General features: G+C 42.9%; 4 protein-coding genes across 4 annotated transcripts in view; 3 read left to right on the top strand and 1 right to left on the bottom strand.

The window, feature by feature from the left end:
* The window catches only part of DELTA-ADR (delta-adaptin), a 3,746-nt gene extending 1,847 nt beyond the window's left edge, over positions 1–1,899 (top strand). Inside the window, exon 1 of the mRNA XM_087381760.1 lies at positions 1–1,899. This exon is cut by the window's left edge and continues 1,847 nt beyond it. Coding sequence (XP_087237886.1) covers positions 1–1,599 — 1,599 coding nt within the window. The 3' untranslated portion in view covers positions 1,600–1,899.
* Positions 1,900–36,325: 34,426 nt separating this feature from the next.
* Positions 36,326–37,803, top strand: LOC147896581 (putative aquaporin PIP2-8). The gene is made up of 4 exons (XM_087381841.1): positions 36,326–36,683; positions 36,805–37,100; positions 37,199–37,339; positions 37,436–37,803. The coding sequence occupies exons 1-4, from the start codon at positions 36,416–36,418 to the stop codon at positions 37,553–37,555; spliced, it is 825 nt and encodes a 274-aa protein (XP_087237967.1). The 5' UTR covers positions 36,326–36,415; the 3' UTR covers positions 37,556–37,803.
* Positions 37,804–55,435: 17,632 nt separating this feature from the next.
* On the bottom strand, positions 55,436–119,706 carry LOC147896580 (putative casein kinase II subunit beta-4). The gene is made up of 5 exons (XM_087381600.1): positions 119,216–119,706; positions 97,093–97,314; positions 56,363–56,472; positions 56,099–56,264; positions 55,436–55,836 (listed from the first exon to the last, which is right to left on the bottom strand). Exons 1-5 carry the CDS (start codon positions 119,430–119,432, stop codon positions 55,700–55,702), a joined length of 852 nt encoding a protein of 283 aa, XP_087237726.1. The 5' UTR covers positions 119,433–119,706; the 3' UTR covers positions 55,436–55,699.
* Positions 119,707–142,741: 23,035 nt separating this feature from the next.
* LOC147896579 (Acyl-CoA N-acyltransferases (NAT) superfamily protein) overlaps positions 142,742–144,179 on the top strand; it is a 6,413-nt gene continuing 4,975 nt past the window's right edge. Inside the window, exon 1 of the mRNA XM_087381733.1 lies at positions 142,742–143,624. Within this exon, the coding sequence (XP_087237859.1) occupies positions 143,512–143,624 (113 nt within the window). The 5' untranslated portion in view covers positions 142,742–143,511. The remainder of the gene's footprint in view (positions 143,625–144,179) is intronic.

The following is a 144,179-nucleotide window of genomic DNA, read 5'->3' as shown; positions in this document are numbered from 1 at the left end:
TATGTCGAATTTTCTCACAATCCTTATGAGCTCATGGAAGCTCTTCTGCAGCCCCGCACAAAACTTTTGCCTCCCTCAGTCCAGGCTGTTTATCTCCAAGCAGTTCTTAAGGTTTTGGTGTTTTTTTCTTTCTCGTGTCTGAAAGAATCATATGAACAAACAGAGCTGGAAACCTTGGTGGGTACTTTGTCATCCATGAACGTGGAAGGAATTCCCATGAGCAAAGAGGCAGAGACTGATGTCGATGTGAATTTTGTGAAGGATAGAAGCTGCGAAGAGAGCTCAAATGGGCAAGTCACAGAAACCGTGATATCTGTGGCAGATGGGTGTGAAAGAGAATCTCTATTGATGTCGATAGGTGATGTGCAATGTAGCCATGTCGTCTCTTCTGAGGGATCCTCTTCCATGCAGCATGCACATGTACAGCGAGAGTCTTTGCACAGGATAATGCAGCTTGTGGATCTGAATGTGGGGTCTCTGACGCAGAGCATGGATGTGGAAGTGCAGGAGAGAGCTTGCAATCTTCTTGGTGTCGTAAAAGCTTTGAGAGGGGACATATCCTCCTCACCTGAGTTGACGGAATTTCCTAAAAATGAAGAAAAATTGTCACCAGCAGCTATTGAATTGATACAATTTTTGAGAGGGGTGTTCTCTCAAGAACTTGGCCCAGTGTCAGTCTTTGCCCAAGCAAGAGTGGCAGCTCCTGATGGTCTGGTTTTAGAGGAAAACTTGGATAGCTTGGATGCTATGTTCAGTGATGAGGAGGTGTCGAGAGAGAAAGAAAAGGTTTGGAATATTGATAGGCCTGAGGTGAGGGAGTGGGAAAGTGGGGCAGCTTTTGTTCAGAGGGACACAGAGGATGCATTGCAGTTGTCAGAGTCTGCATCACTTTTGGCTCAGCATCGACAGCGGCATGGCAGTTATTATCTGCCTATGGAGAAGGAATCAATGAAAGTTGACGAGTATCCACCTCCTCGAATTGCAGAGTCCGACATTCCTTCCACGTCAGGGGCATCTGAAGGCATTTTGAAGCTAGCAGAGCAGTCACTGTGGACAAAAGCACGGCGTCCTAAAGCTCGCCCTGTAGTTGTGAGACTAGATGATGCAGATGAAGTTTCACTTCAATCGGTGAAATCAAATAAAGATTTAAAGGATGATTTCATATCAAATGCAATAAGAGATGTTCTCGCAGGAGAAAAAAGCAGGCAGTCTTCGAGATCCACAGTCGTGAATGCCAGGGAAAGTGTATTGCATGGTGCATCTCGTCACCATCAAAGGAAGAGCCACCGTCAAGCTCGGCGCAATGGAACTCAAACAGAAGAAAAACCAATTATACAGATTCAGGAAGCTAATCTGACTGCCCGTGAGGCTGTTGAGGTAGACATTGAGAGGGCAGAGAGGACTCCTGCCAAACATGGACATTCTAGTCATAGAAAAGGGTTTTCTAATGTTTCTGAAGGGGAACAGGGCTCAAAGGGAAGATGCCGAGAATTACATTCTGCTAAACACCAGCATTCAGGACGGAAGAGCAGACAAAGGATGAAAAGTCCAGTCAGCCTATCCCCTCATACACCTGTTATTCCAGATTTCCTCCTGTAAACTTTTTTCTCTGTACACTAGTTTTATCAATGCAAGGCTGCACCATCTTTTGATTGTTTCCGTGGCCAGTAGTCTAGGTGCTGTTAGTAGTTGGCTTGACACCTGTAGTAATTCCCTTGTAGCGATGTTATTTCCTTCTGCATCAAGCAGTTTTAGGAAATACACCAACCCTTATAGCTCTCGTTTTTCTAAGATTCTATACATTCCTTGATCCGGTTTCAAGATATTCCAAAATGGCCATCATGAACTGCACTAGGCCAAGAGAGAGCAAATTGCTGCTTGAAACAAGGACCTGTAATCTTTTCAAGGACTTGTGGATGCTGACATTTGTACATTATCATCATGCAATTGGAACTTGGGACCTTTGAAATTTTTGCTGCTTTCCAGCTCTTATAGTCTGTTCAAAAGAGACACCGTGCAGGGAATGTGGGCTATGAGAGAGAGAGAGAGAGAGAGAGAGAGAGAGAGAGATGATGATGAGTTGTTTTAATGTTGTGGCACGAACTAGGAACCTTAGAAGATCTTTCCATCACATTCTGCCTCCCATAGGACCAAAATGTTAGGTGCTGGATTTTGTTTATGTTGTGGATGATGAGAAGGTGAAAGAAAAGAAAGACATATCAATGTCTTGGGGAGGCCTCGTGGGCCTATGATACAACATACAATCGATGGGTAACTCATCCAAGCCACTGTTGGCTGAAGCAAAGGGCTCGCTAAGGCCCTTGCTGAGTGCTACGCTAAACTCAAGCTCAAAAACTCAAAACTGAGTGAGAGAGAGGTGGTGGTGGTTTGTTTTTTTCAAGAAAATTACTTCATTAAGTATGAATGATGGTGGTGGTTTTTTTTTGTGGGGGGAGGGGGAGGGCGGGGGAGATATGTCCATGTGTTAAGCATTTTCTTATACAATGGTTTGCACCCACTATTGAGTGCTGATGATACTGAGGGATGTCATAGTACGCAGCTTCCGAGCGATAGCATCATGTTGTGGAGGAGGGGTTTTGCATAGAATCAACATCATGTCTCCACGGGTCATGTGGATCCAGCTTTGGCAGAGGAACCCTGGTCAGACAAACCTTCGCTGCAATTATCGACAACTGTGGCTGCAATTATGAACAACTGTGTTTCAGATGGAAGGCAGATTCTACATGCCAGAGAATTTCAGGATTTTATAGGAGACCAAGGGGCTTTAATCCTTTTGACTATCTTATGCACATTCTTCTCCAGGTTTGCATAAGCTTCTTAATACTGGAACTCAGGAAGTGTTTTATATATGTACATAGAAAAGAGCATGAATGAGTTTTAACATGAATTTTAAAGTGTTTCAGAGTTGCAATCAGCAGGGTGTGCTTAAATGTCAACATATGCTCATCTTTTTTATATGAATGGATAGTTTTCTGTATGACACATATGCACGCTGTTTTCAGCATATGTTGGAAGAGAATTTGCACTAGTATCCAAAGGCTTGAGAAATTGTGATAATGTAATTGTTGAAACTTCCAGAATGCTTATTTTCTGGTTTCAAATTACTTGAGCGGCTCAAAGACTACAGAGGTGTAGTCTTCTGAACCATTATGCTGATTTTGCCTCTGATGCTACCTCAGCCATGAGATCAAGTGTGTATGCATCCACTTTCTTCACCATCATGCTTTTGCATATTAATAATCTGCCTTTTATGAACTGTAGTACAGGGGCTGGTGGGGCTTTAGGGTAGCATATAGACAGCAGCAGGGTGGGGTCAGTTAGCATATGGTCAGCCAGACATCCGCTGAGGCACATCTGGGTGACATGGTTCCTTGGGTTTATAGACCAACATGCTGTACAAATTTGAGATGCTTCACTCATCCATGAGAGCACCGAGCTTTGGGGGTGTTGGTGTGTTGGACACAGATACACAGCTGCTGAGGCAGACCAAGGTTACATAGGACCCTTGGTGAGACATATTGAGATGTGTTAGAAAATACCCAACAGAGGGTACACGCAGTGGAAATAATGCCCAGGAGCTCACACAGTGTACGGTGTGGGTGTGGAATCACACACTTCTTTACTTATGTGCATTCAACAGGTGTGCAGACTCATCAATAGACAATGAACCAAACTAGATAGAGAAACCACCAAATAATATATTTCCGTCCACAACTATGGACACAATACAAGAGAGACAGATCCAGAGTCCCACCAATGGTGTGGTCCTCTGATCTTACCACAAAGTCCTTCTCCTATCTGCTGGCTATCTCTAGACTAGAGTCCGCGTGCTCCACCTCGAGCGTAAGTAAACTTTCTGTCTAGAATGATCCTCTCCACCTTGCTGTCTGAAAAGCAGCCTAGGTGGGCAGCCTCCTGGCTAATTCTGCAGCCCTGCTAGCACCTCTCTATTCTCCTGAATGTAGGTCCAGAGAGTGGCTGCCTGCTGCTCCTTTCTGCTCTGGATCTGCTGGAAGCTGGATACTGAAATGAGGCCCAGGGCCTCCCTTTTATAGGCCCCAAGGGGGCTGGAAAAAACCGACCAGCCTGGTACAGACTGGCCGACCAGACTGGCCGACCAGTCTGTGGCTGGTCCAGCCATATAAGGCACACAACCCAGGGCTCTCTGGCCCAAACTTCCAGGGCCCTTTGGCCCTCCTTTCAAGGCATATATCCAGCCTATAAAAGGCCTGTTTCCTGCCCATTGACAGCCACTTTTCCTGCTGCAGATCTGGGCCTGCACTCCCTGCAATGTCTGTGCCTCTGCCAGGCCCTCTTCCCGGCCACGTGTCCTGCGCCGTACGGGTTCCTTGTGCTGGCTACTGCTGCACCTTTTGCTACTGCAGATCCATCCTAGCTCCAGGTACCCACCATCTCTTTGATTCTTGCACACATGACATCCAATCAGATGCCCATGTGACAGACACTCAAACCCTAGGTTCACCCCCCCCATGCTCTCCTCATATGGGGGCTTACAGATGGGGAGGTGACCTTTCCAACACCCCCTCTCACCGACACATCTCAGCCCAATGCCAACACGTCGATGAAGATGCTCCAGTAACTCCCTGGTCGTAGTCCTCTGGAACCTTTCGGTGTCAAAATCTTTCCCTGGCTTTGCATCCAGTGGCTTCTGCTCCACCAGGTCCGGTTCCGCTTCCACACACCATCCTGGTACACAGGTCCATCTCTGGTAGCACCTCCTGGTACCACCTCCTTCAATCGCATTCCCGCCTCTGAACTCGAGCAACCCAGCTGTCACGATCTTCCAGTCGTCCCCCTCATAATGAGTGAACAACCTGAGTCTTCCAGGCACCATGCTCTGAGGGTCTGTTTCAACCCGTCCTTCCTTTGGCAAGGTCTGCAACCAATGAATATTTCTAGATAACCTGGACCATGAACTCTCGCTGAGTTCTCAAGCAGGTACTCTTCTGGCTTCAGTACTCTTTGTCCACCACCTTCTAGCAATCTGCGTCCGAGATTTGAAGAAGCACCAATACTTCCCCTTCTGCCTTCGAAGAAGGCCAATTCCTTCCAATCTCTTATCACCTGAGACAAATGAAGAGCAGAATCTCTCCACAGCATGCTATAAAGGCTCAAATGCAGAATATCAAATATATACCAGACTGTTGTACTGCCTGAATGTTTGCTCTGAAAGCAAACCCTGTACCTCAATGAGGCACCCGCCAAGATCCTGTGTAATCCTGTACTGTCCCCTTCTGAAGTCCAGCATCCATCTGACCATGAGACCCTAGGGCTTTCCATGGAATCCACCCTCGTGTCAGTGTCAACAGCCACACACCTGGAAGGTACCAAGCGCTCCATACTGTCCTTCACCTTCACAAAGACATCTGACTCCTCGTCGACCCACATCTCTATGTCAGACATCCTTACTGTGATTTCTGGATCAATATATCTGACCTCGGTAACACTCGGTGATGTCACCAGGAACAAGTCTTCGATTACCACATTTGCTTTGGTCTTTCCCTCTGAATCTGAGTCAGACTCCTGTTTGTTTTTCAGATCCGCCTTTTTCTTTCTGCAGTCTTTTGCAAAATGTCCGGGCGCATCACAATAAAAACACTTCTTCTTATGCTTCCTCTTCGAAGTCCCCTCGTCGTCAGAGTCGTCTTTATTGGACTTGCCACCGTTAGGCTTGCCCTTTCCTTTGCCAGCGGAATCCTTCACGAGCATCGCCTTGTCATCTTTATCCTCGTTATAGAGCTTCTCCCGAGCTTCCTTCTGTAGCAGTAATGGACACAACTCCTCAAACGTCAGAGGTTTGGTCCTCTGTCCTGCTGTCACAGCCGTAACAAAGCTCTTGAAACTCCGAGGCAATCTCCTCAGTACCATCAAGGCCAGATGGCATGAGTCAGTCTTCTGACCAATTGCTGCCAGCTGATCCCGCACCACCTTGACCTTCGTCAAATGGCTATGTACCGTATCGCCTTCTTCCATATCAAGATTGTAGAGTTGATGCTGAAGAAGCACAATCCGGGAGGTATTGTCTGTCTCGTACAGATCTTTCAGTGTGGCCCACGCCTCTACTGACGTCTCGGCCAGTTGGATATGCGGAAGAACAGAGTCCGCCGTAGTCCCTATGCTTATTGCCAGGGCATGGGCATCTCTTTCTTCCCAAGCTTCAAGCTCCTCTCTGTCTACTGCCATGAGCACCTTCCCTTTACTGTCCACCAAGTCTTCCGGCTTCGACTCCTCTCCCGTGGTCAGCTTCCACAACTTCCGAGTCACTAAATGACTCCGGATCTTCACTTTCCAGATCGGGTAATTAGTCCCGTCCAGGTTCCTAGACTCTCCAAAGTTAGGGATAGTGAAAGAGAGAAAACTGGAGGAGGAGGAAGGGAAAGCAGGGGTTGAAGAGGCTGTAGATGTCGACATCTCTACTGTATATACCACACAGCAAAGTCAACCAAACTCAAATTCAGTAAACCAGAACTCTGAACGCACCTGACTGAACCTGAGTCACCCTCCTTCTCGCAAGGGCACAATCCTCCAGTCGTGGAAGTCGATTCCCAAGAGCTTCTGAATCAGGGTCGTCCTTCAGCAAGGTCCTTGCCTTCAGGCTCCCACACCTGTGAGCCTCCTACTTGGGCTCTGATACCATGTTAGAAAATACCCAACAGAGGGTACACGCAGCGGAAATAATGCCCAGGAGCTCACACAGTGTACGGTGTGGGTGTGGAATCACACACTTCTTTACTTATGTGCATTCAACAGGTGTGCAGACTCATCAATAGACAATGAACCAAACTACATAGAGAAACCACCAAATAATATATTTCCGTCCACAACTATGGACACAATACAAGAGAGACAGATCCAGAGTCCCACCAATGGTGTGGTCCTCTGATCTTGCCACAAAGTCCTCCTACTATCTGCTGGCTATCTCTAGACTAGAGTCCGCGTGGTCCACCTCGAGCGTAAGTAAACTTTCTGTCTAGAATGATCCTCTCCACCTTGCTGTCTGAAAACCAGCCTAGGTGGGCAGCCTCCTGGCTAATTCTGCAGCCCTGCTAGCACCTCTCTATCCTCCTGAATGTAGGTCCAGAGGGTGGCTGCCTGCTGCTCCTTTCTGCTCTGGATCTGCTGGAAGCTGGATACTGAAATGAGGCCCAGGGCCTCCCTTTTATAGGCCCCAAGGGGGCTGGAAAAAACCGACCAGCCTGGTACAGACTGGCCGACCAGATTGGCCGACCAGTCTGTGGCTGGTCCAGCCATATAAGGCACACAACCCAGGCCTCTCTGGCCCAAACTTCCAGGGCCCTTTGGCCCTCCTTTCAAGGCATATATCCAGCCTATAAAAGGCCTGTTTCCTGCCCACTGACAGCCACTTTTCCTGCTGCAGATCTGGGCCTGCACTCCCTGCAATGTCTGTGCCTCTGCCAGGCCCTCTTCCCGGCCACGTGTCCTGCGCCGTACGGGTTCCTTGTGCTGGCTACTGCTTCGCCTTTTGCTACTGCAGATCCATCCTAGCTCCAGGTACCCACCATCTCTTTGATTCTTGCCCACATGACATCCAATCAGATGCCCACGTGACAAGACACTCAAACCCTAGGTTCACCCCCCCCATGCTCTCCTCATATGGGGGCTTACAGATGGGGAGGTGACCTTTCCAACAAGATGACCTCCAGGAGGTATCTTTCCATAAGCAACTCCTAGATGACTAGAAATTCCCTAGGCACTTACGTGGAGTACAGATTTAGCACGTAAGGATAAATCTACACTCAAAGTTTGGTGTGGCTGTAGATGTCTAGGACCCTGTGAATAAATTAGATGACTGTTAGATTGTAAATAAATAGATGATTGGTCAGAGGGATTTTGAAGCTACAGTTAACATGAAAGTCAAACTTAGTTGCTAGGTTAGAGTTTGTACTCGTTTGATCTAACCTTGATCTCACCTGCAGGATTGATGGACTACTGTCTTGTTCTACTCGTTCTCACGGTTCCAGAGGTTTTTGGAGATGAGCTGCGCTGTTCTTCATTTTCAGCCATAGCAGTCCCACTTTCGCTCAGAATAGCCACTTGTCTAGTCCTGCCAGTTGCCTGAGTACTCTTATCACCTTACATCGCGATCGGTGCGTGAAGACTCCTCTTCTCCTAGAAACACAGCACTTCTCTTGGTTGTTTGCTTTTTGCAGCCTGCAGGTATCTCCTCCTGACCCCAAATGTGGTCCCAACTCTCCCCAGCCAGTGAAATCCTAATTGCACTTGCATGTACCTTCCCAGAGCTTGTGATGCAACTTTTGCACTTGCATGCTAGATGGCCACTAAATTGTACATGGAGCTTGCATGCCTACCCTTTTCACTATGATGTTAATCTGAGCCTACTTCTTTCATTTGTGCCACATGGGAGCTTGAATTTGGAACTCGCACATGGCCCTGAGTGTTGCAATTTGATGTCAACTCACTCCTGCTGCCCCTTGCTCACAACGATTTAGTCTAAGATTGGAGAGCTTGTTATTCTACCATTGCCTTTTGTGAAACTGTCAGTTTAAACAGAGATCTGATCCAAAAGAGTTTCAAAATTATTCTTACATGAGCTCGGTGTGCTAGAAAGGATTCTTACTGGATGTGTAGTGCTTGAAGAAAAAACTATTCCTGGTTATGATTAAGAGCTCTTGGATGTTTTGGGATTGTTTTTATACGCGTGCTGCAATTTTGCAATACACAAAGATTTGTTGTTTTCCTGAACTCTCTTTTCATTACCAATACATGTACTTTCCAAGTTGTGTTTCCTTGTTTAGAGTCTATTCTAGATTTGTATACATGGTCTGAATATCATTGTATCACAGCTTTGCATGTCTAGAAATATATAAGGGATGTACACCTTATATAACCATCAGAGCCTGTGCTTTTCGTTTGAACATGCTTAAATAATTGCTTAGAAATAGTCTTATGTCAACCCTCTGTCAACCTAGAACCTATTTTATTCGTTCATTTGCCTGTGTACATGATTGATTGAGAGCCAGTGTTACCCTACCTGCGTTGACCTTGGAGCAAACATGGTTAATGCCAAAAGCACCAAAAGTGGTGGAAAAAAGAGGAGTGATGTGCACGAGAAAGTATGTACGTGTAAGTTAGCAGGTTCAGCCCAAGAAGGTTGAGGATGTAACATGGAAGAGCAGCCAAAAATTGCAAAAAGTAGTTCGACAAAGCAGCCAGTTCTAAAAGCCTGATCATCAATATTGAAACTCCCAAGGTGATTGTAATGTCCCTACCTGCATGTTAGAAAACAGAGACAGAAAGTGCTTGCTGTAGCCAAAACCCCTGCAGCAGAAGATTGTGTTTAGAAACGAGGAAACACACACTGCTTAATTCAAACGTCACTCCTTTCATTTTGTGCACATAGATGTAGGTAGAGACTGATTCGAACACAGATAATGAATCATACACAATAGAGTGGAAACATTCAACATGTATTACTACAAAGATGGACAAAACCTCATTCAAACAGTGTGCTCAAGGCACCACCATCTAGCACATGGGGTACTTCCTACATGTAGACCCCTGGCACCTCAGAACTGTCTCCTACCTTCTTTGGCACCTCCAAAACCTGTCAGCTTGCATGCTCTTATGGAGCTTCAGCGGTTTCTCGGATACCGCTCTGTCAGACCTCGCTGCTCTGCAATGCGGCCTATGGTGAGATGCTGATATTGTTCTGTTCCTTGACCTCCTTGCTGCTCCTGTCTACAGCCACGGTGTCGTGATGCACAATGCACATTGCTCCTGTGTGCAGCCAAAACTGCGGCAATGCATAAGTGATCCCTGCAATGTATTGCTCTTCACCCTCGAAGGTGATCTGCCTGCGGGACTGCTGGATCCTTTACAAGGCCCCCAATGGGGCCTTTAATAGGCCAATAGGTTATGCTGACCTGGCGGACCAGCAGGCTGGGCTGGCCGACCAGCCCAAAGATTGGGCCGACCCAGTCTGTGGATTGCCTGCTGCTGGCTGACCAGGTACAGCCACCCCCCAACCTCTCCACAGACTGTACCTGACTGCAGACTGCAGTCTCAGGCTGCTGCTGCTGCTGCTCCTGCACCTCTGCTGTAACAACCATCTCCAGGTCTGGTTAACCCTAGACCCTGGTGAGGTATCCTGGACCGTCCTCTAAACCAGATCACACAAATCATCCACGGGACGCACCTGCAACCAACCCATAAGGGTTGAATCTAGCAGCTCACCTCCAGCCGTAGGCTGATCCGAGCCACCCCCGAGCTAGAGGTCTAAACCACCTGGAGAGAGCCAGCCAGCCTCAGGGTCCAGACTTGCGTCCCATACCACAAGCCCTTCACCCTAGTTGCTGCCCTCTGGCCAGCAGGTCCTGGTCTTTGAGGAGCGCATCCTCAGGACCCCATCAACTGAACCCCTAGCCTATACTTATAGGCTAGGCATCCTGCTTTATGTGGCTTAAGCCATCTATAGCCAGCAAACTCCTATTTTAGGGCTACCTAGGCTATATTTGGATTTGCCGTAGCTTGGGGAACATTGCACCCAAGTTTAGCCACACCTGAAGCTAGTCCAGCTCTTCTAGACCTCTTCTACTAGTTAGGTCTTAGCCCTAGGTTAGTCCTAACCCTTGGCTAGACCTCACGCTGACTCCCCAGGTCTAGTCCAAGACCATGTCAGTCAGCTTAGGGTTTCTGAACCCATAGCTGGTTACCTCCTAGTGGGGACGTAACATTGTCCTTCCCTTACAATAAGACTTATACTGGTATAAGTCAGGATAGGTAAATGAACTCGAGCCTTAACCATTTACAGCCCACAATCTTCCATCTGAAAGTCCACAATGACCCACTCGCTTGTCAGCAAGTCTAGGTTCATCCAACACCCAGTTCCCTTAGGGTAACCCATTGAGTAGGTTTGGCCACACCCACTCACCAATGGCTGAATGCGTGATGCACCATGGCCTCTGGCAACTAGGAGTTACAACCTTGAACTGCTCAGGTGATCCTCATCACCAAAGAATGAACCTTTCATCTGCAAAGTGCGGGCCCAATGGTAGAGGTTTTGAATTCCCTGCCACTAAGGAATTCTGATGCACCCACAATAGCATCTACAGCATCCCATACTACTACAGACCACCCATACGGATGTTAGTATTTGGGTCATCTATGATGTAGACCTTGGTGGGATCCAAACATTCAAGTTAAGGTCTACTGAATCCGGTAAATTGTTCCAGAAAATCATCTCCCAGATTTTCTTCTCTCTCCCTCTCTTTTGGAAAGGGGTCCCAGACATGTCTTTCATAACCTTGGCCTTGAGGGAGAGGTGTGGGTGGAAATTCAGCCAAGTATCCACTAGGCTGACTGATGTTATCCGACATCTCAAAACCCTATCCATAAGGATAAGTCTGTCCAGAGTTTACCCAAAAGCTACCGGAAGGATTCCTCATCCCAAGGAGTCAACTTCTTGTGTTGCTTCTCTGAGAACTCATCATTTCTCTGAGTTCATAGAGTCTAAAAGTTGTCTTGTGTTCCCAAAAGCTACCGGAAGGATTCCTCATCCCAAGGAGTCAACTTCTTGTGTTGCTTCTATGAGAACTCATAATTTCTGTGAGTTCATAGAGTCTAAAAGTTGTCTTGTGTTCCCATCTCGTGTTCAATCCAAGCACAAGATCAACTTACTGAGTTCCTTTACAAACTTGTCACTATCCAAGTGAATCCTCACTTTAGAAAGGTTCTCATCCAATAACCAAGAAAGTCAAATCAAACAACAGGTTGTCCAACCTATTACTATTCAAGACATCTTTGCCAAAACCATGGCTAAACAAATCAATCATTGTGCCCTTGTTTGACCTTAGTCAATCCCAAGTAAGACTGCGCATCCCATACTACGCAGCCCCAGCCAATCCAGCTGTCGTTAGTTAGACATAGGTTTGGATGGGTCCAACGACCAAAGAAAGATTTGTCTGGGGTACTAGTCGATAAGATAAGAACATTAATTTGGAACACACATTATTCAAAAGAAATGGAAATAGCGTAAAAATTTCCATTCGAAGAGAAGCACTTAAGAAACTTGATGTAAATAGCACCAAATATGTTCAGCAAAAGTAATTGTCAATATATTTGTGGCATACAAAATAAACAATTAGTAATTTAGAGCAAATATACTATGCTCTATTCCACCCTTATGTTATAAGATGGTGGTTTAATTAAATCAATAAAATTCTTTCCACCTATTGTACCACAACAAAATGGTGTAAGAATACAAATAGAAGACCTCAATACAAAATTGCCCTCGCAGAGGACGGAGTGGAGGTTCAGGGCTGAATAGAGTGGTGGTGCCTTCTTTGGCCCTTCAATTAGGCTGTACCCGACCGGACTATTCCCAATTGGGTTGCCACGGATGGATCCACTCATGAATAGCCCACTTTACAGCTTCTCTACACTTTTTACAGTGTAAAGCATCCTTTGCTACCTTGCCTCGTAGTGGTGGAACCTTATAACGTTCCAAGGATTTCCATAACTCCTCCATATTCTCGATGTCTCGAAGCATGACATCAGGTCATCTCGGATTCAATTCTGACTGAATCTCGCCATAAATCTTCATGAAGCATTGATCCAACGAGGGCGTTTTCCTGCTACCCTGTCGCTCCATCAGTACTCCCTTCAAGTATATAACCGTTGACAGAGAAGCAAGGGAATTGGAGGCAATACACGACCAGAGATCGATAGAATATAGTGCGGGAATATGGAGTCCTTCTTGCGCTACAAGAAGGAGATTGAGTGTCTCTATACGACGACTGAGGCAAGGCTGCAAGAGCTTGCAAACTCAGAGCTGAACAGTCAAGCAGAGGGGAGTGAAGAGGAAGGGTGCACAGTGATGGCTGGACAATAGTCCCCTTCAACAGCCTCTACACCCCTCAAAAGCAGTTCGAAATCATGCCTTAACAAAAAGCATGTGATTTCTGATTTAGTTGCCTATTAAAAGTAGACTCTAGGTCTAAATTTAGGTGAGCTAAATATAGCGCTTTAACATTTACGAAGCGCTTCATTTAAATATGAGGCGGCTAAAAAGCAAACCCCCAGAACAATTCGGCGTAAATTTAATAGGCCTGAATCAAGCCAACTATTGCCTGCTCTATTTCGTGAGGTATGCGCCTATTTCCAGGTAGTCCTTGCTTGATTCGCAAGCCATGAAGTCTTGCACTGTTTTTTTTTTGCAAGCTTGCCCCAGTCCCAGATCTGTCCTGCAAGCACCAAAGGCTTGCCTTCAAAAATTAGGTGCCTCAGTTCCATTAGACCTTCGTCCTGTAGGGGATAGACTGCGTCACAAGAGAGGTCTGTCGATCTAGAATAGCAACCTCCTCGTCGACCCTCCTCCATTCGAATGAAGGTTGGAACTGACCTAAGCGTCACCACAAGCCGACAAAAGCACAGTCAGTCCTTTCTCTTTGTTGTGTATGATACACCAGCTCGTCTCTTTGTAAGGTAGGGGCTGAGCTAACTTTTAATTTCGGCCTTTCCTGAATACAAGTGCTTAGTATTAGCTCAGGGTTGAATCCCTGAAACCAGATTATACGAAGCTATTAGGGACTTTCCTTGATCTAAAGCCTCATAATCATTACCAGACTGAATCTGCTCCGAAAAACATCATATTCAGATGATATTCCTCAAGTTGATGAGAGCTTTGTCATTTGCCTACTAGGAATCTACTCCCTCACAACAGGGAGCTAGAGGTCTAAACCACCTGGAGAGAGCCAGCCAACATCAAACTCCAGACTTGCATCCCATACCACAAGCCCTTTACCCTAGCTGCTGCCCTCTGGCCAGCAAGTCCTGGTCTCTGAGGAGCGCATCCTCAGGACCCTATAAACTGAGCCCCTAGCCTGCTTTATGTGGCTTTAGCCATCTATAGAATCTTAGAATCACAAATCTCTTGCAAGTGCTAATGGACCCAATAAATAATCTGAATTTGTGTCAAATTCTTGGGTTTTGACATCTTCTCAATTGCTTAGATCATGGCCGAGTGATATACCTATCCTAACAAAAAAGACACACTTGGTTGGATTAAGGAAGATCCCTGCTTGCCTGCACTTAGAAAAAGCTTTTTTGAGGCAAGCAAGATCGATGAGTAACCACAAAAATCATCTAAATAAATTGCAATGAACTCAGCCAAAATTTCTTGAAGGTCTTGACCATGAATCTTTAGAATGTTTATGGTGCATTTATCAAACCAAATTGCATAACTTTGTAGGCATTTGGTAATGAATGCGGTCTTCTACTGGTCCTTAGGTACTCATGAGCAACTGCTATTTTAGGGCTACCTAGGCTATATTTGGCTCTGCCCTAGCATGGGGAGCACTGCACCCAAGTTAGCCACACTTGAAGCTAGGCCAGCTCTTCTAGACCTCTTCTGCTAGCTAGCTCTTAGCCGTAGGTTAGTCCTAACCCTTAGCTAGACCTCACGTTGACTCCCCAGGTCTAGTCCAAGACTATGCCAGTTAGCTTAGGGTTTGTGAACCCATAGCTGTACATCCCAGTGGGGATGTAACATCTGCTCTGTCCCTGACCTGCCACAGACCTGCTCTGACTGTTGACCTACTCTGCTGCTGTCGCCCTGCTCCAGGCACCTGTAGCACACCTGCTCTGTACTTGCTGCCCTGACCTGACAACTCTGCTGACCATCCTGCAGGCCTATATAAGGCACTGCTTCTGGCCCATGCTGATGCAGGGCTGTCCAGCCCATTGCCTGCTATCGTCCTTGAACCCTTGACTGCAACCCATGTGCTTCGCACATGGCAGCCTCCACCATGTTCTTTGTTCAGCCTTTCTGCCCACGTGGCCTCTTCAGAACCCTCTCCTGCTGCTGGTCTACTCCCCATGTCCTCATTTGGGGGCTCACAGGTGAGGAGGTGACCACAATAATCCCAACATCCCCTCTCATTGACCCACTGTGGACCCATTGTAATTTGTGGGCCAACACCTACTCGTCGATGCAAATGCTCCATCAGCTCTCACTGAGAAGCTCTCAAGAACAAGTCAGAAATGCCCTTGATCTTTGGTCTTCAAAGCCATGGCTTCTGTTCCTCTAGTTCTAGCTCCACCGAGGTAGAAAACAGGTACAATACATGTAGCTTGTCACAAGCACCCCTGTGCTAGGGTGCATTGTGATACACAGCTCATCATCAACTGCATAATGTACATCAATAGTTCTCTATTTAGGTGAATTTTTTGTATGACATTGCCCCATTGTGAGCCCTAGTTAGGGACGAATCAAAGCCATGTAGGTCCATCCCCTACCTTTAGGATCAGTCCAAGTCCACTTGTACCCACTAGAGAAATGTATAGGCTAATTCAGTTCCAACCTGGGTTAGTTAGTTCTAAGGTTAGGTGAGTAGGTGGCTAAATGGCTAGCCTGGGCTGAGGCCGGTCCAGTCGAAAGCTGATGAGGTTGGCTGGTCGGCTTGGTCGGTCTGACTAGGTTGGTCAACCGACTGACTGGGTCGGCCAATGGCTGACCAGGTTGGGCCTGACCAGGCCCTTTATCCCCCATTTGTGGGCATTCATCCCGGGCCTCCCTTCCAGCATCATAGCCTGCTTCCGTGCTGATTCTCCCCTCCATCACCAACCTCCATTGCTGCCGTTACTCAGGTCCATCCTCGCCATCTGATCACACTTCTGGGGTACAGATTTGCATCAATTCAACATCTATTGGGGGCAGAGATCCACACAGCAGCATCACATCTTTGGACAGTAGCAAGGGGGGCTTCATCCAGGTTCTATTTCAGCAGTTCACTGATCTCTCAATTCATCTCATCTCTCATTTCTCTCTCACGCAGACGCTTGCTCGTGGACAGCACAAGCCTCATTCTCAGCCTTGCTGAGTGGTCTACATTGACAGTGTGGGCAGCATTGAGGCCTTGAGCATGGGTTATAGTTGTTCTCATAGGTTTTTGGGCATTGTTTGGCAGTCTAAGGTCTCTCTTTCGGGTTGCAATTCCTTGATGAGCTTCAGTATGCTTCTCAGATACCACTTCATTTATAGCTTAGCAAGAGATTGATTTTTGTGTTAGTTGCATCTGTCTTGATTCTATTCCGTGACCTTCAATGCAATGGCAGCACATGCACCGATTCCAAATTTGGAGAAGTGGCCAGCTGGATGGGGATAACTATTCTATCTAGAAGGTGATTGTGGAGCCACCTAGTGGCAAGGAAGTGTTGGTATATGTGCAATGCCCACCTCTCATATGTAACCACCAATTTTCCATAGTGCCCTTTTGTAAGGCCCCCATTATGAGAATAAGCCATGGTTTGAGCACTAGACATTCGTAGGATCCTAGTTTTGACACTAGATGAGATCTCATGGTGACCGTTTGATGGTTAAGAGATGGTAGAAGGAACAACGTACTCCTCGGGGGTTCGAGGGCAATGCCCTCGATCCTAGGGGTTTGGAGGCAATATTCTCAACGACGGGGTCCGAGTCTGCGACAGTATGCCCTCCGTTGCATGCGTGCAAGCATTCGCTTGTGAATTTGCTTACGTCGTGCACGTGGCTGGTCGATGATCGATAGTCAACCGTCTTTGGCCAGTGTCGAAATTCAAGCAAACATGTGCCACTGTCCTCACACTTAGTTACCAGATATACTAAATCAATATGCATGTGCCACCGCCAGCCCACCAGTGTGGTGGTGGATCGGTCTACTACAAAGGGATATATAAGGAGGTCACTTCTCAAGCCTCAACATCGAATGCCAGTACCCCTACCTCGAGTCCTCCATCCAAAGTCTGTCTAGATCGCCATCGAAGCTCTATTGGAGAGCGCACAGGTGGATAGCACCATCTGTTGTATCTTATTTAGTGATACGGAATTTTTATTCTGCTCTATTGTGTCTATTTTTTGGTTATTGTACTATCGTTTGTTGTCAAACAATCTCTCCGTTGCATTGTATTTCTATAGGAAGTTGTGAAAGCTAATGATATGAGGAGGGCCTAAATCCCAAAGACATCAAAGATGTGACAAGAAGAGTAATAAAACCTGTTGGTCATGACAAGGTAGAAGAGTGGGAAGAGAAGGATGCTGAAACGCTGCCAAAGATCATTTGAACAACAATAGACGGATTGATTCCGCACATTCGGTCGGCAAATACTTTGCAAGAAGTATAAGACATACTAAAGGACCGGTAGTGAAACAAACAATACATCATGGATAAAACTAACTATTCACCATAAGAATGGAGTACACTATGCGGGACTACCCCACGAAAGTGAGGGTATTGAGAGATCAAGTCACTGTGGTTGGTCAGGAGGTGAGCCCAATTCAATCATTGATGCTCATGCAACAGTTAATGATCATGTTAATCACAACAAGACCTTTAAACCTGTAACGAGTCCTCTTCAATATACACACAAATAGATGAGTAGGAGGAAACAGGGAAGAGTAGAGAGAGATGAAGGAGCAAACAATCGATTGGTTCCATATACCCACTAAGGGCCCCCTTCTACAATATGTAGGAGAATTTGCTTTAACTTGGAGAAGTGAAAAATACAATGCTGAAAAACACAGGATCCCGCAAGAGGTGCGAAAAAGAAAGTACAAGACACTGATGAAGTGCCAAGTGTCCATATCTAGGGAGTATCCTATCTGAATCAAATGTTGGCCTGAGAAGAATAGTCTAAGGATAAATGATTTGTGCAAGTATAAATATTATTTTAAGGGAAGGAGAATGTAACGTCAACAACTGGACTAACTATGATCATTTTGAAAAATTTATTATCATTTGATTTTGTTTTAATCTAGGTCACTCTTCCATTTGGTAGGTGTGTGTTTGTCTTTGTTCATGCTGCCAACTTGGGTTTCTAAGGAGTCTTTGGGAGAGGTGGCCCTTCCAATCTATTAATCTTATACTTGCAGAAGTAGTTTTAATATGGTGGAGGATTTGTAAGACAGGTGCAGTAACTTAGACTCAATCATACAGAGAGTGGAGCCCATTGCTTGGGAATATGATAAGGAATCATCCCATCTTATTGATGTCATAAGAGACAATTATTGGTCCAACCAATAGGTGGGCGGTTGTTAAAGGGAAGCTCAACTTGATAGTGTTTACTTCTCAAAGGCTTTAGCTACAACAACTGGTAGAATAGACAAGCCTACCAAGGAGCGTTCTTGGCTGACAAAAAAGAGTAACGTCAAAGAAGAGGCTCAAAAATTGGAGACTCCTTATTGTGCTTAATGATAGTTATAATTTTTTTGCAAAAGCCTTGCAGTGTGCACTAAGGATTCAGAGACCTTAAGGATAAGAAAGTAACCAAAATTGCTCATTTTTGGTAGACATATATGGATGCGATTCTCTCTTTTTGGGAGGGGGGTGAGGATCTTGGCAAATTTAACTAGGCACATGATAGATTGGATTAGGATTCTATAATCAACTCTCTTAATAATATAAGATTTGGGAGCTCTTTTACAATCTTTATTGGCCTCCTATCCAGTGCTTCAGGCAAGCGTGCTTTAATCAACTTTCCCCCCCTTTTCTTCTATATAGATCGATCCACCAAGGATGTCCAATTGCTCCCTTGCTTTTTAAAATTAAAGTTGACTCTCTAAGGTGGATTGTTCCAGGTTCATTCACAATGCAAAACACTTGAATAACATTAACATGAAGCAATGAAATCTCGGGGATCAACATAGTCAAAAATAGAGCAGATAGCTAAAAGGAGGACTGCAGATATAATTCAAGACATCCAAATGTACAGGAGAGCTGAACACAGAACTCTATCTTCTTGATAGTACATTGAACAACAACTGAGCTCTGCTTGATCCAAAACCAGACTAATACATCAGTAAGACTACAGTCTGATAACAGTCGGATGCAGGAATCGTTTTAGAGACAAAAGTCCAAGAGAGTGTTCTTTGAGGTAGTTATAACCGTTTTTTAGTTACAAGATAGTATGTATGAATATTCTATTCCTTCACCTGGAGATAGTGTGAAGAGAGTGGAAGAGAAGTAAGGAGTCTCACTTGCAGCTTTCTCACATACACAATGGGGGAATATACACGAAGGTGGAGGCTGAAAACAGTTTTCCTCTTCTTAGTTGTGAAAGCCAGAAGAACTCTCTCTAAGTACAAAAGGAATAGGTGAACCCTATATGTGGGTCTCAAACCAAACTCAGCTAACCTAGGTGGCATACTAACTGAGCCACTAACTAGAGTACATAAAGATAGCTGTCATCCAGCTATTATTCATGGGCGGTGTACCAACCACATCTGCAGCTAACAAGTCGGTGACATAAATGCACAACAGTCACCCTAGCATATCACGAGTGGAGCTCGATATCTCAACAATCTCCCTTAAGCTCAATCCCAATTCCTGCACACCAAGTAGGTCTCTGAACTTGCGCAGCTTCTCTGCGCCCAATGCCTTCGTGAATATGTCAGCTACCTGATCCTTTGTGCTGACATAAACTAGATCAATAAAACCTCCTAGAACCTTCTCCCGCACATAGTGATAATGCACCTCAATGTGCTTTGTTCTAGATGATAGACTGGGTTATTTGCCAAGTGTATACTGCTCATGTTGTCACAATAAATGACAACTGGCCCATCTGATGCATGTAATAAAGTAGCTTACGCAACCAAGCTACCTCACATGCAGCCATTGTTGCACCCCTGTACTCAGCCTCTATGCTCGACAAGGTAACTGTAGGCTGTTTCTTGCTGCTCCAAGTGATTGCAGCACTCCCAAAAGAGAACACATATCCACTGGTAGATCGTCTATTAGAAATACTACCAGCTCAATCAGCATCACTGTATCCATGCAACTGTATCTAAACCCCAGTCTCATAAAATAGTCCATACTGCAATGTGGACTTCACATACCTCAGTATGCGTCTAGCTGCATCCAAATGCGGTTTCCTTGGAGCCTGCATAAACTGACTTACCAACCCAACAACATAGCTCAAATCTGGCCTAGTAATAGTCATATAAATCAAACTTCCTACTATGCGTCTGTACATAGTAGGGTCTTCCAGAAGCTCACCTGCTCAACTTCACATTTTGCTCTAAAGGAACTGAAATAGCCTTACAGCCTGTCATCCTATATTTGGACAGCATGTCCAATCCATACTGCCTCTGCAAGAGCCATATCCCACTTTTGGATCTAATCACCTCTATGCTCAAGAAGTAACGCAGCTCTCCCAAATCCTTCATCTCAAACTTCTGCTTCAATAGCATTTTCACATGAAGGATATCTTCATCACTATCACCTGTGATGATCAAATCATCAACATAAATGACAAGCTGCATAATGCCTTTCTCTGTTTTTCTCACATAAAGTGAGAAATCTGCCTTGGAAATTTGAAAGCCAATAGTGACAAGATACTGTTCTATCTTGTCAGACCATGCTTTGGGTGCTTGCTTCAAGCCATACAAGGCTTTCTTCAACTTGCAAACAAACTCAGGATGAACAACATGAACATAACCTGGTGGCTGCTCCATATAGACCTGTTCTTGCAAATCACCATGCAAGATAGTATTCTTTACATCCATCTGATGTAAAGACCATCCCTTTGATGCAGCCATAGCAATGACTGCTCTTACGGTTGCCATCCTTGCAACCGGGCTGAATGTTTCTTCATAATCAATGCCATATGTCTGCGCATACCCCTTGACAACTAATCTTGCCTTCGATCTGTTCACAGAACCATCTGCATTGTGCTTCACCTTATAAACCCACTTGTAGCCAATTGCATTCTTGTCTTTAGGCAAAGGCACCAATTCCCATGTAGCATTTGCTTTCAAGGCATCCATTTCTTCATCCATGGCTTTCTCCCATTTTTCTTTTCCCATGGCTTGCTCAAAAGAAGTGGGTTCTGGTTCATGTATCACTTTAACCATATAAGCATAGTGAATGGTTGTAAATCCATCATATTTCAGCCTATCCACAAGATACCTAGCTTTGGTAGACCTACGCAAAATAGGCTCACTACTAGGTGCTCTCAAAACATCCCTTGTCTTCCTTACTCCAGTTGTAATAACAGAAGGAATACCTAACTCATCATCAAGGCTCTGTTCTGAGCCATTGGATTTAGCATCCACATAAGAGTGACCTGCATTCACATCAAACATGGGTTGATCTACTTTCTCTTTTCCTTTTTGTGATACTTGCATACCACCATCTGCATTGCTTTGAGGAGATCCTCTTGATCTCAATCTGCCTGTCCATGGCGAAGTATGTGAACCATTGCTAGAGGACACTACAGGTCCACTAATATTTTGTGATTGCTGCTATGAATTCTATGCAGCATTATCATTTTGTGCATCTACATCATCAATCACATTTATTGGTTTATACTAGCTGCTCATCTCATAAAAAACATCTCTGCTTACTGTAAACTTACGAGTAGAAGTGTTATAGCATCTATACCCTTTCTGCTACAGAGAATAACCAATAAAGATGCACTTCTCAGCTTTTCAATCCAACTTGGATCTCAACTCATCTGGCACATGAACATAGGCAATGCAACTAAAAACTTTCAAATGAGAAATATCTGGTTTCCTACTAGTATACCTCTCCTCTGGCGTCATGCCATGTATTGCTGCAGTGGGAGTCCTGTTCATTATGTAGATTGTTGTAGCAACTGCTTCAGCCCAATAATAATCTGGCAGGTCTTTTTCGTTGAGCATGGCACGAGATACCTCTCCAATATGCCTGTTTTTCCTTTCTACAAGTCCAGTTTGTTGTGGGGTATGACTGCATGAATATTGCTACTTTATGCCATGCTCCTGCAGGAACCTTGCAAACTCATTTGAGAGGTACTCTCCCCCTCCATCTGACCTTAGGTATTTTATTTGTAGGCACGTTTCTTTCTCAACGATAGCCTTAAAAGCTTTGAAATGCCCAAACACTTCACTTTTCTTTTTCATAAAATACACTCAAACTTTTCTGCTGTAGTCATCAATAAAAGGGAAAAAATAATGACAGCCTCCAATAGATGTAGCTTTAGTAGTCTACACATCAGAGTGGATTAATTCCAATGGCCTCTTACTCTCTTGAACATGTCTAGGAAATGGTTTCCTTGCCTGTTTTCCAAATTGACAGGCTTCACATACCTTATGCATTTCTGCAACCTTGAACTTAAAGAATCCTGCAACAATATTTTGGGCCTGCATTAATTTAAGTCGCTATACATTAACATGACCAATGCGTTTATGCCAGATATCAATATCTGCAACTACACCGGTCCCATGTGCAAACATTGCTGCACTCAATTCAGGCATGTCCGCATCCAACATAAACATCCTGCCCTTCTTCTTCCCTTTTGCTATCAAGCGACCTTTATTTTTCATATCCTCAACAAAGCATCCATGAGGATTAAATCTGACCCGCAAGCCCTGCTCAACCATTTGACCAATTCTTGGTGATATTCGGGACATGAAATACATCAGACATATATTTCTTTTTCCCATTCTGCATAGACAAAGGAATTTTACCAATCTGCACAATAGATGTGCAGTATCATCACCAGTCTCCACAAATCCTAGTCTTTCCATTTTTCTTGCATCCTGCATCCATTCTGCATGACCTGTCATGTGGTTTGACGCACCTGGGTCAACATACCACACATCATTGCTTTCTTCTATACTTGTCACAGAATCGGTCATGTGCTGTACCATAAACAAATGCTCATTTCTGTCATCACCCTGTCTACTAGAGGATGCATAATTGCCTTGCTACAATTTTCCAGTGATGATGCCATTCTGCTTTTTATAGCAGTCTTTAACCATATGACCCATTTTACCATAGTAGCAGCATTCAACATTGCTGTTTGCATTTTGGCCTCTCTACCATCCACCACTACCTCTTTGGCTCCCCCTGCCTCTGAAGTTACCACATCCTCCTCCATAGGACTGGTTTTCTTGAATTTGCTGCATATTCTGATTTCTACCACGGATCGACCTACTCTACCTCTGCCTCTACCTCTTCCAGCATTTGAGTAGAAGATAATTTCTTTTGAAGTTCCTCCTGAAGAAGATGCACCACCATTTCTCTACTCTTTAGAAATTAGAAGAGCAATCAACTCCTCAAAATCAGGAAAATTCTCACAGACAGCAATGGATGTATGGAATTGTGCATAATCCTTTCCTAGACCATTCAAGGTCACAGAAACTAAATCATCATCTTCCACTGGCGATCCAATAGATGCGAGTGCATCTGCAATCTTCTTCACCTTCATGTGGTAGTCATTGATGCTCATATTTTCTCTTTGCATATTATGCAACTCCTGCTTGAGCTGCATTTTCCTGGCTTGCGTATTTGTGCTATACATTTTTGTCAAAGTATCCCATGCCTCCTTCGGCATGCTTGCATCCTGAATATGCACAATCATAGAATCTAAAATACTGATAGACGGCCAATACATAACTTTTCTTGCTCTCTCATGCCAGCCTTTAAATGCCTGCAACTCCTGTTGATTGGGAACATTAGGAATAACTGGTTCTTGTTCAGCTCCAGTAATGAACTCCCAGTAGCCTTTTCCCTTAAGAAAATTCTTCATTCTAAACTTCCATGCTTGGAAGTTGTTCTTGTCAAGCTTTTCAATGACTATCTATGAAAGAGCATTAGACGCCATTACAGAACACTGCAAAAATATTCTGTCACTGCAAAAAACACTTCTGCCTCACAAGGGCAAATCTGCAAAACTGACGAAAGTGGTATTTGACCACACAATCACTTCCTAGTGACGATTTTGCATCAACAGGAAATAAGAATGATTCTGTCACTCCCAATATCTCTGCGCATAGGCATACGATGCAATTTCTATGGCAACTTTTCACCGACCTACGGAATGGTGGTCGCACAGCAAAAACATGGCACTTTTCTGAGTGCTTGCAAAAAACTTCCGCCACCAAAAACGGGCCTCGGAATGGCCTCGAATCAAAAAAATAATGTCACCTAGGGCGTTGCCCTATCCCGCAACATATATTGCCCTCTCGCCATATCGTGAAGGGCGTCCCAATGTGAGATAGTGTACTCTTGTACTTTTCGACTGTGCTACCTATAGAGATTTGCTCCCAAACTCGAAAAAGGAAAGCAACATTGATCCTCTTACCAAGACACCGTGAACTTGGTTTGCTTTCTTGAGCTCCTTACCACAAATCGAGCTCTGATACCATGTGAAGAGAGTGGGAAAGAAGTAAGGAGTATCACTTGCAGCTTTCTCACATACACAATGGGGGGATACACACAAAGGTGGAGGCTGAAAACAGTTTTCCTCTTCTTAGTTGTGAAAGCCAAAAGAACTCTCTCTAAGTACGAAAGGAATAGCTGAACCCTATATGTGGGTCTCAAACCAAACTCAGCTAACCTAGGTGGCATACTAACTGAGCCACTAACTAGAGTACATAAAGATAGCTGTTATCCAGCTATTATTCATGGGCAGTGTACCAACCGCATCTGCAGCTAACAAGTCGGTGACATAAATGCACAACGGTCACCCTGGCATATCACGAGTGGAGCTCAATATCTCAACAGGTAGTGGCTTAGTGGGGTGGTGGAGTTACGCCTCAACACCTGGCACTCCTCGGTGGATAATCTTTTTGGAACAAAAAGACATCGACTCAAACCCTTATCTTACTGTAAATATTCTTTACTGTACTAGAAATTTATGGTCTAGCTACATTTGATATAAAAAATTCCCTTCTTGCCAAAGACGGCCTCATCCTAAGTGGGTACTGTTTCCTAATTTGTAAGTTTGCCTCCAATAGGATCATCTGCCATATTGGATTCACTTGTCTCACTGAACATTTGGCTCCTTTCCATTACAGTGTTCCTCTTTAGCTTCAGAACCTGGCTCTGTGCATTCTTCCCCAATCATGGGTGATTTTGCAGGTTCTACCTCTGTTGTAGCCTCAATTAAAATGTTGAGCTTAGAGTTGAGAAACTCTATTTGTGGGCTGTGTACAAATTTAGGTTCATCCATCGAGGTATCCTCCTGTGGTGTCTTGCAGCTTGGCTCGCATGTCCTCCATCTCTTGGGCCATGGCTTCTTAAGCATATACTACTGAAGCAAAGACCTCATATGGCCTTCTAGCAATCACAAGTAACTTTTTCTTCACATTAGTCCATAGGGCTTGAGATGTGGGCTTGAGATGTTTCTATCAATTGCATTTTTAGGTTGGCCATTTCAATAGAAGACATGAATATGACATCAACCTCTTCAGCCATCTCTTTGAGTGATGATTTTGCTCCTTCTAGGGCTTTAATTCTATCTTTGAGCAACGTATTTTCGATCTACTGGTTCGTGTTTTCTGTTGCAAATCTCTCGAGTTGAAGAAAGAACTCTTCTTTGATTTCATCAAGCCACTTTGTAATTGTTGGCAGACATGCCTTCTGTATCTTCACTTGAGCTCATAGCTTGGACACTTGTTGTTCTTGAGATTCCTTGTATTTTTCATATTCCTTTTTGAGTCGGTCCAATTCCTCTTGGCTTTCCTCCAAGTGCTTTTGTTGTTGTTGCTGCATGTTGAGCTTTTACTTAACTGCATCCCTTTCCTTCTGTAGATTCCGAAATTGTCTTGTCAAATTGAGATGTACACCATCTTGTTGATTGTGAAATGACTTCAAAAATTTCATTGCATAGTCGACCTCTGAACTAGATAATTTGCCCAATGTACTAGATGTGGTACTTTGCTTCACTATGGTCAGAGTTACTAGATTTTTTGCTCCATGTTTCGGTAGTGTGAGCATGACTGTCTGAATGTCATGTTCAATGTCGTCGCGTTACATTTGCACAAGAGATCTTTATGCTTTTCTTAGTACCTCGGATGATTGCATAGGCCTCGCGACTCATGGTGTTTGTTTTATGGGCAATTGAACTCGTTCCAAGTACCATTTGACTTGCTGTTGTCGACCAGGGTCTTAAACTTTGTTGACAAAGAAATAGTTCTTGGCCATTTCTGGAGGTCTGAATTCCTTCTGCATGTCGGCATCCACATTCTTGTCATAAGTGTCCTCTTCTTATGTGAGCGGATGGTTGAACACATGCGAGATGACAATCGGCGTTGCCATTAGAGTAGGTTTGCTCATTCCTCCAGTCTTCTAAAAGTGCTCGTATATCTTCATAGCATCAAGATTCCATGTGTTCCAAGGCAAATTTATAGAATCTAGAAGATCGACTATCGGCAGCCATTTGTTGTGCTGTGTGGGGTCGAGTGACACATGAAATGCCTTGAAACTTGTCTAGATCATCTGCTTTTTTGTTGGGCGCATGATCTGTTCATCATTTGAGTCTTCTTTGTTTGGAAGAGCCATGGCAATCGGTTTGGGATCAGCAACTTCCTTTTTCCTCGGGCTTTTTCGAATTGACATTTGGCCCTTCTTCTTCCCCATCGTGTATTCTTGTATAACTGTGTCACTTAGCAATGTAAATTGCAAGCTTACTGATAAGTCTGTAGATGCATGGGGGAGACCGATTGAGTGTTTTGGGGCCATATAGATGGAGAAGGAATATTTGGAGTTCGAGTAGGATGTCGGTGAGGAGTGGAGATCACAGAGTTTGAACTTGACTGAAGTGTGCATTCTACTTGTAGTTGATGGTTGGTACTTGTGAACGTTGCACACATCCAATGAATTTCGATGAAAGTGGATGATCATTATGCATGATAAGTCACGATCCAACGGAATGCTTGATTTTTGTGCCCGGAATGCATGAGAGAGCCTATCGACGACGAGTTCAATGTGATCTTGTAAGTCCAGCTTTTGGCTTGATGATTGTTGTTCCTTGGTGCTCATGATCGGAGTTGTGGGAGGTAGTCGAACGTATGTATGGCAGAGTGCAGTCGGATCCTGAGTTGTATTTATTGGGCGAATCGGTGTCAGATGTGCCATTTGGTTCTCAATAGTGTTGTTGCGGGTCAGACCAGTGTCAAAAAGACTTTTTCTTTTTGTGCCTTGTGGAGTCGGGGTCGGACCGGTTTTGGGCAGAGTGTAGTCGGATTTTTTATTGTACTTGTTGGCAAATTGTGCTTTTGATGACTAGAGGCCACAGTCACTGACTCCCGATCATTATTGGGTGCCGTATTATGAGCGATTTGGATTACGACTCTTCTTACATGCCGATTAGGTGGTACCTTTGTCCAGATGAATGTGCATGGTCATGGATAGCTTTCTACCTTGCTTCTTGATTGTGCCTACCAATACGACTTTGTGTATGTGCTGATCTTGTTGAACTGATTTTCATGGCGCTGCTACTCTGCGTTGCATATGTGAGGCCACACTCCCGCTTGTCTTTGCTAGGTTTTAGGGGTGTCGCAGTCACTGACGAAGTTCAGTTGCCTTTGAGTATGATCTGGGTATTGGTCGGACCATTCTTGCTCTTCCTCCATGTCGAGTAAGATCAGGATTTGGATAGTTGTTGACTGGTTGTCTACGAGAGTCAGTTGTAGTGGTCTTTTCCAAATTTTCTCTATTCTGTCTGGTGTTTCCATGTCGTTATGAGCATCAGTTGCTAGAGCTGCTTCTCTCAATTCATTTATTATTCTCTTCTTTTGCTCCTTGTACTTTGGGCCTGTTAGGGGATTGCACAAATATTTTGCCATTGCATTGATTGGAATCAACCTACCAATAATAGTTGGCATCACAAAGTTAGTGACATCCTATAATTGAGCAATTGGCTTGTACTCAATTGGAGTAATCTGGGAATTTTGTTATAGCTGTCTCTTTGGTAGTGTCAGATTGCTATCGAATGTAGTTCCAACTCACTTTCTCCACTTGTATCATATTGATAGTAATCACAATGTGATATACATTAGTATAGGCTTATATACGTACTAGGTTAATCTTTGTTTCCAATGGATAAGGACCCACATACTATTTGAGCCAAAATCCATTGACAGGCTTGTAAAAATCATTACCATGAAGATCAGCTAGGTTGAATGTTCGTTGATCAAAAACTTCCATGACTTTGAAAGGTCCATCATATCTCAGCTTGAAATTTCTTGGCCTCTTTCCTAGATTTGTGTTAAACATTAGAACTAGATCACCTTTTCGGAATAATTTGGATTTGATATTTCTGTTGATTGAAGTAGCCCTTCTCTTTTGAATGATGTTTGCAATGTATGAGCTCTAAAGCCTGCTATCTCCATCTAATTGCAATAATTTCCATAGTCTGAAATTAATTGATTCTTCTAGTGAAAGCTTGTGCTCTATAGCCACTCTTAGGCTTCTTGCAACAAACTCCATTAGAACTATAGCCCCATAACCATAAACTAGTCGGAATGGTGTTAGGTAGTCCTGTGGTGACTTTGTAGGCCGTTCTTAATGCCCATAGGACTGAATCTAGTTTCTAATCCCAATCTATAGTATTGTCTGCCACTCACTGTCCTCCTGAATATTTTCTTTATTATTTTGTTGGTACTTTCGGCTTGACCATTGCCCTAAGGGTAGTACTTTTTGTGTGGAGATTTGTCATTTTCCTGATTGTTTTGTTGATGAAGTGTGTTCCTCTATGTAATACTATCTCAATAGGTACACCAAATATTTTAATGATATTATGATATAGGAAATATGCAATAGTTCTAACTTTATTATCTCTGAGGGCTACTGCTTCCACCCATTTTGTGTAATAATCAGTTGCACCAAGAATGTATTGATTACTTGTGTACTTTGATGCTGGTTTGATATGTCCTACAAAGTCCAGCCCCTACTTTTGAAAAGGTCCTAATGCTAGGATGGGCTGATGTGGCATTCTATCATAATCTAGTTGCCTATCATCTGTTTGGCATGGTAAACAAGATTTTGCATAGTTATGAGCATCTTTTAGGACTATGGGCCACCATAGGCCTGCTTGCAATATTTTTGTACCTATGATCTCACCTGAAAAGTGTTCTCTTGTTGATCCTCCATGAGTCTCTACCAGAACAAATTTTTTCTTTGAACACATCTTCGGATGACTTGGTCTATTCCTCTTCTGTAGAGAATTCCAACAATCACTAGGAAGGGCTTGCCTAGAGTGAGCCTCCTTCCCCCACAATAAGGACTATATGCCTGTAATAGGAGTCCTTACAGATCAACCCTTTGAAAAGTGGGGTATCAATTTGGTATGACCAATCAGTCCATCAACTCAAGGGACTTAGGCCCAACATATTATCGTGGCCACAAATTACTTTACCAGGTGGATAGAGGCTAAGGCCATCAGGAAGGAAGATGCAAGGACAATTGCTAAGTTCCTTTATGAGAACGTGATATCCCACTTCAGCATTCCACTGGATATTGTGAGTGATTGAGAAACACATTTTATAATGATACAATCCACATTTTAATGAGTGGTTCCTCATCATTCATAGGAAGTCTACACCCTATTACCCCTGAGCAAACGGCCAAGCCAAAATCTCAAACAAGACCTTATGCCACACAATGACATGCACAATAGAGGCTAGTCATAATGACTGGCAACATAAACTCACCATGACACTTTGGGCTTACCATATGGCATATAAGGTTGCCACCAATTGCACACCCTTTAGCTTAGCATTTGAGGTAGAAGCAGTCATGCCTATAGAATTTGGGTAGAAGAATTCATGCCTATAAAATTTGTTGTTTGGACCCTTAGATTTACAACTAGAGACCGAATATTTGATGAGGCGATTCCGGAAAGGCTAATTAACCTAGAAAAGCTTGATGAAACAAGGTTGAGAGCAGCCTATGGCCTAAGGGTCAAAAAGCTATGCCACCAAAAGTGGCTTGTCGCAACCTTCAAAACAAGGACCTAAAAGAAGGAGACCTCATATTGTTATATAGCATAAGGAACACAAAGCATAACTAAAATATCAAGGAATGGGTCCCTACCGGGTTGTGGGAACCACACTATAAGGGTCATGCAGAATTGCGACCCTTGACGGGCATTGAAATGGATGGCTTCATGAATGACAACAAGCTTAAACGCTATTATGGTCCCCTGACCCTTCAAACAATATGCACCATCCATTAAGAAAAGGAGCTAAGGAAGGAACTCACTTGTATGAAGCAACAAGCGATAGAGGTTCAAAAGCTAGGGCTTGGCAAGCTAAAGCGAAAATTTTAGGAATAATAACAATTTCTAAAGCATCCATGGAAGGGTTAAACCCCATGGAGGATCTCATCAGTACCCCTCCTTGGGTATAACCAGGTTTTCAACTGTGCAGGGAAACTATTTGTTCTGCAAAGCATCTAGTAACCCTAGAACAAGCCTTAACCTCATATCCTATGAGATGTGCACCTAACTCCTGATGGTAAGGTAACCTTGAAACCCACTCCCATCATCGTACATGAAAAAAATGGAAATATCTCACTCACAATAGGTTGTGTGGAATTGACCATATCGGTAAATAACCATAGCATGGCTAGCAGATGTTATGCTATGCCTATAGGTGCCATGGACAAGAAGGTTATTCTTGGTAGGACTTGGTGTGGGGTGGTCAATTGCCAAATTGACAACACTGACAAATAATTGACGCACCTTGATCATTTTGATTGGCTCCAAAATCTCAAGTCCATCAACAACTTCCTCGTCCACTTCTACTATCATCAAGTTGGTATCTGCATCCTTTAGTGCAAGTACCACCCCTAGGGCACCAACTCCCTTTAGTAAGAATACCTATGAAAATTTTGAGTATGAGATGAATTTAACAATATGCAATGAGTAAAATTTAGTCAAATTATCATGATTGTGTTGTACACTAAAAGAGCTTCAAATATTTCTTTACACCTTGAAATTTGGGTAACACATGGAAAAGTTACATGACTTTGAAAGAAGGTGGGTTTTTATATTTTAATGTCTTTTTTGTTTTAAGCCCCCTCATTCAAAATATCCCCCCGTTGGTCTCCCATATTATGAAAAATATGCACAAATCTTGAAATCTTTCATATTTTTTTAAGTATAAATATTATGCTTTGTGGTAGGTAGGACTAGAGATTGTCATATCTTTCCCTTACATATTTAAAATTTTTGTAGGAAATCCATGCATATTATATATGGATCTTGTCCCCCCATACCTAAATTTTGGACGAGGTTAGTAACATAATACATATAGAGTTGGTGCCCCAAGGTAACACCACTTCCTTACAAGGGCCAATAAAGGGGTTATCGTGAGCGTACCTTCCACATTGATAGCCCCTCCTTCTGTCCCTCATGGTAAGAAAACAAGAGCCCACTAGATCCCAAAAGGAGTGCCTCCTATCCATACTTGGCATTCCTCTAAAAATAAGTCTCAATGTGAGATTTTGCTTCCCACACCGATTCTTTTGCAAGCTATAAGTCCAAGGGAATCTCGGGAAAGAAGACGCCCATCAACAGGAAAAAAGTAAAGAAACCAAGCCAGATGGATTCCTAAGAGGCTACTCCATGCTTGAGGTTACTACATGGGTAATATGTATATTTGGGTGCCTAAGGCCTCCAACCTTGCCATACCACTCATCCTTGAGGTACCCATCGTGACCACACCTGCATGACCATCCAATGGTAAGGTAGCGGTAGTACCACACAAACTTGCCCCTAACATGGGGTAGAACTACAAGAACCTACTACTAGCTTCCCCAATAATATTCATACCAAGACAAGAGCACAAGTGGATCCACTCTACCCATCAATCCTCATTTTATTGGCAAAGCCACCACCCACAATTGTAGCAGTGACACAATAACCCGCGGTTACAACATTATGTGCGACCTTGTGTTGTCTCTGTGCTAACATGGACTTAGGTAGCACAGAATATGTGTGTAGAGTAGCGGCAAAGCTCCGCTTGTACTTGCATAAGGCTAGGAATAATCCCTCTTAGGAATCCAACTTGCATGTTCTGAATGCAACTTCTACATGCAACTCCTACATGCAAGTTCTACATGCAAGTCCTACATGCGATTCCTACGTGCATGTTCTATATACAACTCCTACATGTAACATGCAACTTCTAGATGCAAGTTCTACATGTAGAGAAATAATGTCTTACAATTCCTACGTGTAGAGAGAGAAGCTCTCCAACTTGTATAAATACCCGGCTAGAACTACCAGTTAGCTTAGTTTCACAACTAGTTAGTTAGACTAACTTAGTAGGTTAGAGTAACTTAACCTAGTTCAGTTTAAATCCCATTCACACCAGGCTTAAGGCCAAGAGACCCCCCCCACCCACACACCAAAAAAGGTCCTATTTTACCCCTACTTTAGCCCATCATAAGTCATCCATTTGGGACCCGAATTGGGGGATGGGCAAGAAGTGAGTTTTTCGAGTGCATTTTGAAGCGAGTTTTTTTGGGCAACCACCACATTTTGTTCCACCTATTCCACTTGTGACCCCTCTCTCTCTCTCTCTCTCTCTCTCTCTCTCTCTCTCTCTCTCTCTCTCTCTGCATAACCCCTCTCTCTAAGATGTTACCTCCACGTGTTTGGGACATGTTTAAAAGAATTAAAGTAGCCACCCTAGGACGTGTACTACATGATGTGGAGATGTGGATCAAGGATATCCACAAGGAGAGATGTGGATGAGAGGATCCCACAAGTGTTGACTATTCTAAGGGCACTCTCTATATAAGAGGCCTATCATGTATTGTTGAATAGAGAAATGCACATTCACTCAAGATTCTGGTTATGAGTCCAAGCTAATCTATCTTAGAACCTAATCGACTTGAGTAACATGTTATGAGCACTCTCTTCATAATGTTTGATATAAGGTTGCATCCACCATAAATTTGTTTTACATTGGCATGTCCTTGCATCACTAGGAGAACTCGATCCCTAGATTTTAACATGGTATCAGAGCTAGGTTTGCTCATTTGTTGGAGAGGTCGAGTGATTGCATGGATTGTTGAGTATTGGTTTTTTGCCATTTTGAATTGCTAAGGATTTCCACTCATTTTTTAGTTTTAAAGGTGCTTGCTATTTCTGACAAATATACAAGGACAACCTAATTTGCAAAGCTAGATCCACAACCCAGCAATGCGCAACCAAAAATTAGCATCTCCAAATTATGGGCTAATGCTCTAAGCATAGCTCCCACAATGAAAAGGATTCCTACGCTCAATATTGTGCCTCGATGCCCAAACTTTCTACTCACTCTACGGACACCAAGAAGCTGGAGAGTAGAGTGGCTAAGTAGAGGCTAGAACTGAATAGATTTGTGAACTGTGGAGTCTAAGAACCGTATGAGATAGGTTAAGCAGCCATAGCCAGCACCGACCAACCACTGCTAAAAGCTGTGACAACCAAACAAACAATACACAATAGCTCTATAGACTTGTAAGAAAATAATACAACATCTATGCTCAACGGATAACTGGATCTCATACACAAGAGAGAAAACAAGATAGTATGGAGAATCAAAAATTTGATTACTGTAGAACTGATACAATAGATGGCGCTGCCTCCCAGCTGTGTGCTCCTGTGAAAGAAGCTTCGATGGCATGCTGGAAACAGTAGAAGACAGAGGTTGAATGCTAAGGAATTAAGGTTGTTGTAGCCAGTGATGAAATGGGCTTCACGGGCTTGCTCTTATATAGCCACCAGTCATAGTCGGTTAGGCTCAATTGGGTGGCCGACCCAGTCCACCCAAAACGGTCGACTAGGGGTCGGTCCCGAAATAGGCCATCGACCATACGATAGAACCGGTGTGCAAAACAGAGCAACTAACCTATGGTTACCGTTCGGCCCACAGCCATCCGGGATCATCTGAGGCTCCAAACAGGGCCCTGTAACCCGAGAGTGGGCTGCCTCGAGAAATGCTCCATCTACCCTCAGTGCGGTCAGTCAAGGGATGCCTTCCCGCACTTGCATGTAGCCTAGTTAGCGGTGTGCCAACTCTATCTGAAGCCGTCCAGCCATCAGGCCACACATGGCCCCCATCTGGTGTCCAAACCAGGACCTACCGGATAACCGAGCTACTCAAATGCCTTCTCCTCATATCTAACACCCCCCCTCAATGTCCACCTGCAAGTGAACTTACTTTTTCGGCCCAATGCCAAGTCGATGAAGATGCCTCTTCAGCAAGTCTCTTCCAAGAGCCTTCATGAAGATGTCCGCAGCATTCTCTGTAGTTAGACAGTACACCAAGTCGACCTCTCCATCCATGATTAGCTCACGTACAAAGTGATATTGAATCTCAATGTGTTTTGTGCGAGCGTGGAACATCGGGTTCTTTGCAATCGCCATGCAACTCTGATTGTCACATGATAACTGCGTACTAGGCTTGTTCTACACTGCACCCATGTCCCCCCAAAATCCTCCTCAACCACACTGCCTCACAAGAAGCAAAGCATGCAGATTTATACTCGGCCTCGGTAGAAGAAAGAGCAACTATGGGTTGCTTCTTGCTGACCCATGACACAACTCTAGATCCAAGTGACAAACAGTACCCTATCACTGATCTCCTGCTGTCCACGTCTCCTGCCCAATCTGAGTCACAGAATCCGATTAAGATGTTGCCCTTGGTATAGGTGATGTCATAATCAAGTGTGCCTTTGATGTATTTCAGCACTCGCATCCCTGCCCTCCAATGGTTCTCTCGGGGCTTATTGGAAAACCTGCTAAGTACACCAGTCGCAAAGCTGATGTCCCGCCGTGTGTTGCACAGGTAGATCAAGCTGCCCACAAGCCTTCTGTACTTTGCTTCGTCCACCAGTGGTGATGAATCCTCGTTTGAGAGCTTCGCATCAACCTCCATAGGGGTACCGGCTGTTTTGCACTCAGCCATGCCAAATGCCTTCAGTATCTCTCTAGCATACTTTAGCTGTGAAATGAAGATTTGTTTCGGCTCCTGCCAAACTTCAATCCCCAAACAAAAATGCATCAGTTCGAGGTCTGTCATTTCAAACTGTTCCTAGCAAATGCTTCATCTGTGAGATCTTCTCTTCATGGTTCCCTGTTATGACAAGGTCGTCCACATAAAGGACCACGATCATATACCTGCCTCCTTCTCTGAAGATATACAAATTTGCATCAGATGGGCTCCTCCTGAACTCGTTTTGCATAAAGTAGCCATCAATTCACTGGTACCACACTCGTGGGGCCTATTTCAGCCCGTAAAGTGCCTTCTTTAGTTTGCAAACTTTACCTTCTGAACCGGGGATCTCAAAACCTGGTGGTTGTTCCACGTATACCTCCTCCTTGAGATCTCTATTCAAAAAGGCAGATTTCACATCCATCTGAAACACGGGCCAACTTCCCTGGGAGCTAAAGCCAAAACAAAGCAACATAATCTAGTTCCTCCCACTCGCTTGTTGGTTCCTCAATAATAACTTGGTTTATGGGAGTGATCAATACAGGGGGTGGGGGTTGAGGACCTAAGATAGGTGGTGTGGCAATAGGAGATTTTGAGCCCTATATTAGCTACAGAATTTAACGAAAAGATTATAGCCGAAGGGCAACCAAAAGAGTTGAAGCGAAACAAAGTAGTTTGAGATACGTGAGTTCAGAATTGGTGTGATGGTTTCCATGGAAAAGGTTTGGGTGAAAACTGGAAGAAAAAGTTTTGAGATATTTTATCACGATGGGACATTGTGCCTGAGCACACGGCCAAAATCAATTCCCCGGAATCAATCACCTGCAAAATATAATGCCGGCAGCAGCAGCGCGATTAATTTGGAAATGCGATATTGTAACCTCTTCGTCCTGATGCAATTTTCTATGTTTTCACAAATTCACAAATGCACATTGCACGACGCCACCATGGATGCTCATCCGAAGTTCGCATCTTCCATCACATCGTTCGTCATCTCATCCTCGTGCTTGATCCATTAAGCGCACACAGCTGCCACTGAGAGCAGCACGCATTATTCCAATGATAATCCACACTCGGAGCACCATCCATGATTCCAACAATAATCCGCTGAATATCCTCGTCGCTGATTTCTTTGCTCAATGCTCGTGAGTCGTGAGTCGTCCCTTCAAACTTGAATCACTAGATCAGTGATTGCTTAACAAACTGCACACTCGATCAAGCACTTAGCATACCATATTGCTGTACGCTAGAATCAGTGCACAGTGCACTCGTTACGACAAACATGAACAGAAGCTCGCATTCTGCCAACTACGTCCACTCCATATTTTATCCATTTCTATGTTAAATCAATTTCAAAGGTCGGTTGAGTCATGCTGGGCGGCCACCGCCCCTTACTTGACGGGACCCCTCTCACTCCTTTCCGTTCATGCCCGCCCATGACGTACCCTTTAGTCTCCACCATGCGACCGGTCAGTCACCGCAACGTACATTTCTTTACCGTCTCGCTGGAAGCCTCCGCAGCTCTGATAAATTGTTAGTCCTCTCCCCCAATCCTGCTAAGCTTCGTAGACTCTAATAACCAGGCTTCTGCTTCGCTCTCTCCTTGCGTTCTGTCTGCCCTCCTCAATAAACTCCTCCTTTGCAAGCTTTCGCATTTCGCAAATGGGGAAAGACGACGTCGAGCATGGCAGAGACTACGTTGACCCTCCTCCGGCTTCCTTGATAGACCCGGCCGAATTCGGCCTCTGGTCGTTCTATCGTGCCCTCATCGCCGAATTCATCGCTACTTTCCTCTTCCTCTATATAACTGTGGCAACTGTCATCGGAGCAGTAGAGTCTAAAAGCTGCGGCGGCGTGGGAATTCTGGGTATTGCCTGGGCTTTTGGAGGAATGATATTCGTCCTAGTCTACTGCACCGCAGGGATATCGGGTACTCAATTTCCTTATCGAATGCGTTGCAAATTTGACCTTCACGTTCATAATTGGCACCTTAAGAAAACTGTAAGTTTAGTTGGATTAGAGTACTCAGAACATTTTGGTTGCATTGCCAGGGGGGCACATCAATCCTGCTGTAACATTTGGTCTCTTCCTTGCTCGTAAAGTGTCTCTCCCGCGCGCGTTTTTCTACATGGTTGCACAATGCCTAGGAGCAATTTGCGGTGCCGGCATGGTGAAGGCCTTTCAGAAGTCGTATTACGTGGAATCTGGCGGTGGAGCGAATGCAGTGAACCCTGGGTACTCCAAAGGGACAGGTCTCGCTGCGGAAATCATTGGGACTTTCGTGCTCGTCTACACCGTCTTCTCTGCCACCGATCCCAAGCGAAATGCGAGGGATTCGCACGTTCCGGTAGTGTCAGCGTTACTCACAGTATTTGTCGTGATCTCGGTTATGTCTCTCCTTTGCTTGTAAGTTGTGATAAATAATGGGAAATCTGAACTTTCCAGGTGCTAGCTCCTCTGCCCATCGGGTTTGCAGTGTTCATGGTTCATTTGGCAACGATTCCCATTACAGGCACCGGAATCAATCCTGCGCGAAGCTTTGGAGCTGCCGTCATTTATGGCCATAAGCAATCCTGGGATGACCATGTAAAGCCTTTCGTCTGAATTTTTCGTATTTTGCCGATTCCTCAGATGTCGAAGGACTAATAAGTGTTTACGTTGTGAATTTTTGCCTTCGAACAGTGGATTTTCTGGGTTGGGCCGTTCATCGGCGCCGCTCTTGCTGCCGGTTATCACCAGTATATCTTGCGGGCTAACGCATTCAAGGCCATGGGATCCTTTCGCAGCCAATCACAGATATAGAAACAGAAGTCGGGGGAGAATTCTAAAGGAGAGAGCCATCCTTCGCAATCTAAGGAATTTCAAATTGAACGGTGCTGTTATTTGGGGAGTTGTACTGCACCAAAAATTGCATTGCCGTGTGACAACATGATCTCTTTAGTTTTTCAGGGGAGGCCTTAATGCCTTTCATATACAATGGTTTGCAATGATTTTGTATAGGCATACAAATAATGCGCTTTGTTATGTGACTATTATTTGGGTGCATGAATGGAAATGGAACATATCATGGTTTCTCAAATCTATATCTAAGAGAGCACCCTCACGTGAGGCAATGAGGCAATTCGGGTGCTCGCCTACCTAACCGCTTGCTCGTGTTCGAATCCCCTTAGAAAAGGACAGTTTTTGCTCGTAGGCCACATGTCCCCCCTTCTAATTTGCCATCTAAGGGGCATGTGAGTGTCTAAAGAAAAAAACCAATATGAGTGCAACAAGGGGGTTTCATTCATAGTTTTGCAAAGAAAAATCTCTCACACTCGCACCATAGCCACTGAACAAACCTTACTCCTAAAGCCCTAATAAACCGTACTCTAAAGCCCTATTAATAAAAGGGTTTGTAAAAACTTATTCCCATTGTTAAATATCTTAATTTGCTCAAGAGGAAAAAAGGTGGGGAACACATGCCACCTATTAAAACAGAAAACCGGGATGCTCAAAAGAGAGAGAGAGAGAGAGAGAACTCTCATAGAAACAATGGTGGAAGTTGACTATGCAAGAGGACTCTCAAAGAAACATGGAAAGAAGAGAGACAAGAGAGACCAAGCTAGCTCCTAAGTTTGGATTTCATTCCACAATCACACACTCCACCCATGTGTGTTCTTATACATAGATTAGGATTAGGGTCCTCATCCCAAATGCACAGGCCTCCATCTCATTGGCTTGCCAACACCCACTCACCCATGCACTCTCTTGCTTCTACTAGCAAAGATTTTCAACATCCCCTCTCAATGCCAACATGTGAAACTTACATGTTGAGCATTGCAAACAAGATTAGTAGATCATGCGATAGGAAAATGCCAATGTACAACATGCATATTCCTCTTTCACTTAGAATATTCCATTAGAGGTGTCATTCAACGAACTTACAAAGTTGCCCACCTCGCATGGCTTTTTGCAATCTTTTGCAAGATGACCTATTTCACCACAATGATGATACTTTCTTTATGAAGGATCTTTCAAAATACAATGGGTTTCATCACAACCCAAAAATTTCCAGGGTGATCACTCTATAAATATGTAAGATAATAGGTTCGTTCATGGAAGAGGATTATGAAATTTGGGAGACTTAAGGGCCATTTACGAATACTAAGGGGTTGAAAAAATATCTATCTAATATAACTATGGTATGTAAATGTAAGAAGGGGACCTTTAAATTGAAAATTACATATATACATATAGAGAAAGGGGTGAACAAGTATGCAGAAAAGTGTAAAATTTTAAATATAGGACATTTGAAGCCATTTTTTTAAAAAATCTTATTTCCATGACTCATCGATAGTGCTTGTCCTTGAGTCGATGTAAATGCACCGTCTCCTTTCTTTGCCTTGGTGTTTCGCTCTTCATCAAGCAAAGCACTAATAATGCTTTTCAAATTCGAATCAGGGAGATGCTTTAAGATTATGAGACGAGGTTCTCATACGGCTCGAGCATGCTCTTCAAGAGCATAGCAATCATGTCCTACCTTTCCACCTTAGCATCAACAGTGGCCAATTGCATTGTGATACTATGGAGCTCACTTATAAAGTCACTAAACTTTTCATTTTTAGAAAAACATAAATTAAACAATTTGACTTTTGAGTGCGGTACAAAAATACTTGCTACTTGCTCCATCATGGCTCTTGCCACCAAGTGAATTTGGATGGAGGTTAAGTGCAATGACGGCCAATACTTGCTCTCTCGGGGGGTTCACCTAAAAAAATTTAGTGTACCACGTGCATTCAAACGGAGGGGTATTTTAATCCAACTTTTTGGAAAATTTTAACAGAATTACAATAATAGGAGGGGTTTTTTAATTCAATTTTTGAAAAAAATCACTTAGTTCATAAGTATAGAGGAGTGTTTTTATTGTGTGAGAAATTTTAGTTGAGGGGTTTTCTGAATGTACCCTTTGAATGCACGTGATACATAGCGTTTCTTAGTAGTGCACCCCCTGAGCTTGCTCTTCAATATCCTCCTCATTTGTATTGGACAAGCTATTATGTAAATGCTATTATGGATTGATTGTTGGACAAGCTATTATGTAAATGCTTGCCATTTTATTAGCACATTGAGATGGTGAAGCACAAGGTCTTTAAAAGGATTTGTAACATCAAGGGCATCATAGAGCATGCATTCCATCAAGCGAAGGAAATTCTAGACAATCATGTGACCTTCCTTGAAGGTGACCACCTTACCACTACAATGCAAAAAGCATGTGAAGAACCGAGGAAATATATACTATGTACAATGCAAGTGGGCTTCCTGTGATTGTGACTGGTCTTGCAAAGGAAAATTTTGCAAGCACCAAGCAAAAGTCTTGATCCTCTCGGGCATCCCCTTTGAGACGGTGGTAGTTGGGGCTCTGCGCTTGCATGGTGGCCAATTCATGGATTTTTGCACCCAAGGTTTTCTAAATGCTATTGGGTTTTGTGAAGGCACATATGTCGTTAGTCAATTTGTTCTTTGACATACTTTCTAACTTGTATTAGGAGGTCATGAGGTTGTTCACAAGGGTGAGGATGTTAGAGAAGAAGATAGTTCTTTCTTTGCACTTCATGAACATTTGAGCATTTTGGATACACCATGGTTGATAGAGAAATGACGACGGAGAGACTCACTCATGAACTATCTATGTGCATGTCGCTATTGGGAAACATTATAGGTACATATGTGAAATGTTTGTAGGCATTCTTAGGATTTTTTGCATTGAAGAACTCAGACTTAATTTTGGTTGGTGTGTTGTCATGTTGTGTGGGGGTTAAAGGTCACTGTGCCTTAACCCCGGTTATGTACAATAGTCAAACACATATATAAATGAATGAAAAAGAAGATTAGGGTGGTTCTGCACCCACCAAAACTTGTGTGGCTCTCTGTCTCTCTCTCTCCTTCTTCCGTTCTTACTTCCGTTGAGAGCACTCTCAACTGGTATCAGAGCCCGGGTGATCTAGCTGAGCGTGCGTGAATGCTTGAAGCTCAGCAGCTCTGTGGGAGGAAGGAGAAGCTCTGTGGGAAGCTTTGTGGGTGACTTTACTTGCATCCGAGTGTGCAGAGACCTTGGAGAAACCTTTGGAAAAGTCACTTTGGCTTTGCGAAGTGGTTTTGAGAGCCTGTTAAGTGGTTTGAAAGAAAAAGTCATTTTTTTGAGCTTTGCTCTGTTCCGTGCGATGACAGAGACTCCATATTGACTTGTAGAGGCAACTATTGCTTGCTTTTGGTGTCCACTTCACTTCAGGAGCTTGGAAACACCTTCATTCTTGAATCTGGGATCATTTCATTGGATTTCTGACAAACTGTGTCAATTCCTGTGTTTTTTGCCCGGGTGTTGGAACTCAAGTTTGGAGCAACCATTTGTAGATCTATCAGTTCCGGTGGACTCAGGAGGTCCTAAAACTTCTAGGTTGCTCATCATTCGCACTCCGGTGGAGTTTACAGATAGCTCTGTTTCCAAAAACGTTTTTCAGTCCGTGTGTTGGACCCAGTGATTGAGACCACGGTTTCCAAAACCGTCTGTCCCATTGTGTTTCGGACGCCCAAAAACCCCTACCTATCAGTTCTTGCGTGATTCGGTGGAGGATTTTCAGAGTTAAAAATCTCTGTGTATTCGATTTCGTCTCTCTGTTATGCATTTTTCATTCTAAGGTTTTGAAACCTTAGATTTATGCCACATGGCAGTGGATAAGTGTTGACTCCCATTTCTCACTCATCGGTTGGGATTTTGGAGTTCTGGCAGAAGAGAGATATTTGCAGATTTTCTTGTTGAGTCCATTATGCAATGGCGCCCATGTTTTGAAGCATCTCAGGTTCTATTTTCAGTAGCGCTCATTACCGTGGGACTATGATTTCTTGAGCATACCTTATGCAGATCACTCTGGTTGCAGTTTGAGCAGTGTGCGCTCATTCGTGGTATGCATTGGGTTGCAATGGATGATTTATAGGCCATTTGGATGCATTGCGGTCCTTGTTGGATGTGCTGATAGGCCCAAATTGCCTTGTGGGATGCTATTTTTTATGGACGCTTTGCACATGGATGCTATTTTATGCTGAGGGACAGCTTTGACACATTGTTGGTGATGCACTGATAGTGCTATGCTCTCTTGGATGAGATATAATTGATGCATATGCCAGTGGACGGTGCTTATGCTTGAGTCATTTGGCACTCATATGGATGCATAGTATATGCACATGAGTCAGATGCATCTTTTGATGCTTTGAGCTTTGAGGCTTTTGTGATACTTCAGTCTATTGTGGCATACACATTTGGGTGCACTTGGTATTTGGTGTGATTCTCTCTTGCAGGCACTAGCATTTGGGATTTTGCTTTATTTGCATCATGGCATCCTCTTCCCTGCCTGAAAAGGAGCTTTTTAGCATTAAAAAGTTTGATGGGACAAACTTTTCTTTGTGGAAAGAACAAATAAGGGATGTGCTTATTCAAAAGAAGCAGATTGAACCCTTGGCAGGGATTGAAGCTAAGCCTGCAAATATGTCTGAGGATGATTGGAATGAGTTGGATGCATTAGTAAAGTCTACTATTAGACTTCATCTTACAGAGTCAGTTTATTTCACAGTAGTAAATGAGCAGACTACTGAAGATTTGTGGAAGAAATTGTGTGCCACTTATGAGAAGGAAACTGCCTCTAATAAAGTTTACCTCATGAAGAGGTTGTTTGAGCTGCAGATGAAGGAAGGGGTCTCCATTGCTTCTCACTTGAATGAATTCAATATTATTTTCAGCTAGCTTCAGGCTCAGAAGATGAATTTTGATGCGGAGACTAAGGCAATATTTCTCTTATGTTCATTGCCAACATCATGGGATACCTTCCGTACAGTTGTCAGTAACTCTGCACCTAGTGGAGTACTGAAATTTGATGATGTTGTGGGTAGCTTGTTGGCCGAGGAGATTAGACGGAAGTCTATGAATGGCAACAAGCAAGATGCAGCCTTAAATGTGCAAAGGGGCAGACCACAGTTCAAGGGGAAGTCACAAGAAAGAGGGAAGTCACGTAGCAAATCCAGGGCACGGAACATTGAGTGTTACCATTGTGGCAAGAAGGGCCATATGAAAAAGGATTGCTACAAGCTGAAAAGAGAGAAAAAGGATAAGAAAAAGAATGCAAATTGGGGTGCAAATCAAAAGGAAGAGAGTCCAAGGGAGGACAAAGGAAAAGTGAAGATCGAGGAGATCAATGCAGTCACACATGATAGTGACAATGATGTTCTCTTCATGTCTAGTTTATCTACAAAGTTGCTTACCACTTCAGATGATGCATATTCCCAGGATTGGATTTTGGATTCTGGTGCTTCATTCCATGTTACTCCCCATAGGGAATGGTTCTCCACTTATGACAGTGGAAAGACAGGTTGTGTGCATCTTGGAAATGACTATGCATGTGACATAGTGGGAGCAGGTGACATAAAGTTTTCTTTTGCAAATGGGTCTGCATTTGTTTTGAAACATGTGAGACATGTGCCTAAGCTGACCAAGAGTCTTATTTCAGTGGGTCAGCTAGCTGATGCTGGTTTTCACACCACTTTTGGCTTTCAGAGTTGGAAAATTCAAAAGGGCTCTATGCTTTTGGCTAGGGGTGCCAAGTGTGGGACTTTGTATCCCTTACATGTATCAGGGGTATTTGATCATGTTGTTGCAATAACCGAGCAGCCAAGCACTTCTTTGTGGCATTGCAGGTTGGGGCACATGAGCCAGAATGGAATGAAACTCTTATGCCGTTTGGGTTATGTACCGCATTTGAGTTTCTCTGATTTTGAATTTTGTGAGCATTGTCTCTATGGGAAGCAGACTAAATCAGCCCATAAAAGAAGGGGAAAGAAAGAGTTTGAAATGCTTGATTTGGTGCATTCAGACATATGTGGTCCCATGCCTACACGGTCATTAGGCGGGGCTGAATACTATGTGACATTCATTGATGATGCAACTAGGAAAGTGTGGGCTTATGCTATAGCTCGGAAGAGTGATGTGTTCCAGGTATTTCAGAAATGGCTGGCCTTGGTTGAGAATCAGTCAGGTAGAACGCTTAAATGCCTACGGACTGACAATGGTGGAGAGTATCTCTCTCATGACTTTCAGCATTTCTGTGATACTTGTGTGATTAAGAGGGAGCTTACATCCCCTCGTACTCCAGAGCAAAATCCAGTTGCAGAAAAGATGAATCGTACCATTCAAGAAAGGTTCCAATGCATGCTTTCTAATGCAAGTCTTTTTGGTGGTTTTTGGGCTGAGGCAATGAAGACTGCAGTGCATGTGATCAATAGATCACCTAGTAAGAGTTTGGATGGTGGTATTCCTGAAGAGGCATGGAGTGGAAAGAAGCCCTCTTACTCTCATTTGCGTATATTTGGGTGTGAGGCATATGCACATGTGCCAAAAGAGCTTCGAAAGAAGCTAGATCCTAAGTCTAGGAAATGCATCTTTCTGGGTTATGGTGAAAGTGGAGAGATGGGCTATCGTCTCTGGGATCCAGAAGCAAAGAAGATCATATGCAGCCATGATGTGGTCTTCAATGAGAAGAAGATGCATAAGGCACCCATGAGGGATGTGGAAATGAGGAAAATCACTTTCCAGGATGTGAATCCACCTGCATATGTTGATAGACAGCAAGCTGTCCATGCACCAAATGTGCAAGAAATGGTACCACCAAGTACTCCCACAGATATACAATCAAGGGTAGATGATGGATCATCTATTGGTGGAAATGATGAGCCAAATGTGGCTGATATGCAGGTGGGACAGCAAGCTGAAATGCCCTTGAGAAGATCATCTAGAGAAGCTATGATGCGTGAGGATCAACGCAAGTGGGAGTATGCTATGCAATCAGAGATGAGTTCACTTATGAAGAATAAGACTTGGGACTTGGTTTCTTTGCCACATGGAAAGAAAGCATTGCCATGTAAATGGGTCTACAAAATGGTCACAGGTGATGATGTGCCTAGGTACAAGGCCCGTTTGGTTGCTAAAGGGTTCAAGCAAGAGAAGGGTGTGGACTTTGATGAGATATTCTCTCCGGTTGTGAAGATGACCACACTTAGATGCATGCTTGAACTAGTGGCATCAGAGGATATGGAGCTTATGTAAATGGATGTCAAGACAGCTTTCTTGCATGGGGATTTGCATGAGGAAATTTACATGGTGCAGCCGGAAGGCTTTGAAGAAAAGGGCAAAGAGCATTTAGTTTGCAAGCTGAAGAAGAGTCTCTATGGTCTTAAGCAAGCACCTAGAGAATGGTATCAGAAGTTTGATGCTTTCATTCGGTCCCAGGGTTTTAGAAGGAGTGAAATTGATCACTGCCTCTACACTAAAAGGGCTAAGGATAGTAGCCTGATAATCCTGGCACTATATGTGGATGATATGCTATTGGCTAGCAAGAATACTTATGAGCTAGATGCATTAAAGGCCAAGTTGCATGAGGCCTTTGATATGAAGGATTTGGGATTTGCAGGTCATATTCTTGGTATGTGCATCACGCGTGATCGGAGTAGGAAACTCCTTTGGCTTTCACAAAAAGAGTATGTTACAAAAGTATTGCAGCGTTTCAATATGGAGGGGGGGAAGGCAGTGAGTACTCCATTGCCTCCATATGTGAAACTGAGTCATACAGATAGTCCCAAATCAGATGAGGAGAGGGCCATGATGGCCAAGGTTCCTTATGCATCAGCGGTTGGGAGTCTTATGTATGCTATGATAGCTACTAGACCAGACATTGCATTTGCAGTGGGAGTTGTTAGCAGGTATATGGCTAATCCAGGAAAGAGGCATTGGGAGGCAGTTAAGTGCATCATGAGGTACATGAAGGGTACCAAGGAGATGTGCATTTGCTTTGGTAAAGGAGACATGCGTGTACTTGGGTACACAGATTCAAACTATGCAGGGCATGTGGATAGTAGGAGATCCACTTCTGGTTATGTGTTCACCTTTGCAGGTGGTGCAGTGTCATGGATGTCTCGCGCACAGAGGCTGAGTATGTTGCAGCCACAGAGGGTTACAAGGAGGCTATATGGCTTGATCGGCTAGTGGGAGATTTGGGGATTCATACAGGTGTACCGACATTGCATAGTGATTCCATGAGTGCTATTCAGCTAGCACGGAATCCGGTCTTTCATGCAAAGACCAAACACATTGAGGTCAGGTACCATTTCATCAGGGAGGTACTTGAGGACAAGCGCATAGAGCTTGTCAAGGTTCATACAGATGATAACCCTGCAGATATGCTGACGAAGAGTCTACCTAGTCAGCGGTTTGAGTATTGTCGTGTATTGATGGGCATTGGATAGTATGCTCACTAGTTATTCTCCCTTAAAGGCACATTGTCCTTTAAGTGGGAGGTTGTGGGGGTTAAAGGTCATTGTACCTTAACCCCGGTTATGTACAATACTCAAACACATATATAAATGAATGAAAAAGAAGATTAGGGTGGTTCTGCACCCACCAAAACTTGTGTGGCTCTCTATCTCTCTCTCTCCTTCTTCCGTTCTTACTTCCGTTGAGAGCACTCTCATGTTGTAGGGGGGAATGCATTCTTTTTGTCTTGAGCCATAGCCATGGTATCCCATGCCGTGATTGACTTGCAGGTGCTCACGCATACGATGGAAAACCAAACACTACACCCATCCATTGCACTATAGGCCATTGATGATGGTTTTGAAAACTCAATCCAAAGGGCTAAGCCTTTTATAGAGAAATGGAGGCAATGTCACACAAGTTCTACGATGGCCTCATGTAGAACAACTCCTCCAATAGTGGTGCTTGTAAGCAAGCAAAAATGCAACAAGAAGACCATGCAACAATACCTAAATGACAAGTCAATGGGTGCCCAATGTAACAATACTTTGATGTGAAAATGAATGTTGGCTATTTGATTTTTGGCCTCATGACTAAGTATTTTGTCCATGGATTAAATTACTACCTTTACGGTATGATCTTATGCTTTTACGATATGCTCTTATGCTTTTATGCTTATATGGCTATGCTCTTACGCTTATATGCTTATATGGTTATGCTCTCACTTATATGTTTATGCGCATATGGTTGATTATGATTATATGATAAAACGACCACAAATGAACATAAGAAGATGAACAAACTTACATCGTAGCCCATAAGGACATTTACATGTACCATTCTAAATGAATAGAGGAACATAAGAATTAGCATATAAACACACAAGCATAAGTGCAATCCTATAAACATGTGCTTACATCCTTTTCTGTAATTGGTTGTAAGGTCTTATGCTATTATGCTTATTGTCTCAAAACCTTGAACCATTTAAACATTGATCCCCTCCGCATATGCAATGTTGAATGAAAGGACTGTGAACAATGTTTTCATAAATGTATACAGACTTTTGGGCATACACTTGACCACACACTTCTAGTCTATAAGATCATTTTCATGTACAAGATCCATTGATCCCCTCCTCGTGGAAAATGTTCAACAAAAGAATATATATCCTTAATATTAGATAAAATTTTGAGGATACGCTTGTTAGGAACATTTCTCCATAACTATATGAACATAAGCATAAGCATGTAAACACACATCATTAAGCAAAAGCAAATAAACACGTATTTACATCCTCATCCATAATCTAATTTTCTCTAATTGATTATATGCTCTTATGCTCTTATGCTTAGCTCTTATACACTTAAGAATGTTTGCATGCACAACATCCATGGGCGAAAGATCCAAGGTCATAAGCATGCTTATGTGCTTACAAAACGTTCATGCAATTGAACATTTATTCATGAAAATGTACAGAATTTTGAGCATGCACTTGACCATACACTTTTGGTCCATAAGAGAATTTGCATGTACAAGGTCCTAGGGCATAAGCATCTGCTTATTTATAAACATTTATCCCCTCCTCATGCACAATGTTGAATGAAGAACTTATGATGTACAAGGTCCTGGAGCATAAGCATATGCTTACTTATTATAAACATTGATCTCCTCTCCACACACAATGTTGAATGAAAGAACTTATGATCATTGATTCTTAATCTTAACATCACATAAAGTTTAGGGGATACGCTTGAGCATGATCATGTTCTTAACATAAGGGTTATTGGAATTTCTATAAAAACATATGAATGTAAGCATAAGCATACAAACATGCAAGAATAATTGAAAGCTTATAAACAAGTACATTCTTACATGCTTAAGAACGTATATGCATCTATACCTTTATCCGCTACTTATGATTTGAGCATTAGCATAAACGGAAGCATATATACAAATAATTATAGCCTAGTCCATGAGTTTAGGACATATACATGAACAAGATGTATGGGCATAACCATTTGCAAAAATGAATGGAAAGAAAAAAATCTAAGCGTGTGGACACAAAAACATAAGCATAACCATTTCATCTTCATTAATGTAAAAATCCACTGTCTAGAGTTACAAAGCTACAAAGATATCGCTTAAGCATGAGCATAACGTAAGACATTAGGGATTTTTGGTGATTCGTGACAATTTGGTCTAAGACAAATCAAGATAGTACTGCTAGATATGAGCTTGTGGTCCTCAAACTAAACAAACATGCTAGGAAGAGATTTGATTGAATGTTTTAATACTTAACATAATTTGCAAATAAGAATTATTGTAAAATATGAATTAAAGTAACGGAAGTGATTGAAAATTCCAAGATCAATAGGAAAATGGAAGATGATTACTCACATCCTCCCCTCGCTGACAAACTCAATAATGCGGTTGTTCTACCATGTGGCATGTTCCTGGAGAAAAAAGACTAAAATGCACACGGGTTTAACATCAATCATAAGGACAATATACCACATACTCCTCAATTGGGGTCTAAAAGGGGAATTGAAACAAATGGTACAAGACATACATCAATTGACATAGCAAAGTAGCAAATACTATGAAAAGGATATACCTACTCTCAAACGCAGCTCACAAATGGACCACAATTACTGTCGAACTCATGCAACACAACCCTGCAATCCATATACAAAAAAACAAATTCTTGTGAACATCCATACATTGGATGGTTTAAAAGGATGCCACTAACACATCTTGTAAAAATTCCTTGGATAATACAAAAGAATTTTCTTGGAAACAACACATCTTCCAAATCTTCATTGTGGACCCTTCCGATGGAGTGTCCCACCGATCATGTTTTAGGTCCTACAATCAAAAGCTAATTTGCAATTCCCATTATGGTCAAACAAATTTGGGATAGTTTTTAGGCTCCCAAGATCATGCAATACAAAAGTATGAACTACATTAAGAAAAAATATTCATTTGGAAGTTAGATTGATATGATGCCTTCAAAAGTCTCAAATGTTGCTCAATTTAATCTCATTAAAACAAGTTAGACATCTATGTGGACTTATTATTAAATATAGATAGCGAATGTCGATTGTATAAATTTATTATTAAATGTAGATATCTATATAGATTTATTATTAAATATACATAAATCTATCAAGTTCAATCAATGTAGAGAAGCGCGGGTTGACTAGGTAGACATTTTGCATTGGCATTCTCTAGATAGTTACATATCTATCTTAGTTGTTGTCTCTGTGCCAACATGGACTTAGATAGTACAAAATATGTGTGTAGAATAGCGGCAAAGCTCCGCTTGTACTTGCATAAGGGTAGGAATAATCCCTCTTAGAAATGCAACTTGCATGTTCTACATGCAAGTTCTACATACGATTTCTACATGCAACTCCTACATGCAAGTTCTACATGCAACTCCTACATGCATGTTCTACTTGCAACTTCTACATGCAACTCCTACATGCATGTTCTACATGCGAGTTCTACATACAACTCCTACATGCAACATGCAACATACAAGTTCTACGTGCAACTCCTACATGCGAGTTCTACATGCAACTCCTACATGCAAGTTCTACATGCACCTCCTACATGCATGTTCTACTTGCAACTTCTACATGCAAGCCTGATGGTGCTATCCAAATAATCAAGAAGGAGCTGCCATGCCAATGACTGGTAATAAGTGGTAATTAAATCACATACAAGCCGTCTAGTAATTAATTGCACTCTACATAATTGCATGCATGCCAATTGTTTTGGCTAAAAAAGACTTATGGTTCACTCGCCATTTTGAGCCTCAGACAACCACCGCCACGGAGGCCCTCACTTGAGCTAATGCCATTAGAATGGATGGCGACAAAGCAAAAAAGAGCTAGGAGGGATGAAAAAGGGTTTTAAACATCAAAGAGCTAAGAAAGTTGCTCTTTACCAATAGCTCTACAAAATGTAGAACACATTGAACATCGATAAAGAAGAAATGATAGAGCAACTTAAAAGGGAGAATGCAAAAACGAGGGCATTGATGCAGGAGCTATGAGAGGGCTTCAAGTCAAAGAAGAATGCAGCTAGGGTAGAGTGCAGCCACAGTGGAGAAGACAAAGAGAATGTGCAATTTTGGTAGGACTTGTACAATTCTCTACAATTGAATTATACTAGGGCTCTGTCAAGCTTGCCATGGCTCTTGAAAGATTTGAAAAACAATGCTCAACCCTAGCTAAAACCCGATATAGAGTATATCTTTGGAAGATGCCTACAATGAAGCTTACTAGATAATTTTACCAAATTCAACAGTAGCTGATAGAATCAAGTAGAGATGATTTAGGAGAACATATGCACCCTCAGGATGAGGCAGGAAGGAATCGAGAAACAGCTTACTAATGCAGAGAGTCCGATTGTGATATTGACAGCTACAAAAGTTAAAGCAGATGAATATCCTCTTCAGTTGTGGCAGGGTAAGACATGCATGGTCTATCGTCTACACATCATAGATGAGTCCATGATCTTATAGTCCTAGTGCAGCCACACTCTACATGTGTTTTTCTTTGGGTGTTTGTGTATACAAAATCGCTTTACAAAGGACTGGATTGGTTTGCTACTACCCACATCAATTGTGCCTATCTATTGCATCTAGCCATAGTGAGAGAGGAGATGTTGCAATAGAAATGACCAGGTAGGCCTATAAAGAAAAAAGAAGGAAAGAACCATCCCCTTGAAAGAAACAAGCTTGAAGGGAAGAAGCTCAAGCTCGAGCCGTGGGTAGATGGGCCAATCCCCCCATCAAGGCTGATCCTCCCATCAAGGAAAAGATGTAGCCAAAGAGCTCAAAGTGACTTGATGAAGGGCGCTCAAAGCAAAAAGTAAAATGTGGAAAGGAGTATGAAGGAAAGGAGCAAGAAGGGCCCATCCTCTAAGCGATTCAATGTAGCTAAAAGACCTCAATGCATGACATGTATCTATTCAATCATTAATGAACCACTCTTTAATTACGACCAGAGTTTTTGAATGTTTGTAGCCCATTAAACACAAGTTTCCTTTATACAAATAAGATGTTTTAAGTACAAATAAGATGTTTTAAGATCTTCTTTTATACAAAAAAGCTACTTTAGTATCACAATTAGCATTGTTGTAGTACAGGATAAGTGGTCTCACAAGTTTCCCTAGCATGCTTGTAGTGCTTGTAGTACAAGATAAGTGGTCACTAGTGTGGTGGTTGGTTGCATCGATATATGGGCCTTGAGGGTTTAGGGGCAAGGGCCATATCGACACGCCACTGGACATATAGGGTATGTTGATATGGCCCTTGCCCCTAAAGGGGACCCCTCAAGGGCCATATCAACAATTGCATTTATACAAGCTATTTTAGGATTGTAATCAGCATGGTGGTTGGTTTCACACAATCAGATTAATTGCCATCAGTATAGTGGTTTCCTTTAGTCATCACAAGATGAATGGCATACAATACATTCGTACACGATTTGTGGTCACCACCAACTCGATGATTTTACAAGATAAGTGGCAAATGTTTTCCCTCATTTGGGATTCCAAAAAAGCATGCGATGGGTTTGGGACTTACTACTGAGAAAACCAAGTACAGTGGTTGTAAAACAAGCACGATGGGGATTTACTATTTGGAATTTACTAAATCCAAGCTGACTATAAATACATTTTCCATTTTTATAGGTAGAAGTTGTTATAGCATAATCAACAAGTATATTGCTAATATCGGATACATGAAGTTCAATGCAAATCATACTCTCTACTACAAAGTTCAAGGGGAAGACATCACTATTGCACTTTTGTATGTAGATGCTCTGATTGTGACACGAAGCAATGAAAGCTTCATTAGCAAGATCAAATGAGACTTAGTAGAATCTAGAAAATAGCATATTAACTTAATTGTTGCCATAGGAATTAAAGCAAATCATAGGACTTAATGCCATAGGAATTAAAGCAAATCATGTAAGCACAAGGATAGGCACAAGAAAGCAAATAACATTTAAAATTAAATGCACACAATAGAAAGTACTTGTCAAAGGATTTTAATGAGTTCTACAAGAGCAATGGCATCTTGTAAGTGGTAAAACTTCCCCATTCAAGTTGAAAGAAGTAAGTGGTTTAATAAAAATGAAAAAGGTAAGAAATTGGTAAAACTTCCCCATTCAAGTTGAAAGCAAGTGGTTTAATAGATTCTTTATGCGTAGAAGAAATGAACACCATAATGTAACAGAGTTAAGTACCCACCAACCCATGTATTGAGGTATATGAGACCATAGGATGCATGGACAAACTCACATAAAAGCCCATTATAGTGAGATGATTTGGTAGCATATGCTCACATCTAGAATAACAAAAGGAGCAAGCTTGCATTTGACTGAACTTTTGCGATAGAATAGAAAATAATGCTTTTAAAGGCACGTCTGAATAGAAAGTCATTATATAATTAACCATATACCATAAAGCATGGTCAAACCAAATGAGTCTTCATTTTGACAAATGCATTTGACATATGGTCTACCCACATTACATGTGTCATTAACATATTTAAAGTTTCTCTTTCTTGTCTTAAAAAAACCCTTTACGTTTCCAAAATATATTAGCTGTAGAAGGGCATCTCCTTGTAGCATAGGCAATTATAGGGAAGGATTCTACAACTTCAAGTTTCCAAAACCCACATTTCTATCTAGCTCTCTTACATTCAAATTCAAGTCCTTTTACATTTCCAAAGAAAGTCTCTCATGAAAACTGATGTATCCATATTTGAATTTGAAGAGTCATCTCACCTATTTCCATCCCATATCATTTTAGCTTTTAATATTCTTGCAGAGAAGAAAGGATTTAGATACATGAGTACAATAATTTTAGCTTAAGGGTTGGGAAGTGAGTAAAATCCACCAAACTTTTGTCTTTGAATTCTTGCAACGAACCTTCAAACTTGCAAAAAACACATTGTGCTTAAGCACCAACTAGAGGTTATGCTAGCGAGAATTATTTAACTTCAAACTTCATGGGAACAAAGGTTTTGGAGGTGAGGTTAGTCCATATGCAATGTATATGCCTTTCATGGTAAAGGGAACCTTGTTTTCGAAATTTTCTAGGTTACACTATCTTCCTCCATGTTATTTTATAAACATTCAACCATTTATGATAGTTTCTCATTGGCCATTTTGAGTGTCCTTGCCTAGCACCGAGAGGTGACATCAAAAGGCAAGCTTAGACTTAGTCTATTTGATTCTGGAATTTCTTGATAAGTATTTAGCATCCAACATTTCTATAATTTGATGGAATGAGCTGGCTTCCGCTCAACTTCCCCTCTCTCCCCCTTCCTCCTTGTCTTCAAGAGGCTTTCACAACCCCTTCTTCAAGAGGATTTCACAACCTGTCGTGGTCTTTATACCAAGGTCAGAAGCCTCTTGAAAAGAGGCTTCTCCAAGAAGCTCGCATTGATTCAACACATCTTGCTACGTTGGAATCATGTTTCCTCGAAGCTTCTCGATTGCTACGTAATCATGCTGCCGCATAATCGTGTTGTTGCGCTTAGGCAAGCTAAGGCCATCCCCACCGCCTTCCCCCTGTGCAATGAAATTATTTAATAGTCCATTTCTATCGCCGGGGGGGAGGGGGGGCCTATGCATGCCTATGTTTGTGTTGCTATAAGTTTTTACCTTAGTTATTAACGTGTTGATTGATTATACTTTACGAGATCCAAGTTTATGTTTTCAAGGAGCAATCTCTCTTGTTTAATACTCACGACTCATCTTCCTTCAAGGTCTAATACCTTACCTGCCTTCGCAATAAAATTGACTAGCTTATGTTTTCTAAGAGCATGAGTAGTGAAACCTTTAATTCTTTCAACTTCAACAAGAAGTTAATATCACTAGATCATGTATGTTGAAGTTGTGTTGCTCAAGTTTTTGCTGTAGTTGTTAATGTGGTTTGGTCGTCATACTTTTGATTATCATGCATGGGTTGATGAAGCCCACGTTTACTTCCATCTTCGAGGTGCACTTCTCTTGTTTAAATACCACACCAAAATGGCCTTGAAGTACTTTAGGTATATTGATTAATACATGTAGGTCTTCACTCATAAAAGCTAATTTACATGTGATCTTTTGCATGCTATAGAATATATCTTTTAAGACCTCGTAAGATAACAAATGACTATGAGATCAACATTCATATAAAGATGCTAACTCGTTTGGCTTAAGTGATAGGCAAATTGTTTTGTCGCTTATCCCTAATTATGCCTATAAAATCTCAAATGTTTTGTATTAGCTTCTTTTCTTCCTCATGCATGAGGGTCTACCCCAAACTACACTTTGAGGTAACAACTGATTCAATGCCTACAACATGGACTTCCAATATGACATGACCTACACAGTGTGTACAGACAAAATCCCGTCCATTTCACATGCCATGTGTATATGATTTCATTTTCCTTATTATATTCTACCTTATAAAAAAGAGGAGACACATCAATTATCATAACATCTCCTTTGAAATATACATTACCTTGCTTGATGTGCTCTTGTTTCAGTCCTTTTTGTGTAGCTTGCCCAAACCACCCCCTACTATTTCGACACATCGTAGCTTCAAAGAACGACGAATCAAACATCCAAATGTCAGACGAGATGTTTCTTACTTCTTTCTTCTATTTGATCTTTGAATATCCACTAAGGAGACACATCAATTATCATAACATCTCCTTTGAAATATACATTACCTTGCTTGATGTGCTCTTGTTTCAGTCCTTTTTGTGTAGCTTGCCCAAACCACCCCCTACTATTTCAACACATTGTAGCTTCAAAGAACGACGAATCAAACATCCAAATGTCAGACGAGATGTTTCTTACTTCTTTCTTGTATTTGATCTTTGAATATCCACTTGCTTCTGGGAACCGTAGAAAACCACCCTGCTTGTTAGATCCAAAATAACACGACTGCAATTCAAACTTCTACATTAAAAGAAAATTAATGTGCTCTTAAAATGAAATCCACCAGTTAGCTCGCTTCACCATCTTACAAAAAAATAATCAGCAAGATAGACAATAATTACCATACTAAAGCTTTTTGTAATCTACATAGTAAAAGGTACACCTATTGCATGTCGTCTATATTCTTAAGGCTTTTTGCGTTCATGTACTAGATAGCTCACTTCAAAAAATAATCAACAAGATAGACAATAATTACCATACTAAAGCTTATTATAGTGAAAGGTACACCTGTTGCATGTCATCTAAAGGCTTTTTGTGTTCATGTGAATAAAAAGCTAGCCATTTCTTGAACAGAACTCACACTGAGAATTGCTATACATTCAAAGACTGCATAGGGAATAAATGAATTTGAACTGAAACTTTTTTACCCAACACTACAACATGAATAGCTGTTATAAAATCACTGTAATTATACAGCTTTGAGCTACATTTTGAAGCACTGCAAAGACGTGACAGTAAAGTAAAGAGAAAAATCAAGTTTGTGCTGCCTCCTGCCGAGAATACGCTCCATGACAAATGAAGAGCTGAGATAACTTTCAGTCCTCCAAGGTGATTGTGGCATAAAACAAAGAGTTCCACTGTTACAAAACAAAATTGTGCAAATTACCTTGCGCTTTTATGAATTTTGAAGCCAAATATCCTGGGTACATAGGCCAACGTTGGCTTGACAGGCTTCATGTATGGGTATGACATCAAAAACAGGTGTGGAAAAGTTGTCCCAAAATAAGCTCCATCGATGTCTACATATTGGTCAAGTACGACAAGAAAACATAATCCCACATTCTCAAATTTATAATCCTTAGCCTTTGTAATCTCACTCACTCCCCTCTCTCCATCCCCTTCACTTCGGCCAACCAAAGAAAAAACAACTGCAGAAACGCACTTTCCAAGCTCTTCTTTGCAATGTTGAAGAAATAAAATTCAGATGCTGATTAGCCACAAACTCAGTTCAGTAAGAATACAGAAGGAACAAACCAGTGGGAAACAACCATGAAAGGATACTGCCTTGGTATTTTGATCTTGGGTAGTATATGTCCTCGCACTTGGGACAATAAATCTTCACAGTGCTAGTTCGAGGGATATCAGATTGACCCACAGGTAAGCACGGCTGACCAGTGCAGTAAACTCTTGGACATCTTCCAAAATCCACATTTTTGTACTTTTCTAACTGCAGGTATGGAAAGAATTAGAACAAAGACTGTGAAGTGCACAACTAGATCATACAAACCAATCATCCTAGCCTAGTGCTCCAAAAACAACCTTTACCATTGCATTCATGCCTTTGCTTGTAAGAATGTAGCGGACATGTATCAGCCCATAAAGCATTTCAGCAGCAGATTCCACCATTTCATTTTGATCTTCCGTCAGCATGTCCACTGCAAGCAAGCCACACATCCAACATCAGGCCATGCACTCATTACTTCTAGGAGTAATACAGCATACTATAAATCGCTAGACATAATAGCACCTAAGGTAGTTGGATAGCTCTGACACAATAGAGCAGCTAAGACCAAAGTTCACGAGAATCTTTGTAATGAAGGCCAAGATCACGCCAAGTTAGTGAGGGTTAGGCCTGATTTGGCTTAGGGGATTTTTAGGCCTAGAGGGGGGCAAAAAGGAGATATTGTAGAGGAAGACTATGTAAGTCCACCTCCACACCTTTGTACGGACCTTTTGATGTGACATCTAATCCTATCTACTCTCCCCTCCTCCTTCTACTACCTGCTGCCTACGCTCAGACTCTCTCTCTCCTCCCTCTCTCTATCTCTCTATCCCCTCATCCTTCTCTCTCTTCCTCTCTCCTTTCCCTTCTCCTCTCTTCTCCTCCCTTCCTTCTGCTATTCTCTCCCCATCTCCAAATCTGCTCCTTCCCCCTTCTCTACATTGGTATCACAGCTCCGATCTCTGGCACCTTCACTTCCCCTTCATCCTTCATTCCAAATTCCAGATGCTATGCCACAGCCCACCGATACCTCTCAGGCAGGATAGAGTTTTGTGCAAGAAGACTGACGCCAGAAAACATAGACTGAGAAAAAAGTGCAGCGCACACGCCAGTTGCACAGGCCAAGTTAGTGAGGGTTAGGCCTGATTTGGCCTTCATTACAATCTTGTTGATCTCATCCATATATCCACTAGCATGACTTTCTAAAACTGGGCAAGTAAACGGGTGCCTCTATGAATAGGCAGACGGCGCTATGTGTGAAAGACTTTCTCCCCCGCTCACATTCATTCTACATCTCAAGTCATTCATGCAATTACTCCATCTTCCCTGCCTCTCTTCATGCAACCAAGAGGACAGCCCACAGCCACAAATTATGTAAATGGGTGCTCTTTTACACTGCAGGGTCGTGTTCCTTCCTTTCTAAATCCTATTTTGAAACCATATCCACCAAAGGATAGAATCCCTGCAGGTCACTAATACAAAAATCACAAATATGCAAAACCTCATTCATAATGCTCCCAAGCATACCCTTTTTTCTCTCACAACCAAGGCCTAACTGGAATTTTCCAGAACAACTGGCTTATTTCTTCTTGCCTGTGCTTCTAACAGTTATATGAAAGGAGTCCCAAGACAGCGGAGAATCCTTTTTGTAGCAAATTTCGGAACAGGCTACATACTAGCATGCAGTGCAGGTAAGTGTTCAGCAATTTGCTCTGGGGTGACTGTTTTGTACAGGATTTCTCGGTTGCTAGGAGAATGGAGGGCGAAAGCCTTCCTTCCGTGTGGACAGAGTTCTTCTTGTGGGGACATTCAACAACAAGATTGCCACAAAGGGTTGTAGTTCAGATTTTGAGAAGTTTGGAACCTGACAATCAGGTGGCTTCACCATGGTTACCCAATTGCATTATGCTGGAAGAACGAAGTTTTGAACCAATTGAAACCTTTCAAGAGATTGGTGACCCAAAGGACCAAAGGACCAAGGATCAGTTTACAGATGGTCACAGTTCATAAATGGTTTGAAAAAAAACCTCAGAGACTGGGCGCTTTGAAGGATACAAAATGTACCATCGCATGCGATGCATGCAATTCAATATTATGCAGTACTAAAAGAACAAAAAAATTATTGACCATACATTTATATATACTAGATGAATCCAGGAACAATCCCAAACTCATCCTCTAAAAACACAACATAGTACAGTTTCTTCTTTTTTTTTGGCAAAGAAAGGAACCTTCTATTAATGTTTGAAAGACTTTCTTTCATACAAAACAGCAGCCCGGGAAAAGGCTGAAAGATAAACCGGCCTGTTCCAGAGAAACCCAACTCACTGCCTAGTACAGGGGCTGACAGCCAGGTGGGGGGACTATAGAGCCTAGAGTCCCATGCTCCCAAGTGGAGCGTAGAGTGTAGATGATATCCTGCCAGATGGCGACCAGGGTAGCCGAGGGTTGAACCGGATGCTCACCCATCACGAGACTGCAGCGAGCCACCCAAAAGTTCCACGCAGTGATACTGGCTTCCACCTCCCAAACACTGTCCTCCGAAGGAGCAGGGAGAGCTAGGCTATCAGGAGGGACTGCCTCATGGAGCGCTATCCTCTAAATGCTCTAACCCTGTATCCAGTAGGCTAGGGAGATCTCATCAATCTGGAACACGTGTCCTCCCTCAGTCAACCAGGCCACCATCCCCTAGGTGTAGTCCCTCTAAAGACTCTGCATACACCCAGGTCATGATCCTGAGGGCTCCCATCCAGATCCTCGCTCCTCTACAACAGCTCCAAAAGCAGTGCAGGATCGTCTCCAAGAAACCAGCAGAGCAACAATGGCACTGCCCCTCCACTCGCATCTGCTCCGACCACAGTCCGATGGGCAAGCCTCCGTGGACGGCCAGCCAGAAGAAGTAGGATATATCTTCGATCATAACCGCATCCAAAACTTGGAACGGACATCCCAGGGCACACTCTGGGTTCACCCAATGCTGCTCCCTCAAGGGGGTCCACCTCGAAGAGTCTATCTGAAGCCTCCTGCCAATACGTGTGGTGTAGGAAAAGAAGGGCACCTCGTCCATCTGCTCCACTCTCCAAGATCCCACTGGACCTCCCTCAAGGATCTACCCTCCCACAGCCAGAGGCACCATCTGGGGGCATCCTGCTCTAAGATACAGGGAGGGCCAATGTGCCACTCCTTACCCAAACGTCCCACCACTGATCATCTGCCAGTGAATCCCATCAAGACTCCCATCCATCTCAAGGTCTCACTTAGCGAGCGGATGAAGTAGGCCTCCAAGTCCTACACAGAAGAAGCATGCGTACTGCCTCCCTGCATCATCATCCTCAAGAGGACACCAGTCCGACAAAACTGCCCCAACCAAATGCTGCCCCTCCAAACGCAAAGTCTCTCCAATCCGTGGGCATCCTGCTCTGAGATACTGGGAGGGTCAATGTGCCACTCCTTTCCCAAACGTCCCACCACTTTGATCATCTGCTAGTGAATCCCATCAAGACTCCCATCCATCTCAAGGTCTCTCTCAGCGAGCGGATGAAGTAGGCCTCCAGGTCGTACACGGAAGAAGCCGGGGTGCGTGCTGCCTCGCTGCATCATCATCCTCAAGGGGACACCGGTCCAACAAAACTACCCCAACCAAATGCTGTCTCTCCAAACGCAAAGCCCCTCCCACCAAGACTCACGGATGGCTAGGCCAATCTCTCTCACCCGCTGCCCTGCTACGATGACAAGCCTCGCCTTTGCCTCGATGGGTAATCTGCTCCATCTGCCAAAAGACCCGACCGGACCACTGTCCCACTGTGCCCAACCAATGTGAGTGCGTTACCCGAGCATACGCCCCTCCTAATCTCGGATCTCTGGGTGCCACATAAGGGGCTGCCGCTCCAACTCCTCTCTGCATCTGGGCGGAGCATGAGTGAGACCCCCTGCCAAACCCTGTGAAGGCTCCTCATCAAGGGGGAGCCCTTCCCAAGGGGGACCTCTGAGAAGATCCATCTGTGTGACAACTGCCACTGTCCTCCAGTGCATGGGGTGTTCTTAAGAAGCCCTCGCTATAAGAGGAGCTACCAGCTCTGCACCTGGAATGAGACAGCGAACAACCAACTTGCCCAGAAGGGCTCTGCTCGCATCTCCGGATCAATGATACCCAAGCCTCCCAGTGCCTGCACCATGATCACCATCTACCAAGCGACCCGGACTCTAGTATTCTATGTGCCGTCCGAACCTACCCAAAGAAAGTTCCGAACCAACCGTCGAAGCTGCACAATGCATCCTCTTTGAAAGCACCAGCACGCCGTGGCAAGAAGAACCTCGTTTGCCACTAAAGCACGACCTGCTAGGGAGAGCTTGGCCAAGCTCTAGTAGAGAATCTTGCGCCGAACACTCTCAAGGACTGGGACGATCTGCTGCTCTGTTGTAATGTCAATACCAACCTGACAACCGAGGTATCTCGTTGTCTAGCCCTGCGATATCCATCTGAAGCCAAAGTCACTCCCCCACTCACGAATCTCCTCATAGCCCGTGAAGAAACCTATGGACTTTGTCCAGTTGATCCGCGCACCAGAGGCCTCGCAGCAGCAAATAGCAAGGGCTCCACTGACTCTCTCCAAACTCGCTGTGGTGCCCTCAACATACAAGGCCGTGTCATCTGCAAACTCAGAGTCAAGCAATTCCTCCCCCTATCTGATTGTGAGCCTCAACCTTGTGAGGCCTGCCACTTGTGATCTCAAGTTATAGCCCGTCAAATCTTCGTGTCCTGAAGCTCCAGGCGAGCGCTCTCGAACTTGTCGCTAAGCGATTCCTCAGAGCCCGCTCACGCTCCTGAAGAATCCTCCTCTGCCTAAGGGCATGAGCCTGTAACTCCTGACTGCTCCTCTAGATCACATCGACTACCCACGAAGCCCAGCGCTCGCACGGTGTCATCTCTGACTGCTCCCAAATCTCTGCCATGACCTACTGCATCTCGTCCTGCAGGAGGTCCTCTAGAATGCGGACCCCTTCTGAGAAAGACCTCAACAGGGCTGATCTAAGTGAAGTACTACCGGAGAGTGGTCTGACATTGTGGTTCCTGCCAGAATCGCGGTAGAGCCGCCCCTGTGTAGTGCCCAGTCCCCAACGTAGAAACGGTCTAGTCTCTCAAGCAGCCCATCACGTCTCCTCTGTCCAAAAGAGAAGAGGAGGCTGCCAAGTATCCTCCTGAAATATGGCTCTCGCCACGGGTCTTTGCCGCTAATCATGAAAATGAACTGCTCCCATGTGCTACGCTCTACTGCTGGCATCTCAGAGGAGGTAGAGCCGCCCCTGTGTAGTGCCCAGTCCCCAACGTAGAAACGGTCTAGTCTCTCAAGCAGCCCATCACGTCTCCTCTGTCCAAAAGAGAAGAGGAGGCTGCCAAGTACCCTCCTGAAATATGGCCCTGCCATGCTTGTCTTCCCCAAACTCCAGGTTGTTAAAGTCCCCTCCAACAATCCAGGAGTCTACATCCGGAAGACACTCTAACAACCTCCTCCAAAAGACCAGGCGATGCTTTCTGCACGCTAGGACAAACACGTTCAAATCTCTGCCATGACCTGCTAGATCTCGTCCTGCAGGAGGTCCTCTAGAATGCGGACCCCCTTCTGGGAAAGGACCTCGATGGGACTGATCTAAGTGAAGTACTAATGGAGAGTGCTCTGACATCGTAGTTCCTGTCAGAATCTCGGTAGAGCCGCCTCTGTGCACTGCCCAGCCCCCAACATAGAAACGGTCTAGTCTCTCAAGCAGTCCATCGTGTCTCCTCTGCCCAAAAGAGAAGAGGAGGCTGCCAGGTATATCCTCCTGAAATCTGGCTCTCGCCACGGATCTCTACCGCTGATCATGAAAATGAACTGCTCCCAGGTGCTACGCTCTACTGTTGGCATCTCAGAGGAGGCCATGCCCTGCTTGTCTTCCCCAAACTCCAGGTTGTTAATCCCCTCCAACAATCCAAGAGTCTACATCCGGAAGATACTCTGACAGCCTCCTCCAAAACGCCGGGCAATGCTTTCTGCGAGCCTTGGGACTTCCATAATCATCACCTGGAGTAGCTGGGACCAGCAGATTGGAGCAGCCAAAGAACTCTTCCTTGGGCCTATATCCAGGAGGTGAAGGAGGCAACTAATAGCTGTAGACAAAGAGCTTGGAGAGTTGCCCGCCTAGGCTAACTAACCGGCAGCACGGGAGAGGGATCACGGGACGGAGAGTCTACATAAGCTTAGAGCAGCATGAGGGCTCAGGGATCTAGAAGAGTAGTACAGCTTTTGGTAAGGCCTGAGGACCATGGTTTGGTGGGACTCAGGCCCTCTTGTCTATTGTATCCGATTGTGGACGGAAATATACTTTTGTTGGTGCTATATCTCTTAGATCTCTGTCCATTTATTGGCTTGCACACACACTTATGGTTGTGAAGTATACACAAGTAAAGGAGTTTTGATTCCGTAGTAAAACACTTCCGCATGTAATTCTTGGGGATGCTCTATCAGTCTCCTCTTGCAAGATACCATCAATAAGGATTCATTTCTAACATATTGCAATCATGTATCTACGGCCCGCAAGAAGAGGACAAGAGACAAGAACGTTGAGGATGTCCTTTCTGTTGAAAATGGGAGAGGCATGAGAGACACATGATTGGAGACAAGAGCTGAGGCACAATAGTTGATGTTGATAGTTGATGAATTCGTAGCAAGTACATGGCCTCATTTATAGGTTGGGCAAGCCTTATCTTCCCACACTGATACCTCATAGATGAGGTCACACACAAGAGAATCTAGATCCTGTAATCTAGGGGAGGAATCACACCTACCACATGAGGTGGCACAAGTGGCCTCAAGACTCTTCACACTCACACAACTATAGGACACTCCTAGGACTCTAGGACCACACACACTAGGACTCCGATTCCAACAAACCCCCCTTTGGAGCTAGGGTGAGAGACTATGACATCATCCAGACTGTGCATCCCAGGCAATCTCAGAGGCTAACAGCTGAGCATAATTCAGAGGTTGAACCAAGCACTCTCATGGCTTAGGTGTCAACGTGATCAGACTCAAATCTGAGCATGGATGCATGACCAACTCATAGGTCTAGGGAGTACACCACCATCTTGGAACTCGGCCAGGCCTGATAAAGGAAAGACATAACAACCCCCCCTGTCTCCTAACTAGGTACATGGAAATAAGTGGAGCCTTTTATAGGACAAGGCACACAAAATGACAAATTATTACATCATTTTAGGGAGACTACCCAAGGCATAGTACCGAACACACATGACTCTAGAAAGCCCACTCTTCATCTATCACCTCATGGAGGGATAGACAAGAGCTGAGGCACAATAGTTGATGTTGATAGTTGATGAATTCGTAGCAAGTACATGGCCTCATTTATAGGTTGGGCAAGCCTTATCTTCCCACACTGATACCTCATAGATGAGGTCACACACAAGAGAATCTAGATCCTGTAATCTAGGGGAGGAATCACACCTACCACATGAGGTGGCACAAGTGGCCTCAAGACTCTTCACACTCACACAACTATAGGACACTCCTAGGACTCTAGGACCACACACACTAGGACTCTGATTCCAACAAACCCCCCTTTGGAGCTAGGGTGAGAGACTATGACATCATCCAGACTGTGCATCCCAGGCAATCTCAGAGGCTAACAGCTGAGCATAATTCAGAGATTGAACGAAGCACTCTCATGGCTTAGGTGTCAACGTGATCAGACTCAAATCTGAGCATGGATGCATGACCAACTCATAGGTCTAGGGAGTACACCAACATCTTGGAACTCGGCCAGGCCTGATAAAGGAAAGACATAACAACCCCCCCTGTCTCCTAACTGGGTACATGGAAATAAGTGGAGCCTTTTATAGGACAAGGCACACAAAATGACAAATTATTACATCATTTTAGGGGGACTACCCAAGGCATAGTACCTAACACACATGACTCTAGAAAGCCCACTCTTCATCTATCACCTCATGGAGGGATAGACCAGAAATAGCAACAGTGCAGGCTTGTTCCTCAAGTCCAAAAGGTGTAGCTTCATCGTCTTTGTCCTCGCTCTGCTCCGCAACCAGATTGGCATGTTCTTTGGCTTGTACCTTTGCCATTTTCTTGAAGCAACGATCCTCTAGATGGCCAAGTTTCTGACAGTAATTACATTTAAGAGGTTTTCCGTTCTTCTTGGGCTTATTCTTGAGAAAGAATGCTTTGCCAGATTCGAAGGAAGATTCTGCTTTCTCTGTAAGCCTACAGTCCTCATCAATGAGATGAGCTACCATATCCTTAAAGCTCATATTGCGGCTGACTCTTAGGACAGCAAGGATCTCATTGTACTTGGAAATGTCTTCAATACTGGAGAGAAGTATAGCAACTTGATCATCATCTTCAACAATGGCTCAGATGGCAGATAATTGTTGGAGAATTGACCCAAGATTGCTCAAGTGTTCATTGAGGGTTTCAGTTTCCTTCATCTTGAGCTTGAAGAGTTTTTGTTTGAGAAATACTTTGGAATTATTGATCTTATTTCCAAACAAATTCTCTAACTTTTCCCAAACGTCGTTTGCTGTCTTATCAAAATCCACATGGTGGATAAGGTTGTCAGCTAAAGCTAGGCCAATGATAGCCATTGCTTTATCATTTTGGTTCTCCCACCGACTGATTCTAGCATCATCACCTTGGGGCTTTGGCTCCTTGCCATTGGTGATATTCCATATGCCTTCTCGCATAAGAAGAAGCCGGAGTTTTGTCTGCCAAGTTGGGAAATTGCTCCCTGACAATTTCTCGATGAACGAGGAGTTTTTTATGCTATCCATTGGTGGGAAGGTCTTAGCTGTTATTACAGCCAGTGTCTAAATCCCTTACAATGTTTACTCAGATTTCAAAAAAGGCCCAAATTCTACATGGTAGAAGCTTCAATTATGCCAAAGGAGGACACAGCACAGAAAAGCCCTAAATTTTAGGGTTAGGGTTGCTGCAAAATTAGGGTTTGCAAAAAATTGGGGCTTTTCTAAATTTCTGACAGAAGAGTTCTCGTTCAACAGTTGGGAACCCTCATATCATGAAAACACCCAAAAAATTCGAGAAGTTGAGCATAAATTGTAAAGGGGCGAAAATTAGGGTTTTGGGCAGTAAATTGGTCACGAACAGGACCTGTGTCAATCAAAATGACGACTCAATTGCTGGGCTGCTACTGCATCAAGGCATCCTCGAGAGACAGGGAGGCAGCAAGGAATCAATGAGCCGAATTATGGACAACAGATCGTGAGGTTTATGGGCCCACCACGCTTCCGATGCGTTGACGTGCGAGTCGATGGCCACGACCCTCAGGTCGTCAATTGCCGGTACATACGAGATGCCGCCAAGTCATCGCCTTGTTACAAGACCGGAGCTATCCTAGGTCTAGCTACGAGGGCAGTAGGAGAAGTTGTGTGGGCAACTCAACTAGAAGTAGCGTGGGTGTACGGGCACTCACCAGGCTCGAGCAGGTAGAAGCTCCGCAGTATGGCGGGCAGAATGGCGCACAAGCGCGCGTGGGTTCGGACCCCACAGCCAGCACCAGACGACGCCAGGGAAAATAGCAGAGAGGCAGCAGCACCAAGGCGTGAGCAGATTGCGAGGGAGGCCAACTCAGCGCAGGTGTGGCAACGAGGGGGCGCAGGTGTGGCAGCGCAGCTCCTCGTTGATGACGCTCATCACCTCAAGGAGAGGAGGAAATCACGAGTAGCTACAAGAGGAGCTTACGAGGAGAGGAATCGGCAGGATGCTTCAAGGTGGCTCTGATACCAACTGTTGAAAATGGGAGAGGGTGAGAGACACATGATTGGAGACAAGAGCTGAGGCACAATAGTTGATGTTGATAGTTGATGAATTCGTAGCAAGTACATGGCCTCATTTATAGGCTGGGCAAGCCTTATCTTCCCACACTGATACCTCATAGATGAGGTCACACACAAGAGAATCTAGATCCTGTAATCTAGGGAAGGAATCACACCTACCACATGAGGTGGCACAAGTGGCCTCAAGACTCTTCACACACACAACTATAGGACACTCCTAGGACTCTAGGACCACGCACACTAGGACCACACACACTAGGACTCCGATTCCAACACTTTCTATCACACCATCCATTGGAGAGAATAGAGCATTCATACTTGACCCACCTGGCATGCATGGGCTCGAAAGCATCGTTGATTCTCTCTCTCTCTCTCTCTCTCTCTCTCTCTCTCTCTCTCTCTCTCTCTCTATCTATCTATCTATCAAGCCTTTCGTTGTACATGTCATTGTATGTGACTCCATGCCACGCTTGGCATGGACTAACTAAGGATATGGCCTTGGCTTTCACAATTTCTCACCACCTTTCATCTAAGCACATGTGGTTATGTCCTTATACAAAGTGTTGCGCATGACAAAGATGGAGGGGGCCATTTTAGGGCTTCTCCATCAATTTAGGAAAGAGGTCATTGGGAAGATTAGCGTCTCTACCATTCTGAATACGGATGTTATACCATCATGGTAACTCAATAACCGCTGGGACTAATGTCAAAGAAAATAATCTCTAACTTGTAGTTATTTTCTTTGAACTTTATTGATATCTTGGATACCACACAAAGCACCGTGACATCCTCTATCTTGACAACAAGAGATAAGGGTGGATGAAACGACTCATTCAAGGTTTTGTCGCCCTCTTGCATCCTGCTTACAAGGTCCCCTCTCTCTTTAAGGATGAGAGCTTGACCTCCAATAGAGATGAAAAGTATTGCATGAGAATGAGAATAAGTATGGTACATTTCTTCAAGAGCTCATCAACTATAATAACGAAACGAGAACTGCATTGCTTCCACTATGTGCCGAAAAGGCCCCTCTCTCTTTCAAGATGAGAGCTTGGCCTTTGAAAGAGATGCATACCTTCTAAAAGCATTGCATGAGGATAGGCTTGGTGTATTTCTTCAAGAGCTTATCAACTATAATGACCAAAGGAAAACCGCATTAGCATCCACCATGTCTTGGAAGAGAGAATTGATTAGACCTCTTATTTGAATGGGAATCTTTTGCCTATCAATTCCCCAACCTATAAAGAGTAGCTATAAGGATTCTTGCACAAATAAAATTACAAATCTAAATAACAAAGAGGCAAGTTGCGAGACTAAATCTAAATTCACACCTCTTGTTTACTTAACATCAAGGTGTAATGTGCATTAGGATTGCTCATCGGCTCGTCGGTGCATGTGGGAGAAATTGGTCTCTCTACTCTCTCATATACACAAAGATATGCAACAATCTTAGCACAAAACAATTGAGCAACTTATTTATTGTCGCTCTAATTTGTGTATGTTGCACAGCATGTATAAGATGCCAATGGTCAAACAGACAAACTTTCTAAATTCCTACTTGGTGAAATCCTAATTGCTCTCTATACTTGTAAGTCCTAACTTCTATGTTCTAATTGCAATCCCCTGATATGGTCTGAGAAGTGTCACCATAGAACGCGATCCAGAGCAACAAGAGATTTTCAAGGAGCTCTACATGGAGCTAGAGGAGATAGACCGATGTTTCTCGCACGCTCTTATTGGGAGAAGGATCACCATTCAAGTTGGTGGCACTTATGATGGCGAAGCATCCGCAACAAATGATAGGACATCTGTCTTCTATGCAAGGTGTGGCTCCAAGAGCATATCAATCACATCCGTTGTTTAGAAGCTCCTTTTGACTAGAGAGCCAAAGTCTGATGATGACGACAACATTCTTAGTGACGGGGACTATGTTCAGCACAAAAGTATGACAGCCGTGACTTACCTAATTTATGATATGAATCATGATATGTCTTTAATTATTTTGCACCTATGTAACATGCTTGTGTCCCAAGAACACATTTTAAAAGATTGTACAAGTATCTACTCTAAAATCTCTCTTTTTTTTTTGTATGAAACATATCTTTGAATGTACGCTCTAGAATTTTTTGTTCTTTCAGTATTGCACAATTATCGAACGGCACGCATCAAACGCAATGGCACATTTCAACGATGTGCAGAGGGACTTGGGAGATAGAAGGAGACCTAAGACGGATAGAGATAAAGAGAGACAAAGGATGGAGAGAGAGAGAGAGAGAGAGAGAGAGAGAGAGAGAGAGAGAGGCTTAATGCTTGATGAAGAGGGAGATAGATGGAGACTTGAGAGGAAGATACATCGGTGGGGAGAGGGGAGGAAGAGAGAGAGACACAGAGAGAGAGAGAGAGAGAGAGAGACTTGAAACTTGATGGAGAGGGAAGAGAGATGAAGATGGGGGGAGAGAGAGAGAGAGAGAGGGAGATAGAAGGAGAGAAAGGGAGGGGGAGAGGGAGAGGGAGATAGATGGAGAGGGAGAGATGGAGATAGAGAGATATAGATGGGGACAGATAGAGAGAGAGAGAGAGAGAGAGAGAGAGAGAGAGAGAGAGATGAAGATGCTAAATGCTAGGTGGAGAGGGAGAGAGATAGAGGGGCAAATAGCTAGACGGACATGGAGAGCAGAGAGGGGGCTTATATGAGGCTTTGGCAGACAGGGCGACCCAAAAAGGTCAGAGAACGAGTAAAAAATGTTGGAAAGGGAAACGAGAGAACGCGAGAGAATGGAGCTGAAGGAAGCTCAAATGAAATTGCAGCAACAAGAATGAAGTACAAAGCTAGGGTAGTCATACAGACAAAAACCTTGGATGGATCCGAACTAGGGTCAAAACATGTGTAGTGACTAACTCAACTCTAACTGGGGTCAAAACATGTGTAATGACTAACTCTAACTGAGGTTAAGGATTAGAAACTTTGATAAAGAAACAAGATGGGGGTCCCACTAAGGCCCTGTCTTTTGGAATGCTATTGTAGGTGTAAGTGCAAATGTAGGCAAGGTATGTCAAGTATGCGAATGAGGTACCTGCTTGTTTGTTGGGGTTGTCAAGGTTGCTGTATATATGGTCTAAATGAGAGTCGTAAGTTGTTGATTCTTGGAATTCTAAGTTGAAGTGAAAGTAGTCCATCATGGTTTGTAGATTTGTTGATTCTCGTGTTCTTTTTTAGAGGTATCTATGCTGAAGTCACCACTCCCAATCACTAAGTCCCCATTTAGAGAAAATGTTAAGGTAGCGCAAATAAATATTACAATAAAGTTTTCCAATAGATTGTTAAAGAAAGAGATGGACCATTAAATAAGGGAGGGGACATGGGCCATTTTGGCAAGAGATCCTCGTTTACATAATATCACTTGCTTTTAATAAAGGTGGTATCATACAAGCTAAATGACAAAGTAATTCACTACCCCTTGTGTAATAATATCACTTGCTTTTAATAAAGGTGGTGTCATACAAGCTAAACGACAAAATAATACACTACCCTCATGCAAGGCCAAAAACTTAATCCACACAAAGTTACAAAGTCATTTAGGATCTCCACAAAAAGACAAAAACCTGAACCTAAAACTCATTACAATGGCCTAAACTATCAGTAATCCTAACATTAAACACTAAATAAACTAATCAGCTTGACCAAATGCAGTGCAAAAAGCAAGATGAACCTTAGCACAAACTAATCAAGTTCATCCTTAGGACCCTTGGAGGCCAAAAGTGCCCTTAGTCCCTTATGTAATAACATTGGCCACTTGCCTTAGGATATATAAATATTGCTAACATCCCCCTACAATGACAATGTCACAATGTATAAGGTAAACATCAATCGCCAAACGGATTAAGTTCAAGGCTTTGCAAAAAGCCTAGACGAGGTAATGCTTTGGTGAATAAATCTGCCACATTCTGTTGTGTAGGGCAGAAGACTAAGCTGGTATCCCGTGCATTTAGCCGCTCCCTAACATAGTCATAATGAATTTCAATGTGTTTCATACAAGCATGGAACATAGGATTGAGCAGCACGGCAATGGCACTCTGACTGTCAATAAGGATTGGAGTAGGCTCCTCCAATGATGCATGAAGATCTACCAACAAATGCCTTAGCCAAATACACTTGACTGTGGTTGTGAAGACTACTCTGTGCTCAGCCTCACAAGATGACGTATCCACAGTAGATTGTATCTTGCTTAGCCAAGAAATGCATGAGTGTCTACAAAAGAAACAGTTACATTGGTTGACTGCCGAGTATCAACGTCACAATCCAATCCAAATTGCTATAAGCATGTAGATAGATGTCACCCCACTAGGAAAGAGCAAACCAAGAGACCGTGTGCATAAACCTGCTTAGCTGCGACACTCCATACAAAATATCTGGCCACATATGACACAGGTAAATGAGACATCCTACAACCTAGCTGTAAACAGTGCTATCAAACAATTCACTAGCATCATGAACGGACAGCTTAAGCCTCATATGACACAGCTAAATGAGACATCCTACAACTTAGCTGTAAACAGTGGTATCAAACAATTCACTAGCATCATTAAGCCCTGGCTCTATAGGAGTGGAAATGGGCTTGCAATTCTGAAATCTGAACCGTTCCAAGAATTTTTCCATATATTTGGACTGCAATAAATCTGTCATCCTTCATAAATTGAATGCCCAAATAGTAATGAAGAAGCCCCAATCAGACATGTCAAAAGTCTGATCCAAATTCAGCCTTGACATCTGCAATTTTTCCAAAACTTACACCAGTGAGCAGCATGTCATCGACATAGAGAACAATAATGAGAAAATCCCTCCCTTCTTTCCTGACATAGAGAATACTCTCGCGTGGACTATTTTGCAGTCCCTAGCTGGTCATAAAGGCATCAAACTTGGCATGCCAAGCTCTAGGAGCCTGTTTCAAGCCAAACAAGGCTTTCCTCGATTTGCATACCTAGTGGAATGTGCTTTCTTCTCATAGCCATCAAGCTGGAACATCTCATGACAAAGTGATCCTATCAACACTAATGAATAGTCTCACTCTCTGTCACAGACTGTACATTTTTCATCTTTAAAGATGACCTGAAAGCCTGTTTTTGTGAAAGAGGACACTAAAAGCAAATTCATCTTGAATTCAAGGACAAATAAAGCATCCTTGATACAGAGATCATAGCCATGTCCAGCTATAAGCTGATGATCTCTCCAATCCCTTTAACCGGATAAGAAGAATTATTGGCACACAAGATTCTCTTTCCACGAGGTGAACTGGGTAAATGTAAAACAATGATTTGCGTGAAATAATATGGTGGCATGCACCGCTATCAAAATACCATTTTTTTCCGTCTCATTCATGCTCAAAGTGTGTGCTTCCCATGAGACATCATAGCTGCAAGTAAAAATGCCCGTTCATAATCAACATAGTTTTTAAGGTATCGCGGATGGAACCTACAAGAGGCATACCACATTCGTTTTCCTTTAACTTCTAAAGATGATTTAATAATTGACATTCAATCTCGATGACTCCTTTGTTGTGAGTCCATGGTCCAACCTAGATGACTCCATTGTGGTTAGCCCATGGTTTAGCTTGGATGACTCCCTTGTGGTTGATCCATGGTAGTATGGAACATACAGATCCTACCTAGCAATGCATTTAGGATGCTTTGTTTTACAATCTATTGTCAGTGGACTTTCTATGTCCTAATTATGTTGCCAACACACTCTCAATATGCTTTCTGCCTAAGCCTTGGTATGTTTAGGGAGATACAATACTTTATAAGATATGACCTATGGTGTGAGTAGAGTAGGTATAACATCTACAATAATCTAAACCAATTATTCTAGTCTGGGATTAACCATTAGGTGCCACACTTCGATCAAACTACTACACAATTATACAGAACTTGTGTGCAAACGTTGGGGGGATTCTCAGTGCTTTCTCTAGCTTATATTTTTAGGCTTAGGAAGTCCGTACAACCCTAAAGTTGACTTCTAAGATGATTAAATAATTGATAGATCAAACTCGACCTATATTAGCCAATAGTTTCTATTTCTAGGTGCGTGTGGGTGTGCGTGTGTGGATCCTCGAGATTTCACCCCAAAAAAAAGAAGTGTGAGTGGAGATGGAGAGAGAGAAAGAAAGAAAATGTATTAACATAAGAGGCCTCGCGGGCCTATGAGACAAAGTACAAAACCAAAAGTAACTCATACAAGCCACTAAGGGCTGAGCAAAGAGCTCACTAAGGCCCTTGCTGAAAGCTAAAGTGCTAAACTAGTGAGCAAAATAGCAAAGTGGTAAATAGCACAATAGTATCAGGTGCTCAAAGCTAATGCTCCGAGTATACACACACGCTCCATATATCCAGGCATCCTGGTGTGTAGAAATTGACAAGTGGCTTGTTGCCAAGAAGAGGAGCCTTAGAGCTCATGTAATGATTCATTTTGCTGTCTTTTACGGGTAAGATTACAACGTCGAGGGTGATGCCTTATCTTTGGTGTTCTCCTCTCAGGAGGGCTGAAATAGACCGGACCTCGATCGTGCGTGCTCTAGTCACTCTCCATGCCGCATGTGGAGTGTGCGCCTCTCGTCTGGTAACATCGTGGCGATGACTCTCACTGCTAATCCATAATACTCTCATCTCATCGAGCTGCTCTCCCTCGACCTCACTCAGATGCCTAGAAGCCTGTGACACGTGCCTGTGCTCGGTCAATCTCGGTGACCTCTAGTGACCTCTAGCATCGCCTCCTGCTGCTCTCTAGTCTCTGTCGCATCAGTATATCTATGTGTCGTCGCATCTCAATCATATAGAGTGGGAAATGGATCAGCCGTGTAAGCGGACCAAATCCATGTCCATCCTGAAAGAGGCAGTGACATCGGCCCCATATCTCATAGTAGATTGGGCACACACATAGAAAGTGCTCCTCTGTCTCGACCTCTCCCATCCGACATAGTCTGCAGGTCCTCTACTCTCTGGGTATGCCTGCAGCTCAATCCTCAGCGGATGTAACGAGACTCGCAGCTTTCCAATGGCGATACTCAAAGCAATCCTCCCAATATTGAGGTCTGATGACGAGACCATATGCCGAGACCCTCAAGAAATCGTCATGGTAGAACTAAATCTTGGTGGGGAACTCTTGGTCTCCCCCCCAACCCGAGATGTATGAAGCTAGAGGAGGTCCAACGGTATGATAAGGTTGATCTCATCTCATGGGATCATCTCGAATGGTGCATCCATGCTATACTTAAAGGGGGGAAGTCTATCCATCTGAATGCACCAAACCATGTCGATACCCATGCGTACCATGCTGTATCAACACCGCCCTTTGGCAGTTGCTTGGAAGACTCTAGTACTAGCCTCAGTAATCTCCACTGGGTTAGGGCCCAAACTCTGTGGAGGGATGTCACTGTCTGAAAGATGGGATCAAACTGATCCAGTAAACACTGACCCCAAATGTGTGTAACACTACACTATCTCCACTGGCTCATCTCGATACGTGAAACTTTGCCGACAGGACAACTCCTGACATCCTTTCCAAGGTTAACTATCAAGTCCCTCTCTCTGCAAAACATCTCCAAAGCCTCTAGATGTTTCTGCAATCCCTTTACTACGTCATCTATGTACAGTAGTTGCACCATCATGTCAGCTAGAAGTGAACCCTCTTCACGTAGACGATCTACAAAGGATGCAATCTCATTGATATAGAGCAAGGCTACCTTGATGTTATTGGTTCGTAAGTCATTGTTTATCTCTTGTAGCTAGGTAATCGGTCACTAAATCAATGACTATTAAACAAATCAATGACTGAATCGTGTCACTAAACAAATCAATGACTGAATTGTGTCACTAAGTCTTGGATAAGCTGTCACCTTTGTTTGAATGTCTTGGGAAAGTAATGAAATACATCTCCCTCAATTAGCTCTATGGATTGGTTTTTACCTGTTGTGTTGATATCGGCTTTGATTGCTTTGGAATCCTGGAGTAAAAGGATTCGAACCTTTGCATGTCGGTCATAGTTACCAGGGAATAGAAACATTCTTGAAATTCGGGTGTTGAGACAAGAACGTTCCGGAAAGGGGGAACGGGAACCGGAATGCCACGTCATCATATGACATAGAACGATGTTAGAAAATGAAAGAAACTTACATTTTACAGCTTTAAACTTTCTATAAGCTCTAAAATACTCATTTGAAACTTTCGAAGAGCCCTAAAAAAAAGGACGTTCCGGGGCCATCACCCCCGAAGGCTCTAATTTAGATTATACTTTTAAACGATGCATTGAAAATTCACTCTTTGTGTCAAGCACCTCACTTTGGACTACATAAAATTTGCACTTTACCATCTGAGAACGTTTCCCCAACTGGTTTAGTATCAGTATTGTTGGGAAGTGGTGGGAGAGAAGAGATGCATCATGACAAGAGTTGAGAGCACAAGAAGAATCCAAAAGTGTGAACTATTGATTGTGAGAGAGAAGCCTCTCATTTATAGAGTGGGAAAGAGGGTGGCCTAGATAATAAACACCTCTCCTACATCAAAGGCAATCACCCCTACATCATAGGGACTTCCTAAATCATTGGCACCTCCTTAAGAGAGCGCCCTCTACTGCACTAAGTGTGCTTCACTACACACACACTTTTTTTTTTTGGGTGAAATCTTTGATTGATTATATTATATGAGTAGCAACCTCAAAATAAGGTGCTACAATTACATCAACTGAAAATTTCAGTATATGCCAAAAAGACCTCATGATCTATGTAGCGGGTCTGCAAGCAATCAAAGAAAGCTGGAAGCTGCAGCTCCTATAACCTCCAGATCAAGCAAGAACGTGGAACAGTATCAAATGCCCTACGAAAATCTACAAAGCAAGTGTAGACTTTTTGATGCATCGACTTCGCATCCTCAATGATAGCTCTCAAGGTGAAGATGTGGTCTAGGGTGAAGTGCTGTCTCTGAAAACCTGCCTGCCCAAGAGCGCACTGCCCATGACTCTGTGTGGCTGCTAATCTCCCTCTCTAGTACCGACCCATATATATTAGCCAAAGTGTGGCCAAGAGTACGGTAGTTCCCAGTGTCCATGGGATCACCTACCTTATGTATCGGTACTATGGTGGTAGTGCTCCAAGTAGGCGAGAAGCTATGGCATACGGCATGCTTGAACAGTTGCGCTAGAACCAGGGTCAAAACGCCCTGGCCATGTGCAAAGTGCTCAGTGCATAATCCCTCATGATCTGGTGATCTCCAGGTATGAAGCCAGAGAAGGCAGCCCGTACGTTCTCTGCAGTTAACAAGTGACAAATAGTGGGCCTAGGCATAGAGGACATATCAAGTGGCACCTGACCTGGAACATCATAGAGGTGTGCCAAACAATTGGATCTGTAATAGGAATGGGCAACTTCCCCTCCGATAAGAGCGTCCCCACCCCGTAGTGGGATCCCCCGCAAAAGGATCCAATCACCTCATCCATCTTGAGTATGAGGAAAGCCCGCTTCTTACGCCATGTCACTCGGCATGAGATCCATTGTGCCTCTGGTGAAGTCAAATGTCTCAAAGCTCGGCTCTCATCTCTCTGCACTCGTCGTCAAACCAGGGGTTTTGGGGCATCTTCCCATCTCAGACATGTGCAGATCGAGCACGTGCAGATCAAGTTATGCGAAAGGATTTGGTGGCAGTCTCCTATATCACTATGACAAGGGTATTCTGAGGCGTGGAGTAGGTCCATCCCATCTCCAAGTAAGGCTGGAAGCTTCGAGGCCAAGTGGCTCACGTATACCAGGTCAACAGCAGGGTCAAAATGGATCTAGCTCTCCTCGTGAATGGCATGGTGGCAAACTAGGGGTTTTGGGGCATCTTCCCATCTGGGACACGTGCACATCAAGTCATGCGAAAGGATCCAGTAGGAACCTCCTATATCACTATGACAAGGGGATCTGAGGCGTGGACGAGGTCCATCCCATCTCCAAGTAAGGCTGGAAGCTCCGAGGCTAAGTGGCTTACATATACCAGGTCAACAACACGGTCAAAATGGATCTGAACACGAGTGGGTGCAAGGGCCTCTCCTCGTGACTTACATGGCGGCAGAGATACTAAAGGCAAGGTATGAGTGGTCTGCACCAAGTGGAGAAGGGGGCACATTAAAATTGTATATCCGTGAGGTAGAAGCTAGTGGACCCAACTACCTAGGTAGTCCAATGTGCTTCTGCCCCCACCATGTGGGAAACACATGAGCCCACCAAATGATGGTCATCTCCAAAGACCGTTATATATCATCAGGTCATGGATAGCCCTCAACTCAAGTAGATGTCTCCCGTATGCTGTCACTAGTGCATCTGCATCTGCTGACTGCCTCACTATCCCCAACTTTGATGCATCTATCTCCGGTACTATGAGGGAATCGTCATCGAAATCTAGCAGGCCAACCTGTATGTCTCCAATACGTGCATTGAAGTCACCAAGGAGGAGAGTGTCCCCCTGTCTAGAGAGCTCCATGATGTCATCCAATACGTGCATTGAAGTCACCAAGAGGAGAGTGTCCCCCTGTCTAGAGAGCTCCATGATGTCATCATGAATAGTCTCATATGAGATGTGCCCTCTCGTGGTGACTTCTCGTGCGTACGATGATGTATCTGGAGGGAAGTAACATACTCCAATGAAAATCGGACATGTATATATATGGCAGTTGAACTCGCACCCACATATGTCGTGTATGCTCCTCTCTCCAGATCACAGATATGTGTGGTCTCAAGTGTACTCTAACAAGGACAACCACACCTCCCGACTCCCGTATCCCACTGCCGTCCCTCATCTCCTTCTTATGGACTGATTCCTAGATATATCCCGTCACTGTCAACGGCCCTCTTTTCGGGCTTTCATGGGTCTCGGTGTAGAAGATCATGTCTCTGTCGGTATATGTTTCCAAGAAACCCCTAGAATCGGACCAAAGGGTACCATTGCAATTCCACACTGCTACTTTCAGCCCTCTTTGTGCACCCAGCCCATTGGTCCAACACCGTCATAATTCCCCATCTTCTTTCTCCACCCTGTCTCGCGGATGATCACTCTACCATCTCTATAAGCAGCCCATTTCCCTGCTTCTCTAGCTGCCATTACCCGTACTATTCCTTCCCTTCGGTATTCATATTGCAGGAGAGTGAGGTCATCATCTAGGTATATTTTGGTCCCTTTCGAGTTGCCCTCATGCTCATGAGGGTAGATCTATCCATTGCTGTCCAGAGTTTCAGCACTAATGGTCTGGTGGGTAGCTCCGCTTTGCCAACTCTCCAAGCTGCCTTGCATGTTAAGCCTCTCACTAAGACATTCAGCGCCTTGCTGGTTCTCCTTTCTCTTCTTCCAAGGTCCCAAAAGTAAGCACTTTCTTGGAGGCTGTGGATTCCCTTTTTCACCACGATTGTCCATTTGAGCATCTCCTATTTCTTTTTTGTAAACTGCTGTGTAAATTCAGCGTGCTTACCATTCATGGTGGCTTGCATGGTAACCATCTCTCTCTTAAGAGTCTCATTTTCTGCTTTGAGAACTTCCATGGCCTTGCTTCCCCCATCTGAGGTTGCTTGCGAGTCTTTCATTTGCTGTAATTCAATCCCAAGTGCTGTACCTTATCTTGTAACTTGACTTTCTCATTTACCCATCCTGCTTTCTCCTTCTCCCATTCGTCTTTCTTGGCCGTTTCCTTCCTCCACTCTTCCTGTACTTTGAGAAGGAAGAGTCTCATTTTCTGCTTTGAGAACTTCCATGGCCTTGCTTCCCCCATCTGAGGTTGCTTGCGAGTCTTTCATTTGCTGTAATTCAATCCCAAGTGCTGTACCTTATCTTGTAACTTGACTTTCTCATTTACCCATCCTGCTTTCTCCTTCTCCCATTCGTCTTTCTTGGCCGTTTCCTTCCTCCACTCTTCCTGTACTTTCCCTCCTTGTTTCTTGATCTCGGCTAGTGTCTTGTCTACAAGAGCTTCTCAGCCTGCAAGGCCGTTTGTAGCCTCCAATGTGAGGTGGGAGAGAGAGAAAGAGAGAGAAAGAGAGAGCACACCGACACACAAGGTAGACACAAGAGTGTGGGGATAAGAAGTATGTGTGTGCCTCCCCTAGCACACAGTCAACCTTTTATATCAATGGATAAGGTTACAACACTAAGTACGGTGTACTTAGTGTACTTAACAATAAAAGTACTAACTGTACTTAAGTGTACTAACTGTACTGGGGTGGCCATAGTGCCTTTACCCCAACAACCTCCCACTTAAAGGCAATATGCCCTCAAGTAAAAATAAATGAGAGAAATACAACATATACACAATGGAGTATAAGGCCAAAATGAGGCTCAACCTATACTCATCAACTGTCGGCAATGTGCAAACCGCTCTGCAGGCAAGCCTTTTGTCAACAAATCTGCTGGATTGTCATCCGTGTGAATCTTGACAAGCTGAATCAGCTTATCATCTATTACCTCCCTGATGAAGTGATACTTCACATCAATGTGCTTTGTCTTTGCATGAAAAACAGGATTGTGTGCCAACTGAATAGCACTCTCACTGTCACAATGCAACAATGGAATATCACCAGTAATGCCCAAGTCTCCCACTAGCCGAGATAGCCATAAGGCCTCCTTGCATGCCTCTGTGGCTGCAATGTATTCAACTTCTGTGGTAGACAAGGCTATGCACTGCTGCATCCTTGCAATCCATGACACTGCACCTCCAGTGAATGTATAAACATAACCGGTAGTAGACTTCCGGTTATCTGGATGACCAGCAAAATCTAAATCCACATAACCATGCACCTTTGCATCCCGCTTGCCAAAGCATATGCACAACTCCTGTGTGCCCTTTAGGTATCTCGTGATACCTTTCACTGCATTCCAATGCTTCTTGCCTAGATTTGCCATATATCTGCTAACCACTCCCACTGCAAACGCAATATCAGGTCTGGTAGCAACCATGGCATACATGAGACTGCCACAAGCTGAAGCATACGGAATCTTGGCCATTTCAGCCCTATCAGCATCTGACTGTGGGCTATCCATTGCACTGAGTTTCACATATGGAGGCAATGGAGAACTAAGGGTCTCCCCCCCTTCCATATGAAACCTGTGCAATACTTTGCCAATATATTCGGTCTGAGACAAATACAACAAACGTTGTCCTCTGTCTCTCCGTATCCGCATTCCCAGTATGTGATTTGCATCACCAAGGTCTTTCATATCAAAGGCCTCATGCAATCTTTTCTTAAGGTCATCAAGCTCCTTACGAGCTTTACCAGCAATAAGCATGTCATCCACATATAAAATTAGAATGATTAAGCTGCTATTTGCAGCTTTTTTGGTATATAAGCAGTGATCGACATCACTTCTCCTGAAACCTTGGGACTTCATGAAGGTATCAAATTTCTTATACCATTCCCTTGGTGCCTGTTTCAGCCCATAAAGGCTCTTGTTAAGCTTGCATACAAGTGACTCCTTGCCCTTGACTGCAAATCCCTCTGGCTGCATTTTTTATCTCCTCATGAAGATCACTGTGAAGAAAGGCTGTCTTCACATCCATTTGACATAATTCTAAATTCTCACATGCAACCAAAGCAAGTACAATCCTGAGTGTGGTCATCCTAACCACTGGAGAAAAGATCTCATCAAAATCGACACCATACTCCTGCTTAAAGCCCTTGGCAACCAACCTTGCTTTATACCTTGGCTTAGCTCCAAGTGTGACTTTCAATCTATACACCCACTTGCATGGCAGTACTTTCATGCCCTTAGGCAACTGCACCAATTCCCAAGTACCATTTTTATGGAGACTGTCCATTTCAGACTTCATGGCTAGTTCCCACAGCCTTTTATCATGCATTTGCACGGCTTCCTTGTAACAGGAAGGTTCTCCACAGTCTATAAGCATAATAAAATTTGCCCCTGGAACAAATCTGTCTGGCTGTTTCATTTGTCGAGTGGACCTTCGGACCCATTGGTCTTGCTGTCCAACTTGCTGCTCACCTAAAACAGGTGGCTGTTCCAGTAGATCAGGCTGCAGAATTATGCCTGGGAGGTCTTCCAAAGGTGGCATGTCCTGTAGGACATCTTCCGCCACTGCGGGCTGTCCATTTGGACCTGCTGCAGCATCATGCATTGGCTGATTACGCTGCTGTTGTGGCTGATTTGCAGCCTGCCTAAATTGTACAGGATGTCCCGAGTCATCAATGTCAACCTCTGAAACATTAGAAGGCTTATTTACTGCCTTGAACATACATGACTCATCAAATAAGACATCATTGCTGCGAATTAGCTTTTTATTCACAGGATCCCATAGGCGGTAACCCATCTCACCACTGTCACCATATCCCAGAAAAATGCATTTAAGAGACTTAGGATCAAGCTTGCTGCCATCTTCTCTGCGTATATGCACGTACGCAGTGCAGCCAAAGACCCTCAAGTGCTTATAGGAAGGAGGTTTTCCTGTCCAAAGCTCCTCTGGCACTCTGCCATCCAGTCTTTTATTTGGTGACCTATTGATGAGGTGTACTGCTGTTTTTACAGCCTCAACCCAAAATCCATGAGGTAAAGCAGCATGTGACATCATAGAGCGGGACTTTTCCTGTATGGTTCTATTCATACGCTCTGCAGTGCCATTCTGTGCTGGACTGTAAGGAGCAGGGAGTTCCCTTTTAATACCTCTAGCATCACAAAATGCATTGAATGCATTAGACATATACTCCCCACCGTTATCTGACCGCAAAGCCTTCAGTGTTCTACCTGTTGTTGGGATAAAGGCACATTGCCACCCCTTTATTAAAGATAGGACACCTATGACTGTCTTAAGATAGTCATAGGGTAAAACCTAATCCTAATAAAACTAATGAGTTTGTGGTGTGGCTCATCACTTCACACCCGCACATTTGAGTCTCTCTCTCTCTCACACTCTCTCCCTCTTGCTCTTCTTCCCCCTTCCTGGTATCAGAGCCAGCCTCTCCTATCCTCCTTCTCCACTCCCTAGCCCCTCGGGCCTTGAGCCCTCAGCACCCTCAGCAGCGCGCGCGAGCAAAGCAGCAGCAGCAGCAGGCAACGCATCGCGGGCCAACGGGGCTGCAGCAAGGCAGAGCAGGCAGCAGCGCAGGTCGCGCAAGCAGCTGCAGCAGGGCGGCGCGGGTCAGCGGGACAGCGCAACGGGGCAGCGCATCCCGCGGGGCAGCGAGGCAGTGCGGGCTGCAGCGAGCAACGCATCGCGCAAGCGCAGGCGCCATTTCGCGCGCCGTACAACAGTACGGACGTACGTCGTCCGTACATCTGTACGAACAGACGTCGGCCGTACAGCCGTACGGACAGCCTTCTGCCGTAAAGTACGGACCGCCGTACGGACGGTGACAGGGAGCTGTGTCAGGGAATTTCGACAGGAAGGCATCTTTTTTTCTGGATCTACGTCAAAGGAGTACATTTCTCCTTGGATCTGTACCCTGCACAGGTACAGCAGGTACATTTGTACCCTGCACAGGTACACAAGTACGAAAGTACAGCAGGTACATCTTTTTTTTTTGGGAAGAAAGAGAAGGAGAAAGAGCACTCTGCTCTTCATTCAAGATCATCTTTCAGTTCTCAAAACTGTGTTTTCTTGAAAGTACAGCAAGTACCTTCATCTCCCTCGTGCTTGAGGTGAACAGAACCACAGTGTGTGGTTGATTGCACAGTTATCTGTTTTCATGAAGGAAATGCCTTGATTTTGCAGAGGACTTTTATGCTTTTACTGGGTTTGAATCTCAGTTTACGAGTGAGCAGATCATAGGGCTTTTGCCTGGCAGTTGATGCTTTGTATGCCTTGAGGTAGTGTGGTGCCAGAGAGCACGCATTTGTCTCGATTTCCGTAGTGTGGAGGTGACATTTTCATGTAGGTCACATTTCTTGTGCAACACTCAGAGAACCTCAGTTGAGCCACGCTTGGCCAGGGCGCATCGAGTTTACTCAGTCCCTAACTGTCCATCGTTGACAGTGCTCAAAAGGTTCCTCATTGAGTGTTTGTACGTTGGGATCTGTGTATGCCTTTTCTACACAGGGCAGTATTTGCATTACAATGTTAGTTGATTTTGTCAGAGAGATTTGCACATTGTATGCCTTATCCCTCATTGTTGAGGTTGTTTTTCACTTGGTACAAGTGTCAGATCAAGGGGCTTTTGCCCAGATTTTGCTTGAGAACACTTGGGTTACTGTCAGAGATCTTCAGATGCCTTTTATCCCCTTGGCACAAAGGGTGATTGCTTGGGATTTATCCCATTTTCTGTTGCAGGTTTGTGACAGGCTGAAGTGTCTGATTTTTTTTTGGTGAACAAAACAGTGTATGCCAAGTGGTTTATGCATATTAAATCAGTGCAATACCTCATCTGAGGTGGGAGCAGTGTTTACAGCAGTGTTTTGTGCTTTGTCAGCTGATGATGCACTGTTAAGGCACTTGTGGAGCAACTGCAGCATTCTGAAATTTTTTTTTCTGAGAAATCAGAATTTTATGCCTGTTTGAGCATGGTACAGTGTGTCAGAAGGTACAGTAACTGGAGGAAATTTACTGTTTTGCTGCAGATTCTTTTGACAGTAAAAACAGCACTATTGTGAGTGCTTCTGGCTCTTGATAGAGCAGGTTTTTTCTGAGAAATCAGAATTTTATTCAGTTTTTTTTTACTTCCAGGAAATCAGGCACTTTCCTTATCTGATATGGCATCAGGGGGAAGTGAATCATCAATTCTGAACATAAAGAAGTTGGAAGGGGCACACAATTATGCATTATGGGCAGAACAGTGTTTGAATGTACTTCTGTTAAAGAAGATTTCTAAGCCCATAAGGGTGAAGGGTGTCAAGCCATCTGACATGACAAATGATGATTGGGAAGAGCTTGATTTGTCCGCAAGGGCAGCTATCATGCTCACTATTTCTGATACTCTTGTGTTCAATGTTCAGGCTGAAAAGACCTCTTATGGCCTATGGCAGAGGCTAGAAGAGTTGTATGCCCAAAAGAGCTCAGCCAGTAAGGTTTATTGGTTGAAGAAGCTGGTTGATCTTCGCATGAAGGAAGCTACAGCTATGACCTCACACTTGAGTGAGTTCAATGCCATCTTTACACAGCTTATTGCACAGGGATTGAACCTTGATGAGGAGTTCAAGGCTACTTTCTTGTTGTGTACCCTCCCTGAGAGTTGGGACACTTTCAAGACCACCCTGTCAAATTCGAATGTCACTCTTATGTATGCTGATGTAGAGAGCTCTCTCCTTATGGAGGAGATGAGCAGGAAGAATAATGCGAGCAGCAAGTCTTCAAATGCCTTGCAGGTACAGGATAGAGGCAGGACTCAGCAGAAGGGCAGATCTGCTGGTAAGTCCAAATCCCGCAGTCAGTCCCGTGGTAAAAAGGATATTGAATGCTTTTACTGTGGCAAGAAGGGACATGTGAAGTCTAAGTGCTTCAAGTTCATACGGGATCAGAAAGCCAAGAAGGCTGAAACAAAGGATGCAGGCAATGGAAGCAAAGGCAAAGGCAAGGCCAAGGCAGATGACTTGGATGCAGTGAATGTTGCAGCAGAGGACAGTGACAGTGACATACATGATGTTTTATGCTCTTCTGCTGTAATAGCACATACTTTGGTTATTGATGGCCATGACATGAACACCTGGCTCTTGGACTCAGGTGCTTCTTTTCATGTTACTCCTCATAGGGAGTGGTTTACTTCCTACACAGGTACTTATGGAGTTGTTCATCTTGGGAACAACTATGCAAGTCAGATTGCAGGGATTGGCAGTATACAGATAGTATTCCCTGATGGACGCATATTTATGCTTGATGGTGTCCGCCATGTGCCGCAAATCAAGAAAAATCTGATTAGCACTGGCTTGTTGGATGACAGTGGTTACCACACCACATTTGGGGATTCCAAATGGGTGATTACTGATGGCCAGGTTGTAGTGACTGAGGGTTATAAGAGTGATACCTTGTACCCTCTTTATGTTTCCAGTGTGGGTAATCATGGTGTTGCCATAACCGAGCTGCCAAAGGTTTCATTGTGGCATAGCCGGTTGGGACACATGTCTGTTAAAGGAATGCAAGAACTGTCACGTTTGGGTTATCTGCCGTCTCTTTCTTTTTCAGATTTGCCTACTTGTGATCATTGCATATTTGGCAAGCATTCTGTGACTCCTCATAAGAGGAGAACTCCCCAGAATAGAGCACCGCTTGATCTAGTGCACACTGATTTGTGTGAGATGCCACAGTTATCACTAGGGGGTGCAAAATATTTTATTACTTTCATTGATGATGCCACACGCAAAGTGTGGGTCTATTTCTTGAAGCATAAGGGCGATGCCTTAGATGCTTTCAAGAAGTTTGTCGCTCAAGTTGAGAATCGGACAGGTCGTAGGCTGAAATGCCTCAGATCCGATAATGGGGGTGAGTATGTGTCACATGCTTTTGTGCAGTTTTGCGAAGCTAAGGGCATCAAACAGGAACTCACAGCCCCTCATAATGCATCTCAAAATGGTGCAAGTGAGCGGATGAATCGAACTATTCAGGAGAAGGTTCGATGTATGTTGTCTTATGCTGCATTACCCCATGGCTTTTGGGCAAAAGCCGTGCAAACAGCAGTTCACATTATTAACAGGTCGCCAAACAAGGCTTTGGAGTTGAAAGTGCCAGAGGAGGTGTGGTCTGGCAAGCCACCTTCATATAAGCACTTACGTGTATTTGGCTGCGAGTGCTTTGCTCATGTATGCAAAGAACTGCGCACCAAACTGGATCCAAAGTCTATCAGATGCATCTTTATGGGTTATGGTGACGAAGGTGAAATGGGGTACAGGTTATGGGATCCCGCTAAACGGAAGATTTTACGCAGCAATGATGTCATCTTTAAAGAGGATAGTGTACACAAGGAACCCGTGCAACCTGTGGAATACAGGAGGGTTATTTATGATGATGTTGGACAGCAAAGAATGCCCATTTATATGCAGCAGCAGGCTGCTGCAGATAACCCTGTTCAAGAGGGTATACAGGCTGAAACTCAGCCAGATAATTTTGCCAATGATGCACCACTGGATATGCCAGCAGATGGGGCTGTAGAACAGCCAGATATGGTGGTACAGCCACCCGTCATGCATGACGATTAGGCTGGACAGCAGCCTAATCCGGAACATTTTGTTAGGAGGAGCACCCGTGTACAACGGCCTCCTGTCAGGTTTGTTCCAGGAGCCAATAATGTGGCTGATTTTATCATGCTGACAGATTGTGGTGAGCCTTCCAGCTTCAAGGAAGCTATGGGAAGAACAGAGAAAAAGAAGTGGGAGAAAGCCATGCAGTCAGAAATGGACTCCCTACTTCAAAATGATACATGGGACTTGGTGCAGCTACCTGCAGGCAGAAAGGTTTTGCCATGCAAGTGGGTTTACAAAGTCAAAGTGGATTCAAATGCTTTACCGAGGTATAAGGCCAGATTGGTTGCCAAGGGATTTAAGCAGGAGAAGGGCATTGACTTTGATGAGATCTTTTTGTTGGAATATGGAAGCAAGAACTAGAACTAGAAACTGGAAATGAAATAACAAGACTGAAAGACTAGAAATACCTTGAGAAGAGTGTAGACAAGACACAAGCTAGACTGATGCATTACAATGATGTGACCCGTTGAATATATGGGCCAAAGTACAAGACCTAAAGCAAGAGTGCTTATGGGATAATTGTAGAAGTGCCACATGGCACACACTCAAGACATAAAGACTAGACTTAGACTTAGACTTAGACTAAGAAATAGTACACTTAGTGTGCACTTATCTCCAACACCCTCCTTAAGTGGACACTAAGAGTAAGACAGAAAGAAAAGACTAGAAGACAGACATAAAGACTGATAGACGGAGAGATAAGATAGAAAACATGACAGACAAAAGATCCTGAGACACCCCTCCTCAAGTGATATCCTCATATGGGTCCACAAGGGTAGGAACAAGATGGATCTAAAACACAATCAGATTGATAGACAAATAGACAGACAGATAAGACTAGATAGACAGGAGACTGACAATAGACAAACAGAAAGACCAAGACACTAGAACCCCTTGACCTACATCATCGGTGGTCAAGGTGGTAGACAAGACATAGAAGTAATCAGAAAGCCCACTTCTCATCATGTGAGGAAGGAACAGCAGGATCAGCTGATGGAGATGTTGTAGCAACATGGGCTGAGGTAGATGCAGGGGTTGATGTAGAGGTTTTGGAGTAGCAGTCCCTCTCCCGGTGATTATCACGGCCACAAATGGTGCATGGATGAGCCTTGAAACAGTCCTTCTCCATATGATTAGTTTTGCCACAATGGGTGCAAGGCTTTCTTACCTTAGAACTTCCTTTCTTTGCTAAAAATGCAGTGTCAGTTACCTTTCGTTGTTGAGTTCTTTCTTCCTCTTGGAGAGCATTGATGATACCCTCAAGAGAAGGATTATTATGATACTTGAAGGTAGTGACAAGAGTATCATAGGAGTCAGGTAAGCTTTTGAGAAGCACAGCAATAGCAATATCTTCGGAGATGGGAGACTTAACTGACGCAAGCTGAACCATAAGACTGCGAAGATAATTAACATGAGAGGCTATAGTAGCTCCTTCCTGCATATGTAGATCAAAGAATGAGATCATAAGTGCAATTTTAGAGTTTTTAGATCGGGCTCCAAAAAGAGTATCCAGAGTGATCCATGCTTGAGGAGCAGACTGTATGTCGGAGATGTGATGAATGTAATCATCTCCAAGGCCGAGCAATATGATAGCATAGGCTTTGTCGTTCTTGGCAGCAACAACTTGCTCAGATGGACCTTTGGGAGCATCACGGTGAACAATGTCCCAAAGGCCTTCTTTCATAAGATGGCACTTGATTTTGATCTGCCAAGTATGAAAGTTGGACCCATTGAATTTGTCGATAGATATGAGAGAATGAGAGGAGGATGCCATGTGGGAAGGTCTTACCTCTTGCTAGGATGCAAGGGCAGTGTCTATTCCCTTACAATATTGTAGAAATAAATGAGAAGAAGAGATCCCAGAAGCCAGTTCTCTCACCACTTTGTCAGGGCCATAGCATATGACAGCCCATCGAAGCAGGAGGAACCAGCAGTTTGCAGATATGAGGATTAAAAAAGACTGCTCAGCAAACTGAAAGAGACAATGTACAGTACCTTAGCAAGAACTGAATGCAGAACTGAATGCAGGTTGGGCAGAGATAAAAAAGCTTCAGCTCCTCCTTTATTTCGAACAGAAAAGGTACGGGCAGCAGCTTCAGAAAGTCGTGGGCAGCTCCTTCAGCTCACGAAATCAGGACAGAAATGGCAGGCAGATCTGCAGCAGTAGAGGCCACCTGAACTGGTACAACGGGTGCAGGTACGTACGGACGACGTCGAAGTACAGGCGGCGTACGGTCAGCGGAGTACGGACGCCTGTACGGACGGCGCTGATCTGTCAGGAGCGACAGCAGGAGCGGGTGCAGAAGTGACAGCAGGTTTGCACAGATCTGGAGCTCAGATCCGGCAGAAATGATGCGCAGATCTGGCACAGATCTGGAGCAGAAACACACAGATCTGTCGCGTAGATCTGGAGCGCAATGGCGGGGCAGAAAGAGGGGAAAATGTGAAGAGGGAGCGCAGATCTGCAGCGGGAGAGAGATCTGAGAAAAGGCAGACTGAGGGGAGAGAAGAGGAAGAAGTATACTCTTTGGAAGAAAAACTTTGGATATGTTAAAATCCCAAAGAGGCAAAAAATGTCAAAGTGCAATGTCTGTGATGATTTAAAGCGAGCGATTGAGAGTGCAAGATATCCAAATCAAAGGGAATTATACAAAAAAAACTAAAAATCTCATCATGACCTTATTTGACATTCCAGACAAAAATATGCATTTTGGAAGGAGCAAGCTATTTCGGATAACGATGACTACATGTGCCTTATTGTAGATGGCATGGATCAGAATACAACATTGCCTTGTTTCGTTGCCACTCCACCTAAATTATAAGGAAAGCACTGATACCATGTTGGAATATGGAAGCAAGAACTAGAACTAGAAACTGGAAATGAAATAACAAGACTGAAAGACTAGAAATACCTTGAGAAGAGTGTAGACAAGACACAAGCTAGACTGATGCATTACAATGATGTGACCCGTTGAATATATGGGCCAAAGTACAAGACCTAAAGCAAGAGTGCTTATGGGATAATTGTAGAAGTGCCACATGGCACACACTCAAGACATAAAGACTAGACTTAGACTTAGACTTAGACTTTGACTAAGAAATAGTACACTTAGTGTGCACTTATCTCCAACACTTTTCCCCTGTAGTCAAGATGACTACTTTGAGAGCAGTGTTAGCTCTTGTTGCTCATGACGACATTTATGTCAGATGGATGTGAAGACAGCTTTTCTTCACGGAGATCTCCATGAAGAGATCTATATGAGTCAGCCAGAGGGATATGCTGTTAAAGGGAAAGAGCAGCTTGTGTGTAAGCTCAAGAGGAGCTTGTATGGACTCAAACAGGCACCAAGAGAATGGTACAAGAAGTTTGATGCCTTCATGCAGTCCCAAGGGTATCATAGGTGTGAGACCGATCATTGCTTGTACACCAAACGGGCAAAGGATGGCAGTTTGATGCTACTCATTCTATATGTGGATGACATGCTTATTGCCAGTAAATCTCAGCATGAGATTAGTGCTTTGAAGAAACAACTGCATAAGTCTTTTGACATGAAAGACTTGGGTGATGCAAATCATATTCTTGGCATGCGGATTACTCGTGACAGGTCCAAGGGACTTTTGTTTCTGTCACAGAAGGAGTACATTGACAAAGTACTGCAGCGGTTTAAAATGGAGGGGGGGAAGTCTATTAGTACCCCGTTGCCTCCACATTTAAAACTCAGTAGTAAGGACAGCCCCAGATCAGATGATGATAAGGCTGAAATGGCCAAGGTTCCGTATGCATCTGCAGTTGGTTCTTTGATGTATGCCATGGTTGCCACTCGTCCGGATATTGCTTTTGCGGTGGGAGTCATCAGCAGGTATATGGCAAATCCAGGCAAGAGGCACTGGGAAGCAGTGAAAGGTGTCTTGAGGTATCTCAAGGGTACCAAAGACTTGTGCATATGCTATGGTAGGCAGGATGCATTGGTGCATGGTTTTACAGATTCAGACTATGCAGGGAATGCAGACAACCGGAAGTCTACTACCGGTTATATTTTCACATTTGCAGGAGGTGCTGTATCATGGGTGTCTCGGTTGCAGAAATGCATTGCACTGTCAACCACTGAAGCTGAATATGTTGCAGCCACTGAGGCTTGCAAGGAAGCAATATGGCTTACTCGGCTGGTGGGAGATTTGGGCATTACAGGAGATATGCCAGTTTTGCATTGTGATAGTCAGAGTGCTATCATGTTGGCAAAGAATCCGGTCTTTCATCAAAAGACCAAGCACATTGATGTGAAATATCATTTCATCAAGGAGGTACTGGAAGACAAGCGACTCGAGCTTGTGAAAGTGCACACTGATGATAATCCTGCAGATTTGCTCACTAAGAGCTTGCCTACAGAGCGGTTTGCACATTGCCGCCACATCATGGGATTAGGATAAGACCATTCTTATTTTATGGTCTTGTATACAGTAACTGTATATTGCTGTAATTTTTATTCTTTTCTCCCCTTTAGGCACATTGGCCTTTAGGTGGGAGGTTGTTGGGGTAAAGGCACATTGCCACCCCTTTATTAAAGATAGGACACCTATGACTGTCTTAAGACAGTCATAGGGTAAAACCTAATCCTAATAAAACTAATGAGTTTGTGGTGTGGCTCATCACTTCACACCCGCACATTTGAGTCTCTCTCTCTCTCTCACTCTCTCCCTCTTGCTCTTCTTCCCCCTTCCTAACCCTTCACCTGTTTGGTTCTCAACCATAGCAAGCCATTTCTGGAACACTGGAAAGACATCACTCTTCAATCGAAGAGGATACACCCACACCTTCCTTGTGGAATCATCTATAAATGAAACAAAGTACTGTGCACCTCCAAGTGAAGGACTAGGCATCTCACACATCTGTATGCACAAGCTCAAGTTGAGCATCTTTATGTCCTAATCTCCTCTTATGAGGACACTGTAATTGTCTACCATATATGCAGTGCTCACAAAACTTTAAATCAGAAAATTTCAGAGACGGTAAGTAGCCAAGGCGAGCCAATTGCTCCATTCCACTTACGCTCATATGTCCCATCCGGCTATGCCACATAGAAATATTCGGCAGCTCGGTGGCATAAATATTAGTATGATTACATACTTTAGCATGAAGAGTATACATCGTGTCAACCTTAGAACCTCTGGCAACAACCAGGGAACCTTTGGTGACCTTCCAGAAACCATGACCAAAGCTGGTCACAAAACCTTCATCATCCAACATGCCAGTAGAAATCAAATTTTTCTTGACTTCGGGTACATGCCTGACATTGTGAAGCATAAGCTGAGTACCATCAGCAAATACAAGCCTGACATCTCCAACACCGACAATACTGCATGCATGATTATCCCCTAGAAACACGACTCCATTACTGCCTGCTGCATACCTGACAAACAATTCTCTGTAAGGTGTAACATGGAATGAGGCACCTCAGTCAATGATCCAAGAGTGCATGTCTGCAAAATCTCCTGCATGGAGAGAATGAGCATCCAAAGTAGAGAGAAATAGAACCTCTCCCTCACTGTCATAACCGTGTGTAGAATGAAGCTCTTCAATCTTCACACTGCTCTTGCCATTGCTTACTGGTACAATTGCCTTTGAATCTGACGCATCAGTGTTTTTGGCTTTGTCTCTCTTATCATTTTTCAGTTTAAAGCACTGCTTTTTGGTGTGTCCCTTTTTGCCACAGTAGTAGCACTCAACATCTTTGTTGGAGCGGGACTTGCTCCTGCCTTTTCCCCTTTCCTGGGATTTGCCTCTTTGCTGACTTCTCCCCCTTGCATTCAAGGCATTGTTAGGCTTTACTGCATCTTGAGCTTTCAGCTTCTGCTCTTCTTGCAAAATCAGCCCTGTGATATCTAAAAAACTTATGAAAGTGTTTGCATTTGTTACAGCTGTGGTGAATGTATCCCAACTTTCAGGAAGAGAGATCAAGAGTGCCATACCCTTGGTTTCCTCATCCACCACATACTTCTGATTCGCAAGTTGAGTAACAATTGAATTAAACTCATTGAGATGTGCATCCATGGAGGTCCCTTCCTTCATCTTCAGATTGAAGAACTTGCACAACCAATATATCTTTGTGGCTACACTTTGCTGCTCATATGTGTCCTGTAGCTTTTTCCACACACCCCAGGCTGTTTTTTCACCATCCACATTCCAAACAACACTCTCATGGAGTGACAATTCAATTATGGACTTTGCTGACAGATCGGCCAGTGCCCAAGCATCATCAGATGTGCCAGTGGGTTTCACACCTTTGTGCATAATAGGAGCATGAAACTGCCTGAGGATTAGCACATTCAGGACCATCTTTTTCCACATTGGGTAGTTAGCAGCACCCTGCAACTTCTTAATATTAAGAAGAGAGGACTCCGAGGATGAAGCCATTACAATCAGCAAGAAAATATAACCCACACTTGAGTGCCTGACTCCTTGCAAACCAAGTGCACACAGGCACTTGAACTGTGCTCAAAAAATTTAATTCCTGCAGCGGAACAACAGGAACTGTACCTGCAAATGTTTCTCCCAATTAAACAGAGAATTATAACTGTTTACTGCTTGCTGCAGTATCCGAACGGCAACTGTGTTTGCATCCTTAAATGCACTGTTGTACAATCAGCAGTACTCTGATATTAAAGCAGCATCTGCCCTGCAATTACAGTGAAAAACAGCAGTGTATTTTGCACTCTGTACTTCTGTACAATGACTGTAATCAGCCCCACAGTTGATACAGAACAGTACCTGACTGTACCAGAAAGTACAGAATCAGTAAATGACTGTTTGACTGTTCAAACCTGTCAACTTCAAGCTTCAAGATACCACTAAAACTGTATAACACAGTTTAGAGTAGGATTTAGGCAAAAGCCCCTTGACTGGAAGAAAAAAAATTCTCAGAATTTGAGTGCATTTACCGCTTCACTGACCACTGTAAGGCATTTAATTGCATCCCCCCGCACTGATATGCATCCAATTGCAAAACCCCCAATTTGACTGGCACATTCAGTGCTCAAGTCTACAATGTAGTACTCGATGCATCTTCCACTGTCCCGTAGGTCAACAAATGCATACGAATCCTGCAAGAATCAACTCCAAATAGGAGGATAAACGCAATGCGTGCGTATACAAGCCAATACTTGGCACTAGCTACAAAAGCCCCTTGATTCTGCAATTCAATGTTGAGGATTTCCTCACACAGTAGGCATAGACTGTTATCTGCTTCCCCCAATACCAGTAATACTCACAATGAGCTCGAAGGCTGCACGTATACCTGTAACACTGCCGGAGCAGTTGGAGAACTCCTCACGGGAGCTCGTAGGCTTGGCGGGCTGATGCGGGTTTCTCGCCTATGTGGCGAGCTGACGGCGGACTGCTGAAGGTGTCGCCTGTGAGGCGACTTGGCTGCGCGCTGGAGGCGTCGCCTATGTGGCGACTTGGCGGCCCGCTGGAGGCGTCGCCTATGTGGCGACTTGGCGGCCAGCTGAAGGCGTCGCCTGTGTGGGCGACGCTGGCCGCTTTTGCTGGCATCGCTGGTGGCGCTGCTGTCGCTGGCTGGCCTCACTGGCTGCTAGCGCTGGCTGCGCTGGATGCTGCCGGCCCTGCTGAAGCAACAGATCGCTGCTGCTGGCGACGAAATGCAGCAGCTTAGGCTGCTGCTGGCTTGAAGGCGCTGTTGCTAGACGAATGGGAGGGAGATGGGCAGGCTCAGGCTCTGATACCACTTGTGAGGTGGGAGTGAGAGAGAAAGAGAGAGAAAGAGAGAGCACACCGACACACAAGGTAGACACAAGAGTGTGGGGATAAGAAGTATGTGTGTGCCTCCCCTAGCACACAGTCAACCTTTTATATCAATGGATAAGGTTACAACACTAAGTACACCGTACTTAGTGTACTTAACAATAAAAGTACTAACTGTACTTAAGTGTACTAACTCTACGGGGGTGGCCATAGTGCCTTTACCCCAACATCCAAGATGTCAATTTTTTATATCAGCACGAGGCATATCTTGTTGAGGCAAGTAATCACATCTGAGGTACCCTTGTGACCTGTTCCTGTTGGTAGGGCTGCCATGGCTGTTTCCAGGGCCTGCTTTCCCCAAATGCTGAAAGTGTAAATTGAATCCGTGGCACCTGGAGCACGTCGGGGGCCCTGTAGGGACCCTACAAGGCAATGCGCATGTTGCGCACTTCTCAAGGGCTGCACACGGCGCCTGGAAGAGGCCTGCGACAATCAAGGCTCCCTGCCGTGAGCTGTTGGAGAGAGCAGGGGGGACAGGATTTTGTTCCACACCATGGCACAGTGATGGCTTAGAGGAGCTGGAGAGGGGGGGGGGGGGGAGAGAGAGAGAGAGAGAGAGAGAGAGAGAGAGGATGAATCACACTTCTTTCCACATCATCCTTAAATGTTTTTCCAAATCGCAATCTATCAGCTCCAACATGTGCTCCCCTGTAGGTGCCGCACTCCAGTCACTATTGCGCACTTATACAGAGCTCGTGTGCAAACTTTGGGGTGCCTAATGCTCTCTCTAGCTTACATTTTTAGGCTCCAAATGTCTAGTCAACCCTAAAATTGACTTCTAAAGATGATTTAATAATTGACAAGGTAGGGGGATCATGGGCAAATTTTTAGAAACCAAGCTAGTTGCTATTTCTGGGTGTGAGCTGTTAGAATTGTATTGTCACCTCTCCATTCGTAAGCCCCATTTGAAGAGAGCATGGGGGGTGAGCCGGCAGCAGTTTAGCTGCCATGTTGCATGGGGCTGCAACATGTGGGCAGCAGGTTCAAGGGAGTACCTGGCAGATCGAAGCTCTCCTGAAAGACAGATCTGGTACGGAAGGGCCAGCAGGCTGTCAGAGACAAGGTGGAGCAGATCTGCACAGGAAATCCGGTATGGAACAATGCGATGACATGGCAGGTGACATCAGCAACGGTATGGACCTGTACGGGCTGTTTTCAGGGGCTGTACGGACCTGCAGCAAAGGATCCAGAGGCTGCAAGAGGCCTGGACAGAGGCAAGATGTATGCTGCAGTAAGGCGCCTGTTGGGAGGTCTTTGGGCCAGGATCTAGGCCTATCAATGCAGAAGTTAGTGATGAGGATGCAATTGCAATGTTTCTAACTAGTTTGCAGGGCATTTACCCATCGTCGGTCACAACACTAAGGGTTATCCCTACACAAGAGCTTGAATGCCTTAATAGACTTGCTGTTCTATGAATAAAGACATCAAAGACAGGGTCTAGTGCAGGAGGTTCTTGCAAGAAAGCTGAAAAAGGATGACAAGTCTTCTGCTTGTGGCAATTGCTATCATGGAAAACAAAAAGAGAAGTGGTGCTTTCAGAAACTTTTGGATGAGAAGTCAGACAAGCTGAAAAATAATGATGAAGGCTCCTATGCACTAAAGAAATCCTTGATGGGATATCTCAAGGTGTATGCCCCAGGCACACCATGGGTTCTATGTGTGTGCTAGAGGCACAGTTAGGTGCCCATAAGCACTGTTAGGTGGTGGTAGATGCCACATAGGATGATTGAGAGATTCTAGGAGCTGATTGAGGAGATGATTGAGGAGATGACTGTGGAGCTTGGTGGCTCATGTAAAGGTGCCTACATATGGACCTCACCTTTCTTCATTCCATAAGCAAGCATTCTCTTGTTTTGTGTTCAGCTTCATGCTTTCCTTTCACTTCTTCAACATGGTATCAGAGCACTATGATCCTCCTTGAGCCCAATTATGCCATGTCATCTTCTTCTTCTTCTTCACCTTCCTCTCCATTTTGCCCCTTTCTGCCCAAGAGACCCTTCGTATGGGTGACCTTCCACGTCAGAGCAATTAGGCAATGGTGCCCACAGACCCGCGCAACAGCCGCTTTTGCTTCTATCAACTCTCCAATCACTACAGATGATGCAATGGCAGTATTGCTCAAAAGTATGCCTGAAGATTATGATCATGTTGTTACCACATTGAAAAATCTTCCTAATCCTACTCTTGAAGGTCTTATTACTGCTCTTCAAGAAAAAGAAAGGCACAAGAAACTCTGGAGAGACAATGACACAGCCTATGCCATAAAAACTCAAATGGGCAAGTTTCAACCTTGCAAACATTGTGGAAAGACTAATCACCTCTCAAAAGATTGCTTCAAGATCAATCCTTGCAAATATTGTGGCAAAAACAATCACCATGAAAAGTTTTGTAAGGCCAAAAAGGAAGCAACTACAAAACCAGAAACTGCCAATTTACTTTCAGTTGATGTGCCTCCACAAGATGAGGCCTCCTATGATGATTATGCTTTTTGAACCATCTCCATATATGCTCTAGATCTGTCTTTTATGTTAAGTCATGGTACTCTGCCTGGATAGTCCTCCAAAATTAATGAAATAAACTATCGTGTTCTTTGTAAACACCTCTGAACACCATATGATGTAGGCCATGTGTATGTGTTTTCCTCCATGGTACCTCCTGCAGACATTGTGTGCATGTACATGCAAGGGAGATAACCATTGGAAGGTCTTATGTATCCCTTCGTTTACTTCACACCCTTGGAAACCTTGCTAGCATGAGATCCTAGCCATAGATTTATCCTTGACCACCATGAGATGGCATGAGAAACTATGAGACTAGATGTATCCTTGACATAGCCTGAGGCATTCCCTTGAGGGGAGGTTTGATGGGATATCTCAAGGTGTATGCCCCAGGCACACCTTGGGTTCTATGTGTGTGTGCTAGAGGCACAGTTAGGTGCCCATAAGCACTGTTAGGTCGTGGTAGATGCCACATAGGATGATTGAGAGACTCTAGGAGCTGATTGAGGAGATGATTGAGGAGATGATTGTGGAGCTTGGTGGCTCATGTAGAGGTGCCTACATATGGACCTCACCTTTCTTCATTCCATAAGCGAGCATTCTCTCGTTTTGTGTTCAGCTTCATGCTTTCCTTTCACTTCTTCAACAATCCTGACATGCAGCGGAAGAGGTCATAACGGCTATGTGCAAGAAGAGCCACAGAGAGAGTTTACAACTTTTGTGAATGACAATTTTGCTGAACCTTGCTCAGAGCCTAGAGGTAGAGCAATTACCTGTATGACTGTAGTGCAATTGTCTACCGTTATGTTATCTTGGGTCCAGTTAAGTTTCAAATTCTTTTGTGGTGGTATAGCTCCAGCATGAGCAGGTTTTGTTTACCATAGTAGTAGTATTGGATCTTCAACAACTGCTCCCACAAGGTAAGAAGAAAACGGTTTTGATCACCTGCTGATTCTCAGTTCCAGTAGCCTCTATGATCTTCATTTGATCCATACTTGTTTGAGTGTGCTTCATAATCCACATCTGAGCAAGCTTGGTAACTGCTTCAGCTTGAGAAGGGATGTTAGGTATTGCTGACTTAATTTAGTAGTTAATTGGTTGCAGACTCGAGTCCAAGCCGAAGAAAAAATGCAGATTTGTGGAGATGGTAGGTGATGAGGGCCCTAGGTCTGCATCTGTAAAAGGCAGTGTGTGTTGATTGACAAGCCCTACAGGCTTGGAGAGCATCAGCTGCTCTGCGTATCATAGAATCAAACACACAAAAGATACTTCATATCTGCAAAGGATAGAACCACCTAAAACCTCTGCCAACAGCACAGGCTGCCATTAGGTTTTATCGATTGCATGTATGTGATAGAGCTTTTCATGAGAACTGAAGTTGACACTTCTATCATCATCGAGACGTCCATGCTACAATATGCACACAGAAGGTGCTAAAAGCCAGATGAAATTCGGTAAATCTTCATTACAGACCCACATAACTGGCACCTATCTCTATTGTAGATTGTAGTAGTTTATCAAACATGCAAAGCTTAAAAGCCATCTTCCGCTATACTTGTTATATAATAATGACTTTATGATTCACAATTTCCTCCATTCTCAAAAGCACGAGGCGAGACCAACCCATTGGAATCTTCAAAGACCCTGCCTTCCAATAAGGGCTTCAAGACACAAGATGAGAAATATTACCATTAGGAGGCTCCGCATCCAAAATGAGATCCAGGGCATATTCATAATAAGGCACTTGACTGCTTAACCCACTCAGATTGAAATCGTCTTGGATGTATTCATCATCCACCTCACAGAAAAATTCATTGCCTCTCAAACCGCAGAACCAGGAAATCCACGAAGTGTCATCTCCCTCTGAACCACTAACATCTGACTCTTCACTGTCCGTCTCTGAGTCTTCTCCTGCGTAGAAAACAAGAAAGTCAGACCTATGAAATCCGTAACCCAATGGATAGAGATAGAAGGCATTAAGGATAAGCAATATAAAAAAAAAATTTAAAATTGCATTCTCATCGCACAAGAGGGTGCAATTGAACAGTTAAATGCCTAAAGGCCATAGTTGCAGAAATGCGTAAAGATTGAGCCGTTAAGTGAGACAGCATCCATTTAAAGCAACTAGCCTTTCCATGACAAGACCATAAAATGAGTGAGAAGAATATTATTGATGTTCAAGAGTCAAGCTGCCTCAAATAGCTTCTCATCAGGCATATGAAGCAGCTATTCAGTCAAGGAAACAAGTTCAAGAATCAAAAAGGCTCTTTCAAAGCATTGCAAAAGAGGCTGCCAGCCTTTCCTTTAAAAGAAAAATTTTAATGATTTGATGTGTCTAAAAATGAAATCACATTTAACATTGAAATCTTTCTGCCTAAAACTAGCTCTTTCCTTAATCAAAATCATGGAAGCTACACATGGGATTTACCAGATCTAGTTTGTGTCCTAAGCAGTCTTAAGTTTTCGTACTAGATGCCCCTCAATTAAAAACGATCGAACAGATACTATTTTGCTCAATTACTGATCACATTAGCCAAATGTCCTTAGCAATCTTAAGTTTTCGTACGGGATGCCCCTCAATTAAAAAGGATCGAACAGATACTAACAATCTGTTGTGCAGGCTGGTACCATGTAAAGATTGTCAGGGCTGAGATCAAAATCCAAAGCAAAAGATGACAAATGGGATGGCTAAGATGGGATTGCATTCAACACTGAAATCTTTCTGCATTAAAAAAAGCTATTTCTTCACGGAGTATGGGATTATCAAACCCGGTTTGCTCCATATTGATCACATCAGACATATGGGATTACCGAAAAACCTAGTTTGCTCAATATTGATCACGCTTGCCAAATTTCCTCAGCACTCCTGAGTTTATGTACAATTATGCCATACCAACTAAAAAGGGAACAAATAGAGACTATCTGATTAAGCCAACAGGATTGGAGAATATACCTAGATGAATCCAGGAACATTCCCAAACTCATCCTCTAAAAACACAACATAGTGCAGTTTCAATCTCATGATAGTCACTCACAAGGTTGAAAACCATAAACTCCATCATGCATAGCAGGGACTAGCTACTATGACATCCCCACTGACGTCATCAGCGCCCAACAGTGGGTGTAGACCATAGTATAAAAATATGCTCTCACACATACAAATCCACACACCCACACATACTTGAGCATCCATTTATACAAAGTCTTCGTACTGAGTTTCTGTCGGCACTCCGGAGGTGAAGGGCAGACTCAGCCATGATGAAGGCTAGCACTGAAGGAGAAGGCTAATCAACAGGATTGGAGAATATTTTGGAAAGAAAGAAACAACAAAATTGTGGCATGAAATGATAACAAATAGTAACTAAGCATACAATTCTTGACTTTTAATTATTAAACCTTCCAGAGAAGTAAATTTCTGTAGTGCAAACTATATTGTTTTTTCATTTTCAAGAAATCGTGTAAGGAATTACTGGTATGATAGTGAAATTCAATTAACTCTTGACTTTAATGTTAGACCCTCAATGCAAACTATTTTGTTTTTAGATTTTCAAAGAAATTTTATAAGGAATGACTGGTATGCCAGTAAATGAAATGTATGTATACTCTAACTGCAGAAGAAATGAGTATTAGACCATTCTCAGCAACCAACCATTTAGCAGAATATAGGATCATTCACACTTAAGAAAAAGAATATGAACAATGATTTGTTACAAAGAACAATAGTATTATTGTGACTTTTCTCATATCCTACTTGTATGGGACAGTAATTTAATAAAATTCCTGATTAGAACTTCAAGGACATATTCTGGTGATAACTGATATTTTTACATGTACAACATGAGTCGGCCTACAAAGTTCTTTGTTGTGAGATCTATCACAACAAAGACTTTCTTTATTCCACTGCATAAGCGTTGGCTGTAGCTAGCAAACCTTTTCTTTAAAAAGGGAAGAGAGAGGATACTCTGTGTGTGTGTGCGCGCGCACGCACACTATCTATCTGTCTATCTATCTGTCTGTCTATCTACGTCTACGTCTATGTCTATCCACACACACACACACACACCCGTTATACACGTTTGTAACGCTAGAATATATCCAATCGTACAAATTTATAATTTGTTGTTCTAAAGTCCAAAAATTTACACAAAAAATAAAAGAGAAAATGAAAGAGAAGAAAAAAGAGGAAACAAAATTTTTTGAAAAACAAAAGGAAGACATGGAAAGCAACAATTATGCCATCATCCACTCCAAGCATAAGCAGCTATACTGGTTTTCTTAATAGACACACATATTATAGCCATCTTTGTATGTACTAGTCGTTATGCTCTCTCTCTCTCTCTCTCTCTCTCTCTCATGCGAGCGAGATGAGATCAACCGTATCATACGGTTGGATCTATATATATACCTTTGTAAGACTAGAATATATCCAATCATACAAATTTAGATTTTTTGTTCTAAAGTTCAAAAATAAAAGAGAAAACGAAAGAGAAGAAAAAAGAGGCAATAAAAACTTTTTTGAAACAAAAGGAAGACATACTTAGCAAGCAAAGCAACACTTATGTCGTCATTAGTGCCCAAGCATGAGCAGCTATACTAGGTTTCTAAAGACCCGTGGAATCTCTTGGACAAACCCAGTGCTTACTAAAATACGTCAAATAAACAAAAGATAAAGAAAACAAGAAAGGAAGAAGAAAGGAAAAAGGTGACTAAGCAAAATTAAACAAGCAAATCAAGAAACAAAATCTTCCAAAAAACAGGAATAAAATCTCTCTCTCTCTCTCTCTCTCTCTCTCTCTCTCTCTCTCTCTCATTTAAAACATAAAGAACTAAAAGGACCCCTTACCCTTACACTTATGTACCGCTTCCTACAAAGATGCAAAATTACATTCCTAACTTGGAAAGCACATGCATACTCAATCAAACTCTCTTTTGAAACTAAAAGAAAAAAAGGCAATTCAACTCCCCGCTTTTTGTTTTCAGCTTATGTTCAATCATTCTAAAAATTCCGAAGGTCGATACACCATAGATAAAAGACTTCATATCTAAGATCGTGCATACTTTTTTCATTATCTTTCTTGGATTACAAAGTGATCAAATTACTACCTTGAGTGATAAAAGACTCCTTGGTTGTACAAAGGCAGGAAAATCTATGGAATTGGGAAGAAACGACTCCATATTTTGCCAAATCGCTTGAGGATGAAAGATGGAGATGGAGATAGACTTGGTGGCGACTCCCTTGACCTAAGACACTCGCACTTTGCTCCCCTCCCCCCCCCTCAAACCTGACTTCGGTTCCATTAGCAATTCAAAGATGGAGATAGATACCTCTCTTTTAGTTGATACTAAGAATGGTGAAGAAGCATTTTGAAATGTACTGACAGTCAACAGACCGACTGATGGGACTGCTAGTCCTGGGATTGCTAGTCCCGTTGGTTGTTTGCATGATTACAACATGGATAGGAGAAATATGGATCTAAGAATACAAGATCTGTCTCTCACCGTGGGTCCCTGACAGAGGGAGAATATAACAGAGGCGTCGGAGGAAGAACCCCTTAGACTAGAGCGACTGGAAAACTGAAAAATCTCTTCCCCCAACAGAAGAGGCAAAGGATCAGAGGCCCTCTCACAAGGGTACCTCTTACAAGGGCATACTTCAAAGCTTTAAAGGAGGACTTTTTTATCCCTCCCCCACTTTTCTCGGCATCCTCCTCGCACTCCAAGTGTAGAAGCAACTTTCTTCTGGGACCCACTAATTGATCAAGAGACTGAACTGTGGATAGACCAAGCTAACACAAATGAAGACGTCAAGCCAGGCTAGTCGCAAGAGTTTGAGGATGAGGTAAACCAAAAAGATTCAAACATGAGCGATTCTGAGCCGAGAACTCAGAAAAAGAGCTGCCTACGACCACAGCTGCAAAGAGCGCTCCCAAAATTGTAGCTCAAGCCACTATTCAGAATAAAAGAAGAATATCCCAGATAAAGGGTCAGAATACCCCCCCAAAGAAACTTGCCCTCAAGGCAAAAAGGGAAAAAACAAGAATGGTAAGTAAACCCATTTCTTGCCTTTCTTTAAATGTCTGCGGCCTAACTGATCCTATGAGAGGACACGAACTTGCCTTTTGGCTTAGACCAAATGCTCTCTCCCCAACCTTTCTCGCCCTCCAAGAAGTTAAAGTCACTAATGAGACTCTTGAACAAAGACTTAAAGAGGTAGACAAAAGAAGACTCTGGTTCTTTACTAGTCATGAAAATGGTAAAGGTGGCACAGCCATTCTCAAATCTCAGTGAGGGGATCCTAGATAGCCAAACTGATCAAGATGGTAGATGGATCTCCATGTCCTGTAGCATCAAAAACATATCATTTACACTTATGCCCCAAGAGGTGCACAGTCAAGAAGAGTTACTTGGGAGGAACTCAACGGAGTGGGACTAGATACTATAATGCTAAGTGACTTCAATATGGTTGAGCTCTCTAGTGACAAGTGGTTAATGAAGGGCTCCACTCTGAGAGGGGTTGAGCTCCTACTAGCTTGGGAGGAACTGAACGGAGTGGGACTAGATACTATAATGCTAAGTGACTTCAATATGGTTGAGCTCTCTAGTGACAAGTGGTTAATGAAGGGCTCCACTCTGAGGGGTTGAGCTCCTACTAGCTTGGGAGGAACTGAAGGAAAATCTCCAACTGGTAGACTCAAGTATCCCAGGAGTATTTCCTTGGAGCAACTGACAAAATGGGGAGGCTAGAAGAGAAGCAAGGCTCGACAGAATATATATATCTCACAGAGCTTGCTCTCACAGACATTGGACAACGTCCTCCAAGACTACAACTTTCTCTACACTAGCTCTCTCGGACCACAAACCTATCTTAACAACACTTGATTTTGGCAAAGGTAGAAAGAGCCCTTCCTCGTTCAAGGCAGACCCCAAACTCATTTCTCGTAAGTCTGTTCAACAAGAGATAACGCAAGTATGGGCAAACGCCTTTTCCTTTGACATGTCAGCTAAAGAGGCTTGGTTGAGTGCTATCAAAAACATCAAGAAATTCTTTAAAAAGCAAGAAAAAATACGTGCCAAGAGAATGGATAGCATCAAAAAGACTATTGAGGACCTAGAAGAGAAGACTAGATCACAAGACTCTTGAGCCCAAGAAGAACTGGTACCAAAGAGGAAGGAACTGAGGGTACAAGAGCAAATCAAGCTAGATTCCAAGGTGTACTACAGGGATTGGTGGTCAAGGAAAATAGATAGACCGACTAAAGAAAACTTCAAACTTGTCAGGAGAAAGAGAACCCAAGAGGAAATCCCCCTTCTCAACAAAGGCAATGGCCTCAATTGAGGAAAACTTGGAGTACATAAGACACCACTTTCAAGGCATGCTTCGCAATGTTGACAATGATACCAACAACACCACAGAAGCAAGAAGGAAGTGCAGGAGGGGCCAAGACAAGAAAGGTTACAGTGCCAGGGATGACAGAGTTTACCTTGACAAGGACCTATTTCTTCCAGAACTAAAATAAGCAACCTTTGCCATGACTGAAGGCAAGACACTTGGGGAGGATGGGCACCCATGTGAATTTTACAAATGTTTCTAATACATAGTTGGTCCATGTCTCCTCAAAGTTTGGAATGAGAACCTGGCATGTGGTTCCCTCCTTGGCCATTTAAATGGAGGAGTTATAAACTTATTCCCAAGGAAGGGGAAAAAACCCAACTGAGAAACTTGAGACCCCTCACAATGCTCAACTACAGCTACAAGATTATAGCAAACGCTCTGGCTCTTGGAGTCCAAGGTAAAGGTCTGGACTCTACAAAACATGCCCCTCCAAAAAGGAAGACATATTTCATCTTTTCATCACATGCCCCGAAGCCAGGAAAGTTTGGAAGTACATCCAGATTCAGGTTGTGGAAGGCAATCCTCCTTGGGGACTCCCTCAAAACTCCTCACTCCTCTTGGCTAACCCTCAGGGTTACCCAAGCATTGTGAGCCATCTGGATATCAAGAAACTGTTACCAATTTCAAAGTGATGTGATTAGTGCCATTGAAGTGTTCTCATGTTGGTTTGGAAAACAATGTTACTAATGTTTAAAATTAAGAGGTCAACTAATAGGAAAGATTTTCATGTTAGCAGGCAAAGCGTCTGCTGGACCAACAGATCCATAATTACAATGAGGCCCTCTCTCAACTACAGGAAGAAGCTGATGAACATGCCAAGAACTTCAGCTACAGAGAGATTTCTGGCTGTTTGCAGAATCATGACCTCCCTCCTATTTACCCTGTCAAAGAGGAACCCTTATGAAGTGAAGTAGTGGATCTTCTCCAACACAGGATCTCGTGTCAAGATGTACTCTCCTCTACTGGACCTACCCTTTGGCGACTTACTGTTTTGAACACTGATTTTCATGGTTCTCCGTTTCTTCACATACAGGCTGCATTTGTTGTCTCCTAGTGATCAATACAAAACTTCTTTTCTGCCCAAATATTTTGCCAAATCAGAAATGTTTGAGTCAATGTGAGGTATTTTTATAATGTGTAAACCACTATATTCAGGTTGTTCACGTTTATCATATATATCAACCTCTAATCCTATGGTAGATTGAGAAAGTCTAAGATCTAAGAAAATGCAAGAATCCCCTCTTGAAGTGCAGTTCAGTTCACAAGAGTCGCGAGGATAGAATCCTCTTCTCCAGCTCTATACATCATGGATGTGGAGAGGAAACAAAGAGTTCCCCAACAAGATCTAGTTCTACCACGATCACTTCTTGAGAGTATCAGAGGATAGAGTGACCATCAGACCCAGAATCTAGAGGACAAACAAGTCTCACATGCATTGAGGATTGCCATCAGACAGGTGCGCACGTAGAGGATCAAGGCAACGAGAGCCACAGGCATGCCTAGAGAGCAACGGATCTGCAAGCTATGCACACTAGCATTTCCTATGTGCCTGCCCACTTTACTATGAGATCCGAGAACGGTACCACTATCACTTTCAAGAGGGGCACACGGCTGATCCACTTTCATAACCAGATCTCTGTTGGTCTCTATGTGATGGAGACATGGTGCCACAGAGAGAGCCCTTTTGTGGCAAATCGCATAACAAGAGACTGAGATAGATCGGGCACAGCGAAGCATTTGAGTCAACCCCGAGACATAGTGGAGTAGAGGAGGAGGAGATGGCTGACAAGAGAGTCAACGAGAAGAGAGGATGCAGAGCGGCTGAGCCAAAGATGCGCACAATGTAGAGGGTAACCAGAGCAAGTACGATGGAGGTTTAGCCTATCTCAACTCTCCTCAAAGGGAGCGTCCGAGTAGAGGGGCACACGGCTGATCCACTTTAATGACCAGATCTCTATTGGTCTCTATGTGATGGAGACATGGTGCCACAGAGAGAGCCATTTTGTGGCAATTCACATAGAGATAGATCGAGCACAGCGACATGTCACAAAGTTCTAAGCATTTGAGTCAACCCCGAGACATAGTGGAGTAGAGGAGGAGATAGCTAACAAGAGAGTCAGCGAGAAGAGAGGATGCGCAGCGGCTGAGCCAAAGATGCAGAGACGACGCACGATGTAGAGGGTAACCAGAGCAAGTACGATGGAGGTTTAGCCTATCTCCACTCTCCTCAAAGGGACCGTTCGAGGGGAGGTGTCACTCTTGAGCCAGAGATGCAAAGACCACACACAATGCAAGTACCATGGAGGTTTAGCCTATCTCAACTCTCCTCAAAGGGAGCGTCCGAGCAGAGGGGCACACGGCTGATCCACTTTAATGACCAGATCTCTATTGGTCTCTATGTGATGGAGACATGGTGCCACAGAGAGAGCCCTTTTGTGGCAAATCACATAGAGATAGATCGAGCACAGCGACATGTCACAAAGTTCTAAGCATTTGAGTCAACCCCGAGACATAGTTCAGTAGAGGAGGAGATAGCTAACAAGAGAGTCAGCGAGAAGAGAGGATGCGGAGCGGCTGAGCCAAAGATGCAAAGACGACGCACGATGTAGAGGGTAACCAGAGCAAGTACGATGGAGGTTTAGCCTATCTCCACTCTCCTCAAAGGGACCGTTCGAGGGGAGGTGTCACTCTTGAGCCAGAGATGCAAAGACCACACACAATGCAAAGGGTGACCAAAGCAAGTACGATGGAGGTTCACCATATCTCATCCCTCCTCAAAGGGACCGTCCGAGCTGAGGTACCGTCCGAGCTAAGGTGTCATCGGATACAAAGATCACATAGACCATGCCCCCACCACAGCAAGAGACGACTTTGACAGACACAAATATGAGACATCTTCGCATCCCACCAGAGAGCCACCATGGCTATTTTGAGCACTAGTTTTTTTGAGTGTTTGAGTTTTTGAGATTATTAGCATAGCACTCAGCCAAGGCCTTAGCGAGCCCTTTGCCTCAGTCCAATACTTTGTCTCATAGACCTACGAGGCCTCCCAAAGATGTTAATGCAACTTTCTCTCTCTCTCTCTCCCTCCACACACACACACTCTTTTTTTTTTAAGAAATTTTGCATTAAGAAAGATGTACATTAACAACTGTCCCAGAGTTGGACAGCTACTACTCAAAAGTAGAAACAGTAATAACAAACTTCCAACTGAGCCTAAGAAAGGTCTCCAAGGGAATAAAGATGCTGTAGACCGAAGCAAAGAAGCTCGAAAGTACAGAAAAACGTTCACTGAAGAGTGCTCAAAGAGTCGAATGGTACGAGCACGATACAAGATTCCAATAGCAACACCAAGAGAAGAATTGATCACACACACACGCACATACCTGTCTATATATCTTGTGTGTGCGCCCTTGCATGCGTGCGTACATGTGTGCGTGTGCATGTGCATCTGTGTTTGTGTGTGCATCTATGTGTTGTGTGTAATTTTTTCCCATTTACTTATTTATTGACAAATCTTGTTAAAATGTTTGTCCATCTATATTCAACTGACACATATGGTGTGTCCAACATTACATGCACGCACGCATGCATGTACGTATATGTGTGCGCTTGTGTGCGTGAGTGTGAACACACACACACACATACATTGTATGTATGTATGTATGTATGTGCGTGCCTGCGTGCATGTGCATGCATGTGTGCACGCGCACGCGCACGAATTGACCACTACTTAAGCCACCCTACACCTGGCCTCATCCATCTAGATTCAAGTGACACATATGGTGTGTTCAACCTGAAGCATATTTCACTCAAGGACTTTGCTCTTTGAACCCTTAGCATATTGCTTCTTTTGCCTTAGAATAGTTACAAATGCTTAGACATGAAGCAACTTTCACACAAGGAATTTGCACTTCGAACCCTTAGCATATTGCTTCTTTTGCCATAGAATATTTTACAACGATTCAAAAATGTTCATAATCTTCCAATTACCTACTATAAACCAGCACATCATCAAGAAAGACCTGATCCATCCAAATTCAAGCAACACGTATGATGTGCCCAACATGAAGCACCTCTCATTCAAGGAATTCGCACTTCAAACCCTTAGCATATTATCCTTTTGCCTTACAATATTTACAACGATCAAAAAATGTTCATATTCTTCTGATGACCTGATCCCATACATCATCAAGAAAGACCAAATATTGTGTGTCCAACCTAAAGCAACTTTCACTGAAGGACTTTGCACTTTGAACCCTTAGCATATTGATCATTTTGCCTTAGAATATTTACAATGATCCAGAAATGTTTGGACATGAAGCAACTTTCACTTAAGGAATTTGCACTTTGAACCCTTAGCATATTGCTTCTTTTGCCTTAGAATATTTACAATGACCCTGAAATGTTCATAATCTTCCAATAATCTACTAGAAACCAGCACATTATCAAGAAAGACCTCATCCATCCAAATTCAAGCAACACGTACAATGTGTCGAACATCAACATCATCAAGAAAGACTACGTCCGGTGTGCCCAACTTGAAGCAACTTTCACTCAAGGACTTCGCACTTCGAACCTTAGAATAGTTACAATGATCCAGAAATGTTTTGGACATGACTCAAGGAATTTGCACTTCGAACCCTTCACATATTGCTTCTTTTGACTTAGAATATTTACAATGATCCAGAAATGTTCATAATCTTCCAATTATCTACTACACATCCCGAGCTTGGGATCAGTATCGAAACCTTTGTTAGAGAAATTTATCAGTGGCAGAATACACTGATAAGTTCAAAGAAAGTGTAATGAAGGTTGATGAACCTCTACCTCAGTCAATCCAAGTAAAAGATTTTACCTTTGGATTGAATGACCAAATCAAGATGGAAGTTCGGGCTAAGTATGCGAGCACGCTAGATGAAGCAATTGCCATAGCCCTGAACTATGAGGATGCAAAAGGGAACAGACCAAGTGGGTTTGTGCAGGTTGGGACTCGGTATGGATACCCAAAGAAAATTGGATTTAAGAAGAAGTGGATTAGCAAAGGGAGTGCCTCACAGCCTAGTGGTCAAGCCAAGCAGGTGAAACCACAGCAAAGGGAAAAAGCGAGAGAAGGCTTGTGTTTTGAATGCCTTCAGCCTCATCAGTGGAAAGATTGTCCACGAAACAAGGATCGTCGAATGGCTGAGATGCTGGTCTCAAAATGCGACGTGGAAATGGAGGGAAGTCCCAGAGCAGAACAGATGCAGATTCAGCTAGCGGGATCTTCTCAAAGGTCAGTACATGTTTTGTTATGTGTGTCTGTTGCTAAGTTAATAACTAGTGCACCTGATAATATCCTATCAAAGCCCGCAGCAACGGGATATATAGCCTTTAATGATATGGAGTTAATTAAGATGAAAGGACAAGTAGCTAATCATGATGTCATCGTGTTGTTTGACTCAGCGTCAACGCACAATGTAATTAACTCCAAGCTTGAGGTTAATAACTAGTGCACTTGATAATATCCTATCAAAGCCCGCAACAACGGGGTATACAGCCTTTAATGATATGGAGTTAATTAAGATGAAAGGGCAAGTAGCTAATCATGATGTCATTGTGTTGTTTGACTCAGCGTCAACACACAATGTAATTAACTCCAAGCTTGTAAAGAGGTTAATAACTAGTGCACCTGATAATATCCTATCAAAGCCCGCAGCAACGGGGTATACAGCCTTTAATGATATGGAGTTAATTAAGATGAAAGGGCAAGTAGCTAATCATGATGTCATTGTGTTGTTTGACTCAGCATCAACGCACAATGTAATTAACTCCAAGCTTGTAAAGAGACCTGATAATATCCTATCAAAGCCCGCAGCAACGGGGTATACAGCCTTTAATGATATGGAGTTAATTAAGATGAAAGGGCAAGTAGCTAATCATGATGTCATTGTGTTATTTGACTCAGCATCAACGCACAATGTAATTAACTCCAAGCTTGTAAAGAGGTTAATAACTAGTGCACCTGATAATATCCTATCAAAGCCCGCAGCAACGGGGTATACAGCCTTTAATGATATGAAGTTAATTAAGATGAAAGGGCAAGTAGCTAATCATGATGTCATTGTGTTGTTTGACTCAGCATCAACGCACAATGTAATTAACTCCAAGCTTGTAAAGAGACCTGATAATATCCTATCAAAGCCCGCAGCAACGGGGTATACAGCCTTTAATGATATGGAGTTAATTAAGATGAAAGGGCAAGTAGCTAATCATGATGTCATTGTGTTGTTTGACTCAGCATCAACGCACAATGTAATTAACTCCAAGCTTGTAAAGAGACTGAAACTAAACACTAGTCCATCTGACTATGCATATACAATCAAAATGGCAGATGGAAGTTCAACTGAAGTATGGGACCAAAGGGTTACCCAGTTGGAGCTTCGAATTGAGGACTATGCTGAGAAGCTTGATTTTGAAATGACTAAGCTTGCTCATGCAGACATAGCCCTGGATAAGGCTTGGCATTCTAGGAAGAATCCAGCCATAGATTGGAAAAAGCACATTTATCAATTCAAGATGAATAATGTGCTATATGTCTTATGAGGTGAAAAAGAAATACCTCAAGAACCGTTGGTTTCCGTAATGGAAATTCGAAAAGCTCAAGAAGAGTTTTTATTTCTTTGTACAGCATCGATAGAGCCGATTGATGATTCTTCGGCTAGTTAATTAAGATGAAAGGGCAAGTAGCTAATCATGATGTCATTGTGTTGTTTGACTCAGCATCAACGCACAATGTAATTAACTCCAAGCTTGTAAAGAGACTGAAACTAAACACTAGTCCATCTGACTATGCATATACAATCAGAATGGCAGATGGAAGTTCAACTGAAGTATGGGACCAAAGGGTTACCAAGTTGGAGCTTCAAATTGAGGACTATGCTGAGAAGCTTGATTTTGAAATGACTAAGCTTGCTCATGCAGACATAGCCCTGGATAAGGCTTGGCATTCTAGGAAGAATCCAGCCATAGATTGGAAAAAGCACATTTATCAATTCAAGATGAATAATGTGCTATATGTCTTATGAGGTGAAAAAGAAATACCTCAAGGACCGTTGGTTTCCGTAATGGAAATTCGAAAAGCTCAAGAAGAGTTTTTATTTCTTTGTACAGCATCGATAGAGCCGATTGATGATTCTTCGGCTAGCACTGATGTTACTCAAAATGGAGAGATGGCCAAGTTGGTTAATCAAATAGCAGAGGAGTTCTCTGATTGTTTTAGGGATGAGCTACCTTATGGGTTACCTCCAGAGCGGAATGTTCAGCATAAGATTGAACTAATCCCGCGGGCAGAACCTATAGACCTCCCTATAGGTTGAGTTTTACTGAAGAGACGAAGGTGCGAAGACAATTCGAAAAGCTCAAGAAGAGTTTTTATTTCTTTGTACAGCATCGATAGAGCCGATTGATGATTCTTCGGCTAGCACTGATGTTACTCAAAATGGAGAGATGGCCAAGTTGGTTAATCAAATAGCAGAGGAGTTCTCTGATTGTTTTAGGGATGAGCTACCTTATGGGTTACCTCCACAGCGGAATGTTCAGCATAAGATTGAACTAATCCCGCGGGCAGAACCTATAGACCTCCCTATAGGTTGAGTTTTACTGAAGAGACGGAGGTGCGAAGACAATTGGAAGAATACCTCAAGTTGGGGCAGATTCAACCAAGTTTCTCACCTTTTGCTTCGCCAGTGATATTAAAGAAGAAGAAAGATGATACTTTTCGCCTCTGTATAGATTACAGAGCATTGAATAATATCACTATTAAGCACATGTATCCGATGGCTCGGATCGATGATTTGCTAGATGCATTACAAAGGGCCGTAATTTTCAGTAAGATAGATCTTAAATGTGGCTACCATCATATCCATATTAGAGCCAAGGATGTACATAAAACCGCTTTTAGAAGCAGGTGTACATAAAACCGCTTTTAGAAGCAGGTTTGGACATTATGAGTTTTTGGTAATGCCCTTTGGACTTACCAATGCTCCAACTACGTTCGTCATGCTTATGAACGATTTACTACGTCCGTATATCGGAAAGTTTGTAGTACACTTTATTGACGATATTCTTATATTCAGCAAAAGTATTGCTGAGCATTACGAACACTTAAGAATAGTGTTCAGTACTTTGAGGAAAGCCAGTCTTTATATAAATAAAAAGAAAACTATACTATGTATGGTAAGACTTGAATATTTAGGATTCATAATTACTCCTGAGGGGGTAGAAATGGATCCAAAGAAAGTGGCTGTGATACTGACTTGGCCAATCCCTCAGAGTTTGACCGCTTTGCAGTAGGTCCTGGTTTGGACACCAGATGGGGACCATGTGTGGCCTGATGGCTAGATGGCTTCAGATAGATTTGGCACACCACCAACTAGGCTACATGCAAGTGCGAGAAGACATCCCATGACTGACCGCACTGAGGGTAGATGGAGCATTTCCTCGGGCAGCCCACTCTCGGGTTGCGGGGCCCGTTTGAAGCCCCAGATGATCCCGAATGGCTCTGGGCCGAACAAACTACGTAGGTTAGTTGCTCTATTTTGCGCACCGGCTCTATCGTGTGGTCAATGGCCTATTTTGGAACTGACCCCCAGTTGACCGTTTTGAGCGCGCTGGGTTGCGAGGCCCGTTTGGAGCCCCAGATGATCCCGAATGGCTCTGGGCCGAACGAACTACGTAGGTTAGTTGCTCTATTTTGCGCACCGGCTCTATCGTGTGGTCAATGGCCTATTTTGGAACTGACCCCCAGTTGACCGTTTTGGGCGGGCTGGGTCGGTCACCCAATTGGGTCTAACCAACTACTTGTGGTGGCTATATAAGAGCAAGCCCGTGAAGCCCATTTCATCACTAGCTACAACAACCTTGATTCCTTAGCATCCAGCCTCCGTCCTCTACTGCTTCCAGCTGGCCATCGAAGCTTCTTTCACAGGAGCGCACGGTTGGGAGGTAGCGCCATCTATTGTTTCAGTTCTACAGTAATCAAATTTTTTATTCGCCATAGTATCTACTTTTCTCTCTTACGTACGAGATCCTGTTATCTGTTGAGCACAGACGTTGTATTGTTTTCTTACACTAGATCCCAAAAGGAGACCAACACAAGGGGAAAATATTTAAAGAGAGAGAGAGAGAGAGAAAACATGGCACTTCGCTGGTGGCATGCTGTCTAGAACCAACTCGATATGGTCAACATGCCTCCGTGGCGATGATCCTTTAGAAAGTTCTTTTGACATCACATTGCCAAATTCCTCACCAAATTCTTTTGGCATCACATTGCCAAATTCCTCACCAAATTCTTTTGGCATCACATTGCCAAATTCCTCCAAAATTATATCCAATCCACTGGATTTCCTTGAGCTCGCCTATTGACTTGCCCTAGATGCATTACAATTAGGATTTGTCTAATTCAATTTTATCGAAGGCGATGATCCTTTAGGAAGTTCTTTTGACATCACATTGCAAAATTCCTCACCAAATTCTTTTGGCATCACATTGCCAAATTCCTCCAAAATTATATCCAATCCACTGGATTTCCTTGAGCTCGCCTATTGACTTGCCTTAGATGCATTACAATTGGGATTTGTCCAATTCAATTTTATCGAAGGCATATATATCAAAGGATATTCCGAAATAGTATTGCCATTGACTGATCTGACCTCAGATAAAGTACCTTTTATATGGGGACAGAACCAACAGGAAAGTTTTAACACCATAAAACAAGTTGTGGTCTCAGGACCGGTGTTAAAATTAGTTGATTCCCAGAAACGTTTTTCCTTGAAACCGATGCAAGTGGCATTGCGGTAGGAGCAGTTCTCCTCCAAGAGGGGAGGCCAGTAGCCTTTAAAAGCAAGAAGCTTTCTCCCTCTCAACGAAATTGACCAACTCATGAATTAGAGTTGTATGCTGTTGTTCATGCTTTGAAAACATGGACACATTATTTGTATGGATCAAAGTTTTATGTTGATGTTGATCATGATACTCTGAAACATTTTTGTAAACAACCTGACTTGAGAGGCCACCAAGCTAGGTGGGCAGAACTCATGGTGGGCAAAACTCATGCAGGAGTTTAATTTGATGATTCGGTACTAAAGAGGGAAGGATAATAAAGTTGCTGATGCGTTGTCACGCATTATGCATAACATGAGTTTCACGGTATTAGAGAGTGCTCTAATGACCGAGATTAGAGAAACTCAAAAGGTGGACGAGTTCGTCCAGAGCCTTTGGCCTAAGGCTCATGTATTCAAACCCGGGGAAAAGGATGACCTGGCATCCAGAAAAGGCCAAACTTTATGCATATTCATGAATATGTGACACGTTGTTTTTCGTGTCAGGTAAGTAAGGCAGAGCAGGTGAAGCCACTCGGACTTTTACAGCCCTTGGAGATACCACTGGGTAGGTGGGAGAGCATTTCCATGGACTTTATTGTAGGTCTGCCTACGACACAAAGTGGATATGATTCTATCCTTATGGTGGTTGATCGTCTTACCAAGATGGCTCACTTCATTCCAACTAGAGAGTCTGTTAGTGCCTCGCAAGTGGCAGATTTGTTTATTAGACATATATTTCGTTTGCATGGATTACCCAAATCCATAGTGTCAAACAGGGATGTCAAATTTACCGGTCATTTTTGGACTGCGGTGTTTGAGACACTAAGGACTGAGTTGGGAATGAGTAGTGGGGATCATTCAGAAACGGATGATCTCCAACTAGTGGTGGTTGATCGTCTTACCAAGATGGCTCACTTTATTCCAACTAGAGAGTCTGTTAGTGCCCCGCAAGTGGCAGATTTGTTTATTAGACATATATTTCGTTTGCATGGATTACCCAAATCCATAGTGTCAAACAGGGATGTCAAATTTACCGGTCATTTTTGGACTGCGGTGTTTGAGACACTAAGGATTGAGTTGGGAATAAGTATTGGGAATGAGCCCTTGGAGATACCACTGGGTAGGTGGGAGAGCATTTCCATGGACTTTATTGTAGGTCTGCCTACGACACAAAGTGGATATGATTCTATCCTTATGGTGGTTGATCGTCTTACCAAGATGGCTCACTTCATTCCAACTAGAGAGTCTGTTAGTGCCTCGCAAGTGGCAGATTTGTTTATTAGACATATATTTCGTTTGCATGGATTACCCAAATCCATAGTGTCAAACAGGGATGTCAAATTTACCGGTCATTTTTGGACTGCGGTGTTTGAGACACTAAGGACTGAGTTGGGAATGAGTAGTGGGGATCATTCAGAAACGGATGATCTCCAACTAGTGGTGGTTGATCGTCTTACCAAGATGGCTCACTTTATTCCAACTAGAGAGTATGTTAGTGCCCCGCAAGTGGCAGATTTGTTTATTAGACATATATTTCGTTTGCATGGATTACCCAAATCCATAGTGTCAAACAGGGATGTCAAATTTACCGGTCATTTTTGGACTGCGGTGTTTGAGACACTAAGGATTGAGTTGGGAATGAGTAGTGGGGATCATTCAGAAACGGATGATCGTCTTACCAAGATGGCTCACTTCATTCCAACTAGAGAGTCTGTTAGTGCCCCGCAAGTGGCGGATTTGTTTATTAGACATATATTTCGTTTGCATGGATTACCCAAATCCATAGTGTCAAACAGGGATGTCAAATTTACCGGTCATTTTTTGACTGCGGTGTTTGAGACACTAAGGATTGAGTTGGAAATGAGTAGTGGGGATCATTCAGAAACGGATGATCGTCTTACCAAGATGGCTCACTTCATTCCAACTAGAGAGTCTGTTAGTGCCCCGCAAGTGGCGGATTTATTTATTAGACATATCTTTCGTTTGCATGGATTACCCAAATCCATAGTGTCAAACACGGATGTCAAATTTACCGGTCATTTTTTGACTGCGGTGTTTGAGACACTAAGGACTAAGTTGGGAATGAGTAGTGGGGATCATCAAAAAACGGATGGTCAGATGAAAAGAATCAACCAAATTTTAGAGGATATGCTTAGAGCATATGTGTCATTGAGGCAACATACATGGGACGAGTGGTTGCCATTGTTAGAATTTGCCTACAATGATAGAAAACATTTCTCTACAGGGTTCAATCCGTTTGAGCTAAACTATGGTTATAGACCAGCGAACCCAACTACAGTTGGAGTACCTCAGAAAGTGCCGAGTGCCGCGAACTTTGTGATTCACATGCGGGAGATGCTAGCACTTGCGAGAGCTAACATCCGCCAAGCTATGGATAGAGCTAAGGTGTACGCGTATGAAAACCGATCCGCTAGAGAATTTAAGGAAGGAGAAAAAATTTTTCTCAGAGTTCCTTCGCACTCTAAGTCTTTGACTGCAGGAGAGTGTGCTAAGTTATCGCCTCGATATTGTAGGCCATGGTTAATTCTAAAAAGAATAGGCAAGGTAGCCTATAAATTAGAATTGCCACAGGGTTGTAAGGTACACCCAGTGTTTCATATTTATCGTTTAAAGAAATTTTTGCATACAGGTGACTCACTAATCGAGGGTGTTGTTTTGTTTCAAGAGATAGAGGATAATACAAGACGCAAACCAACAGGAATCCTGGACCGAGGAACAATGCAAGTACGCAATTGAAAGATACCCACGGTATTGGTTGCATGGCATGGTTTACCTCTATCATAAGCTACCTGGGAATCCGTATACCAGTTACGGAGAGTGTGCTAAGTTATCGCCTCGATATTGTAGGCCATGTGGTTAACTCTAAAAACAATAGGCAAGGTAGCCTATAAATTAGAATTGCCACAGGGTTGTAAGGTGCACCCAATGTTTCATGTTTATCGTTTAAAGAAATTTTTGCATTCAGGTGACTCACTAATCGAGGTGTTGTTTTGTTTCAAGAGATAGAGGATAATGCAAGACGCAAACCAACAGGAATCCTGCACCGAGAAACAATGCAAGTACGCAATTGGAAGATACCCATGGTGTTGGTTGCATGGCATGGTTTACCTCTATCAGAAGCTACCTGGGAATCCGTATACCAGTTACGGAGAGTATTCCCAGACTTTATCATCAAGGACGCTGATGCCTGAAGAGGGAAGGCATGTTACGCTCAAGTCGAGGTAACATGACCTCGGAAGGGTCAATCGATATTTTCCTTTAGAGGATCAAGGTTTGTATTATATTTGTTTGGGCTTCATGTAAATGATCAAAAAGGAATCAAGGTCAAGGTCCTTGGTGAGGGTGACATGGTACTAGACTAGGTGGATCTAAGGCTAAGGAATCGGAAGATACCCACGATGTTGGTTGCATGGCATGGTTTACCTCTATCAGAAGCTACCTGGGAATCCGTATACCACTTACGGAGAGTATTCTCAGACTTTATCATCGAGGACGCTGATGCCTAAAGAGGGAAGGAATGTTACGCTCAAGTCGAGGTAACATGACCTCGGAAGGGTCAGTCGACATTTTCCTTTAGAGGATCAATGTTTGTATTATATTTGTTTGGGCTTCACGTAAATGATCAAAAAGGAATCAAGGTCAAGGTCCTTGGTGAGGGTGACATGGCACTAGACTAGGTGGATCTAAGACTAAGGTTTCAATGATATCCCAAGAGAGGGGTAAATGATGCATTAAGGAGGCACCCTAAAATGGAGACATGTAGCATACTAGATCCATCTAGGGAAATCTGGGACTTGGTGGAAATTAAGTACGCAAGAGCTTCAACGTAACGATGAAAAAAAAAAGAAGAGAAAGCTGACTACTACCACCGAGATCGGCTGGGAGGTGATTTTATGTGCCTACGCCCGTGATTCGACGTAAAGCTAGGAGTAAACAAGGTTAGCATGTAATAACATTGGCAGCGAATGCCATCTTGGGAATGAAGTTGTCATCTTGGGAATGAAGTGGTGCAAACAATACAAGGTGTCCACAAAATGTAACAACCAAGCCTTAGTTCTCAAAATTCCAGATTTCTAACCCCTAGAGACAATTTTCATCTCTGCGGAGAACCGCGCCTAAAGCAATGGCATGCTCTAAGGGGTTTGAATCATGCCCAAATCTCTATGAGATAAAAGCGTAGCAAAATTCAAAAGATCCTCCCCACAGCAACGTGTCCTACAATGCTAAAACCTACCACATGCTCAATACAAAAAGCATATATATATCTTCAAGGAAACCCTACCCAACAAAATCTCCACTTGACCAAGACAAGGATGACAACATCCCCACTTCAAGACCAAAGCCCATATAAGGCCAAGCAATCCTTACATATTTCAAAGTTATGTTAAAGAATTGCAATAAAATAAAAAGTATTCAACAAAAATGCATGTTAACGTCAACATCATCATTCAAAGACATCTAAGCAAACAAACCACAATTTGCATCAAGTGCTAGACACCATGCAGAAATGTCAATCTTTTGAGGAGCCAATCTAGGCATAAGACAATGGTTCGCCTCCATATGACAACTGACCTTGTGATCTTTGAGACAAGAAGCCATAGGCTGTTCCCATACCACTCACATATGTCAAAAAATCTCTTGAGCAATATCGACTCATCAATGTCCGAGTGCTTGAAACGGAAGACTGGTGGTTTTTGTGTTTTCAATGGTTTGGCCTGTCAAAAGGGCTGTCAAAACTAGACATACTCGCTGTACGGACAGAGTGTTGTGAACCCTGCAAGTTTGAATGAACATGTAGTTCGAAAGGACTTTATTGGTAATAAAGCTATGGGTGATTTGCAGATATAGCATTGGATCTATTCCAACAGGTGTACAAGCTCCTCTCCCTGCTCACACAATCACTCTCCCAATCGAACTCCTACTGCCTAACGTGCAACTTAGGCTCAAAAACACCAAGCATGCACAACTATTCACAACCCGATTAGAGGTTGCATCGCAAGATGCATGCACTTTAACTCAAGATACCTCTAACTAATTGTAATTTTTAAGGTGAATGCCTTACTTGTAATAATTGCATTGGGGGTGCTAACAGTGGTTATTAGTGTATTCAATTACATACAACTCGGTTGTAATAGGAACTGATAATTACAACGTATCCTAACGATTTTTTGAGCCTATTGATGTGTTGGTCAGATCATTCAGGCTTAGGAGTTTCTGTGCTAAATGGGCCAAAAGTTTTGGGTTTTTAAGGAAAGAACGACAATGATCTGAATGGCCATTTTAACCTTGTGAGCTTGCTTGTGAGATTTCCAAGCTCTATTGTAGCTATTTCTTAGAGGACGTTTGGTCTATGTTCGTAAGCACTTGGAGCGGTATAGCATCTAGAGACTAGCAGATAGCCATTGTATTGATTGACCACTCTCCCTATCACTCTCTCTAGACCTAGTCTTTCCATGCCCTTAACATATCCAAGCAAGGGACAGAGGGCACAGGAAGACCAATTGAGTTCCTGACCTCCTAGGCCAGCCAGGTGTAACTTTATTTTGGGTGTAACTTTATTTTGGGCTAACCATACCCTCTGGCCCTGGCTAGATAAGCAGCCTACCACTAAGCTGCATCAGGCTGCTGGAAGTACATGCCAAGGACTGAACAGGAACTGGTTCACCAACTCAGAGTGGAACCTGGGCTATGCATGAACTTAACTTGGTGTGGGAGAACACATCCAGCAATCCAATGCATCAGTCTGACAGGGCGCCTGGAAACAGAAATCTGGCTCTGAAAGCCTCCTGGGAGAACAGAATGCCTATCAAAAGATGTCGATCTGTGCTTTAGAAGTCAAAAGGCGGACTGTTGGTAGGACCGGTAGTTCAAGTCTGCTGGAATGTTTTGCCTCTCCACCGACCAGTCAGCCTACAGAGAACGTGTGCCCTTTTGCGCCAGAATCCAGTCCTGGCAAGAAAAGTATGCATGGGCATCTGAACAGCACACCTACATGAAAATAATGACTGCAGAGACATTTAAACCACGGATGATACACCATTGAGGTTTTGAATAGCAAGACTCTGATCGTGTGTAAATATTAGAAAGCTCTTCCATGTCTGATGTGAAGGATTTTAAACTGTTCAAAAACATGGAAGTTCCGCCTGTTAAAAAAGGCATTTGAGACGACACTGATAGGATGCATAACACAACATAAGAAGCTGGTGAAGCTATAAAAGTTGGAAAGGCGATCAAGGTAAAAGTAATTCCTCCAAAAAAGTAGGCTTTGCCATAGAAGCAGAAAAAAACGTTGAAAAGACTCGTACTATCAAAAGTTCCACAGAGCACAATTCACCTCCATGCATTGACTTACGGGATGCCTATGCGATCCCTGCAAATAATGCCTGGAGCAAATAAGGTTTTTTTCTCCACCACTATTCTAACTTGCGTGATTTCTTAAGTTATACAAGCAAGAAGATTTCGTGCTGATACCCTCGAAATGCTGACCAGCAGATCCCATGGCGTCATTGACATTTGTGAGGAGCAAGTCACATACCATCATCTGGATACTTCGTCTTCTCAAAAGCAGTCCTCGTGTCTGCAGCGCCTCCACGCCGTGCCGTCGAGGTGGAAGGAACCGATAATCGCTCCTTCCCTGCTTTAGATGTCGATGGAGAGGTCTTCTCAAAGGCATCTTCGACGCGTTTCTTGCTATCGATGGGCTCGCGGCTGCCACCTCGAGCTTCCGACACGGAGCTCCTATCTTTGTACATACTTTTCAAAAGAGGAAGGCTACTGGAGGAGCCACTAGTCCTCAGAGGCGGGATCCGGGACAAAAAACCCGAAACATGGCCAAGGGAAGGGAAGGGAGGAGGAATGGTAGCAGGGGAGGCAAGCTGAAGGTGGGAAATGAGAGGGGAGGGAGAGAAAAATGGAGCAGCTATGGCGATGGAGGAGACCAGACAAGGTTAAGCTCTGAGGGTGAAACAAGGGGGGGTAGTGTGAGCTTTGAACTCTGCCAAAACGGCACGGCCCCTTTTACTCCCCCAGTCCCCGGACACACTCAACGTTCTCTTGGTGTAACGTTCTCTTTTTCCCCTCGTGTTCACAGTGCACACTCTAGGCCATGAATTTGGCCCCTCAACCACCGACGACGTTGTATATGGGCGTTGCCTTGAGTTCAAGTCCTTGCGCACCTTTCGCAATGTAGCGACACTTCAAGGAGTTTGGGCGCTCACCCACCTCAGCTAGCTACCCGTGTTCTAATCCCTTGCTCCTTGTCAGCATAAACCACAAGCGCAGCATTATTCCTCATTGTTATCCATGTGTGTGTGTGGGTGTGAGGGAATGTGCTTGTGTGTGTGTGTGTGTGTGTGTGTGTGTGTGTGTGTGTGAAGAAGGAGGGGGAGAAAAAGAGGGATGGAGCATCATGCCGAGGAGGGGGGGAACCCTCTAACATAAATGTCACATTTTGCCACCCTTTTTTTTCCGAGAAATAGAACTTTATCAAAGTGAGGGAAAAATGAAAAAATTACATCTTGAAGAGCTTATCTCTAGAGATGAGCTGTAAGAGCACGATAAGACAAGTTGAGTACAACCGAACACCTACTATAATAGCCTAAGACCCGCAAAATATCATGTTGAACATCCTTGAGGGAAAGTCCCCAAAAAGGAAGCCTGTTGAAGACCACAATATTCCAACAACTCCAGACAAATTGAATGATACAAGCTCTGACAATGTGCCAAAGAGAGAGAAGAGGATTAGTGAGGTTCCCTCTGTCGCCAAAAAATGCTTGCTTCCACTTACAAGGCATAATGAGGTTCCCGTGTTCACACCACACCCTTATGCCACACCATAATGGGTGCACAGGCAAACAATCCCAAAACAAATGGAAATGGGTTTCACAAGCCACTTTATAGAGGTGTAGCCTTCCAAACATTAGAAAGCCTATGCCCCCAAATACTTACTATATCAAAAGGCACCCATCTTTTCCACACATTATGGGTCAGAGCTAAAATAGCAACCGGGCCAAATGAAATTTCCTTAATTCCTTGCCATAGCCCACTACCCACCTCGAAGATCCCTATGACAGCAATACATAGAGTTTGTGGGCCAGGGCTCTCTCAACTGTGAGAAGGTAGAGACAATAAACAAGCCTTCTCCAACAGTAAGTTAATAAAACTGCAATAATTCCTCCACAGATCTCCAGCAACATGGACGGAAATTCCATAAGTGTCTCCAGGAGAAAATACCCTTAGCGCTGAGAGTTTACACAAGCATGGTTTGAGCTGGATTGGAGCGACATGATTGTGAAAGGGAAACCCATTAATCCAATAGTTCAAGCCTAGCGACTCATCGCCCATAATTCATTTGGATCCCTGCTAGGTAGACCCCTCCAACTATCGTTTCCAGAGAGCAACTAGCTTGTGAAGAACATCAGATTGTGAAATCTTATCGCAGAAAAGGTGAAATTAGAAGCCCCTGCTACCCCGCCAACCTGTTAGTAATACCCAATACTCCGACCTGTTGGATCCAGAAGTATGCCACTTGAGCCCAAGGCTGCTATAGATGTAAGCAAAGCACCCATTTGCTATACAACTTATCACACATATCTTTGAAAGATTGAATACCCACGCCTTCCAAAGACTTTGTGAGTGACCACATACTCCCGAGGAAAATAATGCCACCTTGAGCACCAGACAAACTCCTTCACCAAGCACTCAACATCAGAAAGTGCAGTGTACGAGCAGCACTTCAATGAAGATACAAAAAAGAGGACTTTGCTACGTTCACCTTAGAGTTGGAAACATATGCAAACTCCAAGTAGACAGCAAGCAAACGATTCAAATTGTCCCTCTTAGTCGTAATACAAATTTTATCGCCAAGGAGGAAGACACTTAGTAAACAAAATCACTAGGTTATGTAGATGTGTGCATGCATGCTTGTATAAGTAACAGATACACTTACTTACAAACATGCATGCACACATCCTCCTTGTAGTCCTATGCTCAAAAGAAGAGCATCGAGATTTTCAATACATGTTTCCACTCTCTCTTTCGGTTTCATGTTCCATACATATACAATGTGCAAGTAATTCATCTTGTCCATGAGCTGCATCTCAGCATGCACACACAAAACTGCACTCTAAGTAATGGGATGTTAAAAATCAGATCCCATTTTTCATCGAATTTATCTCTATTGGGTGGAGCATAGCTCATCACTCCATTGTTCCAATGAAGATACAAAAAAGAGGACTTTGCTACGTTCACCTTAGAGTTGGAAACATATGCAAACTCCAAGTAGACAGCAAGCAAACGATTCAAATTGTCCCTCTTAGTCGTAATACAAATTTTATCGCCAAGGAGGAAGACACTTAGTAAACAAAATCACTAGGTTATGTAGATGTGTGCATGCATGCTTGTATAAGTAACAGATACACTTACTTACAAACATGCATGCACACATCCTCCTTGTAGTCCTATGCTCAAAAGAAGAGCATCGAGATTTTCAATACATGTTTCCACTCTCTCTTTCGGTTTCATGTTCCATACATATACAATGTGCAAGTAATTCATCTTGTCCATGAGCTGCATCTCAGCATGCACACACAAAACTGCACTCTAAGTAATGGGATGTTAAAAATCAGATCCCATTTTTCATCGAATTTATCTCTATTGGGTGGAGCATAGCTCATCACTCCATTGTTCCAATACATCCATTTCTCAGCATCATCATCTACCATATCACTCATTACAAGTTTAGCATTAGCATTATTTCCCCCTTTCCCTCTACATTTCCCAACTATAAAAAAAGTTCAATAAATTGCAAATCAAGTATCTAGCATCACTTCCAACTCAAATAAATTACAACTCAATAAATTCCAACTCAAATTTATACTACTAAAAGGATGATCATTTCCTCTATCTAGCAGTGTTCAATCAAAATCGAGGTTTAATTTCTTGAAGGGAAAAATTTTCAAATTTATACTACTAAAAAAGATCATAAATAAATTACAACTCAAGTAAAACATGAGAAAGGTCACTTACCCCGTGCTTTCATGTTGTAATACTCCAACCATAGCATCTTGGACCTTGCGTACATCCAAAAAAACATTGTTCATCTCTGTGTAATACAAGGTGCTGGGTGTATGCTTTGCCCCCTTGGTAGCTTTTCCACCTTTATTTATGGTGCCTTGGCCTTTCATCTCATTTGTGCCTTCCAACATCATGCTCTCTAAAATGTGTAAAAATAAATCTAGCATATCTTGGACAACAGAATTTGTTTCCTTTCTTGCATTTCTGACATGTACTGCTCTTGGTAACAATCGGTTCTTTACACCTTGAGCACGAAGTGCATTTACAAAAACATGATATATAGTTAAGTACCCTTGTCTACTAATGCCAGTAACATCCCATGCATCAAAAACTTCCGTTGGGTCTACAATGTCCCCTAAATCAAGAGGTTGCTACATTTACAAAAAAATGATATATAGTTATAAAGTACCCTTGTCTACTAATGCCAGTAACATCCCATGCATGGACAATTTCCACTGGGTCTACAATGTCCCCTAAATTAGCTGCAACCTCTTGCAAAATTACACATCACAACGCACGCCGACGTGGATCCCTAAGAATGGAAATGAGTTCTCTCTTCTTCACTATATTCTTTACCGCACAAAGTTTGTCAGATGTGTCTCTTCTAATAATCCCCGCCATAAAATTCCTACAAAAAGCATCGATAAGATTAGAAAAAACATACCATTAAATGATTATATGAAAAGCATCACAATTGCAAAATAGTCCAAAACAAACATACTGTGTAGCTTGCACTTAGACTACACTTCCTTGCTCCACCACCATATGCCAATCTCTCCATTGGTTGCATAGCCTTGATCTTATGCTTGTAACCAAGAGGGTTTCTTTTAATTTTCTCCAATCTTATAGTCAATGTAGCGAGCTATTGGGTGGTGGAGGGACCAAGTCTCTTTCAACAATTTTGTCTTCTGATTGATTAATCTTGTAATTGTCTCTTGTGACCATTCTTTTGCATCAATATAGTTTTTAATCTCAATTTCAGAATCTGCAAGTTTTTTATTGAGAGTTGAACTTGTTATTTGTTCTGGGGTTAGTTGTGCATAGTATATGTAAGTTTTTAAATTTCTTCTTCCATCTCAAATAAGTGAACCTTGGAAAATTGGGCTTTGGTACTAGTATGACCAATGTGTTGGCAATAGCCAAGTAGGCCTTGAAGACCTTCTACCACATATTGAAGTAAACCTGACAAATTACAAACATAGGAGGAGAAATTGTCAAAGGATCCACTGGATAGAATCTAGCAACACTCCATAGGTCGACATGCCTTGCTCCTTGTTGTCGTAGTTGGTACAATTTTACTTTGTTAGCAATATTGTGGCCATCGCATTGATGAGTCGTTGCATACTCAGGTGGAACTTCAATGTGCAAGGTGCTTTTTTGCTCAGAGGGGTCACTATGTATAAACCCTCTATATCACATGCATTCAAGGCTTATTTGTAAAATCCCTCATCTGTAGATTTTGCATTAATAAATTGTATCCTTTTTCTATACAAATCTATTTATTTTTTCTAAAATCATTTAAAATACTCCCTTATGTAAGTAAAATTTTATGAATTTTACAAATTAAAAATATCCTTCCATTGAACTCACATGATAGGGTTACATATGATGAGTGACCCCCCCCAAGATTTTTTGCAGCTTGTTGGTGTGATCTTGCAATGGAGACATGAGAGGATTCAAAACAAGATTTGCAGGCAAAAACTCATGAGCTAATATTTGAGATTAGCAAAGGGTAGAATAGGATCCGTGGAAGTAGTAAGGGTTTGGAATTAGAACATAACAAAGTCATGAGAAGAAATTAGATTTACGAATTGAAGAGTGATTATGGTGAGAAGAATTAGGATTTTGGAGTTCAAAAGTGATTATGGTGAGGAGATGAAGGATTTGAGGGTTGGAAAAGGATTTTGGTGCATAGGCATGGTTCGAGGGAAGGAAAGCTTTCTTTTCCTCTCTTTTGTGTATGCTTATGCTTTCTCTCTTCTCTTTTCTCCCTCTCTTTTTTCTCTCTTTTCCTTCTCTTTTCTCCTCTCTTTTCCTTCCATTGTTTCATCCTCTCTTTTCTTCTTTTCCCCTCTCTTTTTTCTTCTCTCTTTCATCCTCTTCCTCTTTTCTCTCTTTTCATGAGCCTCTTCATATGCTCATGAAAAGAGAGAAAAGAGGAAGAGAATGAAAGAGAGAAAGAGAGAAGAAAAAAGAGAGAGGAAAAGAAGAAAAGAGCGTATGCATTTCCCTATGCTCATGAAGAGGCTCATGAAAAGAGAGAAAAGAGGAAGAGGATGAAAGAGAGAAAGAGAGAAGAAAAAAGATGCATGAGCATATGCTTTCTCTCTTTTTCTATTTTTTCCTCTCTTTTCTTGTTTTCCCCTCTCTTTTTTCCTTCTCTTTTGCCCTCTTTCTTTCTCTTCCTTTTCTTCTTTTCCCCTCTCTTATTTCCTCTCTTTCATCCTCTTTTCTCTTCTTTTCATAAGCATATGCATTTGCCTATGCTTATGGTCATATGCTTATGCTTATGCATGAGGATATGCTCATATGCTCATGCATAAGCATAAGCATATGCTTTCTCTCTTTTTCTCTCTTTTTCTCTCTTTTCCTCTCTTTTCTTCTTTTCCCCTCTCTTTTTTCCTTCTCTTTTCCCCTCTTTCTTTCTCTTCCTTCTCTTATTTTCCCCTCTCTTATTTCCTCTCTTTCATCCTCTTTTCTCTTCTTTTCATAAGCATATGCATTTGCCTATGCTTCTCCTATGCTTATGCTCATATGCTTATTCTTATGCTTATGCTTATGCTCTTTTCCCCTCTTCTTTTTCCTCTTTTCTCTTCTTTTTATAAGCATATGCATTTGCCTATGCTTAAGCTCTTTCCCCCTCTTCTTTTTCCCCTCTTTCATCTCTTTTCCCCTCTTCCTTCCTCTTCCTTCTCTTCTTTTCCCCTCCCTTATTTCCTCTCTTTCATCCTCGTTTCTCTCTTTTCATAAGCGTATGGATTTGCCAATGCTTATGCTCATGCATGAGCATATGCTCATATGCTTATGCTTATGCATGAGCATATGCTCATATGCTCATATGCTCATGCATAAGCATAAGCATGTGCTTTCTCTCTTTTTGTCTTTTTTCCTCTCTTTTCTAAAATTTTCCTTCTTTTTCCTTCTTTTATGCTTATGCTCTTTTCCCCTCTTTCATCTCTTTCCCCCTCTTCCTTTCTCTTCTTTCTCTTCTTTTCCCCTCTTATTTCCTCTCTTTCATCCTCTTTTCTGTCTTTTCATAAGCATATGCATTTGCCTATGCTTATGCTCATGCATGAGCATATGAGCAAGCATAAGCATATGCTTTCTCTCTTTTTCTCTTTTTTCCTCTCTTTTTCTCTTTTTTCCCCTCTTCTTTTTCCTTCTCTTATGCTTATGCTCTTTTCCCCTCTTCCTTCCTCTTCCTTCTCTTCTTTTCCCCTCTCTTATTTCCTCTCTTTCATCCTCTTTTCTCTCTTTTCATAAGCGTATGCATTTGCCTATGCTTATGCTCATATGCTCATGCATAAGCATATGCTTTCTCCCTTTTTCTCTTTTTTCCTCTCTTTTCTAAAATTTTCCCTCTTATTTTTCCTTCTCTTATGCTTATGCTCTTTTCCCCTCTTTCATCTCTTTTCCCTTCTTTTTCTTTTCCCTTCTCTATTCCCCTCTCTTTCTCTCTTTTTCTTATTTTCCCCTCCCTTTTTTCCACTCTTTTCTTATTTTCCCCTCTTCTTATGCTTATGCTTATACGCATGCTTATGCTTATTTCCTTCTCCTTAGCCGTATTCGGTTCTTTTTTCTTTTGCTCCTTAGCCGTATTTGGTTCTTTTTTTTTTCCCAAACAGATTCTAAATGGAACAACCACGCCCTCACCCACGGGTGTTCTCCCTAAACCCCAACCCGGTTCCCCACATCACACAGATTATAGACATAGCTTCTCTGCTAGCTCATGTAAAAGAGAGGATTGCACAAGAGAGCGACTGGGTGAAGTACAACGTCCAGGTGCGTCTGCCTGGGTGGGGTTTAAGCCGAAGGGTAGTGGAGCAGGGGCGACTGAGGAATGCACGACACAACCTATGGGATCTCCATAGGTTTTGGAGAGACCGCCACCACCGCTGGAGCACCAAATATGATTGTGTAAAGGACATAATGGATTGTGTGGAGGCCTTCGTGGATTGCAAGTACATAATCGTTGAAGAGCATGAGCACATATTAGAAGAAGTGGAGGATGAGGTTCCCAATGACCCGCCTAGCAGCATGCAGGAGGAAAGTACCTCGAATAGTAATGCAAAGTAGTAGACCTCCTCCACCATTTTGGCATTTTTGGAGAATGTCTCTTTTGGATACAAATTTTGCTCAAGCATACTTTTGGAGATATATATTTTTTATATACATACTTTTGGAGACATACTTTTGGCGATATTTTTTTATATATGAAAATCTTCTTGGATTCCACTTGTCTTTCATAAATATTTGTCATTTCAAAATTGGCTTTTCATAATTGTCTTAAGTAAATAATTGTCCTTTCATATTTATCCTTTCTGTGTTGATGTCATTTCATAATTTCTTGAGTTTGAATTTCATAATTGTCTTAAGTAATTTATTGTCTTTTCACTTCTTATCCGCCCTTTTTTTTTGTTTTTTGTCTTCATGTTTGTGTCTACATTTGTCCAATCCCCCCAAATTAGACATGGGATCACATTGCACATCTGATGAGTACGAAAACCCTCGTAGGAGGAGACATCATGATCTCTACTCTCCAGAGGACTTTGATTCCACTCAGGCGACTCCTCAGGGGCCTACCCCTGGCCTAACTCCTCTCAGACCTAGCACTATGACTACCTCTCGGGAAACTCCTTTGCTAGTAGCCCATGGCTTCACCCAGAGTCCCAACAAATTTGTTGCACAGATGAGCGATGCGAGGGTAGCAAGATTCTTCTCTTTGCTATCCCAAAAGAACCTCACCTCTTCCCTCTCCTACACCGATGGCTGGACCTACTCGATAGCCGTCCCCTCTAGCCCCTTCAATTGAGGGGTCATCACCTGGGTGTACCCATCATAAGGGAAGGATGAGTAGGAAGGGTCGAGGCTATTATGCTGACTCGAGAGATGTAGACGACTCAGCACACTCACATCCCTACAGGTCTCCACTTGGTCATGAGATCCAGTACCAGTTAGGTCCCTTGCCCTCCCTCACTCACTCTGCTACTCCTCGCTCCATAAGCGCTCGCAATAACACCCCTCGCTCTAGCTCTACCACTTCCATGACTCCTCCTTTCCCGCCGGAGGACCTGTCCTATGAAATCACTAGGGCTCTGCCCCTCTCCCAACACTTATGCTGCCTCTCCACCCTTCTCCCTCTCTGCTCGTGTGAAAGGAAGTTTTTCAATAAGGTGTGCTCTTTAAGCAATTTAGGTTCTTTTTTTGTGAGATTTTGTTTTGTGAGTGTTGAAGCATGTTTCTCCTTGCATTGCTAAGCCTATGTGCTAATTTTCATGCTTGATTTTCAGAGGTTAAGGACAAAAAACAAGATTTGGTGAAAGAAAGACGACTCACCTCTTCTCTATTTCTCTTCCTCCTCTTTCCCTTCCTTTCGTGCTTTCTCCTTGTTTGTAGGCTTATGCTTGTCCCCTCAATCCAATCCCTTTGGAAAGTTGCTTCTCCAAACTCCTCCTTCCTCTAACTAGTTATCTGAAAAATTGTATGTTTCCTCTCTTTTGTAGGGCCAATCCACGAGACGCTAAGTGGGACTTTTTCAGGAAAGAAAGTGCTTCATCTTTTTTCCTATTTTTATATTCGTTATTTGCATTGGCCTGCAGCTAGCGCCTTAAGCGCTAACTGCAGTGATGAGTGTAGGAACCCTCTCTTCCCATCTCTTCTCTTATTCCCTCTTCTTCCCCTCTTTTCCTCTTTTCCTCCCTCTAGGGGTGAGGAGTGTGGGGAAGAAAGAGGAGGAAAGCGAGGTCGCCGAATATAAGGTGGGAGGAGAGATTTTTTGCTTTTCCCACAATAGAGTTGTGAAAGACAGCGTCGCGTAGGGTTTCGGGTTTTAGCCCTAGGCGTCGCTATATAGCAACACTGGTTAGTCGCTATATAACGATACTTAATATACTAAAAGCGTCGCTATATAGCGATGAAACAAGGCAAAGCGTCACTATATAGCGACAGTTCAGGGCACTTAATCTAAGGAGAGAGGAAAGGAGCTCATGGGTGGCTATTTTTTGGGTCTTAATGGATTTCCTTGCAGTTGATGTTGTGATTTTGGAGGTGTGCAGATGGAAGGGACGAGTGGAAGCTCGTCAGATGATGCGCTAATGCCCAGGAGCGCAGAGTGGCTTACGGAGTGGTTGTATTGTCATTGCACTCATTGCAAGCGAGAAGTATGACATCAATGCCGTATTGTCATGCGCCACTTGCGGATGTATGGGGAGGAGCCCGAACCAGTACCCACCGTTGATGGTGCACGTGGTGATGGATCATCGGTAAGTCAATGCTATTTGAGTTTGTGATTAATATTGCATGCGTACACGACATGAAACCTTGAGACAAGATCTTATATTTACATGAAACCTTGAGACAGGATGAGGAGGGTGGCAAGGGTGTGCGTATACCTTCACACTTTGAGTAGGGGATGTGCCAGATGATGATGAGGGTATGGTGGACATGATGGATTCTATTTTTAGGGGCACTATATCACATGTACACATGATGTTCGAGTCTGAGGTCAATATGCGAGAGTTTCAATCAACACAGTTGTACGAGGGTGCTCGGATGTCTAAACTACAGGCTTGTCTCTCAATCTTGAATCTGCAAGCAAAGTATGGGTGGTCGGATACAAGTGTCTCAGCCTTAATGAGGTTAGCTCCCGCATTAATTTGTCTCATTATTTGGATATTGTTTGTTTTGAGAATCATCATGTATGTTTGAGAATCATCATTATCCGAAGCTTACTGAAGCTTATGTATGTTTGAATTGCGATAGGTTGCTCCAAAAGATGTTGCCTGCACCAAATACCATGCCTGTGTCAAGAGATGAAGTGAAGAAGATGCTAATAATGGTGGGTATGGATTATGATACTATCCATGCTTGCTGTAATGATTGTATTCTCTTTCGTCGTGAGCATGGAGATTTGGCTAGTTGTCCAGAGTGTGGGGAACAATGATATAGAGATGACTTGCAGGGTGAGCAGATCCCGGTAAAGGTCTTGAGACACTTTCCATCATTGCTAGAATACAACACATGTTCCGATGCAAATCCATAGCGGAGTTGATGACTTGGCATGCATCTCATCGGTCCATTGATGACACATTTAGGATTTCCGTAGATTGTGCAACTTGGAAGCACATAGACAATCAGTGGTTGGAGTTTGCGAGGGAGCCATGCAACTTACATCTTGGGCTCGCCATGAACGGCGTGAACCCTTTTGGGTTACGCTCGACATCTTGGTCGACATGGCCCATAGTCTTGGTGAATTATAATATCCCGCCATGGCTAACAATAAAGAAGGGATACCTCATGCTTGCACTATTTGTGCCAGGGAAGTACAAGGCTAAAAATATGGACGTGTACATGGCACCTTTGTAAAGGAGTTACATTTCTTATGGAGAGGAGTGTGGGTCTTTGATATTTCCAGAGCTCCTAGACATACCAATGACATTTTGGTCAAGGGAATCTTGATGTGGACCATGCATGACTACCTAGGTATGTGGTTGTGTCTTTACATGTATAATATAGGATTATGCTTTTATGACTCTCTTTTGTGCACATGTCTTATACTAACACATTCATGCACGTGTAGTACTTGTTACAAGTGGGTACCATGCTTGTCTTGGTAGTTCAAAATTGCTTCTATGATACTCCAAACATATGAGGAAAAATGTTTGCGCACACATACCCCCTCAGGGGACATTTTTTGAGAGAATCGTGATGCGTTAGTGTAATTATGATTATGTTATATTATTGACATGACTTCTTTGTTGCTTGGATAGTTCATCCTCCCAATTATAGTGAAAGGGTGCTTACAAGAAGATGTTAGAAATGCTATATTCAAGATCAGTGGTATTGTGAGGTATGCTTACTATCAAATCACATTGATTGCATTTTCTTCAATTAAAGTTGAATAATCTGTAGACTAATTATGAATATATCTTACATGGGCATGTGAAATAGGTGGATATCTTAAAAAGAGATCTCCATATCAAGCATCGAGAAGGCTAGGGTTGACTCCATCAAAGCTGTATGCTTGCTTGAGAAGCACTTTCCCTTGAGCATTATGACAACTTAAGTGCACTTGCTTGTGCACATAGTTGATGAGGTGGCCATTGCAGGTATCGTTCATAGTCAGTGGATGTTTTTTCTCGAGTGGTTTATGGAAACTTTGAAGGGATTTGTAAGGCAAAGAGCAAGACCGGAAGCAAGCATGGCAGAGGGATGGCTTCTGCAAGAGTCATTAGTATATATCACAGAGTTTCTTGCATCCATGGATCCCGATATGTCGCAGGCTTGGCATAACAAGGATGATGATTGCATCGTTGGCGAGGTCCCCCAAGGAAAAGGGATTGAAAGAAAGATGAGCAAAGAGAAAATAGAGAAATTCAATAAGTTTTGTATCCTCAATAGCAAGGAGATACAGAAGTGGATTGAGAGATATGAAGTGGCCAAAGCAGAAAGAATAAATGCAAGGAGGAGATTCAGAGTAATGTAGAGGCAAATGCAACCATATCCATGGGATCTCGCCCTTCTCCCCACTCACATGTCACTTGATTAGCTACAATTGGCTCTATGTAAAGGTGAACGTGATGGAGAGACAATAAACGAGTGCGAGCGAGAGTTATCATCTGGATGTATGATGCATGTAAGTTTCTTACCTCTTGACGTAATTAAGTAATTATTTATGGTAATATACGCTATAAAATAGATGCATCCTCATTGCTTTAATGATGCTCTTTTGCAGTACAAAAAGTATAGTGCATTATGGTCATATGGACAACATTTTCGCGTGGAATGCATCGATTCAAAGAGAGTCACATATGATTGTGGAGTCATGGCTAACTTCACACAAGATAGCTGAGCAAGTGCTTCGAATACCAATCTTCTCTCCTCGCAGTTGGATTATTGTGGGACCATTTTCAGACAATTTAGTATTTTCATTCTTGATGTAAAATGGTTTAGAAGTATTTACAATGGTCCCCAGGCGATAATGAGGAAAGATAGTAGTGGTTTCTTTGTAATAGATCCCACCAAACTATGAAAGTGATACTTTTTTTCTTCCTGAGCATTGTGAGCAGGTGCATACTAATGATTTAATTAATCGAAGCTTTTGTTTTTAAAGATCCATTAGTACATGTACTTAAGCATAATTTCCTATATATAATTGATGGCATTTGGCACCCATCTTCAATATAGGTGGTTTTTCATCTGGATCGTTCTGATCCAAGATGGTGGTACGTGATCTAAGTTGCATCACGAAGTAAGTAAAATTTTGAAGATAGAGATGCCACTACCAATGCCGGATCCAATTGATCCACATGGATCTAGTGAAGAAGATGAAGATCACAATATGAGCCAAGAGGAAGATGCGCATAATGACATCGTACGAGACGAAGATGGAGATCACGACATTGAGAAAGAAGATGACGATCAGCAAGAATCACCTGACTTTATTGAAGAAGATTATCAAGTCTTAGGTGAACTTATGATGCCAGAGTATGATGATGATATAGGAGATTAACTCGATATAGAGTTGGAGATAGACTTGTTTGGTATGCTAGACTTGGCTCAGGATGAAGCCGTTGATGTAAATGCTCTTCATTGAATTTTTTTCATCTCAAACTTGGACATGAATATATGAGCTTCAAACTTGATGCACATGCTCTTATACTTTTATTCTTTCAAAGGATCAAACATGTATGAAAAGGAAAAAAAAATTGTCATTGGGAAAAACTATCTTTAAAGGTCAGTAGGGGAAAAACACTCTCTGTAAAACATCGCTATAGGAAACTGTCTTAGAGTTGCTATATAACGACCTTCTACAAGTCTGGAAAGTGTCGCTATATAGCAACTCTATATAAATGTCGCTATATAGCGACACTTGCCCAGAGTCGCTATATAGAGACACTTGCCCAGAGTCGCTATATAGAGACACTTTTCTAAACCCGCTTTACTTACTGACGATTAGCACCCTGCGTGCGATAAACATCGGTGCTTAAGCGTCGGAATAAGACCCGTGTGTAGTAGTGATATTTGCACATGCACAAATTGCCCATTTTCAAATTCTTCCATTCTAGGGTGAATCTAGATACCAATATCAACAACTATCAATGTTTTAAGACTACCATGCAATAGTCCCACTAGTTTGGATTCCAAATTTTTAATATATTTGGTTTTCAACAAATTAAAAAGAAATTATGGAGTGTGCCCTCAAATGGGTGTAATTTTAGCACAACATTGCAGACTTGGAGGTTTCACCACTAGAAATTTTAGTGTACCAGGTGCATTCAAAAGGTAGGTATTTTAATCCCACTTCTTGAAAACTTTTAACAGTATTACAATAACACGAGGGGGATTTTAATTCCATTTAGAAAAAAATATGTTAGTTCATAATAAGTAAAGAGGGGTGGTTTTGTTGAAGATAAAAATTTAGCTGGGGGGTATTTTAAATACCCCTTGAACACACGTGATACCTAGGATTTCTTTGTAGTGCACCCCCTGAGGTTGGAGTCCCGTTAACCAATACCTAATGTTCTCATGTTTAGGTGTGTCCTTTGGTTGAGGAGAAGCTCATGTATTATACTTTTGAATGATTACTTGGTTGCATGTATGTACAGATTAAAATTTTGATGTTTTTGAATAAATTGCAATATCCTATACACTTCTGGATGCATGCTTCACATGCAACATAGCACTTGTAATGCTTTAATGGTCTTCTTTCAAATCACCCATATGCAAGCCACCCATGTGCTTGTAGTGATGCACAAGACACCCATGTGCTTGTTAGTGATTGAAGAGTTGAAGAATTGCTTAGTTGACTCTCAGGCTTTCTTTTTTTTGTAAGGTAGTCTTATATTCAAATGTTAAAATGATACATATCGCGAAGCTTAAGAATGAGGTGGAGCCATGAGTATCTAGGATATTGAGGATGGGGATAAGGACAGGCTCGAGGATGAGGATGGGTAGGTGACTAAAGAACAATGGGAAGCATTTTGATGATGGAAACAATAGCAATGTATCCTTTTTGGACTAAGTGGGAAAATTTCATGTGGGGTCAGATGAGGCGTCTAGGTCCAAAGATCGTGATGCAATGTGGCCTAATGCTTCAAAACACAAACAGGCCAAAGGCATGCTATCAAGTTTGATGTGGTGTATTATGAAATGCAATGACATTTGGCATGCTTATGAACCATATAGCAAGCAAGTGCATGGAAAAAGAAATAAGTCAAATGGGTGTGCATAATCTTAGAACAACATTGGAGGCTTAAGGGGTTCACCGCTATAAATTTTAGTGTACCATTAATCCCATTTCTTGAAAACTTTTAATAGGATTACAATAACAGGAGGGGGACTTTTAATTCCATTTAGAAAAAATAAAGTTAGTTCATAAGCAAAGAGGGTTGGTTTTGTTGAAGAAAAAAATTTAGCTGGGGGTTTTTTAAATACCCCTTGAAGGCACGTGATACCTAGGATTTTTTAGTAGTGTACCTCTCAAGATTGGAGGCCTGTTAACCCATACCTAATGTTCTCATGTAGGTGTTTCCTTAGGTTGAGGAGAAACTCAAGTAGTTTACTTTTGAAGAATTATTTGGTTGCATGTATGTACATAACAAAATTTTGATGTTTTTGAATAAATTTCTATATCCTACACACTTTTGGATGCATGCTTCACATGCAACATAGCACTTGTAATGCTTTAAAGGTCTTGTTTCAAATCATTATTCCATAATTTTTTGGTCTCCTGCAACATAGCACCTTGAGGAATGCACTTAATAACTTTGCAAGCAACACATGAGTACATAGAATAGGTATAAGTATATTGATGCCTTAGAAACTTCACCCCATATAGTTGGAGGTTGAATGCAAGATCAAGATTAGAGCATAAAACCTCTGCTAATCCTTTAAATAGACAAAATATGAAAAAAAGTAAGAATCAAAGTGAAGGATATGTGTGCTATCAAATTTAGGATTGAAATTGAAACTATTAACCTATCAACCTTGTGGCAGAATAGATTGGTTCCTTTATTCCCATACACTATCAATAGATTGTTTCCCTTATTCCCATACACTGGAAGAATTGAAATTGAAACTATCAGCCTCATGGAAGAATAGATTGTTTCCCTTATTCCCATACACTCTAGCATTCAATTGTCATCTATAGTTTGTGCTGCCTATTGGTTAAGAAATTGCACAACAGAAAATATGGAGATCCTATGGAGGGTGCAACTACTCCATGATTGAGAAAAAGAGAGAGAGATGTGTAATGACAGTGAAGAGAGAGACGATGTAAGGAAACAAAGGAGATGAGGCAAAGAGCCTTATCTATTTTTTTAAATGTTGATTCATAGTATAGGTACCTCTTTTATAGGATGGACACCACACACCACACCTCATAAATGAGGTAATTAAAAAAGTTAAACCTAATCTAACCTCTCACACTCTCAAGGGACAGACCCATACACAAGTGGCCATCTAAAGAACATTCACACCCATCACACTCAAGGACACTCTAGGCCTAGTATTCCCACACCTTAGGCTATGAAATATCCCAACAAACCCCCCTTTAGAGAAAAAAGTGGTGTGGCTGAGAGAAAACCAAAACAAGGGCTATCATTTCCCCATAATAACCACCCCGGCGGCTGGCTGGGTTGAGGGACTCTCTAAAATCTTGGAGTGACAGCTCATCCTAGTCTCATACACATGAATATAGTCATTTTAGGACCTCATGAGACTATCTATGGCAAAGTTGCACTTGGGCAGAGAACATGGATGATTTTTTCAAGTTAGTTTTGTTAAGGTTAAACTTTATATTGGTATCGAAAGTTTGTATGCCCAGTAAAAATAAATGATTGAAACATTTATGCAAAAGAAATTGAATTTTCTCCAAGATTTACCCATTTTTCTTCCAAATTCAAAAGAAAATATCTCAAAACAACTACATTCTACCAATATTGCGAAACTAAAAAAACTAGCTTGAAAAATTTCGCCAAGATTAACATAAGCATAGCTCCGATAAAAACATCCTTGGTAGAGAAGCCAATCACACAAAGAAAATATATATATGAAAAAATAAAAATCCCTTAAGGTGATAGATGTCCGGAAAGAAGGTGCCCATGCTGAGCACAGATAGAGATCACACTGAACACCTCCTTTGTAAAAAGTTGTCCTTGACCATGCATGCATAAAAGTCTACTTGCATGTTGTTGTCTTGCTAGCCTAAATGCCTTCTCAATCATGGATGTTATCTATTGGACAATGATCAAAGATTCATTCAGATCTTCAGGCATCTCCTTATCTTGAGGCATCTCCTTATTAAAGGGAAAATCAATTCACTTCAATGAAAAACTTGAATCTCTGTATTAACCAAGCGATCATAGATGAGGAGCTTGGATATATTTGGGGCAAGAAAATTTTCTTCTTTCAAGCTCAAGTCCCAAGTAAGCAAAATGTCTAATGGAATCATTCTCGGGTAGGTAATTGAACATAACTACTTGTTGTAGCTAGCTCTATTCCTCTTAGAATTTTCAATGTTCCAACCGTACCGTAGTCCATCAAGGAGCAACCAAGGCTACTCTTGAGGCACAAGACTATAAGATTTTAGGCTGCATTAGATTCTGCTCCGACTAGCTGGTGGAACAAGGCTTTTTCTGGTAGGGTGATGGAGCTAGCATAATGATGAAGTGTACACCAAAAGATTGCTTTAGCCATTTTGTAATTCCATCATCATTTTGGATATCCCATAGTTTTGAGCAATCAAAGGCATGTCTTGAGTGAGGTAACGAAACAACGATTGAACAATGAAGATGAAACATTTTTCGAGAGGGTAAAGACACTATGTATATTAACAAACTTGGAAATTATTTTATATGGGGAAAAATCTACAATGTAAGGCATTTTTGGTAATAATTTTGACAAGTAAAAATCCCTAGTTTCGACGAGGTGCAATATGAGATAGAGATAAGGAAAAAATGTAGAAGCTTATGCGAGGTGGAGAAAATATTCATAGGCATGTTATGCCATGGATCGGAACATGTCCACACCTTTGCCTATGTTCGTTGAATTATGGGCTGAGTTTGATGATGATTCGCTTTCACCACATTTGCACTGCTCTCATCCATATGGAGCATGACAAACCATTCATGTGGGGACTATCTGGTGTCTAGGGCTAGTTAGAGTAGTAAATGCGACGATACATGCTATGCAGGTATGTGATGACTTCAAGTGGAGCATCAGGATTCAACAGTAGCAATGGGTTTCCTAATGGTAAAAATTCATATTCTCCATATCCATTCATCAATTTCACATGCAATTTTTTGCATTGAGGTTGTAATTTTATAATCTAAATGTTTAGCAACTTGAACTTCGAATTCAACTTTAATACAAGATGAAAATTTGGAAATTCTTACAAAAAAAAGACTTGCATTTCACTTAACATTAGCTGTTACATAAGTAATTTCACCAAAAAGAGATATAGTCTCTATAGGCCACAAAGGCTCAAAAAGGTAGTTATTTAGCTACTGACAAAGCTTTGTATATGCTATTTGTCCGGACCAAATAGCTCACAAAATATGGATTCCCTTGCGCGAAGCATCCACGAGAGGAAAGAACGGCGGTGGCCTTAGAACGGTTGTATTCATAGGTTCCTTCCCTGCGCGATACTTGAGAGTATGTGGGGAGCTTTCCATAGTTATAGGATTTCCAGCTTCATTACAACCCTCTTGTCAAAATAGAAGTTCTTGGTCGATCCAAAACTCTCCAGCGTCCATGGAGCTTATAGAACTTTTGCTACAGAGTAGCAACTCGTCATCAAGCGTCTCTTCTTCAATCTGACATTGAAATACCTCCATCTACCATCAATCACACCCTTGATATGTGTATCAACATTTGGCCGGCTCATTCTTGTATCACTGCAGAAGAAAATATTACTGACATCGCTAGGTGTGATCACATATGACCATAGCCTTCCACAAGCACTCGGCTCTGCTACAATCGATTCCCTTCCCTTGATACGGAATAACCCACGAGGCTGAGCGGTAATAGCTCCTGCTTTGTGACATTTTGAGAAGGCACTTACTGAGCATCGCAGCGTATCTACAACACATCTTAAACTTCCAAAAAATGAACGCGCGATTGAATACATTCACACTTGTGAGACAAACGCGGTTGTTCATTTCATCTGTCCCATACTTGACGTATAACGCGATTCCAGCTTGCATCTCATCCTGGGAGATGGCTCTAGACATGCTCTTGAATTGTGGTTGCCCAAGATCCTTCATGCAGTACCTGATACCTTGACAGGTATGAAGGTTCTTCTGCTTCAGTGCTCGTCACATTATCACACCACCCAGCGACCGATCTGCATCCCATCAGATATATCTATGAATCAATCTGTTCACACTTTATTTACTGTGCGTGTTAATCCTCACAACCATCTGAAAGTGCAAATGATAGAGAGCACCTCCCCTTTCCACACCACAAAAGCCCAACATGTATGCTTCTTCGAGAAACATTTTCATCTTTGGAAGCAAACTCTCGACATTTATATCTGCGCCTCCTACTCCTACTATTACACTCAGCTCTAGAATCTTCAGACCTTGGCTTTTCTTTGGACTAGTCTTTGCTGCCCCGCTTCTTCTTGATCCTGAAACACGAAAAATCTATTCTTAGCTCCTAAAACAACATAAGAATCTTTATTACATAATACATACTCTCCCACCAGCTCCCGCGTTCCGCACACATCTGCGTCAATTGGTATTAGGTCTTCTCCCTTGGTATCTTCTTTGTCCTCAACCGTCGTACACAACTCTCCAAGAAGTCTTACTCTTCGCTTAGACTTCATGCCGTGCGCTCTCTTCTCGACGAACGAAAACCTCTAAAGAGCAAAATTTAACGTCCTCCAAGCCATCGTGGGGTGTCGTGGTGATCAGACTCCTCGAAATTGACTGATGATGGTGAACTCCTGACGTGAATTTACTCCTCCATGAACTCTTTGGATACTCTGGGAGGTCTATACATAACATGCAAATATTTGCTTCAGAGAGGGCGGCCATGCATGTGACTTGTGGCATTACATATGTCATGCACGACCAAGTGTCACATGCATGGCCCCCCTCCTTCATACGAGTCTTTCCCCTGCCACCCCCCGGAACAACCCCCCCCAATGGCTAATTCAATTTTTTCTCTCATAGCCCTCGTATTGGCAAGCTAATTTGAAGTAGTCCATATGGGGACGATGCCTTGTCAAGATAGGAATGTGGCAAATCTATTTGAATGGAAGGAATATTGCTCTGATACCATTAAATGTTGGTTAGAGATTGTCACATTTGATCTCACTGTCATCCCCAATAATTGAAATAGAAGTCTCCATGAGATGCAATTAAGGAATATTTCAACACTCCAGCTAGTAGTGTCCCTTTTGGTTTACAACCATGACAAAACACTTGGTACTTATCATATTGAGCAAGAGTCGCCTTACTTTTCAAATCCACCAACTCCCAACGGGGTCTTCACAAGATCAGGAACTAGAGGAGCATCAATAGGTGTAGGGTATGCATACTCTCCAGGAGAAGGACAGGATAGGGTAAGAAGAGGTTTTATCAAGGCAAATCCACCATGAGTAACTTTGATATTCGTTACACAAGGGGAATGAGGAATGATGACTTGATCACTAAACATTCTGACACACTTCACTGCAATTGCCTGTGCGTGCTCCATGGTTGTTGGACTCTCCCATTTTAGCTTCAGGCGAAACTCATCCATTGCATCAAACACCATATGGTTCAACACAAACTGAGTCATTCCGGCAATGAACCCCTCATTATCTGGCTTCATAGCTACTAGTCAATCTAAGATCTTGATCGCTCGATCCACATATTGACACATTGTCTCCCCTTCTTCTTGCTTCAACCTAGCTATCAACATATGAACATTATCGAGTTCCTCACCCTTGGCAAAATACTCGACCAATGTTGTGGTCAAACGTGACCCTCTTTGTCCAACTACATTAGTTTGCTTCTCATACCACGCCTTTGCAAGATCGTAGGAAGCACCAACAACCATCGATCCTCCATGAGAAATTTAAGGGTTACACATGGGCACTTAAAAGGCATTAGATATTCTCTTGCATTCTCATCCATTCAACCACAAAACACAGGAATATCGGCCATTATAGAAAGGAAAAAATGAAAGTGAGGGGGAAAGAGAAGAGTGGGTAACCAAAAAGGAACATGTCACTGTCGTGGTACACGACCTTGGGGGGGTCCACTACTAAGAAACCTATGCATTCAAGGGGTATTTAGAAAACCCATCAACTAAAATTTTCCCCCTTATAAAACCACCCCTCTTTACTTATGAACTAATCGATTGTTTCCTACTATTGAATTAAAAACCCCTTCCCGTTATTGTAAATTTGTTAAATTTTCTTTAAAAGTGCCATTAAAGTACCCCTTGATTTGAATTCATGTGGTATACTAAAATTTTGTGATGTGAACCCCCGAGTACATGAGTTTGCATCAAATTGTTCATCAATGCAGAAATTGTTTCTATAGGCAAGAAGCCCCCCTTACTGAATTTGACCTGAGAAAAATATAGAGTGCAGAGAATCCTCCAAAAAATTTAGTGTACCACGTGCATTCAAAAGGAGGGGTATTTAAATCCCACTTTTGGGAAAAATTTAACAGGATTACAATAACAGGAGGGGCTTTTTAATTCAAATTTAGAAAAAATGCCATTAGTGCATAAGTAAAGAGGGGTGGTTTTATTGGAGGGAAATTTTTAGTTGGAGGGGTTTTTTAACGGAGGTCAAGAACATGAGTTTGAGCAGACTGATGCTTAATGCTTGAGGGGGTTTGAACTGAGCCACATCTAAGACCCAACTATTTTTTGAGTTTGACTAGCCAGAGTTGAAGAGCTAAGAAAGCTAAACACTTTTCTTTTTCGCAGCATGTTCAAATTCCACTTCTTTCATAAGTTATGGCCCCTGAAAACTTTGGACCAAACATTAAAATATAACTAGCTTTTCATACTTAGTTAGATGAATCTTGGGTTAGCCCAATGGTTAAATTTTTTTTTGCAAGACTAAGGTCCTAGATTCAATCCCCCATGGCTCCACAATGCCACATCAGTAGCAACATGGTAATAGGGCTCGGGGGCTACACTACTAAAAAACCCTATGTATCACGTGCGTTCAAAGAGTGTTTAAAAAACCCCTCAACTAAATTTTTTTCCCAATAAAAAGGCCAAAGGGCATGCTATCAGGTTTGATGTTGTGTTCTATGAACTGCAATGACATTTGGCATGCTTATGAGCCATATAGTAAGCAATTGCATAGAAAAAGAAACAATTCAAAATTGTAAATAGTGTTGGATTTATTAAAGATCTTTGCACATGCACAAATTGCACATTTATAAATTCTTCCATTCTAGGGTGAATCTCGATACCAATATCAACAACTATCAATGTTTTAAGACCACCATGCAGTAGTCCCACTAGTTTGGATTCCAAATTTTTAATCGGTTTTGGTTTTCAACAAATTAAAAAAAAGTTATGGAGCATGCCCTCAAATGGTTGTGCATAATTTTAGCACAACTCTCAGAGGATTTTTTTAAAGCATGGTTTAGAGGTTGAACTAAGAACTCTCATGGATTTACATTCACACATGGCTCAGAGGCTCTAGGTCAAAGCAATGATGCATGATGGACCAACTTAGGGGTTTAAGAAACTAAGACACCAATGTCTTTGAAATGCCCTTCTAGCCTGATTCATATATGAGCTCTATCCATAGCCATAAACTAATTTCTCCATAATAACCCCCCTGGTTGCTAGCTGGGTTGAGGGACTCTCTAAACTCTTGGAACGAAGGCTCAACCTAGTCTCATACTATGATGAACACTGTCATTTTAGGACCTCGAACTATCTATGGCAGAGTTGCACTTGGGCAGAGAACTCAATCACAAAGAAAATAGATATATGAAAAAATAAAAAATCCAAGGTGATAGATGTCTAGAAAGAAGGTTCCCATGCTGAGCACAAGATAGAGATCACACTGAACACCTCCTTTGTAAAAAGGTGTTCTTGATGATGTATGCGTAAAAATCTACTTGCATGTTGTTGTCTTGCTAGCCTAATAGCCTTCTCAATCATGGGATGTTATCCCTTATGGGATGCTATATTTGAAGAGATTTGGAGGTTGGCTATGGTCATATTTGGGTGAGTAGAATGCAGTGCAAAAAATGGTCGTAATTTAGAGTGGGAGATATTGTACAAATGAAGTCATTTACAAATGAGGTTGTAGCACAAGGAAAAGTGTTAGGCTTTGAACAAGTGGAGCAATTCTCATTTGCAAAGATGAGAATTGTGAAATTCCCACAAGATGGTAACTATGTGGTAGGAAAGTTTATGAGGTGGATTGGAGATTAAGAGGAGGCAAGGGTAGTTCAATGAAAATGACAAGGTATACTACAAGATGAAACAGCTTCAACTTGAGGATTTGAAAGGTGAACATAATTTTCTTCTTCAAGACTTTGGCAAGTCGCGTCCAGTTGGGCTCCAGAGTGTGCATGTGCACAGGCGCCAAGCCTCGAGTTGTATTTATTTGGAAGGGAAAGTACGAGAAAAGAGACAAAAAATAGGGCGGCTTTATATGCCCAAACCTGTAAAGCAATGCCACGTCCTTCAAACTAAATAAAGAAATTCACTTGACATTTTCCATACACACAATTTATCTGTTTGGAATCTACAGTGGATCTTGTCCATACGCTTCATCCGCCCCAACCTCTAACTCGAGTGTGGATCGACCCTAGAGCTTGCTCGGCAGTGTAAAATTTAAAGCTTGCCGGAGCAAAATCATGTCTAGAGCTTGAAGCTTGTAGACTGCAAAGAGAGCGCTTTCTTGCACAAGTTAGGCTCCAAAGTAGGCAATTTGTCGACGGAAGGGGGAGCGAGCGGGGGCGCCAGAAAGAATATCACAGAGCGATAGAGCAAAGTAGGCAATTTGTCGGAAGGGGGAGCGAGCGGGGGCGCGAGAATGAATATCACAGAGCGATAGAGGGTAAAGGAGGAGAGAACGGGCAGACATATTTGTTGCTCCATGGCGATCAAAGCCACTGATTGATTTAATTCTGGATGCACCTTCGCGAATTGCAACGAGAGCGAGCGTAAGCACAAGACCTGGCTCGTATAAGAGACTCGCGAGAGCCGCGGAGAGCGAGGCCCAGAGGTTTTGCTTTTGGGACGGTCGAACAAATCAGACGAATAAGAATGTGAAAGAAAGAATCGGGTTGGTGAATCAGAAGGAGAAATGGGTTGTCGGAAAATTCTACCGGAGGAAAAACGCAACTTCTAGCTGGATTCTTTCCTTCGTCTACAGTACTTTCTGTCAGCTGGTGTGGTCGCTATGGGCCGTCCTCCCACGCAATCCCTCCTTCCACCTGCATTTACTTCAGTTGCATTGTTTGCCAGATAGCCTTTTGCTTCGTAGTTGCAAAGCAATTCAGGAGCGTCAGTTACCCATAACGTTGATAAGCACTTGACAAAGCAGAGCAAGACACTATGGAGTTTCGAGCATTGTTCTTCCCATCGCCGAACCTTTCACCATGTACACAATTTTACTGCTCCCGAGCGGTCACATATTCCAGAGCCCTGGCGTGTGTTCCCCTGTCCAGGTAATTTTCAGATCGCTTTGCCTCATGCTTGCGGTTCCCCTCTTTCAGTTCGTTCTTTCGCTTCATAACCTCAAGGGTATTTCGGTGCACACGAATTTAAACACGAGCGAACGTGGGGCCAATAAATTATTAGGTGTGATCGATCGGTCAAGCTTGTTTCTTCCAACTCGATAAGATTATCTTGAAGTGCTTTTAGATTACACAACCTGAAATCCGTCGTCTGGATCTGTATAATGGATTTCGACTGCGTAATGGTTCAATCATAATCTGTATAACGAGTTTTGGGTCGAAGGTTCTCGGAGGAAGGCTGTTTCTACCGATCGGTAGTACTACACTTTTGGTGGCCGGCTAGGCTTGTAAACGGCGTTTAGAAGGAGACCATATAAGCATTTCCAAGAGAGGCGAGTTTGTGAATGGTGTTTTCATTTTTTGCCTCCGAAAGGATTGAGGATATTGCGTGGTATTTAATAGGAGGCCAGGTTTTAACCCCGAGGAGATCATTGGGACTTGACATGAAGAAATCATGCGATATTGAGTGGTTCGGAAATTTACTGG

Source organism: Dipteris shenzhenensis, chromosome 11, assembly GCF_047967505.1.
Source record: "Dipteris shenzhenensis isolate YYH24624 ecotype China chromosome 11, Dip_SZ_1.0, whole genome shotgun sequence".
Classification (NCBI taxonomy): domain Eukaryota; kingdom Viridiplantae; phylum Streptophyta; class Polypodiopsida; order Gleicheniales; family Dipteridaceae; genus Dipteris; species Dipteris shenzhenensis.
The sequence above is the reverse complement of the archived record's forward strand: the minus strand, read 5'-3'. Positions and strand labels throughout refer to the sequence as shown.

Coding starts and splice junctions, on each gene's coding strand:
- LOC147896581 (XM_087381841.1), top strand. CDS start 36,416: ATGGGGAAAGACGACGTCGAGCATGGCAGAGACTACGTTGACCCTCCT. Junction 36,684..36,804: donor CTGCACCGCAGGGATATCGG/GTACTCAATTTC, acceptor TTGCATTGCCAG/GGGGGCACATCAATCCTGCT. Junction 37,340..37,435: donor AGCAATCCTGGGATGACCAT/GTAAAGCCTTTC, acceptor GCCTTCGAACAG/TGGATTTTCTGGGTTGGGCC.
- LOC147896580 (XM_087381600.1), bottom strand. CDS start 119,432: ATGTACAAAGATAGGAGCTCCGTGTCGGAAGCTCGAGGTGGCAGCCGC. Junction 56,473..97,092: donor GGATGCGGAGCCTCCTAATG/GTAATATTTCTC, acceptor GCTTGCTTGCAG/TGGACATGCTGACGGAAGAT. Junction 56,265..56,362: donor GCAAAGGCATGAATGCAATG/GTAAAGGTTGTT, acceptor CCATACCTGCAG/TTAGAAAAGTACAAAAATGT.